Source organism: Lytechinus pictus, chromosome 7 (assembly GCF_037042905.1).
Source record: "Lytechinus pictus isolate F3 Inbred chromosome 7, Lp3.0, whole genome shotgun sequence".
In the NCBI taxonomy this organism is placed as follows: Eukaryota; Metazoa; Echinodermata; class Echinoidea; order Temnopleuroida; family Toxopneustidae; genus Lytechinus; species Lytechinus pictus.
In genome coordinates this window covers 35,964,909-36,109,087 of record NC_087251.1, presented here as the reverse complement: position 1 = coordinate 36,109,087, position 144,179 = coordinate 35,964,909, and the positions used below count along the sequence as shown (strand labels likewise).

At 36.0% G+C, this 144,179-nt stretch overlaps 3 protein-coding genes and 1 long non-coding RNA gene across 5 annotated transcripts in view; 2 read left to right on the top strand and 2 right to left on the bottom strand.

Moving 5' to 3' along the window:
* Positions 1-71,686: 71,686 nt before the first annotated feature.
* Positions 71,687-76,085, top strand: LOC135154770 (uncharacterized). Its single transcript, XR_010294207.1, has 5 exons — positions 71,687-72,003; positions 72,563-72,738; positions 73,396-73,513; positions 73,924-74,038; positions 75,734-76,085. It is a non-coding gene; the product is annotated as an uncharacterized LOC135154770 (long non-coding RNA).
* Positions 76,086-82,788: 6,703 nt separating this feature from the next.
* LOC129264497 (protein phosphatase 1 regulatory subunit 21-like) lies at positions 82,789-117,305 on the bottom strand. 2 transcript variants are annotated; one of them, XM_064102591.1, is made up of 17 exons: positions 117,083-117,305; positions 110,283-110,351; positions 109,590-109,736; positions 107,528-107,629; positions 106,187-106,378; positions 105,050-105,176; positions 104,665-104,717; positions 103,371-103,523; positions 101,913-102,014; positions 100,920-101,008; positions 99,796-100,025; positions 98,555-98,682; positions 97,640-97,792; positions 95,610-95,804; positions 92,615-92,635; positions 87,224-87,355; positions 82,789-83,567 (listed from the first exon to the last, which is right to left on the bottom strand). In XM_064102591.1, the coding sequence occupies exons 1-17, from the start codon at positions 117,131-117,133 to the stop codon at positions 83,337-83,339; spliced, it is 2,175 nt and encodes a 724-aa protein (XP_063958661.1). In that variant the 5' UTR covers positions 117,134-117,305; the 3' UTR covers positions 82,789-83,336. The 2 variants fall into 2 exon arrangements, with proteins under 2 accessions (XP_063958661.1, XP_063958662.1); XM_064102592.1 differs by lacking the exon at positions 92,615-92,635 and having other exon boundaries at positions 82,936-83,567; positions 117,083-117,288.
* Positions 117,306-123,149: 5,844 nt separating this feature from the next.
* On the top strand, positions 123,150-127,643 carry LOC129265795 (transmembrane protein 223-like). Its single transcript, XM_054903731.2, has 3 exons — positions 123,150-123,224; positions 124,295-124,922; positions 125,358-127,643. The coding sequence occupies exons 2-3, from the start codon at positions 124,382-124,384 to the stop codon at positions 125,648-125,650; spliced, it is 834 nt and encodes a 277-aa protein (XP_054759706.2). The 5' UTR covers positions 123,150-123,224; positions 124,295-124,381; the 3' UTR covers positions 125,651-127,643.
* A 5,055-nt stretch (positions 127,644-132,698) lies between these two features.
* Positions 132,699-144,179, bottom strand: part of LOC129265230 (uncharacterized) — a 15,379-nt gene continuing 3,898 nt past the window's right edge. The window contains exons 3-6 of the mRNA XM_054903242.2: positions 142,950-143,018; positions 139,489-139,657; positions 138,724-138,936; positions 132,699-138,404 (exon numbers count right to left, since the gene is read on the bottom strand). Coding sequence (XP_054759217.2) covers positions 138,131-138,404; positions 138,724-138,936; positions 139,489-139,657; positions 142,950-143,018 — 725 coding nt within the window. The 3' untranslated portion in view covers positions 132,699-138,130. The remainder of the gene's footprint in view (positions 138,405-138,723; positions 138,937-139,488; positions 139,658-142,949; positions 143,019-144,179) is intronic.

Sequence of the window (144,179 nt, the reverse complement as noted above, 5' to 3'; positions counted from 1 at the left end):
CCAAGTGCAACACATAAAGGGCATACAAAGTCAGGCAGTACCATTTCATTGACAGGAGTAAGCAGCCTTTTCCTGATGGAGGGACACGGTTACCTTATTATAGAGTCGAGTATTCAGAGTTGGAAACTAGGGCACGGTTCAAGGGGCTGGCTGAACATTAACCTTTATTTGCTGAGCAATCCATCTGTCTTGGGCCAAGTTTCGCTCTAGAAACACCAACATCCGCCTTCTCCGTAAGACGTGGGATGTGATACTCGGTCAGTACGACACCGGTGCCGACAAAGATGTTTATACAGGGAAGGCATGGAACACCTACTTTGGGGTTTATGTGCTCCCATGCACGTTTTGTTTAATAAACCCTTGCTCATGATTTTCATGCATCACTGAAGGTTCGGGTTGCAACAGGACAATTAAATTGAACATAGTTACCCATCCATCTATCACGATTCATTACATAAGCCATATTCAGATCGTGGAGTTATATATGAAATATAGAAATCTATGTTTAGATTATTTATATAACTAGGATCATATGAAATATATGACAGTGATTTGAGTATTAATATCTGACTTTATGGTTTTCTTTTCTCCTGCATAACTCACAACCTACAAACTCATTATAGTAACTTACAAATTAATGTGAGAATACATTGAATACCAATTATAAAAAGTTTCCCTTCTCAGAACTTGGTATTACAATCTTACAGAAGCTTGAAAGTGCCACCTAAGCATGAGATATGAAAATGGGGGGGGGGGGGTAAGGTAAAGAAATACTGAAATAGAATGGAAACAAATTTTGTATGAAATGACCAAGAATTTTTTTTGTCAATACCACTGTAGAATATACCTATTTGAAATTATCATATTAAAGATAAATACCAGTTGTGGTAACGATCTCAAAATGAGTTAGAACAGAATCCAATGAAATTACCACCAAAGTATTTGTATGTATGAATAAAAAAAATATTTGCTGAATAGCTTGGGGGAAAATTGTGTAATTGCTGAGAAATTAGCAAAATAAGCACAGAATTCTATTAAATGTCAGGTATTTTTTAAAGCAATATTAATGCACTATCCCACATATGCTTTTCTGTGTTATTGATCCTCAGAATTATCGATTTTGAGCTACGATTTCATGATTTTACAAAAATATAAGTTTACATCAATGTACTAGATCTAGATGTATGATAATATTTTGACAATTAACCTTGATTTAAGACTTTCTCATGAAATACTTGTTTGCTGCAACTACTGTCTTTTACCTTTAAAGTAAGATTTACACATCAAGAAGAAGAAAAAAGTTATGTTACTGATTGTTTAGTGATTTTTCAAAAGAATTATAATGCAAACCGCTAACAAGAGTGGAATAATCCAAAAATTATTGACTATAAGGGTTAGGTTGCCCCTTCCAAATGAAAATGAATAAATATGAATTAAGGAAAAGCAGAAATAGCGATAACAATACGAGTTTGCTAATACTTAAAGATCAAATAGGTTATAAATCCACCACAATAGTCCACAGTTGGTATTCTAACAATTCATCTGAAACGCTGAAAGGGCAGGGCTTGTTATTTTCACAGATCATTTCTTTCTTTCAATCCACAAATTTGTTTCCTCTGAGGCAATTATCTATTCAAAATTTTCTGAAATAACAAAATCGTTTCAACTTGATATCTGCCTATTCCCTGATCGACTCAACAGGGTTCTACATACCGATCTGACAGCAATTATGAAAGAGGCCCAAGAAGTTATGATAATAATTGCCAATTTCCTCTTCTCCAATTGACAATATATTTCTTGACACAATATATTTCTTTTATGTTAAAAGGAGACAAGACTTTACGTTGACATGAAGCAAAACAACATTCCATCCCCGTATTTCCACATGGAGCGGTCTGCTTGCGCACATTACAAGTTACGAGTAGACTCAACCACTGTGAGAATAGGGGGAAGTGAATATTTAGTACAGGATATATGCTCACAAGATAATTCTAGAATTAGTATGTGTGAAATAGGGACTGCACTTTTAAGTACATGTACATCTATTGTTGCTGGACTACTTTCTAAAGGTAATCAACCCTTAAATTCTAATCTCATTCTTTGATTTCCAGGCTATCTTCCTGTTCAAGAAAAATAAATCATAATCCTGGCCGAAAAAGGGAAGCAAAAATAGGTCAAGTAGTACCAGGGAGTTTCAAAACCACACACACACACACAAACAAATCATTCCATTATTCAACAAACAAAAAGTACTTGACTCTGATTACAGTACATCAACATTCAATCTGTACTTTGATGATGCACATGCACTTTTTAATGGGATCTAATTACCAATGATATTTCCTGAGATATGAGATATGTAAAAAAAAAAAAATATATATATAAGCCCCGACACAGATCACATGAGGTTGTATATGATATAATATTTGTTAATGAACTGAAACTTGATCTTGGTTATAGGCACCTTGGCCTATGAAGATAATGAAACCTTTCCATCATATTGCATTTAACGGATGTTACAAATTTTTCATATTCATGGAATGGGGGTCGTATAATTAATAAAGCAGTGATAACAACTGTGTTATGTTACAAATAACACCTCCACGGCCATTACCCTATCAGATGGAATAAACTACCAGCACATTCAATTAAGTTTGTAACTATAGTATGAATTATAATTTTAGTGATTTAATGATGCAATATAATGGGACTACAACCACCTACAGATCTTGTATGGGTTATGAGACCTTTATATCCATCTATACTGAACTTGTGTTCAAATTTTGATTCATCCAGGAGATAAAGTGCCCTCTACAGTTAAAGTATATTTAGTTTACTCTCATCATTGACATACCTCTGGCAAAAATTGATGAACTACTATGGAACTACCATTTCCCAGCAACAGCAAAATCAAGTAATAACCATATTTATATGCTTTTCACACTGCATTTCCTTAACCCAATACTATCCTTAACCCCATCACACTGTCTTTCTTAACCCAATTGCTTAGCCGGGGTTTCAGTTTCAGTTTCAGTTTAGTTTATTTCACTTCCATTTTCTGATAATAAACATAACAAACATATATACACATATGTATAAATGTACAAAACAGAATAAGTGTCATAAGAATACTTCAATAATCAATTTACAAATTCGTAGGAAATAGATGAAATGTATACAATTTTTTGTTCAAGATACATTTTGATGATTAGACAAATTATAGATTACAGTTAGCATGTGAAAATGAAAATGAGGGACTTATTAAAAAGCGAAGCTTGTAATTGTAAGCCCCTTAGGATAAATTTGTAGTAATCTTTATCGTATGTAATTAAAAGTAAAGTTAACGCCTTAACACCGGACTATCACACAGCTCATGAATATTGATGATTTTACCACACAGAGGGCGATTAACGTGCAATTTCGACTTCTGTGATTGGCTAATGCTTAGCCCTGTTTCGTTTCACACTGCATCTCTTAGCACCACAATAAGCCGGCTAACCCTGCTTTTTTGCAGGGCCAGATAGTACTGACTATTAACCGTGCTAGCCCACTTTGCTAAAATGTAGAGTGAAAACGAAGTGGGCTAAGCTTAACCCTGGGAAATTGGTGGGGCTAAGACCCCCCCCCTTAGCCCCACAAATTTCCCGGGGTAAAGGAAAAAAAGGTGGTGTGAAAAGCATATTACTGAAACAAATTAGGGTGCCAAAATGGTGACACAACGTATTGGATTATAGTTAGATTTGTAATAGAGTTTTGGGTTCAGAATAATATAAAGATAAGGCGTAGGTTTTATATAGTTTTGGAGGGAAGGTTTTATGTTTGATTTAACATGCAGATTTTCCATCGGTGGAAATGTCATGGAACTGCCAATATAAACCCCTAAAAAAGTATTGCAACTGGGGATGATACATATTTTGTTGTTAATAAATTATGGGAAATTAAAACTGGGAATCATTGGAAAGCTTCATTATTCCTTCATTATGATTGCCATCTCTGGTGATTATATAATTATGGAATGCACAGCAAGCCTGAATTAAGTTCATAGTCAAGAGATGAAATACTGCAAAATGCATTGTTGTCTATTAAAGGTAAAAGAAAGTAAGTGCAGCAAACAATTATTTCATGAGAAAGCCTTTAAAATCAAGGTTAATTACCACCATATTATCATATATCTAGATCTGGTACATTGAAATGAACTTATCTTTGTGAAATCATAAAATCTTAGCTAAAAACCGATAATGCTGATGATATCTAACACAAAAAGTCATATGTGGGACAGTGTAATAACATTGCTTGGAAAAATAACCAACATTTTATGGAATTCCGTGCTTATTTTGCTCATTTCTCTGCAATTATACTTTTTTCCAGTGCGATTTGGCACATATTTTTGTATTTATACATACAAGCACTTAGGTGGTCATTTTCTTGGATTCTGTTTGAACTTATTTTGAGATCGTTACCACAACTGGTATTCATCTTCAAACTCAAGTCTGATTTACTTTCAATGTGTTTGAAGTTTGCCCACATGATTTAGTATTTGCCTGAGGTGAAAGCTTTAATTAAAAAAAAATGTTTAACAAACAATCCATCTCAAACTTGTTTAACAAAATGATTGGGTTCAGAATTGTTCTAAACACATTCAATCCATTATGCAAATGAGATTACATCATGCGCCGACTCTCACACATTGGGGCTTCAACACCATTCTACCTATTCAAAACAACAAATATAGCAGCATTTGAGTTTTGACATTGCTGCATATTTCGTCGGCAGTCATCTGAACCGTCGTATCAGTCAATTTTGGTCAAAAAATCAATTTTTAGATTTTTGCAGAAAATGAAAATACAAGTCCTACTCTATTCATAACTAAATTTCTAGGCAGCCATTTATTTTATTTTCGCAGATATGAGAGGATTTTCATGGCGATGCCATACAAATTTTTAATAAAGTGGGCAAATCCCATTGGAAACGTGTACTGTAACAGAGCGATATGACGTTTTGACTGACCGCGATTTCAATGCGCGCAGTCAGCCAAACCGTCATATCGGCACTGGGAACTGCATTGACTTCGCACGTGAAAAGCGATACGACATTTTGACTGACCGCACGCATTGAAATCGCCGTCAGGGTAGTTGTATTCCCTATCACATTTTTGTACAGGGAAAATCTAAACCGCTCAAACCGAAATTACAAGGATGTAGCTCTTTGCGATATTTTCTCGGATTCTAAGTTTTGTGTAAAAATAAAGATACCAATGTCAAGCACTTTTCTTGGTCTTTCCAACGATGTATTTTTCAAGCAATGAATATGTTGTAAGGCTGGGGACCGAAGTGTGAAAATAACAGTAAACTTTGAAGTCGATTTTCTCTGAAATGGGTTTGCACAGTCGTATGTGTGATACAACGGTTCGGATGACCGCCGACGATTTATCAGGACTGGGCATTCCCTGATTACATTAGCATAATGACATATCTCTGTAAAGATAAATAGTCACCCTTTGACGATGGAGTGAAAAGAACTTTACACCCCCTCCAAATTGAGTTGAAGAATTTTTTTTACGGATTTACATCCATAGAAATCAGAACATAAAGGGAAAGAATTCTTATCCCGGAGTCCTCCATATAAAACAATAATGATAACGATGCCAAAATCAAATGTCATTCTATCAGAAGAATCTTTAAAAAATTAGGGAGGGGGGGTGGTAACAAACAGGAGGTTGTATTCTGAACATGTTTTCCCTCTATCACAAGGCTGGAATAGCATAATTGGCCTACTGTGAAAACTATTTTGAGTTGCATTTTATAATTGTTTCAACTTGCATTTCATTTGACTTTCTTAGTCCAGGCATGATCTGGTACATGCTCTCTTAGCACATTTCCACATTCTGACAATAAATGTGTGATTATAATTTTTATTACAACAAATTAAATCGCATTCTCTGTATGCTTGTAAGTCAGTGGACTTTTCAAAGCGGCTTTCAAGTTTCACATCCTTTTGCTACAGGGTGCACTCTCATTGTTTAAATAATTTAAAGGACAAGTCCACTCCAGCAAAAAGTTTATTTGAATAAAAAGAGAAAAATCCAACATGTATAACACTGAAAATTTCATCAAAATCGGATGTAAAATAAGAAAGTTATGACATTTTAAAGTTTTGCTTAATTTCACAAAACAGTTATGTGCACATCCTGGTCTGTATGCAAATGAGGAGACTGATGTCGTCATCCACTCACTTTTTCTTTTGTATTTTATTATATGAAATATGAAATATTCTAATTTTCTCCTCATTGCCAAGTAAAACAATGATTAATTCCTCCCTGAACACAAGGAATTAGCATTGTTTAATACTATATGGTTCAGTCAAGTTGGTCCTTATTGTCAAATTTGTAAAAAATGAAATATTGTATAATTCAAACAATAAAAAACAAAAGAAATAGTGAGTGAGGGACATCATGGACTATCTCATTTGAGTTGTACATATCACCGTTTTGTGAAAAATAATCGAAACTTTAAAATGTCATAACTTTCTTATTTTACATCCGATTTTGATGAAATTTTCAGTGTTGTGCTAGTTTGATTTTTCTCTATTTATTCAAATAGACATTTCTCTGGGGTGGACTTGACCTTTAAGCTTGAATTCTGGAATATTCTGGTTTAAGCCAGTAACATAATTAGTTAAACAAGGCATAAGCGATTTTGTGTCTCGCCTACTTATGAAAATAACCAAGCCAGTAACATAATTAGTTAAAAAATATTGAGGGAGGTAGACATGGAATATTGGACAAAATTTATAAATAGCTGTAAGCGAGCAAAGCAAGTGAGCAAAAAATCTCCTCAAATCCTCAAATTATATTACTGACCGGAATATAAATCTCAATCTATGATGTCATAAAGAGAATTTCTGGCAAACATGTTGTTTGTTATTTATACAGGCACAACAATCTTCTCAGATGAAGTAAATATTCAGTTCAACCAAAGTTATGACATTTGTGTCTGATAGTGTTTGTGACCTGGTAAATTTTTGGTTTATCATGGTATGAGAAAAAAGGGGTTCCTTAAATGAGAATAGATGGCCTGTAGGCTGGACACTGACATCGGAGATCATTATTAGATTTCTTTTGCAGGTGAGCAGAAAGAGAGGAGTAAATTTAGGATACAAGTTGTGCTTGTAGATGAAGTTAATCTAGTTATACCCCCTCCCAGGGTGACACCTCTTATTCTAGAAGACTTCACCTGATAAGGGCATGACCCGAGAATAGGGTCATCAGGGGGCTTTGTTGGAGCAGAGAGAGAAGAAGGAAGGGGAATGCGCTATACTACAAGCGTATTCTGACCGTCTCAAAGTTCGAGAATACCGAGTATTCTCTAATCAGGAAATTCACCCTGATCTGCCCAGATCAAAATACAAAGGTATTTTTGTAAATATTTTGAAAATTTGAAGTGTGAAAGAAAATTACTTGTAATAATTCCAAAAGAAAATACCTGTTGAAATTACGAGCACTATTGCAGGAATTTTTCCAAAGTGGCAGGTATTCTTGCAAAGTTAAAGCAAATTACGAGAACTTTCCTAACCAAGGAAGCATTTGGGTGTGAGCGCCATGGGCTGGTGAGCTGGCAATTTTGAATAACGCACCTGTCCTGCTTTTGCTAATCAGACAATACCGTGCATAGCTTTGAGAACTTACCCCCAAAAGGGTCTGGTTTGGGTCGTTGTGAATGCGGGAAATAATTGTTGAGTATATGTTTTAGCCTGAACAAGCTTCTTGTAATATTACAGGTATTTTGGTGATCAAGTCGATCTGAATACGACCTGATCTGTCTATTTCAGAGGCAGGCAGTAAGTAGGACATAATTGTTGGAGAGGATTCTCTAAAGATACTAACAAAATATCAAGGGTTGCTGCCGGAGGATGAGGAGTATACGGAGGGGGGTTGGGGTGAGGTCATTGAGTGTGGATGGGGACCACAAGAAAGAGGAGAAAGAGAGAGAGATGGTAGGAGGACGTAGTGGGAGGGGGGTGGTGATGAGGCTACCCTATATATCTAAGAGAAGGTGAGAACGAGGTGACTGATGCAGTGGAATTACAGGCAAACCACGTACTGAGAGAGATATTGGAAACGTGTCCAAATATTTGCGTCTGATCCTCGCTTGAAAGGGTGCCTTTCAAGAGGGGATTTACGAACAAAAATAGCCCCACTTCAGGTGTGAAAAGCCGTGTTACACGCATGGTTGCGCACTAGATATGCAGAGAGAGAGAGAGCTTGTTTGTATACATGTTATCTCTCTGTGTGTGCACTATAGATGAAGGATGCTGAATGGGGAATTTGTTTGGGAGTTTACAGGGGTGCATTTGACTGACAATAGGACTTATCGGTTTTTTCACCTTGGGGTTTTCCTCTTTTTTGTGTGTCTGGAGGGCTGGGGGGACAAAGGACTGGGGGCATGGTTGACCTGGTTCAGCGCCTCAGGTAATATCTCTGCTTCTCCATGCTAGTTTAAGCAGGCAACAAAGAAAGTGCCCAGTTGAGTTCATGACTGGAGGAAAGTACAGTCTGTTGGGGAGTAATGGCCGCCAAAAGTACTCTGGCTGTTACACAAAGTGCTCCTGCCCCGTCACAAAGTACAGCCAACCCACACCAACCCCTTTTTAATGTTTTTTCTTTTTTTTTGCTTGAGATGTCTTTCTGTGCGACACCCAGGAATCTCTAGCGTTAAGTCCCCATGCTATCCCCACTCACGACTTCCTGTCAAATTTTTCTTTCCACCTTCTTAGGAACCGTTTAGTACGGGTAAAGCGAAGAGGGTGTGCACACCTCGATACCAGAGCGCACCGAGGGAGCATAGTCCTCTCACTCGTCAACAGTGGTGCCCGTTGAAAAGAGGGGCTTTACCGACTCAGCTCCTGGCTCTAAACCCAAACAGTCTCTCATCCTCCTACCCCTACTGCTTTGGAATCTCTTTCTTCACAGACAGCCCGACATCCAGCCCAGATCCTATTATTGTCCTCCATTTCCTCGCAGGGGAGGGGAGGGGGGGAGCATGAAGTCTTACAGGGATGTCTCTTTACACCTAGGCTTTTGTGTTCGGATGCCTACAGGCCATCCGCTGAGACAGGAATGCTGCACTCCAGAGGACTTCATTTACACCCCATTCTATTCAGTCCCATAAGTGAATACCACGTTAGCTATTCAAAATTGTGACCTTGCAATTCACAGCCTAGAAGAACTTGCATTGCAAATGTATCTGCCACCTTTAAACGGACCACAAAAATAATCTTCAAAAGTATCTGCTTTCAACCTTCTATCTTCTTTTTCCATTCAATACTAATATTAGCACGGGCACAACAAACAAATACTTCACATTCGATGGATCTGACATCATGACACTGAAAAGGTCAGATCTTGCATAAAAATATCATCAGGTTATTTTGTAAAGGTCATGACTGGCATCGAGAATGTGGGCCCCCAAGATAGTCAAATTTGAAAATGATTACAGGTTAACATTCAAGAGCTTTTACGACTAATTCTTGGAATTGCGAGTAGAATTGACCTGGGATTGTGGAGAAAGGGTTAGATTTGAGAGCAAACTACGGATGGGTTCTATTAATTATGGAGGAATAATAAGTCTTTTTGTGTCTACATGGTCCCTAGCCTATGATCTTAGTGGAGGCTGCAGCTTATGTCTTTGCCTTTAAACAAGTCTGATGCTGTTACGCGAAACGTCAACAATAGTCTGATACGGAAGACTACGAAACGTCGCTGGAAAGCAGCCACCGCCTAGGCGCCTATACACTCCTGTCTTGCGTTACTTGTTATTTTGTTTATCGACGAATGTCCAGTGGCAGTCTTCGTTATGAAAAAATTGCACCGAATCCTGGTAGATAAAATGAAAATGACAAGCAACGCAAGACTAGAGTGGATAGTCGGTGGCTGGCAGCCACATTTCGTAGTCTTCTGTATCACACTGACATTTTGCGTAACAGTTTTCAGACTCGTTTAAACGCAAATGCAAAAGCTGCAGCCTCTGTCTATATTATAATTTTTTTTTCCAATTGGTCTAATGCCAATTCGTCCAATTGCCAACTCATCTACTATCATTTGGTCTACCATCAGTTCGTCCACTATTCACATGGCCTCATTGCCATTTCGTCCACTCACCATTTCCTCTAATTACCAGTTGGTCCAATAGCCATTTAGTCCATATACCATTTGGTCTTTGTTAACTGGTTACAGTAAAATGAATGAAATGAAAATGGGCATTAGACGAACTGGTTATGAGACGAAATGGTCATAGACCAACTGGTGATTAGATGAAGTAGCTGTGGCATATTTGCTTGAAAAAATGAATGATTTGTTTTTGGTGAATTCCATACCATTATACATTCATGGCAAATAGAGGAATAGTTCCTCCTTTAATAATAATAATAATAGGCATTTATATAGCACCATCTATCTAGAAATATTCTATTCCGAGGCGCACAAGAAAAGAAAGAAAGAAAGTTTGGATGAGTGTCAAAGTGCCAATAACTAATACTGTTAGAAAAGATAAGACTTCAGTTTGGATTTGAAGGTCTCCAGTGATGGTATAATTCTTAAATTTAACGGCAAATTATTCCAGAGAGAAGGTGCTGAGGCAGAGAAAGCTCGCGCACCATATGCCACACATGTCTTAAGAAGTTGCTGGTGTGATGATCCTTTAGGTCAAGACAAATTTACAGAAGTCAATTTCTAAAACAGTTTTAAACAAAATTTAAAATGCCAGCTTTATCAATTAAATAGCAAAATTTTGCATTAAAAAATTTCAACAAATAAAACACCATAATAATCATGAAAGCAAGTTGTCTGAAATTATAATTCCACAATAATCTATGAGAATATCATTAGCTCTTGAAATTTGTCCTAATTCTTGTTTACAATTTTCTTAGTTTTTTTTTTCATCCATGAACTCCTATTTATTCTCAATTTTCAATTTGATTTGTGATTAATATATTTCAAAACCTTTTAAAGGATTAATTTTACTACCAGTCTTATTGTATTATGTAGATGTAGCAATTTTTTGTTTTTTTTTCTGGATAATGAAGTCAACATCTGTGTGTATGTGGGGGGGGGGGGCAACAGTTTGTATTGAAAAGGGGAATGTCAAGGCTCCTCATGATTAAACTGGGATTTAATTAAAATTGTTACACAGTCCTGTTTTATTTGACAGTTCTTTAGTAAAGTATAGTATGATGAAGTCAAATATCTTACTGCAATTATTATTTTCTCAATGAAAATAACAATCTACAGAAAAATCTGTAGCAGACTTTTTAATCTTCCATAATAACAATTAAGATAAATAATATTACAAAGAGCATTCATAATGGTTAAAGCAGGAGTGTTGGAGAGTTCATTAAGCTTGACAAATGTTTTCAATTAAACTTAAATGTCAAGTCCACCCCAGAAAAAAAGTTGATCTGAATAAAACAAGAAAGAACAAAAGAAGCATAACACAGAAAATTTCATCAAAATCAGATGTAAAATAAGAAAGTTGAAAGTTGTGAAATTTCCGCTTATTTTTCACACAACAGTTGCATGTATATGCACAACTCAGTGATATGCAAATGAGAGAGTCAATGATGTCCGTCACTCACTATTTCTTTTGTTTTTTATTGTTTGAATTATACAATATTTTGATTTTTGCCAATTTGACAATAAGGACCCTCTTGTTTGATCCACAAAATATTAAAACAATGATAATTATGTTCAGGAAGGAATAAAACTTTGTAACACATGACAATGATTAGAAAATTAGAATATTTCATATTCCATGTAATGAAATACAAAAGAAATAGTGAGCGGATGATGTCATCAGTCTCTTCATTTGCGTACCGAGCAGGAAGTGAATATAGCTATTTCTTAAAATTGAGCAGAACTTCAAAATGTCATAACTTTCTTGTTTGATTTTTATCTTTTTATTCGAACAAACTTTGTTGGGGCAAACTTGTCCTTTAAGTAACAAGGAGAGAGTGACAAAAAGTTAACAGAACAAATAATTGTACTACATAAATAAATAAAGATAGTATAAAGACATATAGATAGATTGACAGATGTGATTGACTGATTGACTAATAATTGGCTAGACAGATAGATATGAAAATAAATATATATAGGCAGACAGATGGATAGGTGTATATATATAGAAAGGGAGAGATAGATTTAAACAGATAGCTATATCAGTCGATCAATGGATAGATAGATAAATGATAGATAGATAGATAGATAGATAAAGAGACAGTGATGAGGTAGATTAATATATATTTTGAAATTCAAAGACAAACAGAAAGAGAACCACTCATAATACGAAGATGCAGAAATAGAATAGCTGACTGATAGAATGGGTATCTGGGCCTAGAGGCCAGATATATAGACTAAGCAAATAAAGATTGCCGGAATGAGCGTGATGGATGATCTTGAGGCATCTTATTCTATTAGGCTTGTCACAGTTTCTGACTGTCGATTCAGGGTGTCCCCTTTTCCCTCTACACAGAACTAGTTTCATGTTCGACTTATTGGGCTCTCAACACTCCATAAACGAATGCACTTGACAAAAGGCCTGATTCTTTTCCTGTGTCTCCTTTTTCTCTTCCTATGAAATGGCGTAATGGCGAATGTAGGCATGGGATAGCCTTGATACGGCCCACTTGTAACACGCGTCATGAGATTGCGAAATATGGCGTGAAAGACTCAAGTGAGTCACGCAGGTTTTTAACGGAGAGATGAGACGTGTCCCCAAAGATATATTGTTATGACTAAAAGAGGTCAAGTTGAATGAAGTGACTGTTATCATAATTAATTGAGTCATTGGGTTAAACAAATTATGACATGTTTGAGGAGAACAGGATAGTTAAAACCATCTAGGCACTTGATATCAATATAACAGACTTATAAAAAGTGGGTTTTTTTCGGAAATAGTAAAATATTGATTTTATTGCAGCTCATTTTTTAAGGATTCAAACATTTCTTCTTCTTCGAATTACCAACAATAAGGAAAATGAGAGCAACATGCTAAAGCCAAATCAATTTCAGCATTTCGACTCAAATTACTATATAGGTGAGGACAATTAAGTCCACAACTTTAAATTAGCACTACCTTTTTAAAGAATGGTATGTGCCTATTCAGGAAACTATTCTACTGCTGTATGGTCTGTTTTAGACTATTCTACTTTCCTGAAAGGTAAGTATGGACTTTGTCCCATGGAAGGAATGCTGGTGACAATAATATGGTCAGCAACAAGGTGATTCAGATCCTCCCTGTCTGGTATAATGGAATGACCCAAAATCAATAGTTAAAGCAAAGCATTATGATTTGTTTTTTCCCAGTTTTTTTAATTTATATTTCCTTTGAATTTTCATGTATGGCTTCGTCTGAAGACATTAATCAAGTTAATAAGATAGTAAGCTAACGATCACGAGGACTGATTTTCTGATTTCTTCATTTTTTTAATAACAAAGACAGAAATAGCTGGATAATGCTAATTTACATGTCTGTATCATTCATATGTCTGCCATCTACATTTTCTGAACAAATATTGAACTTTTTTTTTTTTGGGGGGGGGGGGGGGTTCTTCCCAGCTCTGCATTAAGACAATTCTCACATTTCCCATGCTACCCCTTCCCCTCTATTTACAGTACATGATTTCCATTTGAAATAAAGTAAAAAACAACAACACAGGCCTTTGTTTAAAGGACAAGTCCACCCCCACAAGAGTTGATTTGAATAAAAAGAGAAAAATCCAACAAGCATAACACCGAAAATTTCATCAAAATCGGATGTAAAATAAGAAAGTTATGACATTTTAAAGTTTTGTTTAATTTCACAAAACAGTTATATGCACATCCTGGCTGGTATGCAAATGAGGAGACTGATGACGTCATCCACTCACTATTTCTTTTGTATTTTATTATATGAAATATGAAATATTCTAGTTTTCTCCTCATTGCCAAGTGAAACAACGATTAATTCCTCCCTGAAAATGTGGAATGAGCATTGTTTAATAGTATATGATTCAGTCAAGTTGGTCCTTATTTTCAAATCTATAAAAAATGAAATATTGTATAATTCAAACTATAAAAAACAAAAGAAATAGTGAGTGAGGGACATCATCGACTGTTTCATTTGAGTTGTGCATATCACTTTTTTGTGAAAAATAAGCAAAACTTTGAAATGTCATAACTTTCTTATTTTACATCCGATTTTGATGAAATTTTCAGCGTTTTGCTAGTTTATTATTTATTTAAATCAACATTTTTCTGGGGTGGACTTGACCTTTAAGTGTCATGGTGCAGTTGTTCTGACTCTCGACCTGTAATCAGAGGGTCGTGTGTTCAAATCCCACCACGGCCTAGCGTCCTATGGCAAGATGTTCATCACTTTTTGTTCATGAAACACTCTCCGTATGACCCAACAACCAGCTCTATAGATGGAGGATAATATTTTGACAATTAACCTTGATTTAAAAGACTTTCTCATGAAAGTATTGTTTGCTGCACCTCCTGTCTTTTACCTTTAATAACAAAGTTGTTAGCTGTAATAAAGCCCTTTCCTGGAATGTCCTAGAATTTTTTTCTTCTATTTTCTTATTGGGATCCGATCGAGGCTAGACCCAGTTCCCAAAATTAACTCAGTTGGCTGGCCACTACTCCTACAAACTAAATTCTAACCTGGATCTAGCTCTACATTTACTTTCATTCCAGTAGCGTGGGTTCAGTCTCATGTCAATATTATGTATTCGGGTACGATCTATGATTCATTATTGCTTTGTTCCTATAAATGTACTGACACTAGCTAACCAACATTTATGATATTACTGATTTGTTCTAGTTTTACTGCACAATTGCATGGACGACAGTGCGTATAAAAAAAACGGGACAGTTTTGAAAAGTCTATAAAAAATTTGTTTCATATTGTGATATCTATATTTTGATGTTAATAGATGCTCTGAAATCTAATCTTTAAAATGACATTAAAAAAAATTAATTTTGTTCATGCTTGAGCGAACACGGGACGTTTTTGTCGAGGGGTTCAAAAGGAGGCTTGCACCAAAATGGCAGAAATTAGAAATTTAATGATCTGACTTCTTGCTAATCATCAGACTTCCTCTTAACCTTTTCATTATCTTTGCCATGATTTTCGAATTATGCTGTCAAACTTCATTTACACATTTATTTATTTATTTACTTGAAATATTTTGTTTTTTCATTGAAACTTCTTTAACCTTTGAATTTTTCTTCATAAGTAAGAAAAGAATACTTTTTGTCAACCCAATTAAGCACGAAGATTTGCATTATTATTTGGGAGAACTTGTAATTATTCAAATCGTATTTTATTATGTGAAACAAATTATGTTATGGTACCTTTAAAACATGAATCCTTTTTTCAAGGGGTAATTGATTTCTTGACCAAGTTTAATTATGTGCTTGACAGGACAAACAGGAAAGGATTCTCGTCTTTCAACGGCAATGGTGTATTGGGTCAATTTTGAAGGAGCTAGATATGGAAGATCGGATAAAATGTATTTGAAAAGTTTTGAGCGAGCGAAGCGAGCAAGCAAAAATTTCCACTTTTTTATTAAAATATCAAATTTTGTGATAGATTTTGACATAATATTCAGAAAATAAATCATATTTCACTTTCTATCTTTCCTTTTATTTCCTTTCCACTTTTTTTTTATTGGGGGGAACACCCGCACCCCCGCCCATCTGTATGCCACTGTTCAAAGGCACCATAATCTTTGTAGCACACAATGAAAGGATTTGAAAAAAATGCACACTCTCCCATACTTCGGTTGAAAATTATTTGTTTTTGCTTAAAAGAAGGAATATTCTAAGCTAAAGAGAACATATTAAAAAGAAACAACAGAACAATTCAAGCAAAAAAATAGATTTGAAAATGAATTTTGACCGCATAATTCGAAAATTATGGCAAAAATAATGAAAAGGTTAAGAGGAAGTCTGCTGATTAGCAAAAAGTCCGATCATCATATTTGTCATTTTGTGCCATTTTGGCGCAAGCCTCCTCTTTAACCCCAGACAAAAACATGAAAGATAAGACTTCAGAGCACCTATGAACATCAAAATATAGACATAATTTGAAACAAAAATTGTATAGACTATTAAAATCTGTCCCGTTTTTTTTATACGCACTGTATAGAACGCTACAGTGCTTGCGATCTGGCAATTAATGAGCAACAAATATTGTACATACATGTCTACATTCTGCTTATTGCCTGTAGGCTAAACTTTAAACATGATATTTCAGACAAAGTTTTCTACAATGGAATCGTTGCCATAAAATAATTGAGCTTTTACTTTGATTTTTGAGAAAAACTTGAAAACTAATATTTGATGTCAGACTAATGAATATCTGACAGTTTGGATGACTGTCAACGAAAGTGTGCCCTTTTTGCATGTGTTGTGATATAAGTGTAAAAACTCTTCATGTCTTATCTAAGAGGCCGTTCTCATTACGCTTTCTAAAACTAGTTTACTGGAAACCGATTCAGGAAACCACTTTGGAAGATCGCTTTGCTAGCGTTCCCACTGGATCACACGAAAGTGGTTTTCAAAATCACTTCACGTAAAGCGCTCTTGTTGCTATGGAAATGCTCTCAGTGGGGTGACACGTTTTGCACGAAATTCGAAACCGCAGCATAGGCATTCTACACCTGTCGTGTGGAGTAGCCCGCTCAAAATGTGCGAATATCGCTTCCCGAAGAACTGTTGTGTCCTCACTTACGCTAAAACCAGTTTAACGAGGCAAAGCGATCTTGAAAACTACATCGCGAGGTGGTTTTCCAAACTGGTTTGGAAGATCGCTTACAAGACCGCTTCAACCGTTCTCACTACGCGTTAAACTAGTTTCCACTAAACTAGTTTTAGGAACGTAGTGAGAACAGCCTCTAACATCCCACCAAAATGTTGAATCACTTCATCAGTCATTGAACCAGAAAATCTTGTTAATTCCTTTGGGAAAGTAAAGCTAAACACAACCTGTTCATGGCAATACCAGATTACTGGTAATACAGCATGGAACAGCCAATGGAGAAGATTGCTTTGACAGGTAAAATCATAGAAGGTCACACGGGCCTAACTACAACTGGCAGGCCAAAGATATTCATTCGAGCCAACCCATTGCTCAATTTTGAAATTTGATATTGCTGATTGACAAAAATGAATGAATATGATTGACAATCTAACACTGATTCTAGGGAGGGTACCTACTGAACTTCCTTTTTCCAAATTGGAAAGATATATCACTACTTTGGAACTATTTTTTTACTGGCGGAAGAATTAGGGCCATTTTACTCTCTCATGTGATGAATTTGATCCTGTCAGGTGTAGTCTTCATAAATGCCGATTTATTCAATGCAATGGGTTAAAAAAAAAGAGACCGTAGGCCTATTTTACTCAAAACTGAGACATCTAAAAGTGATGGTAACAATTTTTTTTTTGGGGGGGAAGGGGTTGGTGTCATATCCAAATAGATTATTAAGGTAATGAGCTTTCTCAATATAACAGGATGCCAATTATATCTGCAAAATATTGTAACAAGGAAAAAAAATGGTTTGAAAAAAAAATACTATAATGAGCTTGTAATCATCTCTTTTTATCTTTAAACACATCTCATTTCATAAGAATTACCCCCCCCCCCCCCCTCACGATTGTGAATAATGCATGGAGGATCACACTTGACATGCATCTGATCAACAGAGATTTCACAAGATGCTGTTCTCAAGTGGAATTCTGGGAGTCTGTGAGACGTGATCACTGGGATGCCAGTGAACTGCCGGTCACATCCTCCAGCTCTCATGTTAGTCTCTGGGAATTATTTGAAAAAACAAGCACCCTCGTTTCCCCTCTTCGCCTCCGTTCACTGAACCTTAATCGTGTTCTTTCAAATGCTCTCCCAATAAGACACCAATCTCAACTCTGCATTTTCTTCTTTATCTCTCCCAGATTTTCTTCCCTCCAGGGGAGAATTTCACAAAACAAAGTCATTCATTTTCACCCAATATTCGTTATAAGCTACCCAAATCCTTGCATCTGATAGGCTCAGAGCAAATTTGTTGTTGAAAATCACTGATTATTTGTTTTTAATGAAACACTCCCCAAGCCTCTTATCAAAATCCTGAAGTATTTTTCTTTCATTCTCGTTCACATGACACTTCTCATGTGTGAATATCTAGGTACAAGTGTTTTATTTTTCCCAGGTATGTGACCTAAAGTTACCTTTCCAGTAAACCAGGAACAGGAAAGAAAATATGAAGAGGAATAATGGATTTGTTCGATAGTCACGATCAACAGAGCCTCAGGAAAGGGAGAGTATTATGATATACCCTGCACGGCAGCTTAATCCAATGCAGTAGCAGAAAGCATAACAGAGTGCCCGGGTGGATTACCGATAGGTGCTTGTTCTCAAATGATTAAAAGAAATTCAAAAAAATGAAAAACAATCCAAGCTCCTCAAAGTCAAGACAAGTATGTAAGTATTGGGATGACACGACGGTTCTCCAGGTTGCTCCGAGCCATGACAATCTTGCCTCTTGGACTCTCAAGAGTGCCTAATTAAAATTCATGAGAGCGGCCAGAATATCACTCATTAACCCATTTTGCAGATGCTACTTTGACACATGGCTATGATTTGTCGTCTTACCTGTGGAGTTCAATGGCCAGTGAAATCAGCTCAGACTTGGCCCCTCCGGTGATGAGCACGCTGATTGCCCCTGCAAGATGACAGAAATGGAACGGTCCAACCGACTTCACCTGTTGGGAACCTAACCACCATTTCTCATCAGACTGCACTCTTGGAACAGTTCATTTTACAACCAGGGTGTATGCCTGGTAGGCACTTGAACTAGTTAACATGTTAAAAAAAAATGGTCTGAAACAGTTTTCTGCCCAGTGGCAGGATAGGGCAAGGCATAAAGGAAGGAATTGAGGTAAAGAAACTTGGCTGTGCAGGAATGGGGAAGGGAGCGAGAAGGGACATAAGGGAGGAAAAAAGGGGACTGCCTCGCGGCATCAAACTTCTTAGTTGAAATTGAAGCCTACTCTAGGTGGGTCGATGGTTGGCCGCAGACCCCTAGGGGGCTCTTGACATAAAACCCCCAATAACGATGTGTGCTACCCATTTCTGGAGGTAATGAAATATCACTGAAGTTTGATAGCAAAAAAAAAAAGACCCTCAAAAGTATCTCACCAACCCCTAATTGAACTCCCCTTAACATGGAATGGAAGAACCCAAATTCAAAATACATGCAAAGGAATTAAAATTCAATCTCTGTCTCCATTCTCCACTGAATCCCCCGCCCCCAACAACTCGCAAAATTATATTAAATCTATCTCATAACATCACATCCCATACTGTATTAGAATTCTAATTACATACTACTGTTGTTCATTAAAGAAACATCAAAGGCTAATGGCTCCCATTTTGTTCGTACAACATCCCTCATGAATGTCATACAGATAATTAGTATGCAAATGGTGTAATAATGTGTAGTCAACAGAACAAAGTAAGTGAACTAAATGCATACTAATATGAGAAATAAATTTAAGGCTCTAATAATTTCAACTGTTTAATACAGAGTTAGAGAAGAATTAGAACAGAACTAATACTCGACACAATTCCATTAGCTGTGCTCTATTTCTTATTCATATACATCAACCTGTAAACCTGGATAGGTAGCATGGCATGAATTTGCATTAAAAATTTAATTCCAATTACATAAATGCACACTTCTTTGAAATGCATGATATATTTAAAAGACAAGCTGTCTCGATTTGCTCTAATTGCCCTAGGTTTAATAAGTCTTTTCACTTCAACTTTTATTGCAAATCATGCATTATATTCGGATTACACCTTGATCCTCTCTGGAGGGGGTATTCGTATTCCACATTGTGGGATTATCCTAGCTTTCTCAAACACCGAATTAGTTACAAAAGAAGTGCTAGGAAAAGGAAAAATAGTTATCAAAAGTTAAAAAACTGAAAATTAAGAAAACATTTTTTTTGAGGGGGGGTGGTAAAACTAGATATTTAATAAATAAGAGTCAATTTTCTACACTTACTGGTTTAAAGTAAGTCAAACCTCAATTCTAACATCTGGGTATGTTATGTTTCACTTATACCACTTCTTGCATTGCAGTGTTGCCTGACATTTCACCACCATCCTATCATATCAGTCACATGCAAAAAGGAACATCACAGGGAGACCCAGGGAGCATTTCTGCAAAGAATTGTCGATTTTCACTGACAGCAGTTATAAGCTACTGAAATCCTTGCATCTGATTGGCTCAGAACAAACAAGTCTGTAAAAGTCACTCACAAGATGCTTCATGAAATTCTGCTCTCAGCATAAGAGGACAAGATGGGGGGTAGAAGAAAGGAAAATGAGAGAGAGTATGAGATCAAGAAAAGAAGAAAGATGGAATGAGGAAGACAAGGAGCGAAGGAGGGATAGAAATGGATGGTGACATAAAAGGGTGGGAGAAAGTCCCTGAAGGGTAGACCTCATCTATCAGAGGGATCGTTACCCGGTGACAGTGCCGACTTCATCATCCTATACCTGTTAGACAGTAATTCGCTGCCCTACTAAATTCTGCTACGCTCTGATTGCTACTTTCATCTAGATCCACATCCCTGCCGTCATATCTGCCATCACCCCGTGTTCTACATTCCCCATTCTTTTCTGGGGCTGCCCGACAACTCGCCCAGAAAAAGCCGCCACATTGCCACACCGACCTACATACTTCTGGGTCAATTCCACTGAGGGATCGGAATTGGGGTTAACGGGAGGGTGATTGCGCAATACCGCTGGTAGACCAATTTCTATGAAAGCGTAATGTGCATGTCCTAGAAATGAATATGGGGACGACATGCATCAAACTACATTATCCAAAGTGTTCACATCCATAAATCTGGAAAAAAAATAGAGTGCAAAGACTAGCAGTTTCTAGTTCATACTTACGATGGATGATGCCAAATCCCTTGACAATTATTTCAAACAATGATGCATTTATTTTCAAATCCAAGTAGATTTAGTGATTTTCTTTACCTTTCCATGCTATAGATTCTATTATATTTTCTGAAATACAGACCTCCACTTCGATTATCCTTCGGTCTTGATTTAATGATGGAGAATTTTAAAAAATCAAATTTTCACAGCATGGATAAAATAGCCAAAAAGCACAGGTTATGAACAAATCACAATGCATCACAAAAGTAATTTTCACAGAAGGTTAATCAAAATAAAATACTTGGGGTCTATTATCTGATGATCATAAGTTTATGTTATGTTTTTCTTTTTTATTATTTCAAAGTCGGTCAATATGTATGCATCCTAGAATCTAGATGCACTTTTGTTAATTCTATATCAATTCTTCATTTATTTATTCATCTATCCATTAATCTATTTACAAACTCATTAGCCTGATATGTTTGTTGATTCATATCATTCATGAACCTTACTTAATTACCAATTCATTCATTCATTTTTTTTTTTTGGGGGGGGGGCTGGTGTCCATGATTTACTTCCTAAAATAAAATGAAGCATAATGCACTAATTATTAGCCATCATTAGGTCTAGTATTTTCTTTTTAAATAATGATTAATTTTCTAGTGTTCCATCCTGAAATTTGGCTTTCCTCTTCTCTACCTTCCTATTTACATCATCTCCCTTGCTCCTGTTTCACCACTCCAATAACATCTACCATGATGAACTGTATCAGATCCATGTCAGATTTGGGGCCTAAGATCTAATTTAAATTTGAAACCTCTACTAGCAAATCAAATGATTGGTCAAGTACATCCCTTGAGCTACCAAAATAATGATTTTCCATATTCAGGTTAAATTAGATTGAAAGAGGGCTGTTGAAGAATAAAAACTGAGGATGTAACCAAGGGCAAAAATAAATGCAGCCAATCATATGACCCAATTCCGTTTTCTTATTTTCTACGTTGTGGTTGAGCCAGAAGAACTGGCATAATTATATAATTACTCAGTAAATGCAAAATCCAATCAAGATCAATGTTGCTTTATGCATGTTATTCAAAACACTGATCGGGAGCCAATCAGAATTGTTTTTTTCATATACATTAAGGACCACACCAGTCAATTTACTTGGTAAACTGCCGATTCGTCTATTGCCAACTCGTCCACTCATCACATGGTCTACCTTCATTCTTAGTCTAATGCCTTTCCGTCTATCAACAATTCGTCTGACAACCATTTCGTCCAATAATCATTTGGTCCAATAATCACTTTGTCTAATCACCAGTTTATCTATGACCATATCGTCTACTAACTGTTGGTCTAATACCCATTTTCTTTCATTCATTTCGCCCAATTAATAATTATCCAATTAGACGAAATGGTTTATGGACTAAATGGCTATTGGACCAACTGGTTATCAGACGAAATGGTGAGTGGACGAAATGGCGATTAGACCATGTGGATAGTGGACGAATTGATGATGACGAATTGGTAATTAGACGAATTGGCATTGGACCTATTGGAAATAAACCAATTTACTCCAGTGATAAATTGACAGTGTTTGTTCAACACCCAAGGGTGCTATTACAGCACCTTTGGTTGTTTCTTTCACAGTCTTCGACATTATGTTCACATTTTAGGGTGTAATTTTCAGGGTGTGGTGTTGTGTTGCATCAATCACGTTCAAACAATTAATTTAAATTTGTGGGCATCTTTCATCTCTTTACATGGCAATAAACATTTTAGCCATCTTTTTAGTTGTTACCTGCTTAGAGCACCCTAAAGAGTGGATTTGGTGCTTTTTCAGTCAAATTATTATCATTCAGTATTTATTGTGATGCTACAAATGATTTGATTTGTAATTGGAATTGTAAATAAGCTGTGGGGGAGAGAGATATGCAGGAGTTGTCAGATCAGGTGACCCAATTTGAGGCGATTATCTCAAGCAAAATCAAATCTTTCCATCAGGAATAAAAGAAAGCCTGTCATCTTGGGAATAACAACTCCCACTCAAGAATTTAATGCAAGATTCTAAAAGCCAAAATGCAGAGAATTATGTCCTAAATATGGATAAGATTACAAGTCGTTCTTCGCATATACCCATGGACCCTACATTGTATCTCCATCGATGAAATCAATACATGAGCAACCTCCATATGTTTCTATTGATGTATTTAAAGAGCATGAGAAGTATTGACTTGAAAATATCAACCATCACAATGATAGCATATATATTTACAAAGAATAGGTTTACAAAAAAAGAACTCATAAAGAAACAAACATGTTATGAAATGAAGACTTTTTAAACCAGGCATGAGGCAGAAAAATATATTTAAAAAAAAATTATATTCAGAGGATGATTGCTGCTTATGAGGGAGTACAGCGAGTGGACCACCAATTTTAGGTATTAAAATTCATCATCTAATCCATTTTGGAATAACATATTGAGGCTAAAATGATATACGCACTGGACAGGAATAGCCCATCTTTGCTGTGGACTTATTTCTAAATTTTGGGCATAAATTGTCTACCATCCTCAAGTTTGATTTTCAAATATTTATTTTTACATTGTACTAAGTTTACACTTGGCCCTCAAAATCCATTGGAATGCAGAGAAAAATCAAATCTCCAGTGATGCACGCACAAATCAATTTTGAACATAGTAGAGTCAAAAGGGTTGTATAAAAAGGGAAGAATTGATTCTCTTCTGCACTATCAGTGTTACAAGACAATCATTTGTGTTTCTTTGCTGAAATTTGTATTTGAATGCTCACATATTCTCCTTGCTGAAAAATTAAAGATCATTGATATCATAATAGGCGTGACACTTTGCACAAGCTGATGAGTGTACAGTGCGCACTATCTGCAGGGACCGAGCTTTCACCTTATTGACTTTTTCACACATCTGCGCAAGTGCATTATTTGTTTTATAAGATGGAAACACTCAAAACTGGAGTCTAAAAAGGGTGTTTCCAATACATTATTGGTGGTTTCCTACTCTGCCATGAAGGGCTGACGGCTGGAGCGTGTAATATCAATTTTCGTTGCACACCTTCTTGCAATGCAGAGCGATGCAAGGAGAAAATTGAATGTCATGTGATGCATTTTTATCAATCACGATCGTTGAAATGATGCACCTATTTCTATAATTTTTCACATCATTTACTTACCTTCATTTGAGTAATGGTATGTTGTGCATTTTTTAGTTCTTCTACTTGTCTATCTTTGGATTTCTCTGCTAATGAAAGCCGTTTCCTCAAGGCTCGACACTGTAAATGGGAATGAAAACAAAAACAAAGCAGGGTTATTCAACAGGTTTCAACTGCTTTCATGATGAAGACAAATTCTGAAAACTATAAGAAATATCATAAAAGTCTGGCTTGATAGAGAGAAAATATGAACATTTCAATGAAAAGATTATTACAAAAAGTTATATTTGAAAAGAGAAATGCTTTTCAAAAATGAAAAGTGCAATATTCATTGTTATTAATAAGGAACGCATAAAACCCGAAAGTTTGAAAAGATCTGACCAAAAGTACATTTTCAAAATTGTTTTTTTCACTCGATATTGTGATGGTACTGGTATAGTATTGCAGAAAAAAAAAACACTTTCCTTTCCAAAGCAGTGCCCTTTTTTTGCACCATATTGGAATTGTACAAAAACTTTAATGTCATGACCTATTTTGACTGATCATGATACTTACATGAAGCAGCCTTTCATGAAAATACCAATTAGCTCAGTTTGACTTTTTTATATTCATATCCACAAATCGAATATACATCACTCTGAAGGATCATGGAATGCCATGTACATAACATTCCTTGCACAATTATTTAATTTAATTGTAAGTTTATGTTCTTGTTAAATATGTGTTGCATTAAAATGAGCAATTAACTCATGTTGTTTTATGACTAATCATTTATTCACTGTACAGTGTACATACTGATTAATATTTCACAAATTTCCATTATGTTGTTGGTCATAATGGATGAATAATGGCTATAATAAATAAAGTAACTAATAGTGTGCATAGCCAGGGATAGAAAGAGACACATGGAGAGAGAGGGAGAGATAGAGGGGGGGGGGGGTTACAAAGGAGAATATTACTTTAAAATTTCAAATAAAGATCTGTATATACTTACAAAAAATTATTGTGATAGATATTCTTGTGAATTAATTAATTTTGAAAGAGTTTTTACCAATACAGAGTCAGCCTAAACACTGTCATAAACCCAATAACTGATACACTTATCATATCATATTGGTTTGGCTGAGAAGTACTATTCTCAGAAATTCACTTGTGGTATCTAAAATCTTGTTTTGAGGGTATCAAGAGCCTCACTCCATAAACAAACAAACTAGAAATTGACACATTCTGATTTTTTAAATGTACAGACTATGTTTCAGGACAATTTTTCCCACAAGGTTTGTTGGGGGAATACCACTAAATCTTGTGATTTCTAAAAATTAATTCCCTTTCAAGTATGTACCAGGTGTTTAGAAGTGCTTTCTGGAATTTTATATTTGAAATATGAGCAAGTTTCAGATGTTGATTTCCTTTTACATATCTTTCTCTTTAGTTATCCATCCATCCATCTATCTATCTATCCAATATGCCATTCGTTCTGTCTATCAATCCATCCATACATCAGTCAGCTGATCAATAATCTATGAGTATCACTCTCATCTGCTTGTTGGAATCACCGGGAAATTAAAATATGGCTTATGGATGATGAGGGTCACCTCCCCTCTTACAAGTCGCGGGGTTAACTGAACTCTGCAAAGGGGGAACACACTTTTTGCACACATTTGGAAGCTTTAATGGGTTTATATGCACCAATTATCACACAAAGGGAAGTTCAATTCATAAAGTATCGTGATCATCATTAAAATTATTCTCTTTTCACGAATTCAATGAATAGCAAATGTCTGCTCGTTTGAGACTGGTTGCAATGAAAAGAAATGAATTGTGGATTAATTGGTTTCGGAATATCTTTCACTCTCGACTAGCCTCGGGGCAGGGTAAAAATCCATGAAAAAGTAGACTATGTGAATGCACTATTGGGGAAACCGAAAAGTCCATTATAACTATAGGGGTAGTTCTGGTTAGAGTGTAAAGAGAAGCCTGGAGCAAGGGGGGGGGGGATGGGGAATGTTCTGCTCATTTTCCAACATGAAAGCGTGTTGGGAATTTAACCTTCAACTGCTATGAAGTGCGAGTACTCCTAATAATATAGCTCACTCTAATGGTCAAGAGGCAGTGCACTCTAGATGAAGAAATCAATACCACATCACCGTAATATCTGCCATAATAGAAACGGAGAAGGTCTTGAAGCGGCTCAGAAAGTAATGGTGAAAATATTGGTTGTAGCAATAACAAAACAAAGGGACTAGAAAGAACTACGGGGAGAGGGATGTAAAGATTCGAAGGGATATCTTTCATTTTGCTATTTAAGACGCAGCCACTTTCTTTAGAATGTGGCCTTTAGCTTTCAAATCAGGTGAGGCGTGCGTAAGATGGAAACTGAGAAGAATGGTGAAAGAATCTTATAGCAGCGGTGACCATGGACTGGAGAAGGGCTCGAAAAATGGTGTTGCCCGCATGCACACTCGGCTTGTTTACGCTTCATCTTCTCCTGCCAATAGCTGGCACGGAGCAACCAGCATTCACCGAATGAATAAAGTGATTAGAGTACAGTGATTAAAAAAGAGAGGAAAAAAATAGCACAGCGGCGAGCCAGCAAGGAGACCTTGGCTGAGGATAAAGTGCCGTGGCTCTGCCCAGCCTAGCACGGAGGTTCACCTAGTGTGAAAGTGCAACGAACCGGCAAAGTGGAAGAGAAGCCAGTGGGGTCAATGTCAATTTGAAAAGGACTTGGGTTTGGTCGTGGAGAGTACAAATCAATAGAATGTCTGAGAGAAACGGTGAATACACAGACAAGCTACCAACAATGGCATCTTAATTGCTTTGCACAAAGGAGCTAAGACACGCACATGACTCCGTACAAAGGAGACAAGGAGTAAATCGCGGAAAGTGCGGTCATGTTCAAGGTGGCGTGAAATCCAAGAATACTCAAAGTACACCAACGCCGAAATGGATACTCATGCCTGCCAGGCCAACCGTGCTACAGGATTAACAAACACGCAAAGTAACAAGTGCAAATATATTGACTGAATCTACGCATATATAGCTTCTTTCTAATCTATTTACCCAAAGGTTTCGATTTTTGAAATTGATCATAACACCAGGGTAAATGCACTACTGTAAAGAAGACGCCTTGATCTTCCAATTATTATAATCAAATAATATTCTATCCAATATCAATTTACTGTCAAGTATCTCCCAGACAGCAAACATAGGTAGCGCAAACTTGTTGTTTGCATTGTAATAAAAGATTCCTTAGATCCAACTCCTAAGTATAAGTTGAACTTGTCATGTATAATGTACTGGCAATGCTGTACTTTTTTACTGGGGGTGGGAGCTGTCCTTTTAAAAAATAAAATTCACACCAAATCTACAGGGACCAAATCTCAAGAAATATTTCGTTTTTTGAATGGCGCACTCTTAACATTAATTTCTACTCTAAACAATATCAGGAAATGTAATTTGCGATAACACAAAATGAAAATTGTGAAATAAAAGATATCAAATATTTAATGCATGATCAAGAACGAGATATGAATGTGCATACAAGTATTTGTTCAAAGTATCTGTTATTATGAATAAATCACCAAAGTAAACAAAAATCCAAAGAATAAGATGAAATTACGATGACCTACAACTATCAAATGTTTTAATATAAAGTTGGATAGTGATTATCAGAATTTTCAAACAAGCTATATATATTTTGGAGAGAGAGAAATAGAGATAACCAGTCCCTGCGGCATACATAATTATGTTTTCAACTCTATTAAAAATGTAATTATATAACACGGATATATTTTCATCTAGTGGGGACAGGATTGAAAAGTAGGTCAACCATGCATGGGGACCCATTTTTAAAGATATTTCTATAATGTTGAAAGGGGAACTATTATCCTAAATTATATATGCTATCAAAGAAATAGGTTACTAATATGCAGTGACACAATAAACGGCTAACAAATACAGAAGCTGTTAAAATGGATTGCAGAAATTGGGTCAAACTGGGATAATATGGGATTCGACAACCAACTGTAATGGGCCGGGGCCGTAGAGGGGGGAAAATGGAGCAATAAACTCCTGATTACAGCTAATTTTCCCGAACCTGGAAGCAAGAACCCCCCTAAACAGATCTAGTTCAACAGACGATTAACATCATAAAAGGACGCCATCGTCGCCGCTGCCAAATGCATCGGAAAAGAATGTCATGTCACATTGCTGGTAGGATCTGGAGCAGGCATTATTACGGTTTATAACACATCAGGAAGATGAGCGCAGAAGCGGGCCGCCTCCTTGTGAGTGTTACATTTATGTCAGAGGGATTGTCTGAATGCACCTGCTCTAGCGACACACTTCCCATTCTGCCCAAGGGGGACATGGCATACCGACTCTCTGACTTGTAAATCGTATGCAACAATATTTTATGTGATAAATTCCTTGCTCATGAAGAGATCTCAAATAAAAATTGTGTGGAAAGTAGAAATAATATAAATACTCTAGTTACACCAAAAGGCACAATTTTGAAAACAGAGTAGATACAGACTCATGAAATTTCATAAGCACAATCATGTATGTAAAATGAAGAAAAATAACTCTCTCCTTCTCTCCCACTCACAATGTCGTCAGTAATGATGTCTAATGGAGTCTTATTGTTACATCGGTTTTATTTTTACCTGATACCCAGGTAAAAATACCATGCTACCTTATCATATACATGATATACATGATTGAGCTTAAAGGAAAATGAAACATTTGGAACAAGATAGCCTGTGCAAAAACAGAAAAATCTAAGAAATAGATCAACAAAAGTTTGAGAAAATTGAATAAATAATAAGTTATGAGCATTTGAAGTATAGATCATTATTGTAATGAAGATCCTCATATTGGCAATGCAACACAGATGTGTGATGTCACATGTGAACAACTTTCCCAATACTTTTATACATATTTCACCTAATCTGCCTCTTTTATCACAACTATCAGTAGATTATGTATTCTTTCTATAAGAGGGCATGTAATGTATATTTTAAACAATATATTTTAAGAAATAGCAAAAAGATATATTTGGGGGCATTTTAAAGTCCATCAAAGGGAAAGTTGTTTACATGTGACATCACAAATCCGGGGGGGGGGGGGGGGGGGGGGCACTTCCATTGACGAGTGGATACCATGCGCGATCATGGGGTCTCGAAAAGCACCCTAAGCATGTATTTTCCATATTCCGAAAATGCGCCCCTTAACAAGTATCGGCGTGTGAAACCCTACCCTTAACAAGTATTGGAAACAAGACGATACTATTGGCAAGTATTCCCTGAATTGAACCCCTAAACAAGTACAGCGATATTTCAATTGTTATGTTACGGACGTCGGTTTTACCTTTACCTACATCCCCGGGGGGGCCACTTACATTGACGAGTGGATACCATGCGTGACCAAAAAAACACGTAAAAAGGATGTCTTTTTCACGATAGGGCACGTTACGTACGTAACGTGATAAGGGTGTCAAAAACACAAAAATAATGAAAAAAGGGTATCTATTTCGCTAGGAAAATTACGTGTTTAGGGTCGAATTCGCGGGAATGATAAAACAAAATTAAAATGTTTTATAAAGGATGTCCTTTTTGCCCCAACACTTCGTGTTTAGAGTCCGATTTGCGCGAGGTGTAGAAGGTGGGGTCGTACTAAACCAAATAAGGTAAAGCCGACGACCGAAGGACCCGTAACAATAAAACATTCCTGTACTTGTTTAGGGGTTCATTTCAGGGAACATTTGCCAAGAGTATCCTTTTGTTACCAATACTTGTTAAGGGTAGGGTTTCACACGCCAATACTTGTTAAGGGGCGCATTTTCAGAATATGGAAATTACGTGTTTAGGGTGCTTTTCGAGACCCCATGGTATCCACTCGTGAATGGAAGTGGCCCCCCCGGGCCTACATCATTGGGTTAAGTACAGCCCCACCTCCTTCACCTCACGCAAATCGTACTCTAAACACGTAGGCCCATATTCTGAAGTCAGGTTTAACTTAGACCATGGTCTAACTCTGTGCTAAAATTATAGAAAGCCAAAAGTGTCAAAATTTTTATTAAGTTGTATGTTTCTTATGTTTACTGTGCTCTTTCCTGATTCATCAATGGTGAAGACAATCATCTATTTATACTTCATAGATAATTACGAATGATTTGAAAGCCAAATGATCTAAAATATGATATCTCTACTGTTAGTGATTTATGTAACAATTGGCTATCCATACTTAAACCACAACTTTAAACCTGACTTCAGAATACGGTCCGTAGTGTTGACTCTTGGGGCAAAAGTACATCCTTTATAAAACATTTTAGTCTTAATTTTTTATACCCTCACAAATTTTACCCTAAACACGTAGCTTTCCTAGCAAAAATAGATACCCTTTTCCCATTATTTTAGCGTTTTTGACACCCTTATTACGTTACGAACATAACGTGCCCTATCTTGAAAAAGACATCCTTTTTACGTGCTTTTTTGGTCGCGCATGGTATCCACTTGTCAATGTAAGTGGCCCCCGGGCACAAATCTTTGTCGCATTGCTAATGGGAGGATCTCTATAGCATTAGTGATCACAACATTCAAACGCTCATAATTTTCTCATTTTTTTTGTCTGATTTTTCTCAAACTTCCTTTGATCTTATTTTTTATTTTTAAGTTTCCACACAAGCCCACTTGTTACAAAGGTTTCGTTCTCCTTTAACTACATTTGAAAAAATTACATTTGCACTTTCATGATACACTTTATCTCTGGGGGAGGGAGCCATGCTCATACATGGACTTCCAATCAAAATGGAACCTAAACATGTAATCATACTGAGTTTATTTCCTTTATATGGGTTGAAGAGTGTACACCCATCCCGTCATTTAGGCAAGTTTAATACCATTTTTACTGTATGCATGTATATTTTCCAGCTGTGAAAGAAAAAACCCACTACCCTTTTTACATGGTGTCCACCTTAAATGGCAGTACCCCGCCCCTTTTTCATTACAAGACAGCATGTATAATGCTTACTTCTGTTATTACAAAATATTCAATACATTATATTAAACTGATGAGGGATGGGGACAGCCTACTGGTATTGGGAATGGGAAAGGATGGTGCACTGCCCCCACTTGGCAATTCATCACCATACCAATGATCCTTAACAAACACATCCTCATGAGACGAGTATAAACCAGGATGGGTCACTAAAGTCGTCACTCATCATCCCTCACGTCATCCTCTTATTTGTTTCAACCTCTCTTGCGGCGACAAAAGCAAATGCTCATTAATTATACCAGTCGTGACTCTAAAACCTTTAGGTCTCCGGCGGCCGGGGATTGGTCTGTGGTCACACTCTAATGGGCCCTTGATAGGGTGCGATGAGCGCCGACGACTGGGGGTGTCCCCTCCCTGCACTGTGCAACCGGTTCGGTGGGGTCATCCCCCTATTGGACTGGGGGCGACCGGTGTCAGTGTACTTTTATTACCGGCTGACAAGTGACAGTCACCCGTGTGACTGCAGTCTGACCTCTGATTTAGCATTGATTCTTGCTGCTTATTGAGGTTGAACATGAAATGGTACCAGATTACAGGTTGTCTGGTTTTTCTTTCTCTCTTTCCCCTCGCTCACTTTGTCTTTATTGATTTTCATTTTTGTTTTTAGAACGAACATATCCTTGGGTCTCGATTCATGTCAACCATTCAATCTTTACTAATCTATTTATGCATCAGTTCATATCTGTACGTGCATCCTTCCTGTAGAATCAATAAATGCCTATAAACATAATCTCTTTATTGGTCAGTGTTTCTATGGTGAAAAGCACTATTTTAGACTGTAAGACTGATCCTAGATTATGCCACACTATTCTCTTGACAAAAAAATAAAATAAAGTGTTCCATATTGTAAATTACAAGGAGAAGCGTTAGTGTTAATTAAAGCAAACTTTAAAAAAAATGGGAGGATGATCCATATCCCATCAGATTTTAAACATAAATACATATTTCATTCATGTATATTGTACTGAAAACATTAAATAAATGCACCTAAAATAGAAATATAGATTGAAAAGAGGTGAATAAGTACTGATTTTCTCTAATCAAGCCTCTTGGGATCTGTCACTGACCGTAATCACAGTTCACTACGCCATTTCAGATCTACAAAACATAACCAAAGGACCATGTTATCCGATAATATGTTTTTCTGATTATCCACGACAGAAATAAAGAAAAAGTGAATTATTCATAACATGTTTCATCCTGCAGTTCTTTGACTTTCTCCTTTATCGCTCCTCTGTGTTGTTTCTGTACGCAACTCTTGATAATTGTTGTCATGCACAGTGATGCAGGGGCCATCAGCTGGTATACTCGACTCAAATTAACCGCTTTTTTCCCACTTCCCCCACTTATTCTTGCCAAGACATGTTAATGAGGTTGATTTGAAGGTGAAATGCGGACAGTGACTGAGTTTTCCTGGTTAGCGAACTGAATCTCAACACCAAAGTTAGGTCAATGTCTCCTGCCTGCTCTCACTTCACCCCTCCAGATTTAATAACCGCTTTAATATTTCATGTATGCGTGTCTGCGGACAGATTTTTCTTCGAAGACTGTCACCTTAGCCGGAGCTTCTGTGAGGGAGGGGGACAGGTGGTTGCCAGGCATGTACATGAATAATAAAAAAAAAAAAACATGTAGACATCCAGACATCATATCAAGCACTGTTTAGTTATCAGGCAGGGGGGCAGACCTGGAAACATAGAATCATACATCAATTTGCTCTTTTTTTGTCTTCATAGTCTGTAGCAAAGAATACCAGTTCGGTTATCGTACGAATCTCCAAACTCTTGGTCAAAGCCCCCGTTCCACTATGCCGATGTTGCTACGATTTGACAAACATTCAGGCCGGGCAGGATCAGAAAAAAAGGAACCACTTTACCGGGAGTCAGCCAAAAAAAATTTGCAGTCATAAATATTGTCCAAAGGAACGGGGGATTGATTACGTAAATTTGCCGTAGTCATCGACGCTTTTCCTGTTTCCCCACGATTCAAATGGACTTTCTCTGATCGGGAAGATCGGCATGAAATTTTTTAAATGTTCAAAACTTTCAGTCGATCTCGCTGATCTGAATAAAAGGCCCGCTGTTCACCCATCATCACACATTGTTATTACGCTGCTCCCGATTTCAACTGATTCCCATCCCGCTCTCTGCCGATCTAATGATCGGGAGGGATCAGGGTTTCAAATCGTGATAGTGGAATGGCCCCTTAAAAGAAAAATTGTATGTAAAATGAGCATGGATTTTTTTTTACAGTTCTGCCATTCTTTCATTTGTGTTGATAGATAATATTCAATAATCAATATTTCATTCTATTAAAGCTAATTTTATGAGAAGATTAATTCAGTAATGACTCTTTGACAGATAAAAATGTTCAGTAACTGTAGAATGACAAAACAAATAAAAATTGAATTCCTTGTTACTTGAATTAAAATGAGCTACAGCCTTCTATTACGTAAGTGCATGTTCTTAATGCCTTTCACAACCTATACCGTATGATTAATACAACCCAGGGACATCTAATCATCAATATGAAATTATGCAACCGGTAAAGCTCCAATCGTCAGTCAAGCCAATTTAATACCCTACCCTAATTTACGCCTCAAAACTAAAAAAGCACACTCCCGGAGTCCCGGTAACAATGCATACATTAGCCTGAATATTTCATTATTCCATCTTAAGCTTCCTGTTGTAAAAACAGAATCTTCACTTATTCAATTCTGTCGGCCCTTTCGGCTCTTTCCTCCCTCCGGTTGCACCAAAACCCAGTTCTGCTCATTATCCGGCGCCCCTTAAGTACACAAATCTTCCACAATCAGGACTCGGGATATGATTATGGAGATATTAATGGTGGGTCGGTGAATACATGAAATTAAAATAGAAAGCCGTTTCATTGGCTATCCAATAGGTGTGGGTTTCTATGAGCCAATCCTTTAGCAACCATCAAGATACATGATCTGTATTCACCAGAGTAAACACCATTAGATACTCTTTCTTCCTCATATTTTTCTTGGGAAAGGGAGAAATGTGACAGCCTGTTCTATTTTGCAAGGGTGAGATCTAGTTCTCTGTTTACCAGTGGCCTAGTTCTAACCTGGCCTGATCTGATACTTCCTCTCCCCTTTAATTCGCTCTTTATTATAAAAAAAAAAGGGTTCACATGAAGGGGTGGAGATTTTTCGTTAAGGTTTTTGTCAGAAATTCATAACCACTTCTCGGGAAAAGCCATCAATAGGCCCAGTTCCCTAATAACCTGGTTTCCCTATTAACCCAGATTCTCGAACCTGCTGCAACGAAAGGAAAGAAGAAAAAAATCAGCAGGATCCCGTTTGCCACATAATCATCGATAATTGACCAATTGGCTTCATTCGTCCATGAACACATTTTAAGAACAAATGATTTAAGCGTTTCAGTGCCTTAATGATGAGTACGAAGAAAGATGCAATTTGGCTAACCGTAATCGACCTGGTGAAAGGTATGTAAGTGCTCTGCCTCTGAATGACTAAAAAAAAAAAAAATCAATATGTCAGAAATTGCTCTGAGCTCAGCACCATTAATTCGTCAGAGCTAAAAAAAAATAGTCAGAATTCATCAAGCAATTATAGATGCTTTTATAAATAAATAAAAATATCCTGTGTCATGTGAATTAGAATCTTTAAAGTATATCTTTTAATATGCGATTTCAAATAGACATGTTTGTTTGTTTCTATTTCATTGAAGGAATCATAACAATAATGAATAACCTGTTTCATAGCAATTTAGACTGAATGCAATGATGAAGCAGGAGACGTATATATCCCTACAATTTCAGAGTTCTAACGAAGAGCAAATTAAAAAATTCATTAACCACACAGAATAAATAAAGAGTAATGATGTTACAAATAAAATTTGTTTTGATTTTTCCATTTTGTAAGTTATTAAAGGAGAATGAAACCCTTGAAACCAGCTGAATCCATATCAAAGAGAAAAATCAAAGAAACATATTGTTGAAAGTTTGAGGAAGATTGAATGAATAATAAGAAAGTTATGAGCATTTGAATATTGAGATCACTAATGCCATGTAGATCTTCCCATTGGCAATGCGACCAAGATCTGTGATGTCACACACGTACAACTCCCTCATTACTTTATTACTTATTTCACTTATATTCTCATTCTTATAGAGTCTATCACAAGGTGAGGTGTTCTCTTTATATGAGAGGACAAGTACAGAGGTTTCACAACATTATATCATTGATGAATCGTTTGTCATATGATTAGAATGAGCAAAAAGAGATGTTTTGGGGTATATTTTCAGTGTCCAAAAGGGGAGAGTTGTTCATCTGTGACATCATAGATCTTGGTCGCATTGCCAGTGGGAGGATCTCCATAGCATTAGTGATCTCGACATTCAAATGTTCATAACTCTTCTATTGCTAGTCCTATTTTACTCAAACTTTTGTTGATCTTATTCTTTGATTTTTCTGTTTTCACAAAAGCTAACTTGCTCCAAGAGTTTCATTCTCCTTTAACTATCTTTTTTCATAAACAATCACAATAAAAGATGTCGCCAATGTTTTGAAATCTTTGGGGGCCCAAAATCAATCATCTGTCTTGCAAAGTTGCAAATTATTGCTAATGTGCTCCTTGCATCAAGTAGTGTAAACTAACTTGCTACAGCTGATATTGATGTATCAGTTGCAAACACCTCCCCCTGTTTTCTATCCATCAAGATAGAAGTAGGTCTACCAATCCAAAATGATCTGAGGAGCATGTTGCAACTGGTCAAAATAGCATCCCATATTCTTCTGGAGTTCTAATCAAATCCACCATCTACGCAACTGTAACTATGATTACGCACAAGCACCACTGACAATAACAGCTTCTTCTCATTCTATAAAGTGCGGTATCACCCATAATGCGTCTACGCCACAGCGGTGACGAACAATGCCTAAATAAAAACTGATCGTCATCGAGTGACCAAAGATTCACCCCAGAGATCGAGGTGCAGCTCTATGATGGGATAAGTGGTTGTAACCATCCGTCATTATGCCTAAGTGTCCGTAATTGATTAATCATACTCCGACTTCAGAGGGAACCCGCGCCCATGGAGCGGCAAGGCAGGCGGGCGGGCGTGTGAGCGTGAAAGTGTTCACGCACAGGGAGGCCTGCGAGATGAACTATGACCTAATTTGAGAGAAAATGTAGAAATAGGATGAATGGGGGGTGGGAGGAGAGGTGAATTGATAAACTGAATGAGTTGAAAGGATATGGAACAACATGGAAAACAGGAAACCACAGGGGAAAATGAGAAAACAAATGAATGAAAGAAAGGAAGAGAGAGGGAGAGATAGAAAGAGAAAGAGAGAGCAAGATAAACAGCCAAGTAGTAATTAGTGTAACACCAACCATGACCTCCGAAAGAATATTAGATTGGCCGTTAGACAATTAACCCTCTGCCCCCAAACAATGTCAGTGTCATTGTGCTGTGATGAATGCCGAGGAGGAGGATGCGTTCAATGTTTCATGGAAAACCCATCAGGACGATTAGCCCGTTAAATTAAACATAGGAATCAGCGCAAAATAGTGCAATTACCCCGGTGGTTTGCAACACCTCGTTTCCCCCATATCCGGCCAGACGATGGCTGTACGTTGCACTTTGAGGCGAGTTCCATGCACTAAAACCAGACTATGTGTCCTGCACTTTTTTAATACCCTCTCACCCTCTTTTTTTTTATTCGGTTGTCTCACTTTTTTGTTGATATTCTGTGTTTTTGGAAGAGTTGACTTACACATTTGTTAAGGCTGAGGTGGTGATCTATGACAGTGCGGAGGTGAGAAAGGGGAAAAAAATAAAAGAGGAAGGACTTAAAGCAATGACTGCCTATCTAAATATGCATGTCTTGGGGGTACTTCATTTTCGGCATGTGACAAGTGTTTCTAATGGATCAAGTGGTGTCCTGACCGAATTTGAGTTACGGGAGAGATGTCTAGGAGAAATACAAATGAAATTACCTCAATTGCTCAAAGATGGTCGATAGAGGTAAAAGGGAAAAATAAAATGGACGAGATCAAACTCCTCTTAAATTGTTAGAATGGGAGGGGAGCAAAACTGTTCAAGCAACAAAAAACATTAAAAAATTCTAAGTTGAAGTAAAGTGAGAGAGAGATGTCTGAAAGAAATATGATTTAAATGGCTTTCATTGCTCAAATATAGGGTACAGATCAATACAAGTAGAAGATAAACTTGACGAGATCAAAAGCCATCTAATCCAAAATTGGGATAACAGAGAGGGGATGGCAAAAATAAAACACAAGCAAAAAATAAAACACATTGAAATGAAATTGTATTATCTTATAACGTAGTGCTCCCAAATAAAAACAGTTGTCGGAGAGGTGTGGTATCCCATATTAATCCAATGGTATATAGGCCTAGCGATATCCATACAAACTAATATTTTGTTTCATAAATTGTACTTGGCGATTCACCTTGGGATTCTTACTGGTAAAAACTCAACCACAAACAAACATATTGAGTATAATGGATGAAAGAGTGGTTATGGCATAGGACATGCCTTTGACAAAAAAAGTGCAAATTAGTAAAGAATACATTAATTTGATAGCAACTTTTTAGGTGCATTACACTTTTATTCTTCAGCTGACCCTAACCAGCTGCACTTTTCTGGCTGGTAAATTTGTTGTCATCCTAGAATTTGTATACATGTACGATAAATAAATAAACAAGTGGTATGTCATAAAGTATTAAGGGCTTAGATGTAAAGCACAGGTGGGCTCTAGGGTAATAAGTGACTGTCTGATATGAATAGCTTCTGTGGTTTGACGGATAGGGGGAAACCTAAGTTCAATTATAGGTGGTTAATTATCTTAAAAGTCATGAGTAAAAACAAGGGGAAATACAAATTTTGCAGGATATATGTATGGGGAGACAACAAGAGAGGGGAGAGAGAAAGAAAAATGATAGAAATAGAGGGGAAGAGGTGAGAGAAGGGGGTGGGGTGAGGGGGTGGAAGATGAAAGGGCACTTCATAGTCCATGGACTATGTCATTTTCGATGGAGGGATGTAATTTTATACCAAATAAGTTTGAAAGAACAGAAACAGCTCAGGATATGTCTTTATCATCATTTCAATTCCAGCAACCAAGAATATTTGAGCAATGAACAAAAAAAGTATCTGAATTGAACAATTATTTTGTATATATTCTGATAATCAGAGAGAAACACACCCCTGCAGCGAATGGAACAGGCCTTTCACAAACTTTTTTTCCATCGCTGGATTACTCCCCATTGGTCTAAATCAGTTTTATCCTCTCAGGACAAATCCACTCTCACAAACCATCAGCCTTCATTCCCCAATCAGGGCTAATTTACTTCACACTTTTGTCCCTCCGATGCAGAGATTTGTGAGTAGAAGAATGGAATCTCCCATGCAATTCAACTTTGATATATCATATTTGGAAACACTGTCAAATAAAGAGCACATGAATAGTTATTGATCCCATGCCTCTAAATCCTCCCAAAGTCAGAAATCAATGTTTACCATGGAAAAACAATATTCAAGGACGACCAAATTGAAGTTTGTAGAATTTTTTTTTGATAAACTGCCAGTTCTTCATAATATTGTTCCTCTTTTTACAATGTGATTGTAGTTAAGATAATCTTCTTTTTTTTTGGGGGGGGGGGGAAGGTGAAAATGGATTTTAAGTTTTCATGATATGACAGTTGAAATTCTTTCCAAAAAGCAATTTCTCAGAAGCCTGCCTCCAGGTACAGTGGCATAGCAGTTGAATGTGTAATCCTTTGTGGATGCACATATGTGATTCCTCAATCTTGAGATATATGATATGATTAATGGCCAGAAATAAAAATTTATCACATGATTTAGTTTTGACCCTACCACACACCAAGATAACGTGTTGAATTTGTTGATATATAATTTTGGTCTATATTATATACTGTACTTTCTTTTAATTAGTAAAATTAATCTCTACAATAGGAAATGAAAAAGATTAGAATTACATTTACAGAAAATATTATTATATTTGTTATTTACAGCTTTATAAAGACTGCCACAGTAATAAAGGAATATAAATAAGGATGGACACAAAGTCAGAAAGAATCAAAGAGCGCTGATACATATATCATTTCCTCAATAAACAAAAGGAAATGGAAAGGTTTTAAGGAGCTGTTACTATAGTAACCACATCAGTTAGCAGCACTGCATCAATCATACTGCATTTCTGTTGGCTTAAGATTCCTGTTGTTTTCCCATGACTTGTGGACTACATTGTACGTGCATCCCATACGGGTAGCATTTCAATACCTGGTTCATCAAATTTCAAAAGCATGGGACACTATCTTTAATTAACTATTTCAATGACTTAATTTTTGATAGTGATATTTATAAAACAATGGAAAAGGGTCTATCTGCAGAAAATGGTTACAGCTATGCTTAACTTTACCCCCCCCCCTCTCATAAGCACTGTTTATGGGGGGTGTACAGGGAAATACAATAAGAGAGGCTGGCCATCAAAATTAAATCAAGGAATCGATCCCAATCCAATTATCCCTGGGTCCTTAAAGTCAGTCCTCGACATCCACTTTCAACCGTCTTGAGATCTAGTGGATTGTGACTGAGTCGCTTATCCTCGGTCAATTGACACTAACTGGGATTATTCTACTCTCTTGCTTCCCTTCATCCTCCCCTGGGTTCTGATCCCCAAGCACTTGGAGCCATTGGTGCGTAGCTTCCAAGAAATTACTGACCCAACACTTTATAACGAAAGAGAGCGAAATGAGAATTTGTTCACGACTCAGTATGCTCATAATACGGTTGCCTAATATGAGTCGCACTGTTGCCTCGCATGGCAACACCTCATGGAGTTTCTACTCTCTCTCTTTCTATCTCTCTCTTCACCTTTGATGTTAAGCCTCTGTAGTTTGCACTCTACTTCTTCTTTACCTTTAGATTGTGAGGGCTAATTGCTGCCTGACTGAGATAATAGTACTTTGACATGCACTAAAAGGGAGTTTCAACCCCTCCCTGTACTTTTGGCAGGGGAAACGCACTTCTGGAGAGAAGGAAAGTACAGCACGACAAGAGGGCGAGGGGGGAGCCCAGGAGAGGGACAGGCACCCATTGTCTCAACACCTATCCCCTGACCTCATCCGACAGAGCACCCCACTGCCAGAGCCACAGAGCGCAGGGAGGATCCTACCGTTGATGTCTAATTGCCTTGATTAATCAGCGAGAAACCAAACAGCAGGATCAGAAGTGTGAAACAAATCTGCCTATCCGTCACGAAAGTGGAAACTGAAAATAGCTGATAAGCAGAAAACAGCGAGGGGTTGCACATTATTGTCTTCGGGGGAAAACAGCAGTACGGGCAGCAAAGGTGGTAAAAAACCTGGAAAAGAAAAAAAAAGGGGTTGAAAGAGAGCGACCCTGATGTAAAATCAGAGCACCCAGCGAAACTTGGCATGTCTTGCAGAGAACCTGATTGCATGGGATTGGTACGGGTGAACATCGAGTGAACTTAATAAGCTCGGACCAGCTGGGTGCTGACAAACATGGAATATTTATATGTTAAAGTTCAAATACAACTGCACTGTGTGGAGACCTATACCTCCAAACCTCATGACATTAATGTACTCTGTAATTACATACAAGGCAAACCCCTTGCAATGTTGGGGGAGATGAACCTCCATCTGCAAATAGTTGAATTGGAAAGGCACTCATTCATTGGAAACATATCAGCATATAAGAAATGCATGAGGGAGACACGGGATGTCACCCTCATCCCTGCCCAATTGCTAAAATTCCCAAAATCATCAAAAAGAATGCTTTTGGGCAACCATATTTTCTCAGGTAGCCTAAGGTGCTGCTATCAGTACTCAAGAATATTTAGAAAATAAATATTCTACATTACATGATAGAATAGTGATATTTACATTGCTTATTGCACAAAAAAGAGAAGCCCTTCAAAGAAAAGAAATAGCCCACAAAATTCAGCAATTACCCCCAATTCTATAAAAATAAAAAAAAACCAGAAAATAAAAACTCTTTTCAACCCTGGAACAAAGGTGTAAGACCTGGGCTATGTAACACAAAGGCTAGCAATTAATCACTAAATAAAATGGCCTATCAAGATCATCATTGCATGTGCACTTTGCTCAGTAGGCTGACTAGGAACCAATCAGAATTGTTCTTTCATATTAGCCAGTAATCACTAACCTTAAGGGAACCTGGAGATAAAAAAAAAGATGATCAGGTTTATTTTGTTCTCATAGGATCAGCTTATGATTTATACTCTACACGTAGCTTGCATGCTTGTCAGAGTCAGGTTTCGTTAATATTTTCAGTTTTGGATGCAAGGAGAAAATCCAGCATTTCGCTCATGACTCTATGTGAAAAACTGGATCCTAATAAAAGAAATACATGTGCAAATACATATGACTGGTCATTAATTTGGTCCGACACCTAGATTTACTCATGATTGAGACCACATGAGGCAGTGCTGCGCCAGCCCAAGTTTGCTCAATCTCGATATTTTAGACTGATTAGCCCTCTTTGCGATTAATCTCGAGATTCAAGAAAACCCATCTCCACCAGCGCAAGAAGAGCAATTCGTGCTTGAGCGAGGCATCAATGCATTATGGACTAACACCGTGAATAGATAATCTCAAGTCAAATCTTGAGTGCGTCTGCACCTGCGAATTATCGGGATAATTTGTAAATAGCGTGCTATTTTGCAAATAATCCTTAGTTGACTTAGGATTGCAATCTCAAGATTAATCCTGAAACTATCGCAATGATTGCGTCTCCATGACAAATACTCTCCAAGATTGTTCAGATCGGGATAATTGGCCGGATCAGATATAGCGCGATTATTTGAAAACTCGGGCTGGTGCAAACGGTCCTCGAGACCACTGACCAATCATGAATTTGATATGAGGATGGTTTATCAAATAACATAGATCCACATCCCTGTATCGTAAAACACATCAGGGAAAAACTACAAGGGGGCTCAGGGCAATTTTGCAGCTATAATACTCAAAATAGGGCCCTGAAAAACAACCAAAAAAGCCTAAAAGGCACTAAAAATTAATGCATAACTTCATGAAAATCTTAATGCACACCCCGGCTTCTGCAAAACACTCGAGATTCTCAATTTATTTTCAATCACTTGCTGAAGTTTGAATAAATGCAGATTTCATACTACATGTACATGTATTTTTATAAATTAAAGAGCATTATAGCAGTCATAGCAATTCCCCCATTTTGGTCAAAACTCAAATTCATTGGCCCGTATTCTGAAGTCGGGTTCAACTTAAACTCGGGTTTAAAGTTGTGGTTTAAGTATGGATAGCCAATTGTTACATAAATCACTAACAGTAGAGATATAATATTTCAGCTCTTTTGGCTCTCAAATCATTCATAATTGTGTTAAGGAAGTATAAATAGATGATTGTCTTCACCATCGATGAATCAGGAAAGAGCACAGTATTACAAAAGAAACATACAACTTAATACAAATTTTGACACTTTTGGCTTCCCATAATTTTAGCACAGAGTTAGACCATGGTCTAAGTAAAACCTGACTTCAGAATACCGGCCATAGAATTTAAAGAATCCACTGGCTCAATGCATCATTAAAGGGATGGTCCGGGCTGAAAGTATTTACAGCTTAATAAATGGAGTAGAATTCACGGAGCAAAATGCCGAAAATTTCATCAAAATCAGATAACAAATAACAAAGTTATTGAATTTTAAAGTTTAGCAATATTTTGTGAAAACAGTCGTCTGATGATGTTACATCCCCACTTGTTCTTTTGTACTTTTTTATATGAAATTAGGTTTATTCAAATTTTTTCCTCCAAGAACTAGAAAAATTGGATTGACAACTGATTTAGTGCATTAGATATTTATTGCTGCAACTAATTTCATTATAAGGGAGACATATTATTCACACAAGTATGAAATATTGAAAAATTATGATTTTATGTAATAACATAAGAAAGTGGAGATGTAACATCATCAGCCCACCTAATGAATATTCATGATGACTGTTTTCACAAAATATTGCTAAAGTTTTTACTTCAATAACTTATTATTTGTTTTGCTCAGTGAATTCTACTCTATGTGTTAAGATATGAATATTTTCAGCCCAGACCATTCATTTAATAAAACATGTGAAATGCCTTTGGCAGTCTTACCTGCATCACACAATTTAATATAGCAAAAGAGCAGACTTTGAAAACTATGTTTATGATGAATAAATTTGTTTAAAGAGAGGGGAAAAAACAAATATTTGTGTGATAATAAATTCCAAGGTTCATTGACCTCAAATGACCTCTGACCTTTGTCTAGAGACCTAAAGTGTTAAAAGTTATATGAAATAGGGACTTACAACTACAAAATTATCTTGAAAATTCAAAATCTTAAACTTGTTTAAGTTTTTTAAATATTGACATCACAAAATGGTTAAAGTTTGTTGGCCCTTGGGCCTTGATCATGTGACCTGCAACATATGTTAGATGATCAGTGATACCCTATGTTCAAGATTCATGAGATAGGTCTTTATACTTTAAAGTCATGATGATATTTAAAAAAATTGAACCTGAGTTAAGATTTCAATGATAATACCCTGACATGGCCAAGGTTCATTTACTCTAAATTACCTTTGAAAGTAATTATGTGATCTAAAAATGCAAGATTAGCAATGTTACTTGATTACCTTAATGTCCAAGTTTCATGAACTAGGCCCTTTTATTTTTAAAGTTATGATGGTATTTCAAAAATTTAACCTTGGTTAATATTTCAGTTTTGATACCCTAACATGGTCAAAGTTCATTGACTCGAAATGACCTTTGCCCTTGATCAAGTTACCTGAAACTCATGAAGGATGATCAGTGATACTTGATTGCCTACAGACCAACTACTTGCTTGCTTTCACACTGCGATAATACCTGCGACTTGGGGAAAATTCCTGCAAAAGTTCTCATAATTTTGACAGTTACCTACTATTGGCAATTATTTTCTTTTGGGAATATTACAAGCACTTTGCTTTCACACTGCATTGCATAAAATACATGGTATTTTATGATCGGGGTACAATATAGACCTGGGGGCCATCTTACAAAGAGTTGCGATTGATCCGATCATTCGCAACTATGGAAAGCCAGCAAAGTCTACATATGAAATGCATGTTTGTTCAAGAAATTTTCTAGATATGAATGTATATCCATGAATTCATTGATTTCTTGACAATTTGATGTGTTCTCCTTTGTTTCAAAAGGACATTTTGCAATTTCCTGTCGAAAAAATTATGACACTGATGGATTTCCATAGAGTTACGATTGATTGGATCAATCGTAACTCTTTGTAAGGCAGGGTCCAGGGCGAATTTCCAGATCAGAGAACACCTGGTATTCTTGAACTTTGAGGCGGTCTGAAATCTGAATATGCTTACTGGCATTTATCATTTGTATTCTACCAGGCAGCCATTTACAACCTGAGTGGAGAGTGACAAATAGGAATTGATGTCTTGCCAAAGGCTAAAAAAAAACCCACAAAAACATGGCTTGCTGTTACCCGACCGACCATAGCAAAACCTGCTGACTTTTATTTCTTAATTCAAATTTTAAGGAAAAATTATGCCAACTGTAGCTTATTTTCATATAATTTTTCCTACATTTTTCTTGGCAAAGAAAGTTCATAAAAAGTGATATATAGGGGAAGAACACTGTTTATGTAGGCCTAAAAAAAACAACCTCAATCTCCATATAAAACTTAAATATCATCCCTATAAAAAAATAAAAACAAACTAAATAAATCAAATGATGCCGGCCAAATGACCCTAATTCTCTATGGTTACAGCATGGACCTATGAAGAGAATGACATTCATCACTTAGATAATGAATTCACTAATATGCTTTTCACATTGCATTTCCTTAACCCCATACTATCCTTAACCCCATACTATCTATTTTTGGATTCACACTGTCTTTCTTAACCCCATACTATCTGCTTAGCCGGGGTTAACGCCTTAACCCCGGACTATCCCACAGCTCATGAATATTGATGATTTTACCATACAGAGCGTGATTAACGTGCAATTTCGACTTCTCTGATTGCCTATTGCTTAGCCCCACTTTTCCTAAGCCCAGTTTCGTTTCACACTGCATCTCTTAGCACCGCAATTGTACCCTTTTTACACAGGATTTTCTTAGCCCCGGACTATCGGTAACCCCGTACTATCCTTAACCCCGTACCATTTTTTTCCTTTTCACACATGCCAAATTGTTATTGCTAACCCCGGACTAGTGGTAGCTCATGAATATTCACGAGCGCACTGTGGGTCATTCATTGTGTTTATGGCCCGCGTTTTTTCTCATCGCCGTGTTCGCTGTTCATGAATATTCATTATGCTTACCTCTGATTGGACAACAGGGCCGGCTCCGTTGCGGGGCATGAATGGGAGCGCTTAGCCCACTTTCATTTTACACTAGCGATCTTAACCCCGTACTATCGCTCTTAGCACCGCAATTGCTGGGATAACCCTGCTTTTTTGCAGGGCCAAATAATCCCGTACTAAAGGTGGGGTTAGCCCACTTTGCAAAAATGCTGTGTAAAAAGTGGGCTAAGCTTAACCCTGTACTATAGGTGGGGCTAAATGGCAATTTAGCCCCACCTATAGTACGGGGTTAAGGAAATTTTAGCGTGTGTAAAAAGGGTATTAGCCGGCTAACCCTGCTTTTTTGCAGGGCCAGATAGTACCATACTATTTACCGTGCTAGCCCACTTTGCTAAAACGTAGTGTGAAAACGAAGTGGGCTAAGCTTAACCATGGGAAATTGGTGGGGCTAAGGCCCCCCCTTAGCCCCACCAATTTCCCGGGGTTAAGGAAAAAAAGTACAGTGTGAAAAGCATATAACTGGTCACTGTTATAACATTATAACATTCTCTTCATACTTGTCTACTTTGGTCATGATCATTACCGAGAGAAGGGCCTGAAGCAGTTTGTGATTGAAATTTTATATTTCACAGATTGTATGTGCAGCTGATAACAAATGACTTAAATCATGGAAGATCGATGTGCAGTTCTTGTTTACCTTTGATAATCTTAGTTCAATGTGTTTTATTTGGGAAAATGTCTGCACATTTTAATATAGAGGCAAATTTGTAATTGATTGTTAACCATTTAAAATTCTATTTTCCCAAGTTTCTCCATAATATTCCAGATTTCCAGATATACATTCATAGATCGTGTATAGATTGTGTATCTCTCAATGTTGTATATGTGTTTACGTGTATAGATTGTGTATCTGTCAATGTTATTGAGGTCCTTGTGTGCGTCTGAGAGTGTCCGGATCAAAAAATATCATATTTTATATCATATTTTATATCACAGAAATCGTCTACTTCTAAAGTTTGCTGCTCCAAATATGAAGCATGTTGATTGAAAGGCAAATGCTGCAACAGGGTATCAGCCAACAAAACTAGGACCGGGAAACTGATCCATTTTTAAGTGGTCAGATACGTCTTGGTAGTCATAGTAATTGCTATTGTCACAACACCTGTATGTTCTTATTAAGATGCACATAGCCAGGTGACGGTAACTATCATTGGATCAAAGATATGCTCGCATTAATCGTCAATATCTTCATAGGTCCATGGTTTCAGCAAACAATTTTTTAGGCCAAAAAACATTCTATGAAAACCTCAATATTTCATAGTTTTTGCATTACCAAGATCTTCTGAAGTATGAACAGGTTCCTAAGGCAATGAATGGCTGAATGAGAGAAGGAAGAATAACTTGTAAAATACAGAATGAAATGAAGGGAAAGAGGAAAACCAATGTGGGTCAAAATTTGCCCCTCCAGTTCCTATTCTAATAATTCTTATCTCAAATAGATTATATCCTATTGCAAACATCAATATCCTGTCAGGTCAAACAACTTTGTGATTATGACTCCTTTTGTAAGTAAGTGGCTCCACTTAGAAATCAATAACCACAGGCAAAACAATTGAATAGGAATGTTCTATTATGACCAAAGGTGAAGTCGAAAGAAATAGTGGTATCATAAGTTTATTTTCAAAGTACAAGCAGAATAATTTGCCTCCTGTTTCAATAAAAATGAATTTGTATAACCAATCAATTAAAAAAATGTATTAGTCTTTATCTCAATATGGAAAATCATAAATGTCTACTAAATATTAACCCCCTACTCATACAATAGAATGATCTGTTTACTGAGCTGGCAATGTTTACTTCGGGAATACTGCAGGAAAAAGGTCAGAATTCATGGGGGAAGACACAGCAGGTAATGCTGTGTGTGTGCAATGTGTGTATAGGTAACCAGCTATGAATGGATGGATCGGTTAATTATTACAAGGGTAGGTTAGATTCATAAAAACCAAGCTCAAGCTTTCTCCAATGGAAATGCCCCAGAGAGTAACACTATTCTACACTACTAACATTCCCTCAATCACCTACTCTCAAATGGATTCACCCAAAATGAACAGAGACAGACTATTTGCAAAACATTTACCAGGGGTGGCGGTGTCCTGTTCTTGTGAGGGACAGAGAAGCATAGCCGCTTGGGGGAGAATGTAGGTTGGGGCACCGAAGCTTTGCAATGTGTCAACAAAGATGGAGAAATCATGCAACGCCTTGTGGAAATTAAAGCACACCCTAAGTGCGAGTACAGGCTGGGTTGGGTAATAACATGTCACAAAGCAAAACCCAGCACAACCCACGACACCGATCGTAACGGGCCATCAAATGTCCCCTCTTACCGATGCCTGCCCCCTCTTGATCTAGTTCCCACCCCTATTATCAGGTCGTGGTGGTCGGGAAGTGGAGCAGTGTAGTCGCTAACTGGGTTTAAGATGGGAGGAAAAGCGGGACATTATTGACACTGGTACCCCGGAAATGAAGTCAATGGATCATGTGAAAAACACACTTTAACTGGGTTATGGATGGCACCAGAACTAGATCTGATTGATCAATCTGAAGGAAATAGAATTGCCAAGGGCAAACTGTCGTACATTTTCATTGATAAGAAATTACAAGTCCCGGAGGAATTCAGAATCTAATAAATGACTGTTTTAATACCTGTAAAAAAACTAATCATTTGATGCAAAATCTGTGGCTCAACTTAAAGTTTTTACAACATAAAGTAGGCCTACATGATTAAATACTAAATGAACTTACATGTAGGACTATGAGAAGTTGTTTCTTGTTTTACATTTTATGTTCACATGTTCATATGATAGTACACCAGCAATTAAAACCAGTATGTTAAAAAAAGTGAGTTTATGATCAGGAGGGGGGGGGGGGGGGTTAATTCACGAAAGAGAAAATTAGACCCTGCTCTCATCTACTTTCTTGTTAAATTGGTTCCCCTTAAACCGGTTTAGAAAAACCAGTTTTGAAGATTGTTGCTGAGAGAACGAACTCAGTCAGGTCACATGTTTCTCACGGTTTCTGAAACTGTAGCGTAGGCATTCTAAACACAGTGTTTACAGAGTAGCATGCATGCATGACACGGACACACTTACGTGTCCTCACTAATGTATAAACCAGATTAAGAGGCAAAGGGGTCTTGGAAACTACATCATGATGTGGTTTTCCAAACTGGTTTGGAAGACCACTTTTCGAAAAGAGCAAAATGAATCACTTCTAACTCATAAACAAGCACAGGAGGCCCTAGTTGTTTGATCAGGGTCTAAAAATATAGACTAGACTAATGTAGAAATGCACCCGCCTTACCACATCTCCAATGGATATCGCATTCACAACTAGTCTATGAATTCTGTCAGAATACTGAAATTTTTTATACATTTCCTACCACTCATATGACTTCTAAATCCAACATAAATTGCAGTTTAGATTCGTCAAAATGGCTTGGCAGTGCAAATACTGGGTAGATTTGACTCCATTTTTTTTCAAAAAAGCATTCATTGTCATAGTTTAGACTACATGCCACCAAAATATTGAATCAAATACCCATTATGGAAATAAAGAAAGATTTCTGTATTAGAGGTTTTGCTCTGTATGAATTGACTTGCATTATGTATGACATACTACAGATTTTTATAAAATGAATGACTTAGGCCGAGAACTGGCATTTGGAAGGCATTAGGGAGGGCATTCATTTGTGCCCACGTGCAGATTGAGAGGGTTTTTTTCTCTCTTTTCTCATTATTCTGTTTGTAATACACTATATTAAGGTCTACACTTGATTAATCTGAACCCTCTGAAGGTAATCTGTAAGTCTAAAAAAAATCCAATGTGTAGGATTATCAAAAGAGAGGGACACTTATACTCATATCAGGCACTACAAAGCAGCTTGGGTGATGAAAATATTAAAAGTAAAGGCAATTTTTTTATAAATTGTATTTCATTCAGTAAACTAGGGTCTATTCTCATCCCAACCTGATTTATTTATATCTGTTAAAGAATTACCGTAATGTGTGAAAAAAAATTATCATTCAAAGAAAATCACACAATTAGGAATAATAATTAAAAAATTCAAAATTCAAAAAAAAAATTAAAAGACTTACATTCTGATAGAATAATATAGCCTGCATGGGAAGAAGACATAAAAAATCTATTCATTTATGTACATTTGAACTGCCTTATACTAATGTGCCATGAAATAGCTGAAGGGACTTGGACCCCTCTCACGTGCCTGCTTAGACTCTTACACCAAAAGGACATTTCTGATTTCATCATCGCGAAAAAGGTTGCACTACGAGACAGCCTCGTTTCGAGCATCCAGCGTCCTTTTTATGAAGGGCATAACATGATTTCCACATGAAGAGAAAGGTCTGGCAATCTCAGGACCTGAAAGAGCCCTGAATGACCTATTTGAGACCTTTTTGGGGAGGTACAGGGGCTACCTTTAAGCTAAAACCAAAAAGGTCCTGTGAACTCAAAGCCCAGCTCATCAGAGTACTGTACATACACGTATTCCACCAGCTGCACACAGAGCAAGGAGATATCACCTGTAGTGTGTGTCTCCCGTTGATAGCACACAAGCAGCTCTAGGTAGTTTTAGTTGATGATGTGATAGTCTGAACAACAGACTTAAAAGGGTCTAACTCATCATCGGAAATTGTTCCAAATCCCTAGTTGAACATCAACTTATTGCCTTTCTAATATCTTTTCAGTTTGTATTATTCATCTATTTATGAATAATTATTGTTCATTTATGAAGTACAATGATTATATTGATTATATCATGTCTTATCATTATTATTTTTTTCCACCTACTGCTGTTAACACAAAAGTACACACTAAAGGCAGCAATCAGAGGGAGGGGGGTACATATTCCCACACTAAGTTTGGATTTAATACAGCAACACAATCACAAAACCTCACCAAATATATTTTCCATTTGTCAAAATGATATCCTATGTGAAAAAAATTAATGTGCATACACTTTCCCCATGAGAATCTGTTTGACAAGTTGTGTCATTCACTGGCAGTTAATAAAAAAAATATCAATATCAATGAATGATGAATGACTCAAAGCTGATCTATAAACTTTGCTGAATTCTTGTTCAATTAAATGCATTATTTTTCTTCTTCAACTGGGGTCTGTGTCTGTAGAATAGCTTTATTCCTGGCAGAATGACTCATGCAGACAGCTCCATATACAGCAGAAAGAAAAATGGACTCTGCCATTATACAGAAAGGGGTGTCTCAGCGTAATGCTGTATACATCGAAGTACTGTATATAACAAAGTTATGCATGACCCCCCTCCATATCTAGTTGTCAGGTCTTCGAAATCACATCAAGCATTCCATTTGTAATCAATTGAAGATGGGACGGTCAAATACATATTGAAGCATCCAGAGGAACTTGGGGTTCATGACTTTATTTGACCAACATTTTTCTTATTTCACAAGTTGTCAGATCTGACGACTTTCCTCGATTTTCATTGGAAGAGAAGCACTGTAAGAGTTACTATGGAAACTGTCTGATAAAATGTCTGACGAGTCCTTTCATAAAATGCTTCCCTTGATGGTGGGAGGGGGGGGGGGTAAATCTACACCCAAAAACAACGTAGGCCTAATAGGTAAAAATACACCAGAGGGTGAACTGTATCATCAACACTTTTCAATATTAAATCTTAGTAAATAAAAAAATAATCAACAAATTTCAGTGAAATTGGATGACAAGTTTTGCTTTCATGTCTACTGTAACCAGAATATGAAATGAGAGAGCTAATGATGTTTCTTCCCCACATTTCTATTTATATATATAGGTCTATATATATTTTTTTTCTTTATTATGTGTCGTCAATTCTTTCAAATATATATTTTTTCATACATGTACAATAGCCTGTATATAGAACTATTATATTCTTTGTAACAATATTTATATATATATTGGCTGATATTGATATATATATATCAATGATGATCCTACACATTAAATCTGTAGTAGTCATATTCTTAAATTCTTCAAGCAGAACACTGTAGAAAAAAAAATTAATTTGCATAATGAAATACTAAAGATCATCAGTTGCTTTATTTCTGTGAAAACAGTTCTATGTAGCCATGAATAGAAATAAATTGTAAAACATCAATTTGGGTGAATTACAAAATCTAGAGTTAATTCCAGCTTGTTCTTGAAAGCATCGGCGAACAGATGGGGGCTGGTGGGCATGTACCCCTTAAAGATTCTCAACCAAGAAAACAAAAGGAGATAAAATTGAAAGAAAAGGAAAGGAAAAGGGGTAAAATGTGAAAGATTTCATTGGATATCAATAATCATGTCAAAACCTATTCTAAAATTTTGATTTTTGTATTAAACTTGCTTTGCTTGCTAACAACTTTGTAGAAATCTTGCCCCATATGCTATGTCTGGCCCCCTTAAAATTTTTGGCTTATTACGCTAATCCTTGGTAGTGCATATTCTCCCTAAATTAACATTTCAACCCCCAAAAATCAATGACAAAATCTGCTTCCCATCTCACTTTCAGAAATTTCTATGGAAAAAATTCATTTCATTAAACTATTTATATGGAGTATTGAGTCTTTGAAATAAAACAAAAATAACATATCACTCATAAAAATAATGCACATGTATACAGTAAATGGAGTGTCTGAAAATGTTTGTATCACAAAGGGCATACACATCTTTTTTCCAAATAAAAAAAAGCAAACATATAAGTGGTGACATGCTATTTATCACTTACTTCTTTAACCTTTTCAAACATTTTAAAATGGCAAAGAAAAAAAAAACAGGATGAAGCCTCGAAATTGGTTCATGAAAAGGTTGCAGTCCTCAATATTCTTGTAACAACCTTTCTGGAAAGCACTGAAAAGGAGTCCTTCACTGAAAGTAAAGGTCCAGCTCCATATGTCAAAATTGACCAGCACAAGACCTTTTTGTCAGGTGCAAGTGAGGACAGTAAAAAGGTCTCATCACCTATCCAGCTATCACCTGACCCCGCATGAGAGATAATCAATATTACTTGCCTTCACTCAGCCTATAGGCCTTATAGATTGCATCTCTGTATATTTGCAAGGTTAGTGTGTGGGCATGTGGGTGTGTGAGGGTTTATGTGTATCAGTCGCTAAGGCCCTGTCACATCGTTCTGTGCAAGCCTTGCGTGTGACTTGCCGGTAACTATTTTTGCTACCCGCAGGTTGCCCACAATGACAGTATCTCGCAGGTATGCCACACGCAGTTGCCCAAAGAAGCACATGCAAGTCTGATTTGCATGCGGAAAAGTTTTAAACATGCTCAAAATTTGTTGTAGGCAATCACCTGCAAGGCTTGCACAGAACGATGTGACAGGGCCTTACAGGGTTAGTATAAGCATGTATGTGTGAAGGGACGAGGTTCAAGTGTGATGCCCTGTATTCTTTTTTTTTTTAAACAGGTGACATCTTTCCGCTCGATCTGCTGAATAGAATTGATGTCATTACAATTACATTCAGGCCGGGGGGGGGGGGGGGGGGCAGTCAAATGTATTGCTGTACACATGCATGACCAAATCATTTCCAAACACCCCCTAAACGAGTTTTTCTCTGTGTGCAAAATAACCCAGTAAAAAAGTTTTTCGCAGGCTTCATTTACACATTTTGGCCCCTATAAAGTTGTCGCCAGAATATGACCCCTAAACAAGTTTTGTCTCGGACCCGAACACTTTTCAGAAACGCAGAGGAAAAAGCCCCGGGTAAAAAAGCTTGCATGGGGAAAAAACATACCCTACACATGTCTGGCTAGTCTTTAAAATAAAAGCTTTGGAAAAAACCCTCTAAATACATTTGACCAGTCTTTCAAAATCAACCTTTAAAAAAAAAAAATGTTTTTATACCCTTAACGAGTGCATGCATGGCCCGCGTCCAAAACTGAATTATCACCCCTTTGAATATTTTTTTTTGGTCAGGCATGTGTACAGCAATATATTTGACTGCCCCCCCCCCCCCCCCCCGGACATTCAGGAAACAAAGTAAGTGTTTCTTTGGCCAATTAATGCATCTAATCGTAATATAAATGAATCTCGGTTCAGAGTGCTGTAACACAAATTTCAAGCTGGTGGATAGCTTAATAAGCTTGTGTTGTAACAGGCATGCAGAGAAATAATCCAACAATCTTTGCTCGCTTCCAATTGCTTATTAAAGGAGTACTCCAGGCTAGAAATATTTATATTCAACTAGAGTAAGATTTACTAAGCAAAATGCAAAAAATTTCATCAAAATCTTATAACAAAGAACAAAGTTATTGAATTGTAAATTTAGCAATATTTTGTGAGAACAGTGTATATTTGCACGTCACCATGAATATTTATTAGGTGAAAATGTTAAATTATGTTAAATCATTATCATTTGATTTTTCTCTACACGTGTGAATAATATGTCTCCCTTGTAATAGGTTGCAGCAATGCATATCTAATACATTAAATAAGATATTTCATATTGGTGCTATGTTAGTGCATAAATTCTGTTATAAGGCATACTGAATACCTCTAGTAAGATATCCTAAAAACTGGACCTGAAACAAAATAGGCCTTCAGAATAATTAAAAAAATCAGCTAGCCCTACACCCCTTCTGATTATTCACTTTTCTTTGGTGTCAACATATTACATCACAACTTCCCGTAAAATTTATCACGTCACATTGACAAATTATATTAAGCTTCTTGTTCAAATTAAACTCTCATCGCTTTAACAAATCATGGACGCTACTCCATGGACAAATTATAGCGTCACGATCTTGGAAGTGGAGTGATGACAAGATCCCAGAGATGCATCTAGATCAATAGGTTGGCGAATGCGGGTCAACGTAGACTACTTTGATTGTTTCTCTGTTAATAACTGTATCAGGAATGGTGTAAATGGAGCAGGAGTGTGTAGGAAGTGTCTCACTTTGGCCCAATTGTGGATCGGGACATTGATCTGCTAGTTCTCAAGGCATTCTCATGGATGATTGAATCAGATCAACACTAACCTCAAGCTCAGCGTCAATGCTTTACATAATAACACACAATCCAGGCAAAAGCTTGATTTTTTAAAAATAAAAAAAAATCAGGGCCTACTTGTCACAACCTACTGCATAAATCTGCAACATTGGATAAGCTTTAACATTGCAGGGAATGCGGATTTTCCAGGGAATTTTCGATTTCCAGGACTCTGTTGAGCATTTAGGGGGCAAAGTCGACCTCAGCCCCTGTGTAATTGACCTAGACTGTTCATGGATCCATATTCTCTTTGAAAATAATACAATTTAAAGATTTCTGGTACTTTTGCTATTATATATAATTTTTAGTGTTATTTATACTATATTGGATGGCCCAGAATGGTGAGAACTATTGCAATCATTAACAAATCTAGGTGTTATGGCTCAGTGGATAAGTCTTCTGACTTTGAACCACAAGGTCTAGGGTTCAAATCCCACCGCAGCACTAGCGTCCTTTGGCAAGGCGTTTATCTACATTTGCCACTCTCGACCCAGGTGTAGTAAATGGGTACCCGGTAGAAAGGAAGTCCTTGAATGCTTGATGCGCCAGATCAGGGTAGCCGTGCTAAAGCCCGGGTAATAGTATGCAGCGCTTAGGAGCATAAAGCGCTATATAAATATTCAATATTATTATCATTATTATTAAATCTCAAGTGCAATATTGGCCCTCTAACAAGTGGCATATTTCTGGGACCTGTTTCATTATTGCTATATAACATACCGCCCGGAAATGTACAATGACAGTTTTAAGCTACTGAAATCAATAAATTTGATTGGCTGATCGCAAACTTGTTTAGAAATTTGCAAATATACAGTATATAAGAAGTCTTAAGATACAGGACCCTGGTATCCCAATAAGAAAAGCCATCCAATGAAATTATCTTAATTTTTGTTTTGAATGACTATCTTTCATTAGATCAGGATAATATTTATTAAGAAACTGTGATTTTACTGGACCTTCATTGTGAAAAATATTTCTTTTTATCCTATTTTCAATCCTGAAATCCTACTTTTCTTATAATTTTCAAAAAAAAAAATTCTAGGGGAATAGTCCTATTTAGTGTCACTTTCCTGTTAAAAATCCTACGAATTGGCAGCTCTATGTGACCTTTTTTTAAAGCGATTCTTACTTCTTTACTAGGCCACAAAAGAATTTGATACATTTGAAGAAAAAAAATGGTATGTAAAAAGAGAACTTGCAAATTTCTTGTACTTTTGACTGATTCATTGAATTTTTATTATTTCAATTTCTGGATCTGGATGTATCAGGGTTGTTGATTTTTTTGATTTTTTTAAAAAAATCAAAAAAATCGGATTATTTTGATTTAAATTGGATTTTTATGATTTAAATCAGATTTTTTTTATTTTTTTCCAAAGAAAAATAATGGTCACACTTAACAAGTTTTAAACTATATTTAAACTGTTTTACACCAATAATAGTGGTCAAGTAGTCTTTTGAACATTGTGTATTGTACTATTTGACACAATAATCCACTTATATACAGGTAATTTTTTTTTTTTTTTTTTTATTTATTTGCATTATAGAGAGGTACATTTTATGGAAGCCCAAGTAATGTTATGTATTATGTATACATTTAAACTCTTGAAATTTTTATATCAGTCAGTTCAAAACATCCGAAGTGTTACTCCAATGCATGAAGTACTCAAAGAACTTGAGAATTTCCAACATAATTGACATTATTAAAGGCCTGTAGGATAAGCACCACTGTCCACCACATCATTGATGTGCTGTTTTTCAAACTATTACATGAACAAGCAAGCACAGCAGTTGTATTGCTGCATACAGTAACACTTGCCCAGCAACTTTCCCATTTTTAAATTCTTACTTATTAAATATACATGTGTACTTTAAAATTGTGTAATTGAATGTATGGGTATTGATAAGAAAATACACAAGCATGCAAAAATACATGTAATTCTTATCAAATGTACACATATGCCTTCAACTTAAGTAATTGAAAGAATGGGTATTAATAGTAACAAGAAGGAGGTACATACAAGTAGTTCAGCTGTTTTGTAAAAGTATCCAAGTTGTGGACTTTGAGCACCTTTGTAGATTTTATATATTATTTTATTGAAGATTTAACAGTTTGGTGTACATACAGAGAGTTATTTATCATTACTTCGTTACAAACTTATTGTTTTCATCAGTTTTGCTTGTTTTACAATTTGAAAATAAAACAGTGGTGTTAAATCAGACTCCATGAGGGTGTATCATTCTTTTAAAGTATCTCTAAAGCATGTGGAACAGAAATGATTACATTGAAAGTATCTGTTAAGAAGAAGAGAAAATAGAGAAAACTAATTTTTTTCATAAAAGTTGATTTAAATCAGTGATTTTTTTGAAAAAAATCAAGTGATTTAAATCGACATGATTTAAATCAAACAACCCTGGGATGTATACACTGCTGGACCAACTAGTAAAAATACAGCAGGTAAGAGAGGGCGCGGTGATATCTAGTATCATAGGGGGCTCTTTTCGATCTTCGACTTGAACACCTCTAATGAATTTATGATGACATTGTTTCCAGTTCTCATTTTGGGTTTTCTTCCAAGAACAAGATTGCATCAACCAGTGGGGCGATCTTAACATTTCATTATTAAATCAACATCAAATGAAAAACCTGAATGATTCTAAAACTCCAAAACACATGTCTCTTCTCTGAAAGTGTGATAGAGTCTTATCAATCAAACTACAAATTATTCAGAAGTATAAGTTATTCAGGTGAAGAACTTGATATATCCCTGTTACTATGGCAACCGTGAAACCCAGGGACGGAGAGAATGGTAATAAATCATTAACCAAAGCGCTCTTGACTGTCCTCGTTAATGCAACCATTAAAATTTATGAGTTTGGAAATACAAAGCCAAGACCATTGAAGCAAGGGGGGACAGGGGCTATCTTCCAGATCATGGGTGTAAAATAAAAAATCACTCCCAGGTAAAAAAAATCAATAGGGGCGAATGGTACCCCCCAACTCCCTCAGGTAAAAACTAGCCCTAGCTTGAGCCCTTGTGAATGTAATCGGGCAGAAACAGGAGTGGGAAAATATGTACTGCATTTTTTTTTCAGATTCAGACCCCTCCCCCATAAAACTCTTTTATGAGAACAGAATATTTCTCATAATATGCAGATAGCTAGGTAGGTACTTCTAAGATCAATACCAGGAAGGAAGCAATAAGGTCATTGCTCTGATTTCATTCTGTGTATTCTAAGACGGGATTGTTTTCCTGTAAGCTAATATGACCTGCGATCTCCCTCTTCCACCGAAACTTGTATGGTATGAAGAGTGTCAAAAGGCCCCTGCATCTATGAAAACACAAACCCCCAAGTGCCTTGGGATGTGGCAGGATTTTGGTATTAATGCATCGATCCCCATTGGAGGCGTGCAGCGGTGGTGGTTGTCTAGCAACGGGAGATGGGGTATACCGCTCCTGGCTGTTGAGCGGCGGCGGGAGATGCCCTGATTGAGAAGTGACTCCTCGCTATCTAGGTCTCCTTTATTTCTTTTGACGACGGTGGGAAAAAGGCCCAGGAGCGAGAAAGTGTGAAAAACTAGGACAGTCCTGTATATTTTAGCATGTTGGTTAAGAGATACAGTCAATGGCCTCGTTGCTTTGATGGGTTACGGGATGCCGCTTGCCTTTGCCAGTGTAACGGAGATGGGCACTGGCTGGTCACTGACTGTAGGCTAGAGAGTCGCAGGGGTCGTCGGAGGTCACTGGTGAGGACAGACAGGGTGAAGAAACCCTGTTGACTGATGATAGTCAGTTATCACCCCATGTTGAACCCTGGATAGGTTCACACACCTCAACGGCAAGAGCTACGACTTCTACATCCTCCATTAATAACATCTACGACCAACAAATCAGACAAAGGGGGAGGAAAGCCGGCCTGGCTGTCAAACTTTTTATGTCTTGTTTGCCGATAGGTTGTTGTCTTGCCTACGCTGAAAGCTCGGGGCTTGCTAATTACTAACCCTGCTCATTCTTCACGTTTATCATCAATTCTTTCCAGAGGCGGTTTGGGTTATGGATGAACTATCCACGTTCTCTTTTTACAGTAAGACAACACACATTTCATTCGGGTGTAAAAGTAATATGAAAGCACTTATGAAGAACCTCTGAGATTTACAACTGACTCCCCGCCCCCATGAACAAATGTCCTACAGTACAAAACCATGGAGCCTACTATTAAAGTAGGGTCCATGATAAAAACAATATAATTTTCTTTCTTTCTCTTCATTGTGAGGCTACTTATAAATTTTAATTGATAAAAAAATCCAGTACAATTTTTTTTTGTAATGGAAATTGCAAAAGCTGGCAATCTAAAACTCATGCTAGCCAATCTATGAGTTTAAAAACTTATGCTGAAATGCCCACTAAAAGTAAACTGGAGATTAAAAAAGGTGACGCTTTTATTGGAGCGACTAAAAAAAAAAGATAATTATACTAAATTAGGCAATAAAGAATGTTTAATTACAATGAATACTGTTACATTATCCATATTGAACAGTGTATTATACATCCTACATAGATGTGGAAATACCTTGATCATGGGTGAGGGGAGGGGACACTGCCAAATATTTGGACACCATGGCTGTACACAATGACAAGTGGGTTATGTTTCATGGTGATGTATACATGTACCATGGAAAATGTATCAAAATTGCCAAAACCAGGGAAAGGGGATGTACGCAGTTGTTCACCTTTCATCATGAAAATTGAATATTTCAGGCATTAATTAGGGAAATCATTACGAAAGGGAAAATACATGTTTATGGTCAAGTATGTACAAGCACGGTAGCCATCTTGTAATTACAGTGCCCCCCCCCCCCCCATCCACCCTTCCTCCTCCAGCAGTTGGGGGGTTATAGGAATACTAAATTGGGTTTATTCTTGTTTTGGGTAATAATGTGCTCTAGAAATTACTTGAATGCACTTCAACCGGGCATAACTTTGAACAATGGGCGAAACTATATTTACACATATAAGGTGGATTAAAAAAAAAGTAATTATGCAGTGTAACCAGGCTTAATGGTACAAGAGAAAGAGGCATTGCCCCTATAATTTCTCAGGTAGTGAAAAAGACAAGAAAAGCAAGAGAAAAAAAGAAAGAAGGTAAAAGAAAGAATAAAGAATGAAAAAGAGTTTCTGGGTCATGTAACTCCTTTGCATACATTATCTTAATTCATTTGTTCATAAAATTGCTTGTATTGGTCTTTATTTGTACACTGTAAAAAATGAAGTGCTAATTTAGCACTCACAGTGCTTGAATAGTGACTGCACGAGTACTGATATTTTAGTTCAAATTTGAATTACAAAATCAGCACTCGTAGTGCAGTCACTATGCAAGCACTGTAAGTGCTAAATTAGCACTTCATTTTTTTACAGTGTACATTTATTATTTGATTTATGGGGGTGGGGGGTTCATAATCTATTTTTAATCTTTCATTTTCTGGTTTTAATTATTTAATTATCTTACTCATTTTCTGATTGACTCATTTATCTTCTTATCTATCTATGAATTTGATTTTCCTATTTATTTCAGGGGAAGGGATGTCAATCTCGGGGTATATTCTTATTTTTTTACATTATTAAATGCATGTGATCTGATTTATTTTAAACCTTTTTTTGGTTGCTGAAAATGATAGAGTCACATATAAGTATTCAACAGGGGGCTTCTCCTTGAGGATATGGCTTATAATCCTTGTTGTAACCAAAGGCAGAGGTCACGCTATGGGGGGGGGGGGTTAACTGCTCCCCCCCCCCCATTTTTCTTGCAATGAAAAAGATAAGAGGAGAATATCCAGGTAGCTATGTAACTCTTTATTAAGCTTGTAATATTATAAAAATACACCAACCCCCCCCCAACCGTGGATCACTATAAAAAATTGAGCTCTATTTGAAATTTTGTGTACAGAGGAAATTCAGTATCATGGGGTTGACCCCCCCCCCCCCCCCCAGGTAAAAAAAAAAATTATTCTCCATATTCTACTATTTTAGGACGGTAGAGTTGTGATAGATTGCAAATCATCTGCAAAGTAGAGATTGATCTTTAGGTTTACTTTGCAAGAGATAGAATCGAGGATCGCATTAAAATCTATGATCATTGTAGAGCTCAAGTGATTATTTTTCGTCTGAACTATTGTTTTCTCAAGATTCCTTATTTTAACCAGTTGATTTGATATTCTCAAGAATCCCATGGACCCCGCTTTATCCAGATTTCCATCAGTTATAGGTAAAACAGGGCCCTACTGTGCATGGTACCCTTGTATACTGTCGAAAGCAAGAGAAGTATGTTTTCACCGTGAATTTAGACTAGCAAGCAGTACAAATCCAAGCATCATAGCGCAGCTAATCAGTCGTTTGATGACAAAGCTGTGAGATTCTGACAGACAGTCTTGCCAAATTGCAATGAGTAAATCCTAGCATAAAAGAGCTCTCTAAATGTGTACTGTTCGGAAAATACAACAAGTTCCTTCGCCAGCCTTGCATGCGTTCACCTATACCGTGGATCCATGCCTATATGACTACACTACTAGTCCATGAAGGGACTATGTGCACTACGACTCCCTGAGTGGCTGACTGCCCGACTGACTATGGAAAGAAGCTGGTGACCAATGCTTAAAGAGTAACCCCAAAGTCATCCTTCTCCTGATTCGTCTACAGCTTGTTACTACGGTAGTCAATGCACACACTCTATCCACCAACCACTCGTCAATCCTCGCTTCTGATTGGTTGATTAGGATGGGCTATTCTACTTTCTAGAGGGGCGTGCAACATCTATTTGCACAAAGGGACAGGTAAATACAGAGCCATCCCATTTTGGTTGAAGGGAATTGGTTATTTCTTTTTAGACATGACATCAACAAGTCTAACCCAAATAAAGTATAGGGGTGTGCAGCTTTTACAGTAGAGAGGGAAATCACAGGAACAAAAATGCACTCGGCAGTAATGACTACATTCCAAAACACAATAAGGGCATTAGCTTTATTCATAACTCACACAACCAGCTGATTATGTACTTAACAAAGACGTGGTTTGTGTGAATATTGATACAATGATAAGTATGGTATGTTTACCTTGTTATTAACTGGTAACTAGTTTTTTTTATATGAGGCACACTGTGCATAAAATAATTAGGAAAAATATCAGCAGTTAATCACAAGCAAATATGTTTATAGTCTAACCAACATTGTGTTTTTCCTAGATATTAGTTATAAGATTTAGAATTTCATGTTGTGCCGATATAATATATTTCCAAATTCCAAGTGAGGAATTTTTGAAGTCATCACTGGCACAATGACATTTCTTCTCTTCCCCAAAAGCGGGGCATACCCTATTATTGTCCTACAAAAAAAAAATTAAACTAGTTCATGGCCTAGTAAACTGGTTGGAGGAAAATAATTCAGAAAGCGCATGTCAGGCATGCCATATGGGGCGCACGACTATAATGTTACTGACTCTAATATGATTCAAAGCATTTAGGGTTAATAGCGATGGCAGTGTCAGGGCACTTTTTAGTGTGTGTGTTTCTTCACTTGGGCAGACAGGGAATGATGAGGAAAGAAGACGATGGATGGGGCTTGGTCAATTTCAGATAGGGGAGAATGTAGGGCAGAAGGGTGGAAAGAAGATCAAGGTGGTGGAAAACTGGGCTGCGCAGATACAGTTGAGTCCTCACACTGGATCACGGCGGAGAGAATTGTATCATACGGGCCAGCAAGTGAGTCAATACGATATGATAGAGAACCGGTTCACCTTCCTTCTCTCGCCGCCGTCCATCCAAAGGTAGTCATTTGAAGGAGAGAAGGATTATGATGGAAGGAGAAAGGGAAGCATTGACAGATCAATTATTCAATGTTTGACATCACGCGAGACAGAGAAAGAGAAGGGGGAAAGGGAAAGAGAGAGAGGGGGAAAGAATGTTGGAGGTAATGAAGCGAGAGGGGAAAAAAGGAGAAAAGGAAGGAAAAGGAGAGAAAGGTGAAAGTAAATAGAGAGAGAGAGAATGAGAAAGATTAAAGGAGAGAAAGAGAAGGAAAGAGAATAAGGTGGAAAAAAAATAAACGTGAGACAAATATTGGGAAAGGGCAAGGGATAGGTGGATGGAATTAATGGAAAGTGAAAGAAGTTCTAGAATAGAAAGAGGAAGGGGGAGAGGAGGGGGGAAGACAGTGAAATGGAAAGTAAAAGAAACTGAGGAGAAAAAGGCAGGGAGAGAAAGAGAGAGAAAAAAGACAAGATGAGAGATTGAAGAGGTAACTTGCCAACCATCAAAAGAGACAGATAAACAGAAAAAAAAAATGTGTTAATATGAAAGAATACTATAAATTTACACAAGTACCTGCTGAAAAGAAGGTACTAATAGTCATGCATGCAAACAAAGAGAAAATTGGGAGGAGACACAAAAAGCTTTGATGCAAAGGAAAGTCGATCAATACAGATGTACCAGAGGGACTTTCTAATCCCATTCATGAAGAAGGAGGAGGGGGATATTGTAAAGGGTCAGGGAAAGGACAAGGTCTATCATACTTACAGGTTAAAAGCACCAAGTACGACAGGTTAAAACACAATTAAAACTCAATGACAGAGGTTGGTCCCTTCCATTCAGGTTTTTTCATGAATTAACAACAAATTATACCCCTTATCATACTGCACTTTTCCCTGGTAAACTTCGCCAGCAAAGGGGATAGTGTCCAGTGCGAAAGGTACACAGGAGAACTTCCCCGGCAAAGTTCGCAGGCGAAAAGGCCAATATGAAAGCTCAGTGGAGAACTTCTCAAATTTCATCCCCAAAATCCCCTACACCAAGATTCTGAGTGCTGAATAAAGCGGATTTCTGATCAATCCATAGAGTTAAATACCCTCAAACATAAAGTTTCTTGTTTATTAAAGATATAAATTATAAAAGCGTTTTTTTACATAAAAATGCATTGAAAATATTAAAATACCAAGTCCATTGACCCAACATGACCTTTGACCATGATCATGTGACCTATTAGATGTGTGCAAATTAAACATACTTGATTATCCTTATGTCTATGTTTCATGAACTACATTTGTAGATCCATAAACTTTTTAAGTTATGCCAATTCAACAAATACCAACACGGCCAAAGTTCATTGACCCTAAATGACGTTTGATCTTGGTCATGTTTCCTGAAACGCGCAAACAATATTCAGGGATACGTAGTCACTCGCAAGTCTAAGTTTCATGAACTACATGTAGATCCATAAAAGTTATGATGACAATTTCACAAATACCCCCAACATTATCAAAGTTCGTTGACCCTAAATGACCTTTGACCTTGGTCATAAGATCCAAAACTTGCACAGGATGTTCAGGGGTACTTAATTGCTCTGTGTAAGTTTCATGAACTAAATCCATAAAATTTCAAAGTTATGATGACAATTCCACAAATACCCCCAAAATGGTCAAAGATTGTTGACCTTAAGTGACCTTTGACCTTGGTCATGTGACCTGAAACTCAGGCAGGATCTGCAGTGATACACTATCACCCCAATATGTCTAAGTTTTATGAACTAGGTCCATACACTTTCTAAGTTATGACAACATTTCAAAGGCCTAACATTGGTTAAGATTTTGGTATTGTTTCCCAAACATGGTCTAGTTCATTGACCCTAAATGACCTTTGACCTTGGTCATATGACCTGAAACTCAGGCAGGATGTTCAGTAATACTTGATTACCCTTATGTCCAAGTTTCATGAACTAGGTCCATATAGGGAGGAGAGACCTGCGGGTCATAGTTCTGTGTGCGAGCCCTTCTAGGCGGCCAAGATTGGGTGGCTCCTCAAGAAAAGCGCCTTTGAATATCTTTGACAGATTATATGGCGCTATACAAATGCTGTGCATCATCATCATCATATACTTTTTAAGTTAGATGGAATTTCAAAAACTTTACCTTGGTTAAGATTACATACAGAACAAAATAAGGGCGTCAAAAACACTAAAATAATGAAAAAAGGGTATATATTTCGCTAGGAAAGCTACGTGTTTACGGTCAAATTTGCGAGGGTAAAAAAAAATACTAAAATGCTTTATAAAAGATGTACTTTTTGCCCCAACACTCCGTGTTTATAGAGTCTGATTTGAGCGAGGTGTGGGAGGTGGGGCGGTACGAAACCCAATGTAAAGTAAAGGTAAAGCTGACGTCTGTGACACAGTGACATAACAATTAAAATATTGCTGTACTTGTTTAGGGGGTCGATTCAGGGAATACTTGTCAAGGGTACCATTTTTTGTTACCAATACTTGTTAAGGGCAGGGTTTAAAAAAAATATGGATAATACTTGTTTAGGATGCTTTTCGAAACTCCATGGACGTGCCTGGTATCCACTCATCAATAGAAGTGCCCTCCCCCCCGGGCCAGAGCCCTGTAAATGTATGTGGTCTTGAATATTTCCTACCAGGGAAATACTGATCTCCCCCTATCAGAAAATTAAACTAGACTGTAGTATAAAGAGATAGAATTTGTATTGGCAATTAATTAAAAAGAAAATACAGTGTAATGAGATAAAAATGAAATGAAAATATTATGAAAAACAAAAGAGAAAGAGACAATATAAAATCAAAGAATAAAGTAAGAATAGATTATTCATAAGAAACACATTGACCTGACGAAGGCAAAGTTAGAAGTAAAAATACAAAATAGTAGAACAGATTTTGAATGACAGAAATAAAAAAGACCTGTTGCATAAGCGATATAATCGATATCAGAGCAACAAGTGCAATACAGCTCGCAGCAGTTTACAAATGTGGAAAAAAATAAGTATGTTTCCTAGCTAGTTTACTGGATAGGTCCAGTAAATAGCATTGAAACTCACTAAAAATAAAAATTGTAATTATTTCTTATGACTGTAAATTATAAGTTCTTTCATCTTGGGTATGTCACGATTGACAAATCTTACTAGCACTTCAATTAATTAGTATGTTTTTACACTGTTTATCATTTAAGAGTGCCAATCTGACAAAGTGGCAGCTTTAACATACATTTCTAATTCACTGGATATGTTTTTATGTTTTATTTACTAGGACTAGGTTATTGTCTGAGGGAGTTCTGCAAGAAAGTTTTTGCAATCAATTGCAAATTTCAGTTGCATATTTACGAGTGATAGGTTAAATTCATCTTAAGCAAATCAATATGCTTGTTGATACAAGAAGCACAAGTCTTATGGTTGATATGGGGACCAAAAATGGGCTTGCGATTGACTGCATGTTTCTTGCAACCCTCCATTAGAGTGCTAATCAGACACATTAGCAGCTTTCATGATATATTTCTTTATATTGACCGATCAGGCCAGTTCAATATCAAATAAGACAAAGTACAACAGTATATGCGTACTTCAGCTTCATAGAAGTATCATGTCTATTACACAAGCACGTATTATAGGTCACATCTTGTCCTTCACATGCTCTTTAAAAAAAACGTGGCAAACAGACCTTCATGGAAGGCCTTCTTGGTGTTTTATAATAATTGAGGCAGTAAATACTTCACCCACGTTCATGCAAATGAATATCATTGATCTATATATCGCTATCTTAGTTCATGCCCAATGGAGAATTTCCTTAAGATTGGGATATCAGGGATATAACCTTCTTCACTCCTACACAAAAAATGGGCTATTCCATTTTTTCACCGTAAAACGTTTAAAATGTTCTCTTTTCCTAAATATCCAAAGAGACATTCAAAGTTCAATTACATAACAGAAAAGGAGAGAAATAATGGCTGATGACAAATTAACTTTTGAATGATTGCCTTCTTTGTTTTGTTTGTAATCTTAATTCAATAAATATCAGAGAAAATTACACAGGTTTGGGGCTATTTTATCCGTGAAAAGCTCTAAAGAGCACTGGAAAATTCCAATTCACTACAATGTTAATGCTTCTGCAATGTTTAATTAACAAATTTGTTCATAATAAAATATCACATTTATTTTGAACCAAGTAGTATTCAATATGCACAAACATATATGCTTTTCACACTGCATTTCCTTAACCCCATACTATCCCACAGCTCATTAACATTGATGATTTTACCATACAGAGCGTGATTAATGTGCAATTTCGACTTCTGTGATTGGCTATTGCTTAGCCCCACTTTTCGTTTCACACTGCATCTCTTAGCACCGCAATTGTGGTGCTAGCACCGCAACAAGCCGGCTAACCCTGCTTTTTTGCAGGGCCAGATAGTACCGTATATTTACCGTGCTAGCCCACTTTGCTAAAACGTAGTGTGAAAACGAAGTGGGCTAAGCTTAACCCCGGGAAATTGGTGGGGCTAAGGCCCCCCCTTAGCCCCACCAATTTCCCGGGGTTAAGGAAAAAAAGTACAGTGTGAAAAGCATAATAGTATACCATATGGACAATATTGCAAAACTTATCTCTGGCTTGGATATTTTATTTTCATTTTCCAACAATTTTTACCATTATTCTGCTATGTGGGTCACGTTGAGGACTATGAACTATTAAACATCCTTCAATTATTTGGTATGGAGAGTGTGAAGGAAGGATTCACAGGAATCTAAAAATAAAATGCCATAAACAACCTCATATAAATCACAAATGGCAATTGATGGCAATCAACCACACAACGATTATATAGAATATCAATTTATAGTTCGTCATTTCTATATCATCAAATTCAAAGGAATAAAGCCATATTTTGCTGCCTATGATCTTGTATTGACTGCCCTATTTTTTATTTTTTTAAAGGAAAAGACTATGTGGATTTCATAATCGAATTAGAAATCAATACTTTTTCATTGATATTTGTACTTGTTATATGTATGTATTTGTTACTTGTATGCAGGGCCCCCAAGAAAAACAGTGTTTAGTCCACTGATGGGGTTACCCTGGGTAAACAAAACAAAATAAATAAATAAATTATGTTACAGTCATACCAACTGAACCGACTCCAAACCGACCGGCATTATTCCATTGATAATAACGTAATAGCTTTGGTGGGTCTGGAGTCGAATAGAGCCCCATTCACACTGCCATAGTGCTACATTATCTGATGTTGCCATGACTTTCCCTGGTCGTGGGAACACAATCACTGTTCATTATCCAGACCAATTCATTATAACAGTTCTTTTAAGTGTTTTTACCTCCAGTCCTATTCATTTTTTTTTAATTGGTATTGAAGAGAGTTAGCAAACATAGCATGATGAATTAAGCCTGAATGTTCAGAGGTTACACAGCAAATTTAAAAATTTCAAATGGGTCATGATTTTTTCTTTCCAAATATATTTATATTATTGCGTGTACTGTTTTGGGTATACAGACAACACGATTTCCCTGGATAATCCAATCGTCAGGATGTTCATTTTTCTAGGACACCGTTCTCATTATGCTTTCTAAAACTGGTTTACTAGAAACCAGTTTGGAAGATCGCTTTGCTAACGTTCCCATTTGATCACCCGAAAGTAGTTTTCAAAACCACTTCACGTAAAACGGTCTTGTTGCTATGGGAACACTCTCAGTGGGGTGGGTGACATGTTTCGCACGAAATTTTAAAACGGCAGCATAGGCATTTCACATACAGTGTGTGGTGTAGCGCGCTCGAAATGTGCGAAGATCGCTTCCTGAAGAACGGTTGCATGTGTCCTCACTTATGCTAAAACCAGTAACACGGCAAAGCGATCTTCAAAACTACATCGCGAGGTGGTTTTCTGAACCGGATTGGAAGATCGCTTCCAAGACCGCCTCGACCGTTCTCAATTCAACTTCTCATTACACGTTAAACTAGTTTTAGGATGGTAGTGAGAACGGTGTCTATCTATTGAAGGAGGGGAGGGTGGTGATAATATGAATACCTTCTGGCCTATAAATGGAAAGACCACTACACAATTTTAATCAAAAATGAATCAGTCAATATGCTCTGCTGAGCCCAATCCCTAAATCAAATGTTCAATGATATTAATGTTAAAAAAGACCGTATGAACTTTCATGTCCTCTTGCCCTCAGGTAGGTCAAATACCTGGCAGCTACCTGTATCCGAATCTGAAAACATCAACAACCACACCGTGCATGATAAGTAGGCCGTGTTGAATTGAACATTGTCTCAGTCGACATACTTTCTAAATGATGAAGCCGGGAATGGGAGCACGCTTATGAAATAGAAGACCCCTTTTAGGTTGCCACATTTAGGCTATGGTAATAATGAGAGCAACGGAGGCATACATTCGTGAACATAGTTGGCCTGCAGCTATAAGAAGTTAACCTCAATGTCCTCATTTCTTCCCAGGTAAAAAAACCAGTTGAAACCAGTTGAAATTTTAACTGGTTTCAACTGGAGTCAACTGGTACCAGTTGAAACCAATTGGCACAACTGGTAAACTCCCACCATGCCAGTATATTCCAGTTGAAACCCATTGTCCCAACTGGACATGCTGAAAACATACAAGTTTATTCCAGTTGAAACCAATTAACTATACTGGTATAAATTAGTACACCAGTTAATACCAGTTAAAACCAATAGGCCTTTCTGGTTTATCTACCAATAGATTCCAGTTTAAAACCCATTAGCCAAACTGGACCATTTGATGCCAGTTGGAACCCATAGAAACCCAATAGGTGTATATACCAGTTAATGCCACCTTAAACCCATAAACCATACTGGTATATCATTAAACCAATTGATACCAGTTAGAACCAACATGCATTACTGGTATACCTACCAGTTGATTCCAGTTAAAACCCATAAACCAAACTGGATCAGAGTGTTCCAGTTGGAACCCATAGACCTCCCATAACCCCACTTGAAACCCATTAACCATACTGGAATATCAAACCAATGGATACCAGTTAGAACCAATATAGGCATTATACTGGCATATCTACCAGCTGATTCCAGTTAAAAGCCATAAACCATACTGGAGCAGATTATACCAGTTGGAACCCATAGACCTCCCATAACCCACTTGAAATCCATTAACCATACTGGAATTTCAAACCAATTGATACCAGTTAAACCAGCATACATTACTGGTATACTACCAGTTGATTCCAGTTAAAACCCATAAACCAAACTGGAACATATTTTATCAGTTGGAACCCATAGACCTCCCATAACCCACTTGAAACCCATTAACCATACTGGAATATCAAACCAATTGATACCAGTTAAAATCAACATACATTACTGGTATACTACCAGTTGATTCCAGTTAAAACCCATAAATCAATTAAATTGGGACATATTTTACCAGTTGGAACCCATAGACCTCCCATAACCCACTTGAAACCCATTTACCATACTGGAATATCAAACCAATTGATACCAGTTAGAACCAATAAGCATTACCAGTATATATCTACCAGCTGATTTCAGTTAAAACCCATAAACCAAACTGGAACAGATTATACCAGTTGAAACCCATAGGCCACCCATGCATAACCCACTTGAAACCCATTAACCATACTGGAATATCAAACCAAATGATACCAGTTAGAACCAATAGGACTTACCAGTTGATTCTAGTAAGAACCTGTATATACATATATAATATATACATATATATATATGTATATAAGAGGCATAGTGGTAATGCATTGTACTTATTTCCAACAGAGTTTATATATATATATATTATATAAGAACTATGTTTTCATACCTTTGTTGTTTTATTTGTCGCTTCTCTTAAACTGTAACTGACTTTTGAAATATTTTTGTAATTGTTGATATCTGCAGTAATCATTCAAATTTCTTATCCGACAAGTCACTGGCTCAATATAGCTGTAACCCACTTTACATTAATATTTATATTTTTTTGTACAGATCATATTACTTCAAAGTCCTCTTATCTTTGTTTTTAATTCCTTTTGAGATAATTCTTTATGATTATCATTCATGAATGTGTTTCCTATATAACTATTATTATTGTTACCATCAACAAAGCGTTACTTTTCTTTAAAAAAAGCAAGTATTATTTCATACAATCCACTCTTTAATCTACATGTATTGTTATTCATTCAACATTGGTCAAATATATATTTATGTGAAAATGTTCATTATGTTAAAGGTATATACATTTAGCCTACTCCCAACATTTGTCCGTTCCTGCTTTTGACATTACTCCCCCCCCCCCTCCCTGTATACTTTTCTTTTTGTATCCCCTTTCCAATATTATACATTAGTATACTTTGTTATTTTTTTGTTGCTTATTTGTTTACTGAAATTTTGCTCTGTACAAATTCATGTAATTCAGCCTTTTACCACAATAAATGCCATGCATTTATCCATCCTATACACAGCTCGATTGAGGATAAGAGGAAAAAAATATCTACATAATAACTATAACTTAATTATTCTTTATGTTAATTTTAATATTTCCACCTTGAAAAGTTTCATTAAAGTATGTGGTTCGATATTACCATATAACTTAAATCGAAACATGTTATTTTCAGTGAAATTTTCTAGTTTACATTAAAAAAATTGTTATCCTAGATATTTGTTGCGAGAACAAAATTTCTTCCTATTTAATCCCTTTTTTCTAATTTAAGTTAAAGAGGACTATTTTACACTATTTTTACAAATCATATAAAAATTAATGTATTTTTCTTTTTTTAACTCACTGATATTTTAAAAATATTTTTGAAGGTGAATAGAATAGCTATTTTTTTCTATTTATAACGCGCATATTTATTGCTAGTTTACAACCTTGCCATGTTAAGCAAGGCTATCTTTATCTTTCAAAGAAAAAGAAAATAAATAAAATAGAAATAAAGAACAAATATTAAGCTAATTCATTCTTAAACTTTCAAAGAAAAAAAAAAGCTCCAAAAGCAGAGGCAAAAATCGTCATTTCTTGACTGGTTGCCAACCAAAACCAAACAAGAAGAAATGTTTATGTTAAGAAGTTCGTATATCTATTTTAAAACCTCTTTCTTGCTTTAGACCCCCCCCCCCCCCTTCATTATTCCTGACTCAGCAGATCTTCCTTCAATCACCGGGCGCGGGCGGGCCTGCGCATGCGCACTGAGTGCCACTGATCGCTATCGTCCGTATAATTATGCAAATTAACCAGCGCCGCCAAACGCAAACCGCCAATCTAATTTGAATTTGAAAGAGCCATCTTCGCCGCGCCGTTAATTTGCACCGCACTTTTATCGAGTGCTAGTGCGATAAAGAAGGATAAAGAAGGCCGTTTTAATAATAATTCAACCACTGAAATCACACGGACCAGATTTGGACAATGACTTGAAAGCTAAGACATTCGCAGTAGGCTCTACAGGTAAGTTAACAATTTTCTATGATTTTCTTTTCGTAGTTTGTTAAATGGCGCGGCTCGCAGCTAGCTGCGGGGCTAGCTGTAACGTTAGAGTTTGTCAGGACATCCTGTTACTGCCCCTCAGCGCTGCCTGCCGGCCGCGACTAGCCGGGCGTGGATGTGTGGCTGCCATGCCGGTGCAAGTCTGCGCACATACATCATATTGACCTTACGATTTGTGTTAAGATTTAACATGAATTTCTTTTTATTTCACAAAATCTTTCAGTTGATATTGTTCCATATATTGTTATAAGTAAATGAGAGAGATATGTGATCGAATGTGAAACTGATTTTCTTGGTCTTGGAAAAAATCTGAGACTCAGCCAGTTATGATTTTCAATTTCAGATTTAACATAACATTATGATAGTGGCCAGCGCGCGCACCAATCACTTTACACACGATTTGAGGATTTTGATGAGATTTTGAAATGCCGAAAATCGAAATTCATTATTTTTTCCACCATTTTAAGAGTCTGATTTTTTCATGAATAGCTGTTTATCACTTTTTGACTGTGTATTTCAGGAGAGAGGGAGACCCAAAACCACCTGGAGTCATACTGAGCCTCGAGGAGGAGATGAAGTCAGTGAACATGACCTGGGGTACCGGTAGTTTCCAGAAGAAGGCCCAGCTCAGAACCGCCAGGAGTAGCGATCCGAATACTTCGTTGCTGCCCTCCATATGAGGAGGCTGTAAGTTAGGTAATTCAGATGTCAAGTTTTCTTTTGGGGTCTTTGTGTATCTTCTATTATGAGAATTATGGAAAAGAGATGGTGATTTAATGGTTTTAAAGAAGTAAAATATGAAATTCTAGCACTTTTTTTAGGCCTAATATGAGTTCGGACACCCTACTTATAATTTTTTTTTTGAGGAGCGCGATATTTTTGTACATGACCCAAGCCTAGTTTCACCACAGATTAATTAATAGCTACACAGCTGTTGCATTTACAATTTTAATAACAATCTACAACAATTGAGCATTTTATAAAATTGAGTGTGTCTAGGAAAGCAAATTCGGAGGCATAAGGAGAGCCATTTATTGAGCTCCATGGAATTATAAACATGAAGGACTGATCTCTGCGACATCGATTTCAGAAGTATTCCCAAGACCAAGTGAACTTACTCATTTTTTAAATAAATATGATGATGTGCTGTTTATCATTATAGTTGAATCATTGATTCACAATCCCATGTATTTTTCTTAATGTGCAAATGGAATTTTACAACACTCTGTAGTAACCCTTGCCCGCCTTAGGTGTAGACATGTATTGCTATTCACTGTAATATAGATGTATTTTTATTCACTGTTCACTGTACTGATTATTTTTCTCTCCATTGTTTTAAAAAAAATTCTTCAGATACATCGCATCTACCAGCAAAGAACGTGTGCCAGTACAGGGAAGGAATGTACCTGTCGCACGTGAACTTTTCAGAGGCAGTGAGGACAACAAGATCTGCAAGCAAGTGATCCTTTTTGTAAGAAAATTTGTACATTTCACAATTAATTTTTTTTAAAGCCTTTGTACACATTTAGAGTATCAAGGCTTACAAAATGTAAAAATTAAATGTTTGCCCAAAAATCATTATGGGAAAGGTGGATTTCCGAGGAAAAATCAAATCTATCTTTGTTTACACAGTTGTACGAGCAACCTTATAGGAGGCTTGTCTAGGCTCCGTGATGAAAATACAATGTAAAAATTGATTCACAATCCCATGTATTTTTCTTAAAGTGCAAATGGAATTTTACAACACTCTGTAGTAACCCTTGCCCGCCTAAGGTGTAGACATGTATTGCTATTCACTGTAATATAGATGTATTTGTTATTCGCTGTTGTTCACTGTACTGATTATTTTTCTCTCCATTGTTTTTGAAAAAAATTCCTCAGATACATCGCATCTACCAGCAAATAATGTGTGCCAGTAGAGGAAAGGAATGTACCTGTCGCACGTGAACTCTTCAGAGGCAGTGAGGACTAGATCTGCAAGCAAGTGATCCTTTTTGTAAGAAAATTTCCAATTTGTACATTTTACAATTAATTTTTTTTAAAGCCTTTGTACACATTTAGAGTATCAAGGCTTACAAAATGTAAAAATTTAATGTTTGCCCAAAAATCATTATGGGAAAGGTGGATTTCTGAGGGAAATCTATCTTTGTTTACACAGTTGTACGAGCAACCTTATAGGAGGCTTGTCTAGGCTCCGTGATGAAAATACAATGTAAAAATGATAAAATTATCTTCATGGAGTCCTCTAGGCTAGCCAGTGACATGGGCCCATGCCCATCAATTTTAATTCATGCTTTTGCATAACCAAATGGCGTGAATTTAAAACTGGAAGTATAATTTCAGATTGACCTCCGAAATGAAACGTGCACAATTAGTCTGAACTAAAATAACATTTCCTGAATTTTTTCTTAAATCTGGAGGCTGAAGTATTTTTTTATCTTTGAAATTAAATTGGTTCTCGTTGTTTTTTACCTCTGACTTACCAGTATGTGTGGGGGTACCGTAGAAGTAGAATTAAAGGGATGGTCCAGGCTGGAAACATATCTCAATAAATAGAGTAAAATTCACATAGCAAAATGCTGAAAACTTGATCAAAATTTGATAACTAATTAAGGTTTTGAATTTTAAAGATTTGCATTATTCCGGTGAAATAGTTCTAGGCATGTCTTTATGAATATTCATTAGGTTGGCTGATGATGTCATATCCCAATTGCCCTTTTGTATTTTATTATATGAGATTAGGTTTATTAAGATATTTTTAACCAAGAACTATTGACAATTGGATTGACAACTGATTAGGTGCATTAGTTATTGACGCAACTTATTTCATTACAATGGAGACGCATCATTTACACGTGTATGAAAAAATCAAACATTTATGATTTCATCTAGTAACATAAAAAAAAAGGAAAGTGGAGATGTGACATCAGCCCACCTAATGAATATTCATGACGAAGTGCATACAACTGTTTTCACAAAATATTGATAAACTTTAAAATTCAATAACTTCTTGTTATCCTATTTTGATGAAATTTTCATCATTTTGCTCTGTGAATTTTACTCAAGTATTATTTAGATGTAAATATTTTCGGCCCGGACCATCCCTTTAATCCTCGGATAAAATTTTGTATTTCATTTTTTTTTTTTTTGCTTTGTCTTGCGTTTTTAAACATGTTCTGGGAACTGCTTTTTGAAAGTTGTCAGCATTAACAAGTTGTCTTTTTCCGACAGTTACCATAGTAACAGTCAGAGGCCAGTGCTTCTCAGCCAATCAAAAGCAATGATTTCACTGAAATAGTCGGCACTGACAATCATGAAATACCCATCAGATGTTAGCAGATAATGTGCAACATAGACTCCTAGATACATATATGCAAACATACATAGTCTAAGTCTTTATTATTAAAATAAATGTATAGGTATAAGGTCGAGGCAATTTCATCTCTGCGATGTCAATTTCAGAAGTATTCCCAAGACCATGTGAACTTACTATACATGTTGTAATAAAAATGATGATGTGCTGTCTATCATTTATAATTGAATCATTGAAATATGGAACTTAGAGAAGTTTCACTATCCCATGTATTTTCTTTATGTGCAGATATAATTTTACACCACTGAAATTTTGTATTACGGTATTCACTGTACTTATTATTTTTCATTCCATTGGTTTTTTTCTTCTAATCTTCAGATACATCGCATCTACCAGCAAAGATCAAGTGCCACTACAGGAAAGGAAGGTGTCTGTTTCACGTTTCCTCTTCAGAGCCAGTGAGGGCCCCAAGATCTCAATAAATAATAATTAAAAAAAGACTCCTTTATTATTCCTTTAAAAATAGTACATATTATTTATTGAAGGTAAATGCTTAGATGCATTATATTCAAATTTTGTCTCCAAGCTAGCATGTAAAAATTGGATTGACTACATATTTACTGTGTAAGTTAATGATCTTTGTTGACACATAATACAAGAATTATACACAGCATGTTACAGTTTGTAACATAATTTTCTTTCATTAAATTCCTAGTTTAAATACCATATAGATGTTTTTTGTGACTTTTGTCATTCTCTGATGTTTTTTGGTACAGATTTCAAGAGACTGAGGGATTGATTTACCAGAGCAAGTTTACAGTCCAATCCTGTTATATTGTGCATGTGGAAATTAACAAGGTTTCAATACAATGCTACAAATTTACCTTGATTCATTTCATCAGTCCTATGTGCAAGGATAATTATTTCACTTGTCCTTGCACATTGTTATAACAGGAGTGGACATTCAATGTAAAGATAATTGAAGATAATTTATAATTGAAATAACCGCCTGAGAGGGGGGGGGGGGGTGTTGGTACCAATATTCTAATGTGTGTGTGCGCAAGGAAAACGAAGGAGTGATTATACGAGAAGAGTAAAAGATCGGGAATATACATATCCACATGATTCATTTTTGTTTATGCTATACATTGCAGGGTGTTTCTAACTGGTACCACTTGACAATTTATGTTTCCAACTGGTCCTAACTGGTGCTTCCAACTTGTTCTAACTGGCACCAGTTGACAACTGGTGTTTCCAACTGGTTTTAACTGGCACCAGTTGACAACTCATGTTTCCAACTGGTCCTAACTGGCACCAGTTGACAATTGGTGTTTCCAACTGGTTTTAACTGGCACCAGTTGACACCTCATGTTTCAAAATGGTCCTAACTGGCACCAGTTGACAATTTGTGTTTCCAACTGGTTTTAACTGGCACCAGTTGACAATTCATGTTTCCAACTGGTCCTAACTGGCACCAGTTTACAATTGGTGTTTCCAACTGGTTTTAACTGGCACCAGTTGACAACTCATGTTTCCAACTGGTCCTAACTGGTACCAGTTAGGACCAGTTGTCAACTGGTACCAGTTGCTAACTGGTACCAGTTAGGACCAGTTGCCAACTGGTATTTCCAACTGGTACCAGTTACAATTTGTCAACTGGATTCCAGTTGATTCCAGTATTGGAATCAACTGGATTCCAGTTGATTCCAGTATTCCAATTTCCATATTGAATCCAGTTCGCTAACTGGAATCAACTGGTACCAGTACCAGTTGGATGAACTGGTCCTTAACTGGTTTTTTGACCTGGGTTTCTATCAATATAACAGAGCCCTCTCCTTTTTACATTATCTCTTCCCAAACCTTTGTTTCTCCCTCTTGTTACTTTCAGGAACAATTATCAAACTGATCATCAAATGTAATATAACAATTAATTGGATTCAGAAAGTGATTTTTTTCACGCGATACAAAGTGCAACCTAAGCTTTATCTCGAGCTGCCTCTTTGTCCAACAGTCAAACCATTTCAAATCGCAATTACAGATAAACAATTTTCTAAAAACTAATTTATAGTTAATGGGTATAGTTAATGGGTAACTTCATACAATAGCATCACCCTAAGAGGATCAAATAGTGAAATAAAATTATGATGGCATATATTTCTTTGCAAGTTATATTTTCTGAAATACATGTAAAATAATGGCATACAGTTTTTGCTGGAAATACGCTCTGAAATATAACCGAGACAATGGCTTATTATGTTTCCCAATAAGGGCAACCCTTGCAATGTCAAGAAGGCTATGCACAAGTACACGAGGTGATGTGCATTTCAAGCAGTTTATACACTCATGATACACTTGACTGCCTTGGTGAAGGTCATCATTAAAGAGTCTGTAACCTTCAGAGCTCAAGCCCATCATCAAATACATTAAACCATCGACCTATTAACACACTTTACCCTTATCACTCTGGGGCTTTTGACACAGATATTAGTTTCATCAGGGGTTCTTAACTTGATGAAGCCTAAATTGAAACATGGAGATGACGACGCAGCCTTGCGCTTGACGATGCAAAGAACATTAATACCCATTTACGTAGAATTTCTCCTTGATCGCTTATCCTACGTAGGTAATAATGCAGGCTGGGAAGTCACGGTACTTTTAAACAATAGTCAGAGGAGACATTCTAGCGACAGACCATGTATGGGCTTAAGAAACAGGCATTCACTCTAGTTTTTTACTGGAACGACGACCCAGAAACATGCTTCATGTAATTGATCAACCGAACATGGAAAGTCAGAGAGATTAATTTAGATTGCATCTGACGGACAACAGAAAGAGAGAAAGAGAGAGGAAGAGGAAAGATGGACAGGGGGGAGAGAGAGAGAGGTACATGTAGGCAGAGACATTGATTGAAATGAATCATCGCATGAGGGGTGGCGGTGGTCAGACATTCACATTCTCGATTATATCAACTCCATTATACTTCAGTTAGAAGACATTGAGCACATGCACATTAAGGAGAAGTTCACCCTGACAAGAAGTTAATTGTAAAAATAGCAACAAAAAATTTAATAAATAACAAAATATTGGTGATGGTTTGAGAAAAATCCATCAAAGTTTAAAAAGGTATTTAAGTTTTTTATTTGTGACATATCATGTAGTAAAAAAAATTGTCATTTTCTCAACAAATTGAAAATGGTTTTTATACCTTCAGTAAATCTTATCAACAAATAAATCATTTTACACCCACACCTGAAGAAACAAATATTTAGTCATCACAAACCATTAAAAATTGAAATCTATTCATTTTATGTTATATAACATATGGGGCAGCTGCTTGAATATGATGTCACCAATCAAACACTTTAAATTCTAATAACTTTCTTAATCTTTGAAGGATTTCCTCAAACCTTCAACAATGTTTTTGTATTTTTCCAATATACTTTTTGTCAGGGTGAACTTCCCGTTTAATGAAGATGCGTCAACATTTCAATTCACAGAAGAGAAACAACACAATATTGTTTGGGTGCATGTGTAGAGACATCCAAAGTTAGCCAGTCAGACTGCAGGTCCCAAGAAAGTGGCTTCTTTCATCCAAGTGATATTCATGACTTGAGATGTTTTGCATATTTAATGATCTTGATGCGGACCAAAACACCTCTTTTCATTCGGTCATTGCTTTTCTAATTGTGCATCGAATTTCATGAATTTGGTACCATTGTAAAAAAGAAGAATCATTCTTTTACGTCATGTGTTTGGATTTATTCAAAGATTTTGTAATATAGGTTAAAATTTTGATCCAAAATATGCTACAAAATAAATATTTTTACCTGATAAAAGCTGCTATTTTCACACTTTATTTTTGTTTGAGCCCAAATGATTTTTATATCATGATAAAGCTGAATATGTATGCTTTGAAATGATATAGGTTTCAAAATAAGAATTGGTTTAATCGGGTCAAGATCACACTTTTCATTTGCCAAGTACATAAAGCAGCTTGAAAACAAGAATACTGCACTATGATTGGTCAAAAAGACCACACAATGGCAAATTCCAACGGTTCCAGTGCCTGGGTTCGTGGGAAGCTCACCCCTCCCTATGTGGTAATCTCCTCAAATACCCCGCGCTTGTTGTTCTGTGAACCTTATCCAGCCAATCAGAACTCTGGATTTCATGCAAGTACAAAATTTCAGAAATCTCGTCTTGTACCTTGGTGGGAAAAGTGTGATCTTGACCCGATTAAAAGGTGCCGCATATCAAGAGTGGCATTGTGAGAAAGTACAGAAGTTCAGCTTTATTGGGATATAGATATCATTGAGGCTCAAAATAAAAAAGTTTTGCACAATTTGCAAAAGAAAACAGAGGAAGAAAATTCAGTTTTGAGGCACATTTTCAGGCCAGAAATTTACTTATTTAACAAAATATTGTATACAAAATAAATGACCAATATGAAAGAGTAACTTTTACTCTATCTGATGGTGCAATAATATTTCATTTAACTTGAGGTTAAAACAGGTAAATTCTTAGAGAAAGAAAATCTCTCGAATCACGAGATTTTGCAAGGAGGAGGATTCAGCCACGAGATGATTTGGATGAATCTGGCCTTTTTGCTCATTAGCATAGGGACCTGCGGTCTGACTGTAGCCCCCTTCATAATACACCATGCAGACCCCTTTCACACGATACCATGCTGGGTTGACCTAATTATTCATTAGCTTGAAAATAATGAATGAAAAACAACCAACAGCACAATGATGAATCAAGGAACAATTTCTTACCCAATAACAAGGGGAGCATTTCATGCAACGAAATAGTCAGCGATTTTCCCCTGACTATTGTTATAAGCTACTGAAATTCTTGCATATGATTGGCTCAGAGAAAAATTGTCAGTGAAAATCACAGACTATTTGTTTCATTTATTAATGCTCTTAAGTCCTACAAGATCTGTTTTCAAATTTTATTTTTAAAGGGCAAAGTTTACCCAGACTGCTCCTCATTTACTTGTAACATAGAGGTGCAATTATCTGTGGATCATTTACAAACTTCTATAATATACTATACTATTTTCAATTATTCTCAAAGTATTTCCTACAACTGATCCACCTTAATTCTGCCACCCCCTACAAGTATAACAAATGAGCATTGTTAATGACTTATTGCAGCATTTTTTTCAAGGCATGCTCTGGCATCTTCCACTTCAAAGTAGGGTGATCATCCGATCCCAAACATCCAGTACAAGCTAATTCAAGATGAAGTGTGTTAACTGTTATGCAAAAAATGCAATCTTTAACCACGGTCATTAAATGTTCCATTACAAAAACAAAATACCTCACAAGAGACCATATATTCTTCATTTAAGGCCATTTGATCATTGATTAACCATGGTGGAGCTAAGCAAACGAGCTCTATATTCTCATCACGCACACTTCTTCAGACTTATGACCATGATATTGTCTGACAAACCTCATTAGACCGCTTGTTATTTGTCTGCAAATGGCATTTATAGAAACTTGGACTCATTAGGCGGTTTTTGAGTGTTTCCTTGTCTCTGCGTTACATCACCTGTAGCTTATGTCTTTCCTATGTCTGGGCGCCAGATTACTTTCATTTTCAATATCAGTTCAGCTAACCACATCTCTGGATTATTCCATTCTTACAAGATGTATGAGTGGATGTGATGATTAATAAATCTTGCATTGTTCTTCAATTCAACACCCCTATGATCAGAATGGTACAACCTATTACTTATGTATCATCAGACACCTACGCAGTGTAAGGAAGCATTTTCATGAAGAGTTTTGTCATTGGTTTTCACTCACTCATTTTCTCTCAGCCAATCAGATGCAAGGAATTCAGTAGCTTATAACACATGTCAGTGAAAATCTCTAGCTGTTGGAAATGCTCCCCAAGTTTCCAGCAATTGTTTGTGTCTGGAGGACTTCCCGACATTGGGGATAATATCATTTCAGAAGGTCACCTTGAACATGATGAGAAATAATTCATGGAATCCATGACAAATCATGTGACCTTTGAAAAACCATGTAAAATCATGTGATTTCCTGGAATGCTTGACACTGAATTATGTCTCAAACGGATCAATGAAGAGCTATATTCACCATCAAATTACAATATCTGATTTTAATTTCTTGCTCATATGAATATGTAAAAGCAATGAAGCTACAAGCACTTTTAAGTAATATTAACCATAGATGAATTACATCATAAACTTATGAATAGTGTGTGTTTTTATGACAATTTTGGGCCAACTTTTTGTTTAGAGTTGTTCTTAAATTCAAAGCCTTTCAATGAATTCGTGTTTCAGATGCATTTTGTCAAATACCTGATGCAAGTCATTCTTTATAATAATTTAAAAAAAAGTATATGGAAATAAGAATACAATCCTTTACAATACCGGTAATGCAAGAATAAAAAAGAATAGGTTTAGATTTAACTTTGGAAAGACTGGTACATTTGGATAGTATATGTTTGAATGAATGATGTTTTAGAAGGGATATCTTTCCCTCTTTACAAGTGTATTATATTCCTCTGCTGTGCGGCTAAATCCAGGATAATATTCTCAAAGTCCTTTGGAAGTGCATAGCATCATTATATCAAAATGTGATATGTACTAAACATTAACTGGGCTATTACTATCAGGCAGTTCTGATGGTTTCGACTACACATGCAACATTCTACAGAGTATTCTTTTCGACAAATTGTTGCAATTAAAACACTGATTACTTGTTCATTGTCTCTATTGACTGGCATTCAGCACATGATGTTCACATCCTACATCAGTCATTTAAGTTAAATACACATCCACTCAACAACAACAAAGTCACTCATGAATACAGACAACCTCAGACAAAGTCCTTCGTAAAACGCTGCTCCCTCGGAGTCTCTTTATAGCAGTATTTCTAGAATAATTTAAATACAATCATTGGAATAAAATTTACATACAAAATTGATAAGGAAGGTGGGGAGGGGGGGTATAAAGTGAAATAACAATGACTTGAACTACGTAATTTGCATTATCTGATATACATGCCTGCACGCTGTCGCTAGATTACTTAGGGCAACTGCATACTGTACAGCTGGTCTACGACCTGTTTTGGGAACAATGGGATTTCAAACATTTTCTAATAATAACTATTAGAATACTTCTACTGAAGTGTTTAATAATTACAAGTCTTTAGTTCGCAGTAATGGCCAAATAGGCTAATAATCGTAGCTAATCGTATGATTGCTGTGACACCATTATGATTCTTATCTCAATTTACTTTTATAATTACGAAGAGAGATGAAATGGTAATTAATTCTTATTAAGTATTCATTGGATGATTCAGAATTTTTGCCTCCTCTTCGCTCCATGATTCAATCTTCCCATCAATTGTTATAACGTTTTATTGAAAATTCAGGTAGTAGGCTAATCATACGGTGTGGGGGGGGGGGGTGATTTAAAAACTGATCATGCCAAATAGATCTATCAAGATTTGAAATTTTCAAACTGTAAAAAGAAATAATAATAATTTCATATTTAAACAAAATTCAAGGATTAATCAGTGACGAAATTGATTTTTTTTCCAAAGTTTAGTTTATGTAAACCAAAACACGATTCATTGCTTATAGACAGTCAACAAACAATCATGTAGTTTTAATTGTAATACAAATGAAATATCATCATTCATCCATATACACATATACACACACATATAATTGCAATTCCTGCCAAACAGGAACATTATAAAACATACTCTGTATATAAGTGGGGACACACTCCCCTCTGCATCATTGTGTACGACAATTCACTAGTAGGCGGGACTTTAGGGTGCATACAAATGCATGATTTGGGCCATTTTCAAAAGTACTTTGGCACCACCTACCTTAGATTTGCAGCTATTTGAGAGTTCACAAAAATAGGGACCATTCCAGTTTTTAGTGATGTCCTCAGTGTGATAGTGGAGTGTCACAATTTTGTCCCCGATTACAGGGTGATTATAAGTAGGCACATACACACATATACACACACACACACACACACATTACTAATGTATTGACATACCTCTGCGCTGAAGTTGACTCCTTTACTGTCGCAAATCTGTTGATGTGTAGTTAGTTCTGATAGTCTAGATGTGTAATGGCTCTTGATCATATTCTCCCGAGATGTTTCGTCACTGCCACCGAAATCCATCGCTAATTTATCAGCTCTTCCAAGCTATAAGGTCAAAATCAGACAGGAAAATAATACAATTTTATTAATAACTGATGCAGTTTCAAAATTCCACAAAATTACAGAAATCTGATAAAGAATTTTTCCATTAAAAGCAAAATGGAATTAGAAAATCCATTTGTTATTGATAACAAATATTGTGGAATGGGGTGCATATTTCCTGATTTCTGGTAGTCTATGTCTCTACTATTAATATAAGCAGTATAAAATCAGTGTAGAATTAATTTTGTTGTAGTTGTAGTGCACTCATATTTTCTAGGGGAATTGTAATAAATAATTCAATGAATCTCGTATCATTGTTAAGTCAAATGTTTGAATTTCATATTGTGACTTTTATTATCAAAATTGCATTGCAGTAGAACACACAGTTTGGGGGCAGGATTCAGAAATATGATCTTTGATCAGAAAATACAAAGGCCAATGTAATTACTTAATTAAGAGCATATTGAGATAAGGTAGAACAGTTTATTTGACATTTAGGTTTCCTTTACTCTGTTAAATTTATTCAGTTTAGCTATGCACATTCAGCCTTGTTTACAGTTTAGTTATGTTGTCATCCATTTCAATTGAATTTCACCCGACTTCTTTGTCATTTCTTTCCAATTTGGGACTACAAAATAAATAGACAGGCATTTTTCAGGATTTTTTTGTGATCTTCATTTGCTCATTACTTTGTAATTATATATTTTCCTGAAAAAATGTTTTCACTTATTCATATCTTTTATCATTCATAATTCCATATAAGTTTTGTTCAATTCTGTGAACTTTTTATTTTCTCTTGTAACTAGTACAAGAGTTTAACTTTAAGCTTCTTTTTATTGGTTAAAGGTAAAAGATAGTAGTTGCAAGAAACTATTATTTCATGAGAAAGTCTTTAAAGGAGAAATATATTGATTATGAATATGGCCTTATTATATATCAGTGGAAAGGTCATGATGTGGGGATTATCATTTGGTCATTCAAAAATAACGAAAGTAATACATAAGGTGGAAATCGCCAATTAAAAAGCGCTAAAATGCCTGTCCGAAATACGCCTCCCATCGGTCTCTGAATTGACTCGAATTTGATGACGTGTATGAGTGTACATGAGATGTGATTGGCTCTCCCACGTCAAGCTCCATTGCATGCAAAACCTGTTGCGAGGGTACGTTTTCTCCACTGTCACTGCATACTTCGATCACGAAATGAAAGAAAACCCAGAAGTTTATCTAGATTTTGGATTTTCAAATTGATGATTTTGAAGATAAAGAGAATGATGATGAAGTTTCTAGCTCTAGTGACGTGGATGGAGGAAAATAAGGGGTCAAAATAAATCCATGAAAATGAATTCCAGCCTGACCATCCAGACAGAGTCTCTTCCCTCGGTCAATAAAATTTACTCTATAGAAGGAAAATAATGATATAACTGTACTTACAAACAAGTGAATATATCTGAATCTGAAGGCAAATCAACTCAACAAATAGCAGCAGACGATATGCACTGACGATAAACTTCACGTGGCTGGGATAAATTGTCACTCGTTCTGTTAGATATAATTTCTATCTCATAATTTTGACAAAATTACGAAACTCGGGGAACTATTTATCTATATAAAATATAGTAACACCTCGTACTATTTTTAAATTACGATAAAACCTTTTTTGAAGCAAAAAGTTGAGGTAAATTAAAATTAGATGTAAAATATCATCCCACATGCGTAGCTCGTATGTGATTGTAAACAAACCATCACAAACACACATTGCTTGCTCGCCTTGGCTGAGAGAGTTAGATGCACGTGTTGCACAGCTCTCAATCGGCATTTTGGATGGTTTGTTTACAATCACATACGAGCTACGCATGTGGGATGATCTTTTACATCTAATTTTAATTTACCTCAACTTTTTGCTTCAAAAAAGGTTTTATCGTAATTTAAAAATAGTACGAGGTGTTACTACATTTTTATATAGATAAATAATTCCCCGAGTTTCGTAATTTTGTCAAAATAATGAGGTAGAAATTATACCTAACGAGTGAAAATTTATCCCAGCCACGTGAAGTTTATCGTCAGTGCATATCGTCTGCTGCTATTCGTTGAGTTGATTTGCCTTCAGATTCGGATATATTCACTGTTTGTAAGTACAGTTATATCATTATTTTCCTTCTTTAGAGTAAATTTTATTACCAGAGGGAAGAGACTCTGTCTGGATGGTCAGGCTGGAATTCATTTTCATGGATTTATTTTGGCCCGCGGTATGTGCAGCTAGCACTAGCAGCTGCATGAGTTGGTAGCGAATAGGCATGCAAGTTGAATTGTCCGACTCATCATCATAGGCGTAATTCCCCTAATTTACCTCCATCCACGTCACTAGAGCTAGAAACTTCATCATCATTCTCTTTATCTTCAAAATCATCAATTTGAAAATCCAAAATCTAGATAAACTTCTGGGTTTTCTTTCATTTCGTGATCGAAGTATTCAGTGACAGTGTGGAGAAAACGTACCCTCGCAACAGGTTTCGCATGCAAGTGGAGCTTGACGTGGGAGAGCCAATCACGTCTCTCGCACACTTGTACACGTCATAAAAAAAACCCAATTTCGCGGACGTAATTGTGCGTGTTTGAAGCATTCAGAGAGAGAACTTTAAACTATCAATTAAGTGAGTTTCATCGGCCTCCATGATAAATGATGTACACCGTCGTGTTCTTCTTATTTTCCCCTTTAATTTGATATATAATTCTTCATTTTTATGATTTTCAATATATTTCTACTTTAAAATCAAGGTTAATTAACAAAATATCATTATATATCTAGATCTGGTACATTAAAGTAAACTTATCTTTGGGAAATCATTAAATCTTAGCTCAAAACCGATAATTCAGATGATCACTAACACAGAAAAGCATATGTGAGACAAGGTATTAATATTGCTCGGAAAATACCTGAAATCTGATGGAATTCCGTGCTTATTATGCTGATTTCTCAGCAATTACGCATTTTCTTCCAGAGCCACTTGGCACATATTTTTTATACATACATACACACACTTGGGTAGTAATTTAATTGGATTCTGTTCGAACTCATTTTGGGATCATTACCACAACTGGTATTTATATTTAATACAATTTTGGTATTTATATCAGAGCACTTCTGTGCTCTGATACATAAAAGACACAACCAATTGTACAATTAAGCATAACTGCAAGTCTACTGCATACCCTATATAAAAAGTTACAGTCAATTATAAATATCAAGCCTTTCTCTTTCATATTTGACCCCAAACATAAAGAGATATGCTTGATATTTATAATTGATTGTAACTCTTTATAAAGGGTATGCTGTAGACTTGCAGTTATGCTAAATGTGGCAGAGTAGCCTTTTTTTATAATAAACAAATGAACTACCAAACTTCATCAAGCGGAGTCCCAATTATTTTACATCGATCTGCTGGGTTTGTTCCTGTGAAATTATTTCTTCTGCCATTGATTGATGCATAACTGTACTTCTTCCTCATCTTCAGTTCAAATATTTTGTGGTTCTCCCTTACATACAAGTATCTATGTATTTCTAAATCCAACAATAATAATGACAACATCAGAACATTTAAAACTACAAGGTAAATGTCTGTTACATTTATCATGGACCAACTATGCATATATACATACCATGGAAGTATCTTGGACAATGTCATTTGGTTTGGAAGCTGACGTTGAGGGCGGAATCTTATCTTGAGAAAGTGACTGTCTGATGGTTGGTCCTCCCTGGCCTTTGAGGGCTCCTTCCAATTCAGTAGATTTCTAGAGAGACAGAAAGATGGTTAAAGATTTGACAAAAATGCGAAGAAATATGAAGACTTTACAAAGAAATTTAATGAAACAGAGAAAAGGATCAATAAACACAGACAAAATTCATATGGCTACAGTGAAAATTTGTCCATGATAGATAAATCTCCAACATTTATGAAACACACGCAAAAGTAATCATATATTTGAATTTATTGTCATTCAATTAAATCCGACTGAATCATTACTGGGAGTCACAGAATGAACTCTAGTCTTTTGTCAAAATCAGTTGACAAGCAATTTTATTTTTATGCAGTAATGATGCATTTTTATGACACTAAGACAAGAAGAGTAATGCTACTGATTTCATCCTGACAATATTAGGTTTAAAATGTTTCTCATCATCACCATCTTTATAAAATCGCAGGAAAATACAACCCAATTTACAAAAAGCACTATAAAAGAGATTTCTCTTTTATACTATATATTACACTTCACTTATAGGTAGAAAATTCATTGTTAAAATGGAAGAAATAAGTATCCCCAGAGCATTAAAAACAACAAACATTACGTAACCAAATGCCTGTTATAATTGAAAAGATGATTGAATAAAGATTCCATTCAGTTTAGTCTGGAATATATTTAGTGCAGTATCACTCCCAGTCTAAAGAAATACAACAAGACAGCATTTATACAGTCAAGGTAGCTAGATATTAACAAAAAATGCTTACAAAAATGGAGGGGAAAGGGCACTCCATTTTATACAAGGATATAAATGATAAATGCTGAGAAAAATGAGGGCCTTACACAAAATATGGTATATGGAAGAGGGCTGCTATTGTTGAAAACTTATTTGTTTTTGGAGCCAGAAAATATCTAAATTTGGGGTCTGATTTTGAAATTAATATAATTTTAATTTTATAATTGCTGTAAAAATTTTGGTCAGTACACCAAATGATCTGATCCAAACAAAATTATGTACAAAATTGATTATTAAGGACACAGAAAGGAATGAAATGGAAGGTACAAATTAGCAGGGTTGTAATAAAAAACGTTTTTTATTAAAAAAAACAAATAAAACGTTTTTTATTGTTTTAAAACGTTTTAAATCGTTTAAAAACGTTTTTTTTCCAACGAATGATGCAATTTTCTGTAAATCAATTAAACTATACACTAAATACAGTATGATTTAAGCTCTTGATGTTTTAAATAAGAGATGACCACAATTTTGTTAATGAATTTCCAACAGAAAAGTTCATATTTCCCCCAAAATTACTAAATCATGGAAATTGAATGCCTACAAAAAAAGAACACAGTAATTTGACATTTTATTCCTAATCCATGAACATATACATGTCGCCCCGAGGTATACTGAGTCTTGTCAATCGAGGGGGGGGGGGCAAGGAGAATTTGCACAATGGAATAAATTTACGTACATGGGGTTTCAAAGCTTAATTTCATTACTGGTAAATCAATATGCTTTATTTCATTTGAATCAATTATACCAATTTTAGTGCATGAAATACAAATTCAATTCAAATCTATAAATAAAGCCCTTGAACTACTTATTTTTTCAATTCAGGAATTCTGATCAAATTTATATTAAAAAAACAATCAGTAGGCCTATAGAATGTTTTTTAACCCTAATAAGACTGGGGGGGGGGGGCCTGACCTCGTCATTTTTTACGATAAATCCACTGCGAATTTTTTTTACCGCGTCACAGACTTTCCTTTTTCGAGTCTCACGCAACTTTTGAGACCAAAATAAATTGCGACCCCCTGGTATGCGGTTCCGAAATTATGCAACATTTTGTAAGTGCATGCAGACCCAAAATTGCTCCAAAAAATGTGAATTTGTATACAAATGAAATACAAATATAATTCATAAATGTGCCATTATTTTTCCTTTTACTGATTAAAATCAATTAATTTCACCTTGTTTGTGGTCAAAATATAGTCCCTGACTATTTCCATTGAAAAAACAATAAAATAAATGTGATGTTGAAATTTTTTTAAAGAACATTTTCATCAGAATCCTATAAAGAGTCTGTGAACCAAAAATGATAATTTCAGGGGCATTTTTTAACTAATTAGAGCAAACTTGATTTTACGCATAAATTAGCAATCGGAGATTTATGCAAAATTTGATTTATAGTTTTTTAGATTATGCCATGGGTAATGCGTGAGCCAATTTTCGTTGTGATCCCGCGATCGACGGCCCAGATCATAAGGGGCCCCCCGCCCTTAGTCTTCTTAGGAAACGAAATAGCCCAGTCTATTTAATGTTTTTTTTTTACTTTTTTATATTTCTTATGTACAGATTTTTAAATCTTTTTTATTACTAATATAAATTTTTGGCAATTTTCCAATCATTAACAATAAGTAAAAATAATGATACAGATACAAATTTTGGCAAGAACTCACATTGGGTTTATACATAAAATCACGTTTTTAAGCAATTCGGGATCTGATAATATGCACTTGTGGTGTATATCATAACTGCATACCCATGCATGCATCCCCAAAAATAGTCTTGAACGATATGGCGTGGCCCTGTCGTGTATATGGATTTATCTTAGAAATTTTTAGGGGGCCATTAAGGTCCCCTGGAATTGTTAGAGTTAAGGTATGCTAGCTGATTATCTTATACTGTTTATTACTTCATCTTTATGAAGCGCAAAGTTTCACCAAGTTTTGTGTGTACCTCAAGAGTATGATGTCAGGTTTACAAAATTAGTAAAATATTATTGTGCTTGTGCAACACTTCCATTTCATTCAAGTACTTCAATTACATGTACATGTATTTTAGCTTATTTTAATAGTGTTTCTTTACCTGTCCAAAAAGTGAGCAAAACACTCAGATATGTTTGTTAAAATGAGAATATTCTTAATATGGATTGATGTGCATAATTGAACAGGGAGAAGAGGAACATGACAAAGCAATGGAGAAAGAAAGAATAAAGGGGGAAAGAGAAAGAGGAGAAAAGAAGTGGTGTTGAAAAAGAGTTTTAGTTTATAGTTAGAAGAAAATAATACACCACTTTAGAAATAACAGTGTAAAAAAAAAACATTCATCTAAAATCACCTCCATGCAAATTTATAACACACAAGTCTATGCGGCGTTTTAAAACACGTTTTTTTTGTAAAAAAAACGGGTGTTTTAAAACGCGTTTTAAAACATGTTTTAAAACACACCGTTTAAAACGCGCCAACCCTGCAAATTAGCAAATTAACTTTAAATGGTAGAAGAGACTGGAAAGATAAAATTGGGGAAAGTGAAGGAGAAAAGAGGCAGAAGGGACAATAGGTACTAAGAGAAAAGGATAATAAAAAAAAGGGGGGAGGAAGGATCAATAGAGAGAATACATGATTTTAAACAGATGAACTAAATTAGCAGATAAATGGGGATACAAATTATAATAATTTATAAGCATTAAATGCAGAGAGTACTTGTAAAAAAGGGGAATTTGGAAAGAAATATACAACAACTAAGCATAGGAAGATGTACAATTGGAAAAACACTAGGTGAAAAGGGAAAGTGTTTTCCAGCACAGAATAGGCAAGATGCAAGGGTGTTAATATATCGCCATATTCTTGCCATGCAAGAGTCCTTGTAAAAGCAAGATATCATTGTAGAACTAATGAATCAAATATTAAAAAGACATTTGAGGAATGCTGAGGATAATAGTTGAGAGTGCAAATTATATTGTTAGTAAAAAAATTAACAAAAAAGGTCAATAGTACGGCTCAATTCCAATTGTGGTAGCGAAGAGAATGTTAACCTATTGATGAAATATAATCTGAATGGTTCACCTTTGAATACTAAACACATGTGTGAGATTGACTGACATTTCTCTCATGATTTCAATTTCAATTCCAATTCTGAATCCGATTCAAATTTTGATTCGATTTTGATTTCAATTTCAATTCAGGGATACCTACTAAGCAGTAAACAGCACCGACCATCTCTCATGTAAACTGAGATCTCACTGATTTTGCATGTGTGTGTGTGTAGGCTGAGAAAATTGATAGAAGGGAATTGTCCTTCAGTCAAAATTATTATACAATCGGCAAATATTGTCTGTTTGTTTCATATTCATCTCAATAAGGAAATATCATATCTGGTGTGCCGCACTGCATCAAGCAAAGTCCCTTGGTAAATAAAGTACAAGTCAACTGGTTCAAGGCAAATTTGTAGTTTATTTTCATTCAATTGCAACTCAACATTCTTGCAACATCTCCTTATGCTTAAGTTTTGTACATTTACGCTTAATTAGCAATTGAATGTTGGTTTCCTGCATTGGCTCATAGGTTTCACTTTTGTCATGCAACCCTCTAGTTAAAGCATGAAACTCATGAATTGCTTTCAAGTATGGTAGTGGATCGTATTACCGAACACTTTTCATGAATTCAATCCTATATAATACATTATTCTCATAAAATTCACCAAACTTTCACTATAAATACACAATTACCTATAAAATATAAATATGTAAAAATTTTGCCAAATTCGTTTATTTTTTTTACGACATTAGCTTCCAATCGGACCCCTCTTCGCATGTGAAATATTTTGGTCACTTGAAAAAGGTATTGTATTTCCGAACGTGTGTTTTCTACAAAAAAGTTGAGAAAACAACAAAATCACTGATGAGCTATTTTGACCAAATTTTATCATTTTTAGAATATTGAGACTTTGAAAATGTGTTTTTGACCATTTTACATCATCTTTCTATTCAAGTTCCATTTGGAAGAATGTGCAAGGTTTTGAAATTATTTTCTGACGCGTACGATGCGCGCCTTCGATAATACAAGGCCAGTCGGTAATACAATCACTCACTATACTTGACTGGAGTCAGTTTGGAAAAAGGTGTCTGAAAGAAGTTCGAGAGTTTTTTTTTGGAACTACTGGTCAATTTCACATAATTTCAATTTGTTCATTCTGAATAGAATTTTTCCCAAGCCTATTTCTCATGCTTTGACCACCTAATTTGCATAAACAATTGGCTGCCATTATTGACCATTTTAAAGTTTATTTCTACAAAACAATTTTCTAATATTCACTTTCACTGTCGTGGATTCTGCAAAATAGAAATGCTCCTACAACTTAAAATTCCCCCATATAGGTCTGGCCTATCCTACCACAACTGGAATTGAGCTTAAAAGTACCTCGAGATTACTACATACACAACAGTCATTATCATATGACGTTATCCATAGAAGCACCAGGCATGTATGCAATGTACAAAGAGCGCACATTCCACATGCATATCTTACCTCACCATTTTCTTCTTTTTGCTAAGGAAAAGGAAGCAAGGAGAACATTCTCACAATATTTTACATTTTGTTTAATACTAAAAGATCTTTTTTCAAGAAGTTGAGGATGAAGTCTGAAAATCTATTTTTCATCATATCTTTAATATTACTATGAAGTGATGGTGTATGGGGTATATATTCACATGTTCTACAAGTAGTTAATCTACTTCTCAGATAGGGTAATACCATATGGGCTTATCCCATTTGGTCTACTATCAATTGGTCTAATTTCCACTTGGTCTACATTTCACTGTTAAAATACCCATTTAGTCTAATTCTCATCTAGTCCAAGGCCCAGTTGGTCTAATTTCCACTAGACCCCCAAGAAAAGGGGGGGGGGGGGGTTGTAAAACAAAAGAGATCAATGAATAAAAACTGGAAACATGGAAATTGAAACATATTACTCTCTTCTAAAACTACAATCTTGTTAACAGTTGGTTTCCTTGTTGTTGCTATCATAACAAGGTGTTAATTGTCAGACACAATCTCATGCTGTGGGGCAATTCTATACAGGCAATTGATGCAATTCCATTATCAATTATGTTATAGGAGCTGATTGTGGGAGCTACGTTTCATTCAGGAATTTGCGTATTTAGGACTATCAATGTGATTATCATTGCTTTTATTATGAATATGAAGAAATAATTATGATCATTTTCTCACGTGAAATTGCCCTTTTACAAAGGAGAAACGGGATTGGGTATATCTACAGTCCATGCATGCAATCTAAGTACTAGATCATATTTCAAAATCAGCAGTAATGAGTAAAAGTGAATTTAGAAATATTCGTCTACAGTTGCAAGAAAATAAAGTGTTCACATGATTTTTGCTGATGATCTAGAAAGTTTGCATTCATTTTAAAACATTCCTCAATTAGAAGACTGATCTTCTTTTTTTTTTTTTTTTTAATATTTGCTTTGAAAATGAAAGTAGATTTTAGCATTGCTTTGAGACAAGAATGTGCACAGTAGCAGCAAATAAAATGAGCTTAACAACCAGACAAACAAAGCTTTTTTTCATAGCAGAGTGTATAATATTATACTTGAAGAAAAGGATTTGAATGAATGTGATAAATATTATGTCCCCCATCTTTTACTTAAAGTATGAGCTAGAATACTTTTACTTTTCTTTCTACAAAACATGGTAAAATTACATTTTGAATCAGTGAGTACAAGCTGTTCAAAATAAATCTTCATGTAATACCATAGTAAAGACTTGCATTTGAAGAAACAGAGAAGCTGTTCTAGAATTTCTGCCAGCAACTGCTTTAAAAAGCAAATTATGGTTTTGTACCATTTACAAGCATCTACATATCTTGGTTTAATATTTGTAGCTCTATATTGGTGCATGGTTGTTTCATGTAATTGACTTAAGGCCACCACACACCTTACGACTGATCTAAGATCCAATTTCAGAAGAAATCTCAATTTGCATATTTTCTGAAAGTATAAATGAACACTCATTTTGTTTGAGGTTAAAAATGTAAAAATACTAATATCAAATTTTGGAGAGTTGCAAAGCCTTTATTTTCGAGTCAAGGCCATATTGCATTCAAATCATAGTTGACCATACAACTGTCATGATGTCATAAAGATTAGATGATGAATTTGTTGACAGTCACAGATTTGATATAGAAGTATTCAATCGATGATTTAGATCCTTCAACAGTACGATGTTCCATGTATCAATATGTGTATCAAATGTTATGATTTTTATCAACAAGTGAAACGCCTCTGGCAGTCTCGCCTGCATTACGCAATGCGATATAGCAGCAGTGCTTCCTTTGAAAATAGCTAATGAATATTATTCACAGAAGAAAACACTAATATGATATCAAAATATTATGCCCATTGACCCAAAATTACCTTTGACCATGATCATGTGACCTAAGACATGTGCAAAACAATCATTCATACTTGATTATCTTTATGTCGATGTTTCATGAGCTAGATCCATAAACTTCCTTAGTTATGATGCCAATTCAACACATACCTGTACTCCCAACACGGCCAGAGTTCATTGACCTTTAAATGACCTTTGATCTTGGCCACGATCCTGAAATGCATACAGGGTATTCAGGGATACACTGCTGCTCTTATGTCCAAGTTTCATGAACTAGATCCATAGACTTTTAAAGTTATAATGACAATTCCACAAATAGCCCCAGCATTACCAAAGTTTGTTGACACTAAATTACCTTTGGCCTTGTTCATGTGACCTGAAACTCGCACAGGATGTTCAAGGATACTTGATTGCTCTTATGTCCAAGTTTCATGAACTACATCCATAAACTTTTAAAGTTATGATGACAATTCCTCAAATAACCCTAACATGGCCAAAGTTCCTTGACCGTAAATGACCTTTGACCTTAATCATGTGACCTGAAACTCTGGCAGAATCTTCAGTGATACACTATTACACTTATGTCTACGTTTTATGAACTAGGTCCATATACTTTCGAAGTTATGACAACATTTCAAAAACTTAACCTTAGTTAAGATTTTGATATTGATTCCCCCAACATGGTCTAAGTTCATTGACCCTAAATGACCTTTGACCTTGGTCATGTGACCCAAATCTCAGGCAGGATGTTCAGTAATACTTGATTACCCTTATGTCCAAATTTCATGAACTAGGTCCATATACTTTCTAAGTTATGATGACATTTCAAAAACTTAACCTTGGTTAAGATTTCAATGTTGACGACGCCGCCGACGCTGTCAGAAAAGTGGCGCCTATAAGTCTCGCTCTGCTATGCAGGCAAGACAAAAATCTGGTTGCGGACCAATCGTAAGGTATGTGGTGGCATTAAAGGGTTAAAAGAACACAGTGACTTTTAAATAAGAGACCGCAGTGGTTAAGGGTTTACTTCACCTCTGAGAGGTACAGTATGAATACAAACTATTTACAGAACACCTCAAACCTGATGGGGAAGCAACACCATTCGATCACATACCTGTATCTCCCTATCATATTTGATCTGCAGGAGCTGAGCCTCCAGGACCCAATGCTCCTTCTCCTGCTCCAGCCGGGCTATCCTGGAGCTGGAGGAGGCCACCTGCTGGGCGAGACCCTCCTTGCTCTCTGTGGAGCTGAGCAGTATCCGTTGGTTCTGGACGGCCGTGGAGTATGGCACTGTTTCAGGGCAAGGCTGAAAAGCAACAAAATAATTATAATCATGGAGAATTTAAGGACCTATTCCAGTATTCATAAACTGACGTTATTAAAGAGATGCAGAAATTGTGTGATTGCCTAGAAAAGGTAGAGAGCAAAGTCATGGATCTAGAATCTAGACTCCAGTCTCAAGACCTCATGTTACCGTCGATTCAAGCGAAATATGAAGGTAACTTAAGAGAGGAAATAGAAATACTTCAACGGGATATGAACTCTGCTGCGCAATATTCTCACGGTTGAGTGCAAGTATATAGGATTCCCGAGAAAACAAATGAAAATACTGATTAGATGATGATCAATCTTGCACAGGATAAACTTGGTCTACAGATAAGTCAGGATACAATAGATCGATCGGATCTAATTGGACCCCGCAAGCCCTGAAGGTCGCCAGGAGAATCCACTTCACCACAACCAATCTTTGTGAAATTTTACATCATACCACAAGAGACAGTCCATCTTCTTAAAAGGCAAACTACTAAGAGGTACTCCTAAGGGAATAGAAGAGGACCTAACCGCCAGCAATAGAAGTTTATTATGGAGAAGTGCACTGCTTATAGAGAAAATAGTCGCAGAATGGCATACTGATGGAAGGGTCATAGTACTATTAAAAGGGACTGATGAAAAATGAAAGAGAATACATCAGTCAGGAACTTTAAAAAACTCTGAACACTCTGAACAATGTACTGGACTTAAAAATGAGAAAAAAAATTCAATGACATTAATAATTACTGTATTTTGGTCATTGTAATTGATTTTATTTGATTTAATACTGCTTAACAACAATATCATTGGAGGGGGGGGGGGAATGTAGTTGAATTGTTTTCATAATACCCACATATGTACAATGCATTTTTTTTCTCATATTAACAGAATGGTAATGTAGTTTTGTCTCTGTACAATAGCAAATTACATGTAAATGCTTGTTATATCATTACCTCTATCTGACCCATGATTGCATATAGGGAAATATGTGGTATTAAAAAGATACATCATTTTTATAAACTCATATAGTTTTATGCGTAAAAAAATCAACAACTGGGCACAGTCTTACAAAGAGTTATGATTGATCCAATCAATCTCAACTGTATAGAAATCCATGCAGTGGATCAAAAGAACTAGACAAGTGCAGAGGCACTTTTCATAAAGCAGAATATTGCCTCAGAAATGAATTAAGTACAGGTAAATCATGAATTAAAGAATATATAAATTCATGACTAGCTAGCTCCATTCATTCTCATTTACTTTTTTTATAATCATGCTGTACATAGCATTATAATCTATATAGGGCATTTTGGCAGAGAATTGAAAACACATATTAAGGTATGAATGATTAGCCTGTTCAATATCAAAGCATACTGCACGATGTGCTGAAATCTAATAGGCTTATGTACAAAACTTGCAGAGCAATATCCTATAGTATTGCATGTGTAATGTATAATGAATATTAAAGAATACAGTAATTATATTGGATGTCTTTTCTTCATGGGATACCAGATATATTCCACTTGCTAGGGCCAATATTGCACTAATTGTTGGATATTCCCGTATTCCATTCTCAGGGATGCCAACCCCTTAGCAAATTGCAATATTCTGAGGGATGAAAAAAAAAAAGCTTTTTGGTGTAAAAAGATTATTCTCACCTTTCTCCAATAGACCTGTGTATGACAAGATTTTGAGGTGAAAAGGGTTTTTTTCACATAAAACCTGCAATATCTTTATTAAAAAAAAAACAATAAAATATTGTTTAACAAATTGTTAGAATCTCTGTATTCTGAGCTATCCAATATAACATATATATGCTGAAGGTTTTACCTTATTCAATGCAGCCATATAAGCTACTGCTCTCTGTCGTAGTAATGGCACACAAGGTGATGTGCTCTGACCTCCTGTAGAAGAACCTTTACTATTCCCATAACCTACTGGACTTTTGAAGAAATCTAGGTTGGTCTTCATGAAGTTAGAAATCTATCACAGAAAAAATGAAAACAAAGAAACATACAAACTCAATATTCTGAGGCCCATAATGCAAAGCTTATCAATGATCGTAGAACATTTTTATACGATTGAATACATAGTCTACGATGTACAATCAATCATGAAAATCAAGTATATGATTAATCACTAATCTTTGTGTTATCGGACCCTGATTGGTTAATACCACACTTTTATGGAGGGCTATCCCAAATCTATTCATTAATCTATTCAAGATTACTTTAATGTTGCAGTGAGAAGTGTGCACAAAAGTAATCTGAATAGCCAAAATGTTAGGAAATTGACTAAATTCTTCACAGATAGACACATGCAATGTACACAAATATACTTGTCTGGAAATGTTTTGACCAAACATTTCACATTTTTTTAAATCAAATACTCTTTTAAATGGGCAAACATCTGAAGAGCAATTCTTTCCAGTGTACATGTTTAATATAATACAACTTGACTTTCATTTAACTCATCATACACTGAATTCCAAAGGGATAATAATTACTATAGTAAAATTTTCTTTAAATTTGATTTACATGTACTTATTGCACCAATGACAATTATTTTGTAGACGCCATTGAAAATTATCACTAAGTTTCACTGGTACAAAGGTGAAGGAGAAAACTTATTACAATTGTTGAATTAAAATTCTATAAATGTGTTATAATGCAACAGCTGCATGCAAATAATTAAGTAGGTTAATCAATATCAAACTTTCATGGTAACAATGGCAAAAATACTAACCTTTCCTGTACACGTTACTAATGATATAAGGGATGATACAACACACTCATCTGTAGTCTTGAGTTTCTGAGATGCTATTGGTAGCTGGTGTTCTAAAGACACCTTGAAGTTATAATTCTTTGATAAATCTGCGTAAACAAGAAAGTTATTAAACTTTGAACAACACATTTAATAGTTTGATAAACAAGAAGTCAAATAAAAAACTTATACCATTATCTTGTTCCCTACATATTACACTGCATCTGTACCAAGCTTATGCTTGATCAGACAACCCATGGCCGAGATCTTAGGATCCCAAGGCCCGTATTCTGAAGTCAGGTTTAACTTAGACCAGTCTAACTCTGCTAAAATTATGGGAAGCCAAAAATTCAAAAATTATGTTTCTATTGTATATTTATTATGTTTACTATTTTGCTTTCATAATGAAGAAAAATACTTCAAAATACTTCATTTATCATTCCCAGACAATTATGAACAATTTGGGTGTCATATAAGTAAATAAATTGGATGTGTATTGTTAGAGATTTGTGCCCAAATTGGCTCTCCATAACAGAGTTTAATTTAAACCTGAGATCAGAATACAGACCCAGGAATTTAAGCTTGCAAAATAGCCCAGTGGGGGTTAGTTCATAACTCTCTGAACACTCTAAAGACTTGATTAGATGCTTTATAATTGCATTATTATTATCTATATCCTTATCCTCATTGCATTCCATAAGTGAAGATAACTTGGAGAGCATTTCATGAGGCATCTTGTCAGTGATTTCCACAAACAGAAGCTACTCTCAACCATTCAGGTTCAAGGATTTCAGTAGCTTACAACAAAAGTTGTCAGGGGAAAATCTTTGACAAAATGCTTCACAAAATGTTCCTAAGATTCAGCAAAACCAAGCAAATTGTAACAACAAATTTTTGTAACATAGAATAAATCATCTGGCATTTTTCGTCTACTTATTTGGACAATAATTGCCTATTACACTGAAGCCAATGAGTAGTTTATGGGGGACCTATTGCAACTTACAAGGGATTTTTTCTTCTTCAAATCTTGGGGGTGATTGATCTTTTCCCTGCATGAGGTATAATGAATTGCAGCATTACTGACATAGCACCTACAGGCGTTCTGCATGATTGTGTACAATTTGTAGCATGAGCGAAGTCGCTGGCTGAGCTTGCATCCATATTGAATCTTTTAGTCCCTCTTTAATCTATTACACCCTGTATTTCTTCAGTTTCCTCCATACCTTTCATGACTTCATAAAGGTTGGTAAGACTCTCGGCAAGCTTCTCAAAGATCGTCTTGAAGTTTGCCTGAGGACACTCACAGGATGTGGTACTAGCGGACGCAAGGAGACTAACATAACTCTCGACAGTGGTGAAGACGGAGGACATTCGTTGTAGTGAGGAATGGAGCTCCATGTTACGGGATTCTAACGTCTGAGAACAGGTAGATAGACGGCATTCTTCTTCGATGCTGAAAAAAAAAATTACAACAATGAGGCTTGTATTGATGTATAATGTATTATAACAGATATTACTGGTGCACAGGGGTTACCCCTGGACATTTTGATTCAAAATGTGTGAAAAGCCAACCCAAGCCAAGGTGCTCAAAATGAATTTTGAGATTTTCATTGAGCTTGAAAAAGCATATCCCAACCAATGAAATGATGATTCCATGACATCTACTCCGGCGACAATTGCTCCACTCTAAATTCCATACACTAATCAAATTACCAACTTCAACCCTGGATTTAACACTATACCATACCCTAAAACTAAACCTAACATAAAACCCTTTTGAAACTCTAACAGTACATCTTAGACGTAACTAAGCCGTGAGCAATTGTCGCATGAGCAAATGTCATGCCACCAAAATAATACTTGCCCAAATTGATCAATATTAACCCTCACAGGTACCTGAATGACTGCAAAAGAAATTCAGCTAGAGCTTTAAAAATGTAAGGGGAAAACAATTTTTGAAGTTCAGGGCTCACTTAAAGCATGAGATGTGCTCACTATGCAATCTGGATGAAACTTTCAAGCAGTCCAGACAAAATGATGCCAAAGAAAATATTGTATCTTGGCGTTTATTCAACTTTACAATCTCAAAATTTATCATCATGAAGAAAAAGAAATACTCTTGTTGAAGACAGAATGAATATTTCGGCTATTTACAGAGAACCTTCACTGGTGACTTATTGTTGGTTTTGGGGTGGCAGGTCACATATGTGTCTATCGTATTCATATTTACCATGTATTTTCACTCAAAATTAATAACCATAAACTGAATGAATCTACTGGTATGAATTACATATGTTGCAAAAAAAAAAAAAAAAAACAAGAACCAAAAATTAGAAATCTATCTCACCTTAGAAGTTGATAAGGTAAAAGCTTCTGGAGATAAGCAACATATTTACTGAACTTAGCAGCAAAGTCTTGAAGGCCGGTAGCTGTTTCCTAAAAATGTACACAGGAGAATCAAGGTCATAGCAACATTAACATTTTTATATTATTATCAATTATTTTACTGGATGATTAAATACTTTCAAACATTATAATTAAAACAACCCAACTAAATTCAATTTGACTCTACACTAATGAATCATAAAAATACCTAACTATAGATACATATAAACCATGTGATGACCCCTAAAAATATAAAATATTTCAGATAGAATACCACCAATACTCAACGATCGAATAACAAATAACCCCTGAAAAGCATAAAAGAAAGGATAATGTAATTGCAAACAAGAAAAAATACACTTAATGTTGATTTGGAATTAAACAATCACACATATGGAAAAATGTAATTTTCTAAATATCTGTGAAAAGACAGCTGTGAAGTTGACAAACATTCAAATAAATAGATATTTTATTTTACTATAGCTCTTTTACTTCTTAATTTTGTTGGATTGCTTCAAACAAGGGGGGTTTTATGGCAATGAATAGGGTGTGAATGAAAGGCATACCCTATATTCAGATCCATATTTTGCCTTCAATTTTTTAATTAAATTAAAATGCAATAGTCATCAAGCAAGTTGGCTTTACTGGTACATTAAAAAAATATCAACTCTGTGTGCACTGTGCCATACCCCCCTCTGTGCTGAATTCTTTTCAGGGAGGGAAACAATGCATTGTTTGCTTGAGTGTGAAATGCAAAGTTTGTGCGGCATCGAGTGTGCTATGGGGTGAAGTACACATGGAAAGGGTTAAACATACAGCAAAAATTGTCAAAGTCAAATTGACAGATGACTGAAAATAGGGTGGTACATTAAATGCCTCTGAATCATACAAGGTTCGTCTGTCTCTAAATGAAAAAAAAAAAAAAATAATAATCAAATACTTCCACTTTTCTCACCAATGTTGTAAGAGCATCATCCCGAGTACTTTCGTTGAAAGCTGCAAAGGACTGTTCTAATGGTCTTAGGTATGAAGCGTTTTCATGAAGATGGCTACAGAACTGTTGATTAACAAAATTAAATCACAATTATATACTGCATATGGCATCAATAAAATACCAATGAAATAGTTATCCCATCATTAATAAGTTTGCCAGAAGTGGGCAGGAATCTCAGCGGTTAAATGTCTCTAATTGACAACTGATGAATCAAGAACATAAATTGATACAGCTATTTGAAAAGCATTTCACGAAATAATAAAGGATTTGTATAGTGCACGTATCCACCTTGCTAGGTGCTCAAGGCACTCCTATATTACCCCGGCTAAGCTAGTCTACCGATTCTGGTGCGCACAGCTTTTTGAGGAAAATTACTTCCTGCTGGTACCCATTTACCTCACCTTGTTCGAGTGCAGCACAGTGTGGATAAATTTCTTGCTGAAGGAAAACACGCCATGGCTAGGATTCGAACCACAACCCTCTGTTTGAAAGGTGAGAGTCAGAACCACTAGACCACGGCGCGCCCACATACAAATAGTGAGTGATTTTTACTATTGTTATAAGCTACTAAAACCCTTGCATCTGATTGGCTGAGAGCAAACTGGTCAGTAAAAATCACTGATAAAACTTTTAATGAAATGACAATATTAGTGAAATCCTTGGTTGAGACTGGCTGAGAAGCACTGGTCCCTGACTGTTACCATGGTAATTGAATTGTTGGAGCTGCAAATTTAGTCAGTGCTGACAACTTTCACAGAAACCCCCCTGTGGTTATTATTAAATATACATGTTGAATTTATACAGATTTCATGAGTTGCTAATTAATTGCTAATATTTTTGTGACAGGGCTCCGGATGTTGTTTTATATCATTGAGAGCGAATTCTAACAAGTGCTAGAACCAACCCCCCCCCCCAAAAAAAAAAAATTAAATCCATTCTGTGATTCATTTATCTTGAAAAGAATACTGTTATGCACATGCTCATGTCGAAGCGTAGTGGTTTTGCAATATTTTTACCAAATAACACACTAACAGAAGTTGCATCGCAAATGGAAAGCTGCCTTTAGGCGACTTTGAGGAATAGGCAATTAGTCTAATTCATCATCATCATCATTACCATCATAATCATTATCATTATTGGATGAGCTGGTTGTAGACAAACTAGGATTAGACCATATATGAGACCAACAGAAAATAGACAAGGGAGTGTACATCAAGTAACAATGTATCTGCAAGAGACCACTGAATAAGCAGCAAACAAAATTAGGATTATCAGTGCTTAATAATTAGACTTATATCGCGCTAAATCCACTCTGTAGAGTGCTCAAGGCACTTTTTAGGAAACTGTAAAAGAAATTAAGAAGAATTGAAGAGTAATGTTTTAAGGTATTAAAATCATGATTATCGATGCGTGACTTACTTTTTGGTTAACTTGGCTGATAGGCATACCACTTGCAGAATCAATGGGAAATATCTTTGATCTTTGCTCTGTGTACGTGTGGAAGTTGGATAGTCCGGCACAGAGTTCTTTAACCAGGGAAGATGCCTGATTCATCAGTTCCATACTCCGATGCTGATATAAAATAAGTGAAAATGGAAAAGGCGTAACCAAAAATACTTCTTTAAAAGAGTAGCAAATGATCATTTCATGATCATGTACCAATGTATATCAAGGGGGCACTTCAGATTCACAATCCTAAATGAGAAGGTTTGTGTTCAAGTAGAGATCTCTATCGACTAACCTATCATGCAACCCGGAGCAAGGCTGGTGAACGTAGTTTTACTGTTGCTGCGGCAAAAGAATGGAACAAGCTTCCCATTACCTTGAGATCTGAAACTTCTCTTCATAGATTTAAGAAACAGTTGAAAACTTACTTGTATCCAGTATAGATGAGGACTTTAAGTGTTGTCAATTGATCTACAGTGTAAATGCTATGATGTGCATTATGTATAGCATTCATAAATGCCTTATTTATTTATTATTTAAATCATTTTGTGCGTTACAGGTATACAAGATTTAAAATTCCACTTAGATTTTTTTTATAAGTTTGAACATACAAAAACACAACTAAGCTTATTTTCATTCTAAACAATTTCTACACAGTCATTTGCTAATATATTTGGAATGCTTTATTGCTGAATCAAAATTTGCTTCTAAGATTATAACGGTAATAAACTGAAAAGATAACTGTACACAGCATCTGATAACTTTGAATAAAATTCAATTTGCCACATTTGATATCAATGTATTTGATATTTTTGCCATGACATTGAACCTATAAATGAATTGAAATTGAATTGAGATGGATATACGTCATATTCTGCCTATAACCTAGTGTGGAAGATGGTATAGAGGTCATCTCTTTGCCTCTCTCGCCCCTTCAATGTCTTCTCTCTTGCCTCTCTAAGATTTCTCTTGCCTTCTTTCTTGCTTCCTCTTCTCCACATCTTCCCCTCTCTCTTTCGATTTCATTCACTCAATCCCTCTCTCCAAGAATGGTTTTTGCTTCCAAGATCTTCTGATGCGTTTTTATATTGTGCGTATTAATTATGTTTAAATTTGAATTGCTATAAGTTGTCTGTCACTGTGCATATTGTTTTATTTCACAGGTCCATCAGTTACTGCAGCTCGTCGAATGAAGAGGCTACCTTGTTAGAAATAAAACTCAAAATAATAAATAAATTATATAATGGAAAAACAAAATTCCACTTACCTGGTGCTTCTTGTCATGTGCTGGTACATTCAATCTACTCAACTCAGGTAGCTCTGTCAATATCAAATAAATAGTAAATCAATATCAATAAAGACAGAGACTTGTTCAGTTCGGTACAGTCTACATTCATTTCACACAAGACAATACACAAATATTGTCTTTATTGCGAAGGCCGGATCTTCCTAAAGGCTAAATAAATATAATGACTCATTTTTATTTTTCTTAACAAAACGTAACCAAGGAAATATCAGTCACATACAAATTTGTTATTTTTATTATATTTCTACAAGAACAATACTATCTACTGGAAGATTATTTATGCACTAACAGAGCATTTTACTCAAGTTGCTCGACAAAGTGAATATTGACCGAAAGTCCTACTCACCTTCATCATTGAATGGTAGTTTATCTTGGATGATACGGGTCGCCCAAGATAACTTGCTACCGAGATCTTCTTTAGTTCTCCTCAGCTCCTCGGAACACTGTTCAGCCTTGATAAGGGCTTCACGTACCTACCAAAATAGATCAAACATCACAGAACATTTTAACAAAAGGTCTAATATTTGTACTAATATCAGCAACATGAGAAGCTGCAAATAAAATGAATTTCATTTCAAATAGATGGAAGTTAATCAGTTCTCTACATTTGCAAATGTCACTTTATATCGACAATGAAATAAAAAATAGAATTGTTTTAATGCAAGCCCTACAAATTATTCATGCGGGCATTATAATTACTAGACAAATAAATGTGATAAAATTAAGCAGGTGGCCATTCATAACCATACAAGTTGTACACCACTTTGGCATCATTACATTATATATGCGAAAATTAAGCCATCAAGTATTTTAATTTCTTTCATTTGTTTTCAAATTTCAATATATCACACAGGGCATAGTAAATATTCCTCCGTTTTCATTATCTGGTAAAAATATCTTTGTGTTGTTGATTACATTCATTCCATTTTCACAGGGCAATCTATCACGAGGCTTGTTATTAGAGGCAGTTAGTAACATTGTCCAGGAATCAAAATCCAAATCAATTACTTAGGCCTGGGACAAATAACCTTTTTTTCCATTTGATTATTTGCTGGGATAAACAATTGAATGGTTCGAACATTCAAGATTCCTGGATTATAAAAAATAACAAAAAAGTTGACATATTGTAGCACCTGTAGCAAAATACAAATTAGCCGTCTGTGATGAGGTTGCAAAAACCCCCCATTTTTGTGTCTTGGAAGAGTTACAATGCTTGGAATTCATTAAATGCTAGCATAAATTTGATTTGCTATCTTGCACTTTATTGTCCATTATCAAAGATTATAACCATGCACTTTTGACAATCGATTGTCTCAAATCAGTAATCAACATCTGGCAAATATTTTATTAGTGAAGGAATATTCAGTTGCTGATTGTTGGTAAACTGATCGAATGCTTCGATGGTTTGAGATTTACTCCCAGGCCTATCAATTATTCAGATGTAAATTCAATCAAAGTGTTTGTAGATCAAGTGTGAACACACCTCTTTGTCTCTGGCCTGGAGCTGTACCTCCATCCTGGCCCTCTCCTGCTGAAGCCGTTCTAGGGTCTCCTTGAATTGTTTCTCAGATGCCTCTATCACGCTATGATGCTGGCTACTGTCACGTTCTAGATTGGCCAGTTTACTGCTAAGCTCTGTCACTATTTTCCTGTGTTCTTCAGATAGGTCATAGAGCTGTATTATAAACGAAACAGGGATGGCCGTGAAACTATACAGTAAGATCTTAACAGAACTAAACAAAGAAATAAATGTTGGAGGATCTCCTTGTATTGTTTATCAGATGCCTCTACCATGCTATGATGTTGGCTGCTGTCCTGCTCCAGATTGGCCAGTTTAATAATAATGATAATAATAATACACATAATAATACAAATAATAATAATAATAATAATAAATTGGTACTTATACAGCGCATAAGCAATCAAAATTGCTCTATGCGCTTTATACAAATTGCTCTCCAATATTACAATTACACTACAACAAAAATATGTATGTTTTCAAATGTCTTTCAAACGATTCAACGGAAGTACATGATCAAAGGTGATTTTACTGCTGAGTTCTGTCACAATCTCCTGTACTCTTCAGATGGGTCACATCTTATTTTTGACAAGACAAGGATGGTCATTAAAATATCATAAGATCAAAATAAATCTAACAAAGACATATATGTTGTCTCTTTGTTGTTTCTCAGAGGCCTCTATCATGCTATGATGCTGGCTACTGCCACATTCTAGAATGGCCAGCTGGCTGCTGAGTTCCATTACTATCTTCTTATGCTCTTCAGATAGGTCATAAAGCTATATTGCAGTATCAACAAAAGTATGGCCATTAAATTATTACAAGATCAAAACAAAAGTAACCTAAGAAATAAATGTTTTAAGTTTTGTATTTTTAAGGACAAGGACACTTTTCTATAAGGCAATTCAATTGAAAGTATCGACATGATTACAGAAAATGAAACATTTACCATGGTTATATAAAATAGAACCGAAGCAAGACAATATCATTATGACTGATATTTACCAGGATACGATGCAAGATGATTATTTGAACCAAATCCCTTTATAAAGAATCTGAAAACTCAATTTTTTCAATCAATTTAACACCTAAACATGGTAATGTTAAATGGAACTGTGGAAAGACATTATCAATATGATTGATGTTTACCAGAACACCATGTAAGATGACAATTTGAACCAAATCATAATGTTAATTGAAAATTAAAATACGGTTATGTAAATTGTAATTATCATGATTTATCAGGATACAAATGCAATATGAAACCTGGAACCAAATAATAATTTAACTGAAAATTGTATTTACCTGTTTGTGGAGTGTTTCGTTTTCATGTATTTTTCCTCTGAGTTCCTCTCCTATCACATTGGGCGATGTCTTCACATGAGTGGCATTGTCCATGTCTTTATTCTGGTTGAAGAAAATACAACATCATACCTCAGTCAGGTTCTAACATGTTTGTATCCACTTGGTCTACTTAGCAGGTGGTCTAATTCTCAGAGCTTAATACTTGATCTACTATTAATTGGGTATAATTACCATTTTGTCCCACCATCATTTGATCTAATACTCACAAGGTGCAATTGTCATTTAGTCTAATGCCTAGATGGTCTATATTGAGAATCATGCAAACACACACAGAAATAAGGAGTAGTACAAGATGTAAATTCCATTGAACCTTCATGGATTAAAGAGGTTGATATTGAGCCCCAAGTCTTTGAGAGTGTGTTCATAAAAATCAAATTTCCTTTGATTGTGCACCCATCCATCACTTTATGAAATGAGGAACAAATTGTAAGCAGATCAACACACTGACATAGATGAGCTCACATAGCTTGGTTGCTGGGGCCTTTTAAGCACTTCAATATAACATATCCTTCATCTATGGCACATGAATAATGTAGGTTGATCTTTTCTTGATCTCTTTAATTTTAACACAGGACATGGGAGCAATTCATGGAACAAATAATTAGTCATTTTAACTAAAACTGTTATAAGCTACTAAAATCCTTACATCTGATTGGCTCAAAACAAATTAGCCATTACAAATCACTGACAATTGCTTCATGAAACACTCCTCAGTAAAAGAACTTAAGATTAGAATATCTTTTTTAAAATCGTGTTTTTATTTTACCTTACTCTTTTGCCCTTTGACTCACAGAGATGCCAACTTTTGGAAATCAGAATTAGGGAGGATTTGCAACCGACTCCAAATTATGTGCGCGTAGCGCACATCTCGAGCGCGGAGCGCTCGACCCTTGCGGCCGGGGTCCAGCCTTAGGGCCCTGGAAGCTCTGGGTTTCTAGATGCTCTCTGGTGCAATCTGACCCTTATTTTGGAGCATTTCACATGTTTTTAAAGAAACATTGTTCCCACTTTTTTAACATAAAAATCAAAGAAAAATATCAAATATGCTTTTATATGTAAAAAAAATGAGGGGACAATAGAAGAAAAGTACCTGTTAAACAATAATAATAATGAGGAATTATCCTCTTTATTATTATAAAGAAAAGCTCAGCGCGGGTAACGTCTTCCTCCTCGCTGGTCCCTTGCTTGGTGAAATAAGTCAACAGGGTACTAGTGGAGCTCGAAGATCTCGTCTTCGCAATGTCCGTATGCCGTTTGCTCCCTACGTGCTTCCGAATATCATCACGACCTCCGTGCTCAACTGAAATGTCCACGCTGCAAATTGTGCAAAATGCATGGTAAATTCCTCTTTCCGACTTCCGAATACATGGGTACTGGAGACTGTATTCAGTCTTATACTTCTGAGACCATTTCTTGGTCTTCTTTTGTTGATTTTCCGCCATTTCGTGTCAATATCAACCCATCAATACGCCGAAATCACACACCGATATTCCACCGCACGACTCGACAATTACAGTGGCCGCGAGCGCACACGCCTCGCGAAGCTAGCCGGGCCTACCGGCCTGGTGCACAGTGGATTCCCGTTGGGCATATCACATGCACCAGCTTTTCGCTGCTCCTTATTTGTCTACCTTTCACACATAACTTAGAAGCAGCGAACGTAATTGAGTTACTACATGCTACAATTAGCAGACGATACATGAGTTTCCAATCCAATTTGATCAATGCAAAAAAATCGTAATTTCGGGAGGATAAAGATGGTAATCGTAAGGGCGGGAGTTGGGATGAATTTTCGGGAGCCTCCCGATGAAATCGGGAGGGTTGGCATCTCTGGACTCATGTATGTCCACTAACTACTTTTATAAGCTACTGAAATCCTTGCATCTGATTTGCTCAAAACAAATTAGCCATTAAAAATCACTGACAATTGCTTTATGAAACACCTCTCAGTAAAATAACTTAGGATTAGAATATCTTTTTAATAATGTTTTTGTTAATTTACCTTGCTCTTTTTGCCCTTTGATTCATGTATGTCCAGTTCATCTTGCAGGACATTGACCCTCTTGGTCAGCTGCTGGTTACGGAAGGTCAAGCTGTCCAGCTCCTGCTCGAACTTCCGGATTTTCTGATCACGGATTTTGAGTTGCTCCTAAATGGGATAGTAAAACAAAATTTTCTTGTTTACTGCCATTTTAAAAGAATTAAAAATAAAAAATGCCAAAGAAGTAATATTACCATTCATAACCAGACACAACTGAATTAAATGAATATAGTGTTGGACTGAACAACAAAAGCTTGAGATATCTGCAGTATCTAAACATGTGTGCTCCCTATCAATGTATCCTTGGATTGAAAGAAAAAAAAGCTATTAATTCATGTTAAATTTCATTCTTACAATATTGCAAGGATATTATTCCTAATTCTTAGCTGATAGAAAAATTGCTCTAATATACATTCTAGACAAAGTAAACAAATACCTACAAAGAAACTATCCATCTCTCAATCAAAATCCTACCTAGGTAATCTTAATTCTAAAATCAAGAGAATTTGATTCAGGGTAGCTGTTTTGGGACTTTATTGGGAATTAGTTTAGAAAATCAAGTACCTTTGTTCCGTTAGATATAAAACTTCTTATGGCTTAATGAAAGGGTTACTATTTACTTCTGATTTAAAATACATGTATTTGTGAACTGACCTTTGCATCATTCTGCTTGGCTTGCTCCTCGATGACCGCTTTCTTCAGCACCTGGTTTTGAGCACGCACCTAGAATTAAACAAGAATGACCATATACTGCAAGATCTGGATATAAAAAAATACTACACAAATTATTTGTTTTCAATTTGGCTGTTTTTATTGTTGTAATAGAATATGTTGCATTGAAATTTATGCCCTGCTCGCAATTTAATGCCAATGTTATTTGAATATATGATATGCTAATTAGATATAAATTAATGCAAGTTTGCAGCTGTTTGCACAATTTATGTTTAGCCACAAATTCTTTTTGCTAACTTCAGTCTTTATCAAAACTACAGATAAGAAGGAGGTCCAATTGAGAGTTTGGACATGGACATTGAGATCACAGCTGAAATAGAGCTGTTCCCGAAACCCAATGTTGGATATTAAATCAGGACAAAAACTCTGGAACCATATGTTGATTTTTTAAATGCACATTTGTGGACAAAGTGAATAATGGTTCCCAATTTAGAGATACATACTGCATAATGCCCTAATTACAAGCTCTTTTGTAGCTTGAGCTCCTCCTTCCTACCACCCTCTCCCCTGACGCATATGGAGAGTAAAAATCATTTGATTTACTCTCCAACACACTTGAAACTCATTGGTATCAAATGCACATTGAAAAAATAAATGCCTGTAAACAAGGCCTGGAAAACTGTTTCCTGCCTGCAGATGACAAAATGAAACTTGTACAGATGAAATCATCTTCCCCTTTTTTGTCTAGTCTGCACAAAATGATTTACCAATTTTTTTCTAATTCTGAGATGGAAAGAAAAATTGGTCAATGATTATGCTGCTATCTTCGCTTTTTAACTGTGCAATTGTTGGCCCTATCGTCAGCCAGATAATGAAACCATGCAGTGTTTCCATTTGCACAACTACTTTCCATGACAAAAACCAAGATGACCAGGTAACCGTCATCAAATTTTTCTTGTTCCTAAGCTTTTGGTATAACATCTGGATTTTGCAAAGAAATGTCAGAATTCAATAATCATGAGTTACGAAAATAGGGGCTCTGGAACTAAACTGTGGTCTTAAAATGGGGGTCTCCGGGGCTGCTCTAGGTCAACGATTGCTAAAAAGGCAATGCTCTAGAACAGTACAAATTCTGTGTTTCGGAGTGTTGCATGAGTATGCAGAGACCAAAAGCTTTGGTCTATGTTATATTGGTTGTTCCGCTGAACTCCGTTGGCTCCACTCACCAAATACAGAGACCGAAGTTCTAACTCGATCTGTACAGGGACTCATGGCCATATGTTTTATCATGAAGTTAGGATAAACCAGGGAAGTGGGAGTTGCGCGTCAGCTGAAGTAAGTCACTGTTTTTTTCCTTTTAAGTTTTTTTTCCCTGTTTTGGTGCATTTCAGGCCATAACGGAATAATCTTTCTTTTGGTCCAGTTCTTTTTATATATTTCTATGAAATAAAGACAAAAATCGATGAACCCCGTTCAGGGGGATTTTGCATTTTCAACCCCCTAATGGCGGCTGCACGATCGTAAGCCGTCTGTGTACCAGGAGAAATTCAAAAAAATTAAAAAACTCCTCGAAACAGAAGGCTGCCAGCTGTCTGGAGTATGCATGAAACTGGTCATGTTTCAGTGCAATGAACCAATCAAAGGTGCCAGCTCTCCCAATCCAAAATTTTGCTCAACCTATAAAATCCAAAAGACGTATCCGTGCCAAACAATTTGAAAACTGTGACACTACAAATATCATAGATAGGCAAGTGACAAATAATAACAAGTGCTATAATCCAATCAGAGCACGAACTGAACAATACAGGAACTCGTTCTTCCCATCCACTATCATTGAGTGGAATCACCTGAGTGACGCTGTCATCAACTCAACATCGACAAGTTCATTCAAGAAGGCCATTGACAGAACCTTCTAATCCTTACTCCGCCCTCTCTCACCCGATGCGTTTATGCCCAGGAGGGCCCTGCATCGTATACATCCAGATCCAGATCCAGGTCTCAGAATCACTCCCATCAAATGCAGTCAATGGCAATTTTGTCACTGTGCTGTGCAGAGTATAACTTGAAAAAGTTTAAGTGGGCGGGCACTGCACTTGAATTAAAAAAAAAACGAAATTGAGACTTTGAGTGTCTTTGGAAAGGGACAGAATAGGAATTTCTACTTCTAAATGGATCTGGATGATGCTCTGGAACAGAAATTTAGATTGATAATGATAATGGGGGTCTGGACCATGGCACAGACAATTTATACTAAGTACCCCCCCCCCCCCCCATTAATTTTGTCACATTTGTCAAACTCAATTTCAAAACATGCATGATATTGATAGGGAGACCGGACCTAATTTTTATCTTTGGATAGGGTTGGACTTACGTGCTATGACTGTAATCATTTTATAGGGAAAATTTCACTCATACCAACTGCCGAATTTCTTGAAGTTATTCCATTTTACTGCAAAGTTACAAGCGAAGAAAAATTGACATTTTTCCGCCAATAATAGCTCAAAAACCTCCCAAAATATGATCATCCACGATACGCGTTCACGTCCAATTCAGGAAATGAAGGCCTCCCTCGTAAGGAGGAGTCTCCGCGAATGTTGCTAATGATGTCAGCGCGCCATGATTTTTACGCTACACGGTCATGAATATGTATTACTTTGACCCCGACTGTCTTCAAAAGTTCGAGTTACGCACCCGTACGGGTGCGTTTAGGTCAAGCCATGTCACGAGCGAATGCAATGCATAGAAAGAGAGAGGGAGAGAGAGGGGGAAAGAGACGCGATCGTAACGTCCAGAACCAATGCTTGAGAGGTTATGAGAGAGACAAAAGCTTATGATGAAATGTGTCTGGGATTATTTGTGTGCATCAAAAGTGTGTCCATTCAATGTACCTTCCCACGTGGCTCACGACACGGCGTGGAAATTTCCTTATATTTATGTCTGACATGGTCTGAGAGAGTCTGGCATTTGTCTGTGATTTGCATGTGATGTGGCAGTACATTATCGAGTTGTGTATCTGCTAAGACAGAGAAAGTTTAATCATCACCTCATGAAAAAGGTATTCCCCAAAATTTGAGACGAGATGGGGCGGGGGGGGGGGGGCGAGGCAAAGAATGAGAAGAATCAGCATGTAGTTTTCAGCATGGGATTGATTTTTTAATTGTGTGATTCTCTTTTTTATCAATTTTATTGATTCTTCTTGAAAATTGTTTTAAATGCTTTTAATCAGGCGCTGGTGGGAGGGGGGGGGCAAGTTCCCACCCACTCCATTTTGATTTCTTTTTGCTTGATTGTCAGAAATTTATCCAGTTGTCAACTTGACAGTGGCGGCCAAATTCTTTTTGTCCAAAAAGCGTAACCCCACCCCCCCCCCCCCCGTTCTGATAATTGGATTCACCCCTTCAAATAATTAACCCCCTTCTTGATTTTGCACTTTGGTTGTTACCGATTCCAACACAGTCATTATTATATTTGTCGTAGATAGCGAGTTGTAATTGATAAATTTCCTATGATTTGTGAAGGCTTTGATAACTGGGATCCAAAGAACTAATATGATTATAGTTACTCTGTCATGGCAACTACCGTGGGAACGGGGCTCGACCACAATCGTTTCCATGTTCAGAACATGGACCCCTGGGAATGACCCAGCATTTGACCTCCATTCTCAGTCTCCAGATATTTGTAAACAATGATCTTATCTTGGCCGCTGGTCACCATGGTAACGGACATTCCAACGTATGTTCAGTTCATGGACCGAGAGGTCCATGCACAGTTGAATCACGATCAGAGTTGAAACATGGAGAGGGACCTCCATAGTTGAAAAAAAAGACACTCTCGATCTGGAATAAGTGGAATCAGTTCATATAGGATTATATATAAGAGCATTTCTACTGTAAGCATTAAGATGAAGAAAAATAATGACTGAAATGAGTCCGGGAAATGGGCAAAATATTTGGACTTGGAGACGGCTTTTTTTTTTAATCATCCTTCGAAGTTCGAGGGATATATACGAAGACGGCCAGCAAAATTATTGTTCTATGAATTTAATTCTGCATGTAATTGATTTTTTTTAATGTGTGATTCTCTTTCTTATTCGTGATCCCGTTGATTCTTCTTGAAAATTGTTTTTAAATGCTTTTAATCAGTGCTGGTGGGGGGGGGGGGCGACAAGTTTCCATCCACTCCATTTTGATTTCTTTTTGCTTGATTGTCAGAAAATTATCGAGTTGTCAACTTCACAGTGGCAGCCAACTTCTTTTCGTCCAAACAGCGTACCCCCCCCCCCCCCCCCGTTCTGGTAATTCCTGGATTCACCTCTTCAAATATAATTAACCCCTCTTTTTTATTTAGCATTTTGGTTGTAACTGATTCCAACACAGTCATTATTATATTTGTCGTAGATAGCGAGTTGTAATTGATAAATTTCCTATGATTTGTGAAGGCTTTGAAAACTGGGATCCAAAGAACTTACTACATGTATATGATTATAGTTACTCTGTCATGGCAACTACCGTGGGAACGGGGCTCAACCACAATCGTTTCCATGTTCAGAACATGGACCCCTGGGAATGACGCGGCATTTAACCTCCATTCTCAGTCTCCAGATATTTGTAAACAATGACCACCTGCATGTTATCTTGGCCGCCGGTCACCATGGTAACGGATATTCCAACGAAAGGTCCATGCACAGCTGAATCACGATCAGAGTTGAATCATGGAGAGGTATACAAGTACCTCCAACACCATGGTTGAAAAAAGGACACTCTCCATATGGAATAAGTGGAATCATTTTATATAGGATTATAAGAGCCTTTCTACTGTAAGTATGAAGAAATGAGTCCGGGAAATGGGCAAAATATTTGGACTTAGAGACGGCTTTTTTTATCATCCTTCGAAGTTCGAGGGATATATACGAAGACGGACAGCAAAATTATTATTCTATCAATTAAATTCTTGTGCCGATGAAGGTACAGGTTGGTAGAGGGGGGGGGGGGTAGATTGCACCTGCCTTCTGACTTTTGACATCATCCAGGACTATATAATTTAGCATGGTCAACGTTCAATTTTTTTTTTGCTTGATCTCTTTTGTTCAATTACACAACGTGAACTTGTCTCTACCCCGAGGTCTCTACCCAATTTACATAAATTCTCATCACACTGCTACTCCGACCTCTCCCCTTACATCTAACTTATCTCTTTTTCTGCTCCCTCTCTTCTCTTCTCAGCAACCCCCCCTCTCTCTCTCTCTCTCTGGGTGCATCATCTTTGGTCAATATATCAAAGTCTGGCCGGCTCGAAAATTCATTAAAAAAAAATATTTAAAAATGTCGAGGTCCCGGTAGCACACCGGCCTTGATGCATCTTGATGAAATATTATTTGGACCGTCTTCTTCCACTTACATTGTTGTTTTGGTTGAATATGATTGCTGCCGCGAGACTTTGATATATCGACCAAAGATAATTCAAAGATTGATGTAAAACATGGGATGATAAATGGACAGATCAAAATACATGCACGGTTGAATGATTACACCAGTGATGAGTCACTAAGTTTACATGTGCAAATGCAAATCATCCACGTGCATGTGTGTAAGCGATACACTCACGATCATTCACAAAGTACATGTAGACAAAATTGCATTGAAACTCCATAGCATTGCGCACAGCGACACCCGCGATGAACTTTGAATTCTCGCGCCGGTTGGGCACGTGACCATAGGCGCGGGACCGCTTGACGTCATTAAGAAAGCGCGTATTTAATCTGGCGTCATCGGGTTTACCACGCCCTTTTTTCGCTGTTCAAAAACTCGCATGGTAAGGGTATTTTGAATTGCAATCCGACACATGATCCTCAGGGATATGCGAAAAAATGATGTCATAATCGGATTCAGCATCGTCGAAAATGCAAACTGGACTCGGTTTACGTACAGAGACTTTAATCGTACTCTCGCTATCGCAGAAGGAATGTTACTTCTCATTATATCTTTTTTTGGCGAAAGCGAGTGAATTGTAAACCGATATGAGTATACAGAGCAAATTATTTCCTTTCTTTTGGTATATAGATCATGATCATACGATGTGAGGATCAAGTGTCGAAAATGCTTTAAAGTGGAATTTTGCTCCAAAATCTCTGACCATTTCGAGGGGAAATGCGACCTATGCGAATTTGCGTGTGTTAGCGTTCGCGCTGACGAACCGTTGTTCAAACCGGTGAGTGAGGGGTCATTTCCGTTGCTTCAAAAGCATGATAAAACACCACGATCTCTTTTATTTCGACATTGATTAGCTTGAGAATATACTTGATGATGATGTTGTTGGCTTATTTTGATATATATTGACTATTTTGTTTTGTGATGGCAAAATAATGAGAGACATGTCGTATTTTTGTGAGCTGCTCGTTGAAGGTCCGTGCGGCGTGTAACAAAAGGCGGAATGCAATTGACGTCCGCGCGGTCTCCCTAATATTGATAATCAATGCAATTGCAAGCAGAATTACCATTTTTAACAGTTGTTTTTCATTACTTTTGTGATGTAAGATTAATTAGGGCATCTGGAAGAGTATTTTACTCTCCAAATACCTCCTGACAATCCACCACTCCCCAACCCCCGGTTTCACCCACAACTTGAGCTAGCCCTGGCCTGGTGCCGTATCCGTACGGTAACCACTACCGTACCGTACCGGTGCCGCTCCAGCGGCGAGCTGACCGCCCAGGGCATGGGCCATGTCTGAACTCTGATCAGCCACACACACTACACACACGACTGTACAGTACCGATCTTCTTACTTTTGCAAACTCTTGGGCCAGTTTCTGATACTTTGCTTGTAGATCTGACATCTTAGAATAAATAGGATCACTCTCGGCTCTCCCTGGATCCAGTGAAAATTATACCGAACAGACAACGTTCAACACATCCGTGGATTATTGGCAAAGTGATTAGTGAAGGGGGCAGCCATCTTCCGTGTAAAGATTCGCTGATATCATGATACTTCGGATACGAAAAGCGAAATAGCAGTCATGATTGACCACGCCCCCTAAGAAAGTCCTTTCAAGATTATTTTTAGTAAACAAAACATCTTGTTTACATAAAAAAAAACTGATAAAAAATACTCTTGAACAAATATCAACATACATTAATTATATCAAAAATGTATCATTGTAGTATTTTTTAAATGATCCTCGCTTCAGAGATCTTGTTAAAATACTTAAAGTGAATGACATCTTGTTCAGGATTTTAGACAAGATTATCAAAATACTTTCTGTATTTCTCTTTCGTTTGGAACATTGCACTAAGTGGATTTTGCTTTTCTTTCATTTCTCATAATAAGTTTCTATCATTTTACATCTCCTGTGAAACTACTTATAGCCCCTCTGAACCAACGTGATGTTTTATGTGATCTTTCCACTTGAATATGATAACCTATGATTTATCTATGGAGGCAAATCATATATTCCGGGTGATATAATCCCATTTTCATTTTTATAAAACGGCGCTCTTTGATTTTCACCTCACAATTTACCAATATTAGACAAAATTAATATTAAATGTTTCATCATCAATTCCCTTGTTTTATATCTGATCTTACTACTGATCCCTTATATTCATCTTCAATATGTGCCCATTGGGTCTATTTAAAAAAAAAACTTGGCTTGCAAGCTGATTTTTAAGGAGGCTTGCTCACAACGTTTAGCTCACAATGATTAGTTAGATCATGTAGGCCTACTAAATTATATTATATGAAGGCCTTATCACTCGTTCATTCATATCTCTTTAATAATAGACGTTACTGGACAACATAATTATCTCCCAACTTTCACATGTGCTTTCTCTCTTCGCTCACTCGCACGTTAATATTCATGGAAAATCAAAACAAACTGCAAAGTTTAATGCTACAAGCACTCGGTTATTGGTAAATAAACTAACCTTTTGATCCATAAAAATTCGTACTAGTCTTAAACTGTTCAGTGGCGGTACTACGGAGGAGGCTTAAGGGGCTCAAGACCCGGCCCCTCAAAAAAAAAAAATCGACCACAAAGAAAAAATAAGTATATTGAGTAATGGAAAATCCAATTCATGCCGTCAATTGATTAAATTGAAAACTATTACTAGAATGAAACTCTTGGAGCAAGTTAGCTTTTGTGAAAGCAGACAAATCAAAGAATAAGATCAACAAAAGTTTGAGTAAAATAGGACTAGCAATAGAAGAGTTATGAGCATTTAAATATATAGAGATCACTAATGCTATGGAGATCCTCCCATTGGCAATGCGACCAAGATCTATGATGTCACAGATGAACAACTCTCCCTTTTGGACATTGAAAATTTACCCCAAAACATATCTTTTTGCTCATTCTAATCATATGACAAACGATTCATCAATGATATAATGTTGTGAAACCTCTGTACTTGTCCTCTCATAAAGAGAACACCTCACCTTGTGATAGACTCTATAAAAGTGAGAATATAAGTGAAATAAGTACTAGGGTAATGAGGGAGTTGTACGTGTGTGACATCAGAGATCTTGGTCGCATTGCCAATAGGAGGATCTACATGGCATTAGTGATCTCAATATTCAAATGCTCATAACTTTCTTATTATTCATTCAATCTTCCTCAAACTTTCAACACTATTTTTCTTTGATTTTTCTCTTTGATATGGATTCAGCTGGTTTCAAGGGTTTCATTCTCCTTTAAATAAAAAAAATCTCACTCGCTCACTTTAAGCTCCCTCGAAATATTATGAATATGGGCCTAATATATAAATTCAAATATTTTTATTTATATACTATTTAAGCCATTTATTTCCCTGGACATAATACAGTAGGATGACCAAATATAGTGACCCTAAAATATATAAGTTCAAATTCCGAACTTGTTTATTTCGGTCAAGTACAATTTGAATCTTTGTCATTTTCAGAAGTTACTCTGTGAAATTTATGTACCATTTTACGAGGCAGCCATCATTTTCAAGCTCAACCGCCCACGATGGCGGTCTCCTGCATTTATTTAAACTGTTATTTTCTTTTAATTGAATATTGCTTCTTGTTGATATTTATTTTTCATTGCTTTATTATGACTATTGCTTTATTGTTTTGTAAAACTTAAATGTATCACCTAGATGTTATGTTGCATATTTATCTTGAGTGCAGAAATAAAATAAAATCAAAATCAAAGAGATTGTATTTTCACAATCCATATGCCACTAATATGGCCCGACGTAAATTCGGGTTATCAAGAAAATATATATATTTGAGAGTGAAAATATTACCTCTGGCGTACAGTTGGGGTGGGATTGGAGGGGAATGTGAAATTCCTTTGTGAAGTAACACTTCTTCAGGGGCGGATTCAGCTTTCGCCAACCGGGAGGGGGGGGGGTGGGGTCGGAAAAATATTTTCATACATATTTATCCCGATCGGCCGCTAAAAGCTGATTTAAAAAAAATAGAGGATGGTCCTTATTTCATAATCTTTTTCATAAGGCCTAATAAACTAATATGAGCGGGAAGCGCAAGCTAAAAAATTAAGGGTATTTTATGCATTTAAACCTGAAAAATTGGCATTCTGCATGAGCAATCTTTGTAAGCATGAGCAGGATGGGTAGGCTATCTCATCAAAAAATAATATTGATGCGAGTGCGAATATTCCGACCAAAATTATAGACATTCTAAGCACTTTTGGATCACGAACAGGGTGGGTATCTAACTAAACATATAATGCTAGCGCGAAACGCGAGCTGAATAATTTTGATATTCCGACCCAAAACTGCACATTCCAAGCACTTTTTGTAACCATGCATGAACAAGATGGGTGTCTATCTAAAGAGCGTTTGGAGCGGGAACTGGAAATTTGTGATATTCTGACTTGAAATTTGGACATTCAAAGCACTTTTAGTATTCATGAACAAATTGGGCATGTAACTAAACATGATGCGAGAGCGAATCGCGAGCTGAATTTTGTTGTTGATATTTTGACCAAAATCTGGTCATTCTATCAAGCATTGTTTGTAATCATGAAGAAGATGCGTATCTAACCAAACAACTTATTCGATATTGCAATACTGACCTAAAAAGGGGATTTTCCAAGGACTGTTTGATGAAATCCATTAAGAAGATAGGCCTGAACCTATCCTAGTAATGCAAGCGAGCAGCGCCAGCTGATATTCTTTTTCACATAAGCACAGTTTTGTAACCATGAACAGAATGTATGTACATGTATTGCTAAAAAAAAAATCTCCTCAGAATTCGAGTTTTCATTATATCATAATAAGAACTCGAATTCTGAGCAGAAGAATTTTTGCATAATTGCATATTGATTTCAAAATGGGATATTTAAGCCCCATGTTCTTGAGAAGAATATCCCCCTCAACAGACATGTTCGCGCGAAGCGCGAGATTTTTTTTCTTTATACTGACCTGAAAGTCTTTTCCATTTTTAAAAATCTTATTTCATTCATTTTTGTCTCGCCTGCGTAGCGGAGCGAGACATAGGTATCACTATTTCCGGTGTCGGCGTCGTCGTTGTCGTCGTCGTCAACGATTGTGTTGTACACCCACTAGCGTACCTACGGGGGGGGGGCAGAGGGGGCAGTCTGCCCTCCCTGACGAGCCACAACCCATGCAAAGGACGTATCTCTGCCCCCCCTGACGAGCTTGAAAGGCCTTTTTTGCCCCCCTGACGAGCTTGAAGACCTTTATTGCCCCCCCCCTGACGAGCTTGAAGCTTTTTTTTTTTTTTTTTTTTTTGCTTGTCAATTTTTTTTCTGGTACGAAATCCTTCATTTGTGATTGAAGACCTTTTTTTTTGGTGCTTGGGCCCCACCTGAATCCGCCTATGCTTTTTTTTTTAATTGTACGAACTTTCTTCACTTCTAATTTATTTCCTATTTCATGTTAATGAAATATTTCCTTCTATTTTTTTCCTTTTTCTCACTTTCCTTTTTTTTCACTTTCCTTTTTCGATCCGGAAGGAGGATGTATATACAGAGAAGACATAATTTGGGTGAATTATATTGAAGGAACATGATATGGCTAAATGCCTTCAAGGGCATTTGGCATCTCATCTTATGACGGGATAGCAAAATAAGACCCTTGCCCATTACCCCCCTTTCAATCAACGGAAATTAATAAATGACATATTTCTAAGTTGAATGTTCCTTAAACGGCAATTAATAAATGGCATATTACTAAGTTGAAATGTTGGCTTCTGTTTGATTTGTACTCAAACACATTCGTCACTATTGGTGATTTTTAATTTTGGCGCGGGGCACGACGTAAAAAAAAATTACTTTGTAAAGTGAAGAGACCCATTATGCGCCTAATAGGGGCACCTTTTAGAGTCCTCGTCCTGGAAAAATGGTCCATCTCTACCCAAGCATGTGCATATAGATCCGTGGGCCGACCCACAGAGCATCCCCCTCTCCTATTGACGGAGCATAACAAAAACGGGAAAGACAAGAAATAAAAACAATGAAGGAAGAATAGTAAATGAAATAAAAGATTTTCAGGTCATTATGTTAAAATGTAAATTTCGCCCGCTTTCCTGTTGAGTGAGATAATAATATGTTCAAGTGGATAAGACGGGACTTGAAATATCCTGTTTTCTAGTCGAAATTTACGAATTTTTCAACTTGTGATTAGACTTTACACCTCGATCATGAGTACAAAAAAAAATGCTTAGAATATTCAGTTTTCATTAAACATTTTTGGCTGCGCTTCATGCTCGATTCAATAATAAGATGCCCTTTCATGTTCATGATACAAAAGTGCTTAGAATGTCGAAGATATCAGGTCGGAAAGTCAAAAATTTAAAGCGTGCGCTCCGCACTCGAATTATTTGATCGGTGAGATATATATCCTAATCATGAGTCACTCATGTTCAGTATATTAACAATTTTATCTCGGACTTCGTGTTCGCATGCAAAAATAGACATTTTGTTCATTTTAAAACAAACTACTCAGAATATTCACTTTTTATGTTTGAATAATGAAATATCTAACAATTTGAGCTCGCGCATCGCGCTTGCCACATGTATGTAGGCCTTATGTTTGTAAGAATGAAGTTAAGATGAACTTCAGTCTTTAGTAAGGACTACCCCCTCAAAAAATGAAATTAACAAAGAAGTAGCTGCATTAGCGGCAGTATGGGAAAATGAATTTGGAAGTATTTTTACGGCCTACCCCCGGGGCGAAAGCTGGATCCGCCCCTGCATCACGTTCACTTCAAATGATAAAAAAGGTTAATACATTATATTCAACAAACAAAATCTCTTCAAGGGGAAGGAAATACTTTTGAATAAAAATTATCTGCAGAATATACCTCAAAGGGAATTTTAGAACTTGCAGTTTCCAGATACTGCTCGTTCCCTATGCTATCTCGCAGGATAGATATAGAGCCTATATATTTTATTTTTAACCAGGCATCAGAAATCACATAAAAAAAGTTTTGTTCAACTTACATGTATATTACCACGAAACAGCAATGTATATTGCTACTTCAGGCAAAACCATAATCTAATGGCAAAAATATATGTTTGCACCCAAATGCCCTCTTTGACTGAAGTGCTATTTTTGGCTTTGCCCCCTGCCCCCCCCCCCAGCGAAAAATATGTTAGCCGCCCCTTTTTAAGCATTCATCTAAGTTAAAGGCAAACTGCATGTAATTACCCAAAATATTTATATTGTAATTAATCTAACAATCAATTATATAAATAATAAAAAGTTAATTCGATAAACAATAAAAAGTTTATACTGTTTAATTTGCAAATTGCGATTTTTGCTCCCAATTGAATCGTAGAAATACCGGTAGTACATTTCGTGAGGTGTCGCCGTCGTCAACTATGAATCCGTATCCGAATTAACTTTGTGTTCTAGCATTGAACTCGACGCATCCGTGCATTGTCGTCGGATTGAACAAGTGTCTAATTCGAATTTGTAAGTTGAATTCATGTATAGTAATCACTTTATTTTTTAAAAAAGATTTCCTGGCATTAAGAGAAATTGTGAAATAAAAGCTGAACTTTTTATTTATGGCTCTCTATGTGGAAATTTTTAAGCAACCACGCTCACTCGACCTGTCTCAGTCAGTGTGATCACATCAGTCCCTCGCACGTAATTTTGTGTTGGTGATTTGGACCTAAAACTTTAACGTCTTTAAGTGAACGCTTCTAGACCGTAGCGTAGTACTAGGTCACGAGTCCGACTTACTCGTAATTTACTTACATTAAAGCTCAATCTGTTATTAAGGCAAGGGAGCTCGGAGGATCAGCAATATAGGATTTTTTTTAGGAAGAAACGTAACGAAACAAAACCTAGATGCTAGACTAATCTCTCCCGCTTTTGTAACTATCTTTTAATTTTCTAATTTGAAACTGTTCAACATACTATAGCTTAAAGGAAATGCAAATTAGAAAAGCATGTTGGCAAGTGGGTTATCATTTTGAATACCATAAAGAGGCGAAAAAAGCAGAAGGCTTGTTTCGTTATGTTTTTTGTACTTTGTAGGCCAAGTGCCTGATCATTTTTGTGTCTTGTAAACAAACGGATGTTGTTATACATGTTATTTTATATGCCAACGTCATTATAATCTTATAATGTGGTCCGTTATATCATCAATGTTTTGTTATGCTTACTATGAATGAAAAGGATCAATAAAACATGAATTACAAAAAATAGGAAGAAAAATAATTAAAGGAAGACTGGCACAGCACAGTTTAGCACAGTCTCGGTTTTCGAATTTATCCAACTTAGGAAGACAACAAGATAGACCTGGAAACTTGACTGCAGGAACAACATTATTTTTCCAGTAGATGTGGTATAAAGGTATTGTTATATGTAACAAAATTTGTGTGAGCTTGGTGAGTAGAAAAAAAATCAATTTAGAATGGTGAAAAGTTTGAAAGAAATGGGACAAGTCTTGGCCATTATAAGAATGAAAAAATTGTCAAAATGCATAAAAAATTGTAATTACTATACCTATGTGTTTTCCCTGCTATCTTATACAGTCTACAGATTCTGAATGCAGCTCGCCCAGATCATCAGGTGACTAATCGATTCCCATGCATATTAAGACTGAGTGAGAGTCCGAGACGATGTTTTCCGCAGCGCTTTTAACAAGACAACTTAACACACCAGCAGCAAAGGCCTGGACCTGCCAAATATGGAAGCACAGATTAACATGGTCACACAAGAATTTCTTCCACACCAAAACCATCAAAGTGCCCTTAGAGAGTATCCCAAACTTCTGGTGTGGCAGGCTAGCTCTAAGGAGTCACAGATGTCAAGGAATTAAAGATGGTGTCCATAGGAATATATCGTTTCTTCCATGCTTGAGGACATTCAGTCAGTACTCCAAGACGGAGGTTATGAGGGACGTGCTGCTCTACAAAAGTGACAAGACCACTTTCTTTCGGATCCTAGGAGTGTTTGCATGTGCGCAGGTGTTCTTCTGGGGTTACCTGACTCACACAGCCTTCCTGACCATGAAGGACACTGATACATACATGAAGGTCAAGTACGGAGAGGAAGGTCCACCGACGGAAGTGAAGAACTGGAAGTCCTGGTCGGGAATAAGGGTGCAACTAAGCTCGGGATTATGGCGGTACACTATCACAGCACTCAGCATGTGTGCAGGTAACTATGACTGCAAGTAAATGAAAATTACATTCAATAAAGTGCCATTTAGCTATTATCATTTGTGACACACCAATACAGAATGGTCAATGATTCACACATCAAACTTTTCAAAGTTGAAAATAGTAATTGTTTCTTTTGATGATACTGTCCATCTCATGATTTTAAGAAACAATATTTGATATTTAGATGTCAGACAAATGAAAAGGCTGAATGTACATTAAAAGTTTTAATTTTCTCATTGGGTCATAGAGGATAAAAGTTACATGGTTAGACAAAACCATAATGGTCATCTTTCGTAAATAGTGAATTTTGCTTTCTTTCTGCAGCTCCTTCTCTCTTTGCCTCGTCTCTCTCTTCCTCATTTTCCCTCTACCTTCTTTGCTGAATACCTCTGCAATCCTCATTAACCCTCTTATTCATTTCCTTTCACAGGTTCCATCATTTTCATAGCATCCTTGGTATATTCTCGGAGATCAATATACCGCATTGTCCTCAGGAAGGGTGGTGAGAGTGCCACAATCCAGACCTACGGTCTCTTTGGCTTACCGTGGAGATTCACTACATCAATCAACAACATCTCCTGTGAACATTCTAGAGATGGGATCCGTACCCAACTGCCCATCAAGGTCAAGGGTCACCGACTTTTCTACATCTTGGACAAGGAAGGAAAGTTTTACAATGCAAGGTTGTTTGATTATAGTGTAGGTATGCACAGGATGTTCTGAAGTGAGGACCAAGGTTTGGATGAACTGAACAGCCTTGGGGTTATCTATCAAAGGTCAATGGCTATTCTACATCCTGGACAAGGAAGGAAAATTTGACAATGCAAGGTTGTTTGATTACAGTATAGGTATACACAGGATGTTCTGAAGTGATGATCAAGGTTTGGATGAACTGAACAGCCTCGGGGTTGTCTATCAAAGTCAAAGGTCACTGGCTTTTCTACATCCTAGACAGAGAAGGAAAGTTTTACAATGGGAGGTTGTTTGATTACAGTGTAGGCAAGCAAGGATGTTCTGAAGTGATTGCCACCTAGCCTAAGGCTTGTAGGATTGTGTGACAGTAGATTCCTAGATCTTGAATGAACTGAATAGTCAGCATTCAACATCCAAGATTTGCATAGGCTGTTCTAATCCATGAAGCCATAGACTGGAATGCCACAAGACATTATTATAGGAAGGGACAGAGAATTCGTAAGTGATATTTATGATTTGACTTGATGCAATTATGTGTCAGTTTACCTAACAGGAAAGGAAAATCAAGAATTTTTCCTAGGGTAACAAAATATTTGGCTGTTTATTGGAATAAAGTGGTGATGTGTATCATGAGGACTTTTATATCATTAATTCTACCTGATGAAATTATCACATTTTGAAAAGATCCCCATAACCTTTGATGTACTTTGTACAGTTTCACAAAGTAAATAGTGATTTTTCACAGACTTATTTTGCTTTGAGCCAATCAAATGCAAGAATTTCAGTAGTTTATTACAGTTGTCAGATAAAAAAGACCAGCAATATTTTTCATGTAATGCTCCCCTGGTTTTTATTTTACCAGTATGCATAATTGTAGATCTAATGGATCAAATTTCATATTTCATACTTTGAATGGTTTTAATATGTATCCTATTTAATAAAATAAATCAAGCAAAATGATAGTGATCGCCACCATTGAAATTATCCAAATTTAATCATACACCACCTTTTGGACCAGATAATGTAGATAGTTTCTTTGTGCATCTTTTGGTACTCGAATTATGGGAATTGATCCGGAGTTATGACGGCGTGGCCCATTTTGAACTTCCACTTTGTCTAGAAAAAGAAAGATATAACATTTTCATAAGTTGGTCCACACAAATAGCCAATACAAATTTTTCATGAATTTATATAAAGTCCTGCTTATTTCATCTCCTAAGCAATTTGAATTTCATTTCTCTTAAATGAATCATATAGTAGAATACATGTACATTCATAGAACACTGAAGGAAAAAAAAGTACATTAAAAGAAAAAAGCACCTGTTTGTTTAATTTAAAGTTTTCCACATGATTTGTGAAAAATAATCAGCATCAATTTGCCCTTATTATTGTTTGTTTGGCATCACCTGTGTTGTGAGGCGAAGAGCAAACTGAATAACTATGACCTGCAGGTCTCTCCTGATATAACTGATTGGGGGGAGTGCAGGTAGACCACTACACCGGGGTTTCCCCCTACTCTTATACAAATAGTGCAGTGGGTTCTGAAAGTACAATGGTGTGACTATCCTCTACACAGGGCCTCCATTAACATCCTATCCGAGGGACGGGCTTCAACCCACAACCTTTGGTTAGACAGGCAGATACTTTACAGACTGAGCCCCTTATTTGGGGAAATTCAACAAACTGGAAAAATATGCATCTTGTTTGTATAATTTCTGATAATGAATTAAATTTACAGATCTATACATTTCTTGTGGATAATAGATTACTGTGTATCAACATTCTTTACACTCATTTTTTTATTATTTGAAAAAAAATGGGGGGGAAAATTCTGTTATAAACTGATACTGTCCCTGCTGTGTAATATGAATGCTGCCATCTGTGTTCAAATTCAGCCAATGTGAAATGGGCATCGAGTCTGGATAATCTTGTATCACAACATTGTCTTTTTGATCATGCACATTTTAAGTATGCAAGAACAAATCATATGATTGACAATTGTTATGGTTTAAATATTATAAAAATGCCTGAAATGAAAGTCAATGTATGCTGTTTTCCTTCCTTATTGACTTTAAAAGTTAAAGATAGAACCAACAGAAAGAGAGATTGGCAAAGATTTAAGGTTTTTATGTTATAGATGTGGGAGTGATGGAGTGTGATATTAGCAAGAGGTGCAATAGAAAAGAGGATAGACAGAAAAGGGGTTGAAATTATACACACCTATAGAAAGAGAAGGAAAGAGAGGAGATGGGGAGAGAGAGAAAAAAAAGACAAAGAGAAAAGAAAGGGAGAAAGGAAATAAAAAAAGAGGGGAAAATAAAAAAAAAGAGAGAAAAATAAAAAAAGAAAGGGAGAATAGAAATGAAAGAGGTGAACAAGAGAAAGAGAAAAGAAAAGAGGGCAATAAGAGAGAGAGAAGGAGAAAAGAAAGGGGAAAAAGAAATAAAAGAGGGAAATGAGAGAGAGAGTGGGGGGGGGTCAAATAACACAATATTATAAATGTAAGGAACATTATTGCAATGACAGAGTTCAGGGGCCCATTGCAGGAAGAATTTCAATTAAACGGATAAATGAATAAATGGATGAATGAATGAATGGCTTTGGTTTGGAATGATTAAATGAATAGATAGATGAATGAATGCACGCATGTATTTTAATGATTAAACAAACATGAATGAAAGTATAAATGTAAAGAGATTACTAAACAATTGATTGAAATCAAAACAAATTTGAATCAAAATAAAAAGCAAGAGTATATTGCAGTACAATTCTAAATATGAAGAAGAAAAAAAAATTCCTACATTTCAACCTATCTCAAGACTCAATATAATTATGTTAAATACTTTTGATGAAGATTGAATTTGGTGGTTTTTCATTTTGGCATGCTGTAGGTTACATTTTACATCGCCATGTTAGGGGCACTTTCATAGTTCATGTAGCTGAAATCTGATCAGTAGTACAACTAGCCTCTAAATTTAGAAAGCAAATATACATGGAGAGGAGGGGCGGTGAGAAGCAATCTAAAACCATAAAGGATCAAGTTCCCTAGATACAAGATGGAGGCTTTACATGATGCACAATGCGCACTAAAGATTTATAAGGCAGGAAGAGACACAAACACATCTCACATGGCAGTGATGCTTGCAGTTTCCATGACAACCAAATTAGTCTCAAATTTGGATTAATCTCGTCAGTGAAGAGCAAAGGAGAGTAAAAGTTCCTGTTGGCTACGTGGTTACCATGGCAACTGTCTCTTCACCAGAAGCCTTTCTTGTTTGTCATGCTTACAGCTGGTATCAAATTACGCCATAACAATTTTTTTTTTACCAGAGAGAGGGAAAGATATATACAAAGTCGGCATGGCAACAAGAAATACAATGTATGTTTGCTCAAAGGCTTGGACCACTTCATATCAAAAGTATTCATACAGCGCCACTTCAAGAGAGAGGCAATTTGAAATCATTTTCAATACATTTATGAGCTTGATCATTCTGTAAACATGGTTTGATCATTTCATTAGAATAAAGGAGTGGATTGGACAAAAGGAAAGCAAGTTGGATATGAGTTTACCTATATAAGACCATGTTTGAAATGCAGATTTATTTGATATTTATTGAAGAAGACAATCATTCTGAGAATCTTACTTAAAGGACAAGTCCACCCCACCAAAAAGTTGTTTTGAATGAATAGAGAAAAATCCAACAAGCATAGCACTAAAAATTTCATCAAAATCGGATGTAAATTAAGAAAGTTATGACATTTTAAAGTTTCGCTTAATTTCACAAAACAGTTATATGCACATCCTGGCTGGTATGCAAATGAGGAGACTGTGACGTCATCCACTCACTATTTCTTTTGTATTTTATTATATGAAATCTGAAATATTCTAATTTTCTCCTCATTGTCAAGTGATACAACGATTAATTCCTCCCTGAACATGCGGAATTAGCATTGTTTAATACTATATGGTTCAGTCAAGTTGGTCCTTATTTTAAAATGTATAAAAAATGAAATATCATATTATTCAAACAATGAAAAACAAAGGAAATAGTGAGTGATGGACATCATCGACTGACTCACCTAGTTGTGCATATCACTGTTTTGTGAAAAATAAGCGAAACTTTAAATGTCTTTCTTATTTTACATCTGATATTGATGAAATTTTCAGCACTATGCTAGTTTGATTTTTCTCTATTTATTCAAGTCAGCATTTTCCTGGGGTGGACTTGACCTTTAAGATTTCAGGAGCCTTAATTACCTTTTTTTTTCCCATTCACCACTCAATGTAATTTTCCATTCTCCATGAAATGAACATGAATCAATCTCATATTTTGGTCAATAATTTCTTTTTCTTTGAAATCTCTGTAACATTTTGTAATATATTCAAAATAAATATATCAGTAAGGAAGGGACTGACTATACTGCAGCTATTTAAATTTATTAATTTTTTCCCGAGGCAAAGTCATGGAAGTTAGGACGGGTTTCACTCAATTCACAGAGCAAAATGCTGAAAATTTGATCAAAATCAAATAACAAAGTTATTGAATTTCAAAGAATTGCATTATTCCGGTGAAAAAGTTCTAGTCATGTCTCCATGAGTATTCATTAGGTGGGCTGATAATGTCATATCTCCACTTGTTCTTTTGTATTTTATTATATGAAATCAGGTTTATTCAAAATTTTCTTACCAAGAACTAAAACAATTGGATTGACAACTGATTAAGTGCATTAGTTATTTCTTGCTGCAACTTATTTCATGATAATGGAGACACATCATTTACACATTTATGAAAAATTGATGTAATGACATAAGAAAAAGGGAAGTGGGGATGTGACATCAAGAGACCATATAATGAATATTCATGAAGACATGCCTAGAACTGTTTCACTGGAATAATGCAAGGAAATTGGCAGCACATCTTTCCACCACATCAATGCCAGGCTGGTACAACGCATTACCGAGGAGAAGTTGTATGTCTAAGTTTATCAGTCATAGTGGCTGACCTCAAAAGCGACAGAAATTACTCTTGGGTCTTTTACGTAAAAATGGAGATAATGGCTTGAGAGGGGTTTTGAACTCAAAATCAGAAGTCCAATGCTCTAACCACTAGACCATATGACCCTTATGTGTTTTTATAGACAGGTGCTCTTGCTATAAAAGTGCTTGCTATATAGCATGTATGATAGCATCATTATAATTGCTAACCATCATTTAGTTTTGGAAAGTGAAAATTTAGTCCCTTGAGTGGCTTTTGATAACTGCTCAGTACACCAAAATAAAGAGAAAACAATTTTAAGTATAGCTTCAGTAAAACATCAAGTTTATTATAGGCAAAACTGTGATAACAATGTTTTTGCTGTTAAGTTTTAATATGAGCTCTCAGACCAACTTTTATGTGCAAAACATTTTAACAAAGCAAACTTTCAATACATGTCCTCATCTAAACATAGATCTCTAAAATGAAGACATAAATTCAAAGTTTGTTTAACTTTGTAGTTTTGCAGTAAAATTTTGTAGTAAAATTGCTCATGCACTGAAATCGCAAGGAATTCTGTCAGCTACCTTTGTTGAAGAAATGCTTGTTATATAAATCAGGGAAATCAAGTAAAATAGTTGGATGTGTTTGTAATCATCTCAGAGTACAAGTATTATGCTAAGCTGAATGTTGCCATGGGCGACGATAATGATTATTTAAGGGGTTGATCTTGCCAACGCTCAAGTGCATGATATGTGTGTTCAATTCATCAATCATAACTCCACTTCATAATGAACTTTGAGGTTTCCCAGATTTGGCTTCTTTAGCCAAGTGCAGTGTTGATTTTTTCATCCATAAATATGAAATCCTGACCACAAATGTGAAATTCTGATTGTCTTCCACATTTCCATTTCCAATTTTTTTTTTGTTTATCTATCATTCCATATGAAATATCTTTTACTCTGTCTGGTTGTCTCTCACCCTCTCTCTCTCTCTCTCTATGTATGCCTATCCATCTGTCTGTATTTGTTTCTCTCCCTCTCTTCTCCACTCTAATATTTTGTGTATATTTCCTCTTTCTCTATCACATCAATCTCACATAAAACAATTTAATATCAAAGGTAAAATTCATAAATAACAAGCAATAACATTTTTCTTATCCTTCATTCTTTTCATTGTATAATGATGTAAATAATGCAACATACAAGTACAATTCATCAAGATCAAGCGATGACACAATATGCCCTATCCCCCCCTCTCCTATTCGCATTCTATTTTCATACAGAATAACATGATGAACAAGAAATGGTACAATCAATAAAGAACAAGCAATGATACATTTTGCTTTATCATTTATTTCCCAACGAGTTTCTTACAAAGGTTGAACGAAGTATTATTCTTAACTACAATATACTGTACAATGTTTTTTCTTCTTTTTTTTTAGTTCTTACTTGCACTATACGATTTTGTGTAAGTGTACAAAGCATGCGAGACAATGATATGAATAACAATAATACATGGTTACCAAATATTTCTTTGGTACCAAATACAAAAAGGGGGGAAAAATGGTGCTAAAATGGTACACTTTGAGGTCACATGGCTCTTCAAGTGTTTGTTCGTTATCGCCTTTCACTTCCTTGCCTGACCTATCAATTGAGAACTGTAGTCAGGATAGATAAAGGCATAGTCATATTTCTTAACCTTTAGAGTACATACCATCCATACATTTTCAGACAGATTTCAGCATAAATAAATGAAAAGCTATTCAAATTTATTCCCTTAGCATTGTATTGTGATAAATAAATGCATGGATATTCAAATTATTCCCTAAATATTGTTTTGCGATAAATAAATGCATGGATATTCAAATTTATTCCCAAAATATTCTATTGTGATGAATAAATATGGGTCATACCTGATATGAAGTTTGTTATACATAAAATAGAAATCATCGTAAATCTCTATCATGATTAGTAAGAATAAATATATACCGAGATGTAGATCAACATTACATCATATAATAAGGAAAATCACTGGATAATAATGTAATATAATAACTTAAAATCCCTTCCTTCTTGATCAGTACTCCATCTTTTTAGAAAAAAAAATCTATGCACTTACAAAAAATATATGTATACCAAATAATATTCATGGATCTAAGAGGTACAACATACATTCTACAAACAAGTTTGATCGAACCGTCTCTTTAAATCATGTATGATAAATTACATAACCATCACATAGAAAATACTTTGAACAGTAATAATACATTATTCTTACCAGTTTTAATCAGTAGTCCTAGATAAAGATGAAAAATAAAATCTTGGTATAATACATTTTACATCCTAAACATAAAGTACTTCTTAAAAGCAAATCAAAACGCTCTGAACTAAAGTGATTTTCATCTTGGGACTGTGATTTTGTTTCATAAAATTAACAAATAATCAACATCTTAAAAAATAATAATAAGTCAAACCCCCCTGTGTACACATGCCTATAAACATGAAAATTCATTTCCTGGACATATTTTAGATAACTTCTGATGGTATCTTGTCAAAACTTAAGAGCAATGTTTGTTCACAAAAATGGTTTTATTATGACAATAATTATCAAACAATAAAATTGAAACTTGCTTTTCCTGATATAAAAGTTCTATATAATTTAATCACACTCACACACAAAACCAAATTGTGAAGAAAAGAAATTACCCAGAACACACGTGGATTGCAACATTCTTTTTCCATCGGCAATACTACATAATTTCAGAAAAGAAAAAAAAAGTAATAATTGTGGCAAGTTACTCATAATATAAATAAAAATTGAACACAACCCTGATTAAAGAACATAAAAGAATTGAATGCAGATTGTGACAAAATTGTCTCATAAATATATGATCCCACATATCTACTACCCCAATGAATATGATTTTTGAAACAATGGCATGAATTAAAAGCTTTGATTAGTTCAAAATTACAAAAATCGTCAATATCATCATGATATTTTCTTCAATCTCTTTATGATGGAAGGAATTCCAATAATAAATCTAGTGCAATCTCTGGTTCCAGACCGAGCTAGGCCTTTTAGGTGATGATGATGATAATGGGCAGTTCCAGATGTAAATAACATCTGAGTCATACAAGATTACATAATAATAAAATTTAATATGGGGAAGTTCTAAGATGAACTATTCCTTTAAAACATGATAAAAGATGTACAAATGACGATTAATGGTTTTGTATTCTCCTCAGGCTTTTATGGATTTGATTTCCAAATGAAATCATCAGGTACAGTTCCAAAGACAATAAAAAATACATAAAACTTATAATTACAACAAAAATAGAGATTGTAGAGCTAGTATTGATAATGATTCCCAAACTTTAAAAACTACCTACAAGGAGAAAACATTCTCTTCCAAAATAAAAAGGAAAACCCAAAAAATTGCCAACAATCACTATGATTTGTGCAAGATGAGTTTGATCTACTACTACCATTACTTTTAAAAAAATACACGTATGCAAGAACGTATTGAGTTAGTAAACATAATACTACTAATATTGCACGACGTGAGAGAGAGATAATTGAAAGCAATGAACGAATAATGTTGAATAATGAATGCACAAAAAGTAAAATGAAATTGCTACTGTACAATAACATAGTTTAAGCAAAAAATATAAGTCTAATTTAGTTATATTTTTTAAACTAATATTTTGGCAAATAAAATCACTTTCACTCTTCATTCCATTTTGATCATGTGGCATCACTGTTTGGCTAAAAAGACTCTCCCTTGAATAATTCTAATATGCAGACCGACTATAAAATGGTAAAAATATTATTTACCGATACAAAATAACAAAATTTAAGAATTTCATTTTTGTTTGAATTTCCCTTCAATTCCCCCCCCCCCCCCTCTGGTTACAGATTAACCTTACAGAAAAAAAGAAAATCAGATTAATATAATAAAATTGTTCACTTCTGATTTAAGATTTGTTCAATGTTGGCTAGTGCATTAAAATAACAGTGCCTCAATACATTCATAAATACCAATGACATAGAAGTAATTACATTTCATAATGTAACTTAAAAAATGTAAACTAATATGGAAGCACAGCGCAAATAAAAATGCTTAACAAAGCAACCTGGGTTTTTCCAAATAATTAAAATAATTAGATTTAGTTTCTTTTGATGAGATATATATATATCTCAATTTCAGCTCAGGGCTAAGATCTTTTCGGATTATTTGTTCATAATTTTGTTTAACTTTGCTTCATTTGTACAAAAGAAAACAAATTTCAGTTCTGAATACTGGCGGTAGGGAAGACTCTATGTACATATCAACAAACAGTACATGTACATTAGTAGCACGGTGAACATACTCGAACGATTCATAAATACAGTAATGTGTTCGCTGAAAATTGTAAAGCATAATAATGCCTAGTTTCGTTTATGCACCGTTTCAAAACCAAACTACGGATTCGTTCTATTATTAGCTAAACGTCGTAGAATATTCCAATATGATGGAAATGTAAAGACGATTAGTACATTATCGTTTCTCAATGATAATGTTGCCAATAAACTTTGAGTGTATACGACCATGATTATCAAAACAAGACCTGGGGAAAAAAATGTCACAAAATATGAAAAGGATTCAAAACTTTGGATTAATGTCATATAGTGAGCCACTACATAAGCTGATCATCCTTCCAGTTTTAGTACTGTCACAAAAATCTTGCAATTTTTTTTATTCATAAGGACATCCATGCTCTTATCTTACAATAACAACTGCAATAAAATCTTACAAAAAAAGAAATCACCCACTAAACGGCAAAGAATTTGTTTTACTGTAAATGTCAAATCAGCACTAAAATGTTCACCTGATGTTTATTAAACTGCTTGATATTCAAAACCCAGCACCATTTTTAATCTAGGAAAACCAAGAAATGCACCATTCCCATCAAGTATTACTCTTTAAAAAAAATGAAATAACAAAAAACACTACATTAATCCTACATTGGGAAGTATCTCACGACTAGCACCGCACGTGTTGGTTGTTCTAAAGCTCCACATTTCAGCAATTGTTCAAAAAAATTGGAAAACTTATATCTACTTGTTCACACTATTTGCACTTAAAATATTTTTCATCGAGCTGCATTTTATGTTGCATTGAAAATGATACTGATGACTACAACAAAACATATTTGTTCCCTTTTGGGGGCATGATGACAATTATCACCTATAATAACCATATCACATCAGTTGTATTTCCACAAGTAAATCATTTCTGATAAGATTACTAGCATGACATTTCTCTTTGGTTTCTGTACCGTTGTGGACCAAGACTCAACAGAAATTGAGACCTCCTGAAAAGAGATAAAATTTCATTTTGATCTAATTAAAATAGTGATAATATTGGCAATGATTTTCAGCACTACCATTTGTTTGTTACTTTCAAAAAGTAGTGTATCTCATAACATTAAAAGACCTGTTATTAATCAATCCAGCTGAGTTGTTTTCAAATGTGTTTAAATTAACATTGTTTTAAGAAAAATACATTCCTAACAGCAAATGCCTTATTAAGTATTTTAAAAAACACTCCTAATCACCTTAATCAATTCATATGAAATTAAATGTATGTAGAAACAAGAACTTGGCAAATTTAAGTCTTTCATTTATCTATTATCATCGAATAGTGTGCAGCATTTGCGGCATCTGACATATGACCTTTGACCTAACAAGAGCATCTAATGCATGACCATTAACCCTTCTCCTCCTACAGCTTTCTTTTTCCCCTTCAACAAAGTACTAAAATCTTTCAGACTTAACGACATAATTGTATATTTTTTACAACATATTTACACACAAATCCCTCATCTATGCTTTCAAAGCAAACGCTGGTATTTACAAGATGGAAGCACTTGTCCAATGCTCACAACTTTTTCGAACAAACTTATGTGAGAAATAAGAAATAAAAACAATGTATGTACTATTATTGAGATATGACTAAACTACCTACATCTACAGTCTATATATGAAGTCCTTTCTACGGCAAATGTTTCTATGTATATACACCTTGCTCAAAACCATGAACTTTGCAGCAGAAAAAAAATATATATCCAACCTTTCATATACCATGTAACAATTAGCTTTCTGAAACTTAAGCTGTTGATTTATATTAAACTTAAGAAAATGGAACTGATTGATGTCTTTCAAATTTAATGAAAGTATGTTTTCTCTTATTAAACCATGAACAGTTTGTTATAAGTTGTCAAGAGGGAGACAAAAATCCTTTATTGAAGTTTCTCTTCCTTGTTGGAATACCAAATAAAAAAAAGTAAATTCAGTTTTCACTTAAAGTGTATATTACGAATTTGCTTGATAAACTAGTTATCTATTAGCATTCTTGTAATAATTTGTCTTGAAATTTTTATGCAGGGGCTAAACTAATCAAAGTGTAACAAAATGGCATAGCATTCTTCTTCAACTACATCTTTAAAAAAAATTACCTCAGTGGGAATTTGTAAATACCTCTTTTTCTCCAACTTTCTTCCTATCTTTTAGGAATATCTAAGAAAGAGAATTTGTCATTATAACAGCAAGCTCAATCTTGTCTCTGGAGGATTTCATAAAACAAATAGTCAATTTAACTAATGTTTATAAGCTACAGAAATACTTGCTTTACATTGGCTCAGAGCAAATTTGTTAGTGAAATTCACTGACAAGAGGCTTCTCATGAAACCCACCTTTTCATCCTCTATACGCAATGGGCACAAAAAATGGTTTCATTTGCAAACAAAAATGAAAGTAAACTATACAACTTGATTGCACATAAAAAGCTCTTTCAACGTGCTCTACAGTCTCAGGTAAAAATTTCTCATTTGAGATGTGTTATTCTTTGTTCTTGAGTTGTACCGAAAACAATCTTTTTCAAAATTCATCACAACAAAGTACAAGGAAAATCAAACCCATCTGCTTCCTTCCAATGGTATTTATCTTTTTTTTGCCAGAAAGCCGCACACCACTGATGAATTTTTCCACAACAACAAAAAACGGTTCACGCCTTCCTATGAATGTCTCTCCACCGCTTAAATACCAAGCATTGTAATAAAAATATTATGCTTTTACATAGCACTTTAACACTGACACAATGTCTCTTAAGCGCTTTACATATTTATTATTATCCCGATCATCAGATTCTGACTTGCCTGCACACAAAGTATGCACTTCCTCCACTCCCTGGGGAGCATTCCAACAAGAGTTTCCTACACACCTACAGACAAAATACAAATCCTTAGAAGATATTCCAAACATCTCGGATCTGCAACTTCTTCATTCGCTGAACAGGTGATAGCTCTCCATGTATACACAAAAGAATTAAGAAGAGTCATCATGTTGGCCTTGGAAATTACCAATACCAATCGCTTAAAAAGTTTTTCTCCCGACATTCTCCACTCAACATAATCACTATGTTATTGTTCATCTTTGTCATAGTCGTTTGATTGTCTTGATAACATCGCATCAAAGTGCAATTCAGGCTTCACTACCTTGAGGATTCCAGGACTTCTTCCGTCACCATGGCATCTGGACCTGGACTAGCCTCTGGACCTGGACTTGCTTCTGCGCTGGGACTAGCTGCTTCCTTGGCGGGCATCGGCTCTGCACCGATACCAGACAGGATCAGGAGGGCATCCGCGAGTTTCTTGTCCTCTTCTGTCATCCGGGGAGGACGCTTCTTGAGTGGCAATGGGGCTCCTTTTTCGTCAACTCGTTTGCCTTCCTCAAGATGGAAGTGGACACCACTATCGCCAAGCCTCCTGAAATGAGAATGAAAGCAATTGCTTTAAAATGATGAAATCCATTATCTCCCCAAAATGCTTAATAGATGGATCTCCTGCAAACTGGAGATTTAACTTATTGTCAGATTGGATATGCATTAGTAATGTTTTCCATACACAATAATTCATTTTGAAAATCAAAGGATTTTATTACACCATTGTTTGTAATAGAGTCTGTTCCCTTGCCTACCCCCCATACCCCTTTTAGACATTTTTTTTCTTGTGGATGCTGTCCACTCTTCAATGGAAGTGACCCCGGGCAGAATCATCATCAAAAGTGCTCAGGAGATTACTTTACCTCGATTCCTGCTCCATGTCTGATTCTTCCTCAAAGCTCTCGTCGCTGAAATCGCTCATCTCGACATCACCGGGATCCGAGGAGTAGCCATGATCGGCCTGTATCTTGATGGACGAACTCAGGCTGTAGGTGTGGTCCATACCGTCTGGTGAAGGGGTACACTTGGCCTTCAGCATCTCTCGGTTCTCTGGTGTCACTGCCGCTCTACTCATTCTGTGGTCAAAAGTCAAATGATTTATATTATCAAATTCTAGTTAATTTCATCTATATATCAAACAAATTTGTCTCATGAAATAATGATAAATTACAACTGATAACACTGATTTTCATCCAATTTTTTTTCTCAAGTTATATACTTATTTTTTTAGAATGGTTTAATATCCTTTTGATAAATGAGAATACTGCATTTATGTTTCAAAACAACAAATAAAACAATAACTAACATCAACCAATTTTTGCTAAACCCTTTGCACTTAATTTCTGTCAATGAAATACAAGCTTTTTCTATTCACTCCAACAGAATTCCTTTTCACTTCTTTACCACTTTTCAATATGATGAACAGAAATTGAGGCTGTTGTTTAAAGAAGGGGACAAGCTAGCTTTGATTTTTGTGATACCAAAGTGTGGAACAGTTTACCAGTCTATTTCTGGTCTTGTACATCAATGGAATATTTTTTTTCAAATATATAAAACAGACTGTATTAAAGAGCTGTATACGTAAAGCACATACAGCAGTTTTCATTGCTTTAAGAATTGTTTCATACCCATTGTCTCCGAGCTCGTTGAGTGCCGTCTCTGCGAGGTCGTTAAGTGTAGGTCTCCAGTGAGGCTGCTCTGGTCTGGCTTGCATCGGAGCTAGTCCGCCCATGATAAAGAGGTTCTGATTTGCCATCGGTCCTCCCCCTGGATAGGACTCCCTCTTTAGTCTGTCATCTGCAAGGGGAAGTTATGTAAATCAAATATTATTTAACTTGTATTTAGCTTATATTTAACTAGTTTAAATCATTGCAATGTTACCTCCAGGTAATTCAGCCTGTGGGCTGCTAGGTGTGGTTTATTTAAATAACTTTTTATACAAAGCTTAGCAATGATCGTTGAACATTTTTCTACGATTGATTCCATTGACTACAATGTACAAACCAATTGTAAAAATCAAGCGTATGATCAATCGCTAACCTTTGTTTTACGGGACCCAGCAGGATTAGCACTACCTTAACATTTAGTGGGAGATTTAAAGTTGAATGTGTATGCTTTTGATATCATGCACACCAATACACCAATAATATTTCTAAAGGTGTCACCAAATTTGAAATATGGATTCTTGCAATATAGGGACTTAAAAGTGAAATATACATGAAACATATTCATTAGTTCATGTTTCCAGACACCAAAGTAACCATCTTGTATCTTGCACAATTTTCTTCAAAAGAGGTCCAATGCTATATTTCGCAACTAATTATCCAACTCAATGGTTGTGCGAAAAGTAATTTCATATAAAATTAGATATTCCAAAATTTGAAAGTGAAGTTCTTTTTATTATAAATACATTTTAACATTAACATACACCCGTTATTTTGATTTCACTTAATTTGCTTTGACCAAATTATCTCATTATAGGCGCTATAACACTGAATTAGTGTATCATCATTATACATGTTCATGCAATGAACAAAGTGCCAGTCCAACAGCCATAGATGCACTACAGCATAAGTTATCCAGCTTGTGGGAGAACAATTCACCGCATGCGTTACGTGTAATTCTGTATGCAGCTCGCAGAGCAAGACATATGGTTTTCAGATCAGCTAGTTCTGTGCCAGAACTAATTACCCCCTACACTTACACTGCAACACAGTTTGATGATATTTTTGTCCCCTATCACTCTATAAGATTTAATTACATGTAAGCAGGATGGATATCTGCTGGTCCCATGCACAAACATATATTGCATTTCAAGAGCTTGTCTGGGGATCTAGTTGCAATAGCCTGCATCCAAGGCTTGACTGGTATTTCATTTTGGTTACAGTTACCATTTTAATATGAAATGTCTCTCTTTAACAACAAAACCCTAACACATTAAATAATAATAAAAAAGGGATGTAATACTATAATAGGCAATGAAGATTCTTGCAAATTTGTTTCTTTATATGGAATGTTTGAAGAGAATTAGAATTTTTGATCACTGGATGTTTAAGCTCCATGATGTGCAAACATTTGATAACAGTCACATCAGATAGCAGCAGAGAACAAATATTACTAGAAGCAATTTATGAATGAGAACATTGAATAATACTCAGTCAAAATCGTCTTGGATAATTTCCGTCTCATCATTTTATCATAATCCATTTTAGAAGTAAAATATGATTAAATGCGTTAGAGTTGACAGAATGGGGAAATGTTTCTCTAGAGACAACTCTCAGGAAATCCATCATGGCGCATACAATCACAAGAATTGACATAAAATGGATGCTCGAAACTAAAACCATGGAAACTGCTGGGGTAAAAAGTTGCGCCAAAAAGTCTGACACTACCGACTTTTGTTGATTCTGCCTCATCATGGACAAAATAATAATAAACATGGCCTGCCAACCAAACTAGCAAAGTTATTCGTTTAGAAACTATTCTCGGTTTATTCTTCACCACCATAAATTTTGTCATTTATTGAAATACAAAGTCAGAAGCAGTCAGAATTAGATTCAGTTTCAGTTCGTGTCATTCAGGTATTCTTTGAACATCAGAGGGTGGAGATATTCTCCATGTGCTCAAATTGACATTGTTTTATGCTATATTTGCCATTGTAAACTGAGGAACCTATATTGATCATGGGAATACTTGAGCGCTCTATTTTGATTGAAACTATCAGATCACATAACACACCTCATAAACCTTGGGGGAGTTATTACCTTCCTCGTGGTACTCTATACATGACTACAGAGAAGAAACATATATCTACTACACCCAATTGTTGGAATCATGGTGGGGTGGTGGGGAGAGATCCAACATTGCTACATTTAATCACATAACATGTAACATTTATTATACTTTCAAATGTATGGGGTAGGCCTACACCAAATCATGGAGGGGGATCCAACATTGCCACATTTAATCACATAACATGTATCATTTATTATACTTTCAAAGAATAACATTCTCCCTGAAATTTGAAAAATTGACAATGTTTTTCCCTGAAAGTTAAGTTTTGAAAAGAAAATCCTTCATGATCCCATTCTGATACCCTGCCTTTGTTGTAATAATAGTGCAATTGAACCTTTGACATGGGAGTGTCATTGGGGTATGCTTTGTGAAAGCTTACCTTCATTGTACCTGATATGAACGGATTGGGGAAAATATGTAGATGTTACAGTTAGTATCAAATCTAGTGGATTCCGATCCCCATGAATAAAACACCAACATATACGTTGGTGGATCTAAGCAGAGATCCTAAGGTGGTGCCCTCCCCATATTTTGAAAATCATCCATTGCACATAAATAAAAAATAAAATCCAATGTAAAAAAAAAATCATCTATAAATAAAACATACTCAGGTGGGCAGGGCACAAGTGATTCCCCCATATTTTCATGATTTTTTATTTCATATCTTTTGCATATGTTAATATATCAAAATCTAAGGAAATTGTTGTCTCCCCCCATACCATTTCAGAATGTGCATCCCCTATATTTCACAATCCTGGATCTCTCACTGCCATACATTTCACGCTGGCTTACTTACCTTCAGCGTATTTCAACAATTTCCCAACAAAACCACAGAGCCTCGTCCCAGAAAAATTCAATTATGGAAATGTCCTTCACACATTTAACAGTTATATTTTCTAAAGCCGTTGTATATATCAAATAATATCATTTGAATGATCTACCATTTCCTTAATTTGGAATTTGATGGAATTTCATTTTAAAATTACCAGAGTTCATTCACCTTGGTTAAATGGTTGCCAATTTGGCAATTTTTATGTGTTTTGCTGGTGAGACTGTAGGATCATCATAGCTCACAACAAACCAGATATCAATCAAGGCCACCCTATAATAAAAGATTAGTGTGGACATTGTTTGGGTGCAGATTTCTTCCTGGGAAATACTAAAAATCTGGTCAAGATTACTTCTCTGAAGCAAAAAGTATCGGTTCATCTGCATTGGTACACACCTACAACTTATTTTGATGCATGGATATGATCTTGAACAAAATATTAATATAATAGCAATGTTTTCTTACGTTCAGCAAGTCTCCTGTCTGGAGGAGTTCTGAACATCATCATGGTAGCTGCAGCATCAACCTCAGATTCTACATAAAAAAAGGGGAAAAAAACATGGATAAAACAAATGGAACCTGTAAGAATTGGCCTCTATATGCCTACACATTTCACAAACAGAATACCAAATAATGAATTTTTATTCATCTGTGTGTTTTTGTAACTTTTCATTTCACAATCCAAAATAGAAGCTAATTTATTAAAGGCGACTGATATTTGTCTAATTAATGATAAACCTGGATGACTAAACTAGTATCTAATTACATCTCTCTATATGAATCATGATTGAATGTGTAAGGACATGTGCAAAATTAGGAAATATGTTGGGATTTGCAAGAAATTTTTCGATACAATGCAGAATTACTGCATACACTCCTGGGCCTCTAACCTAAAACTTAGCGATTGCTTGTGGAGCCCATTACTACCACTGATAGCACTAATTGTTGTACATGATCAATCATAAAACTAATCCCTAAGATCAATCAATAAGCTTAATGTTACAGGGTCAATGTTAAATAGACGCCTAGGTGAAGTTTACACACAGGGTCATCAAACACTCTTTAGCTGTACAAACTTTGCCATATGAATGACAGAAAGGAAACCACATGCTAATCTACGAGGAGGCTCCTTGGCAAAGCAAAGAAGCAAATAGATAAGCCATTATCAACCAGTTATCATCATCTACATCTTGATGTGTTTCTGTATCAACAGAAATACTTCCACCGCAAAGCAAAGATTGGACGAGGGCACTCCGCGGGGGTGCCAAGCGTTTGCACTTGGCAATACGCAGTAAATGACGGCACACACTTGCCAACGTGCCGTGAATATCTGCTCAAACAGCGCAAATTAACCAGCTCCCGCATGCGGCTTTAATGATTAACACCAGAAGCTTTGGTTGCAATTATGTGCATCAGAGCAAACATTAATCCAATCACAATTTTTAGGGAATGGGAGGATAAAAGCCAGTAGTTTGAGTGTCCAGACTCTAAAATTCATCACTACATTTGCACCCCATTGATTGATTTGATTTGATTTGATTCGGAATTATATTCCACATTCACAAAAATAAAATCGTGAGAAAAATAACTGGATTGATCTACTGAAAAGGTTAGCTTGTGTGATGTAGATCCCCTCTTGATTGAAATTTAAATGACATATACCAATACAATTGACATAATCAAAACTTCCACAGT

Excerpts from the sequence above, each read along its gene's own strand:
- LOC129265795 (XM_054903731.2), top strand. The coding sequence starts at position 124,382 with ATGTTTTCCGCAGCGCTTTTAACAAGACAACTTAACACACCAGCAGCA. Across the intron at positions 124,923-125,357 it reads AGCACTCAGCATGTGTGCAG|GTTCCATCATTTTCATAGCA; the intron begins GTAACTATGACT and ends TTCCTTTCACAG.
- LOC129264497 (XM_064102591.1), bottom strand. The coding sequence starts at position 117,133 with ATGTCAGATCTACAAGCAAAGTATCAGAAACTGGCCCAAGAGTTTGCA. Across the intron at positions 100,026-100,919 it reads TTACCTTATCAACTTCTAAG|CATCGAAGAAGAATGCCGTC; the intron begins GTGAGATAGATT and ends TTTTTTTTTCAG. Across the intron at positions 87,356-92,614 it reads AAAAAGAAGAAAATGGTGAG|AAATCTACTGAATTGGAAGG; the intron begins GTAAGATATGCA and ends CTGTCTCTCTAG.